This window comes from Poecilia formosa, unplaced genomic scaffold (genome assembly GCF_000485575.1).
Source record: "Poecilia formosa unplaced genomic scaffold, Poecilia_formosa-5.1.2 Scaffold61, whole genome shotgun sequence".
NCBI classification, from domain to species: domain Eukaryota; kingdom Metazoa; phylum Chordata; class Actinopteri; order Cyprinodontiformes; family Poeciliidae; genus Poecilia; species Poecilia formosa.
In genome coordinates, this window is record NW_006800000.1 from 1,453,801 (window position 1) to 1,560,014 (window position 106,214).

The 106,214-nt window shown below is 38.1% G+C and overlaps 5 protein-coding genes across 6 annotated transcripts in view; 4 read left to right on the forward strand and 1 right to left on the reverse strand.

Moving 5' to 3' along the window:
- Positions 1-20,795: 20,795 nt before the first annotated feature.
- Positions 20,796-24,208, forward strand: LOC103139495 (ras-related protein R-Ras2-like; the record flags this gene model as incomplete). The annotated part of the gene is made up of 4 exons (XM_007554147.2): positions 20,796-20,943; positions 21,096-21,198; positions 23,073-23,181; positions 24,068-24,208. Coding segments are annotated over 4 exons (483 nt in total), but the record flags the coding sequence as incomplete, so codon positions are not given.
- A 6,752-nt stretch (positions 24,209-30,960) lies between these two features.
- On the forward strand, positions 30,961-39,001 carry LOC103139496 (ras-related protein R-Ras2-like; the record flags this gene model as incomplete). The annotated part of the gene is made up of 5 exons (XM_016672439.1): positions 30,961-31,108; positions 31,261-31,363; positions 33,238-33,346; positions 34,233-34,351; positions 36,277-39,001. Coding segments are annotated over 5 exons (567 nt in total), but the record flags the coding sequence as incomplete, so codon positions are not given.
- Positions 39,002-41,375: 2,374 nt separating this feature from the next.
- LOC103139447 (tubby protein homolog) lies at positions 41,376-86,348 on the forward strand. Of its 2 annotated transcripts, none has more exons than XM_007554070.2 (12): positions 41,376-41,581; positions 70,027-70,078; positions 72,052-72,214; positions 73,685-73,819; positions 74,359-74,511; positions 76,782-76,903; positions 79,516-79,707; positions 79,924-80,036; positions 82,018-82,132; positions 82,327-82,425; positions 82,541-82,712; positions 84,614-86,348. In XM_007554070.2, the coding sequence occupies exons 1-12, from the start codon at positions 41,526-41,528 to the stop codon at positions 84,745-84,747; spliced, it is 1,506 nt and encodes a 501-aa protein (XP_007554132.1). In that variant the 5' UTR covers positions 41,376-41,525; the 3' UTR covers positions 84,748-86,348. The 2 variants fall into 2 exon arrangements, with proteins under 2 accessions (XP_007554132.1, XP_007554133.1); XM_007554071.2 differs by lacking the exon at positions 41,376-41,581 and adding an exon at positions 60,318-60,890.
- Positions 86,349-88,598: 2,250 nt separating this feature from the next.
- On the reverse strand, positions 88,599-92,844 carry LOC103139448 (protein RIC-3-like). Its single transcript, XM_007554073.2, has 6 exons — positions 92,650-92,844; positions 91,126-91,343; positions 90,812-90,887; positions 90,386-90,482; positions 89,732-89,889; positions 88,599-89,595 (listed from the first exon to the last, which is right to left on the reverse strand). The coding sequence occupies exons 1-6, from the start codon at positions 92,765-92,767 to the stop codon at positions 88,817-88,819; spliced, it is 1,446 nt and encodes a 481-aa protein (XP_007554135.1). The 5' UTR covers positions 92,768-92,844; the 3' UTR covers positions 88,599-88,816.
- A 7,996-nt stretch (positions 92,845-100,840) lies between these two features.
- The window catches only part of LOC103139497 (tubby protein homolog), a 24,456-nt gene continuing 19,082 nt past the window's right edge, over positions 100,841-106,214 (forward strand). The window contains exon 1 of the mRNA XM_016672440.1: positions 100,841-100,855. Coding sequence (XP_016527926.1) covers positions 100,841-100,855 — 15 coding nt within the window. The remainder of the gene's footprint in view (positions 100,856-106,214) is intronic.

Sequence of the window (106,214 nt, forward strand, 5' to 3'; positions counted from 1 at the left end):
ATATATATATATATATATATATATATATATATACACCGGCAAAGATGGCAAATCAAATAAGTGGCTCAGTCCACTCAGAGAAGCTGCTGACATGACACGGCTCTATTATGAGACATCTCTTATGATCCCACTGCTGAGTAACAGCAGGATGTTTGTGTGCTCACAGGCTTGCCGCTATTAGTGCAGTGTCAGCCTTCGGCAGTGGGGATTAGAGCGAAACATCCTGGGTGATCAAGTCTAGACAGATTAGAGTTTTTTCTTTTTTTTGAAAATGTAAGCTGGAGCAAAAGCACAGCCTCCGTCTTCTTAGACAGAGCTACTTCTATCTCTCCTATTTGGTGAACAAAGTTTCAATTCATAAAAAAAAAAAAAAAAAGGTTACGATGACATCTCTTCTGGGGACATGTGGAGGTACCCAGTGACATTAACCTCTGGACAAAATTGTAAAAGATGTCTGTGGTCTGACGGTGTGTTACAGCAGCATACTTTTGTTTACGTCCGCTTTGATTCTGACTGGTGTAGCTCATCCTCTGATGTCTTTCTTTTCTCTTAAACACCGGACCGAAGCTTGTGATGCCTAAACTTTGCAGTGTGCGTGGGTGTGTTTGTGTGAGAGTCGGTGATGAGAGGCCACTGTTTGTCTAGCTCTGTAGGAGGCTCACCTGTTGATTTCTCACAGAGCAGAGGCACAGTTTGAGCAAATAAGCCCTTGAGCTGTTTTCACAACAAGCTTTAGAACCGCAAAGTGAACTGTATGTGTTAATATATTAAGATGTTTGAGTAGACCGAGACTTATAAAATGGGCTTGCAGCTGGCTGTCGACAGTACTATATCAGATATAAGTTCATGTTTCATTTCATCCCAAAATCCAGGATCTGGGTTATATTGTTATTTTGACATATAGCCTGAGTTATTAACCTACAGTGTCTTAGTCGCTATGCAGTAAGAGGGGGCCAAACGGTGATCACAACATGAGGAACACCTGTAGCCTTCCTATGAGGAAGATGGAGCTTACAGAGCTAGGTGTTGTGGCTTATCGCTCCATTGGCTATTAAACACATTGCTGGCAACGCAAAAGGCGTTTCTGCAGGCTGCGACTTAAACAGAATGCAAAATACTAAAACAAGGTCACAAACTCTTGTACCTCAGATAAACACATGCACCTGGGTCAGATGACTGCATGAACTGCTTTCAGTTTTACGACTATTTACACAAAATATAAGCGATATGAGTATGGCATCTTCCCATGGTGTGTCTAAAATCATAATACATGTTTTTTTTTTGTTTTTTTTTGCATTGCATTTAAATATGAGAAACTGATTGTAAAATGTTTGGTAATAGAGAAGATGGATTCCTCTTGGATACCGTGTTTTTTTTTTTTTCTAAAGTTGTAGTAAGAAGTGGCTTTGGGTCAGTTTTCCTCTGCCAACTGTATTTTATACTCATACACTTAATCATGGCATTATATGTTCAATTTTTCTTTGTAGTTGCATTGTGCTTAACAGATTCTTTACTTTTCTTTAGCCGTGACTTTACTCTGAGTGGGTTCAGGTCTTGTTTGCTGGGTCCACCCCTCCCTCCCCCATCTCCACTGTAATTCTAGTCTTCTTGCAGATAAGTGCAGTCCTGTTACTGAAGCAGATCAATTGAATCTGGCAAACTGCCCTGCAGCCCGCCATAGGAATGTCCATGCTAAAGGGAGTTTCAGATCCACAAAGAGAATTCTGCCTGTGTTGGATAATTCATGACACTATAGCAGGTCATTCCTTCTGCTCGAGGCCGATGAGTACCAAATAACTTTCCTGGGAGGAAGACTACTCCTTATCAGCGAGAGCTAATCATCAGGGATGGGTCTCGGAGCAAGGATCATAACATCCATCCCAACATTCTCTTGTAATGAAGTGATTTGTTGTTGGTGTGTTCATTGTGAAGTGGTCCAATTAAAAATATTTGGTGTCCATGAACATGAAGTGAATAATGGAGAGGTCCTGTCTATTAGGTGCTGGGTCTCTTCTAATGGACATTGCTTCTGGAATCAGTACAGTTCAGGTGGAAGGGATATTCTTATGGTATCACAAATATGTAAATATGAGTAGAAACACCTTACAATTTAGTTAAAGTTTCAGAAAAAAAATTGCATTTCCTTTCTCAGACTCTTTTTAGGTTTCCTGTGTTTTCACAGTGATTTTTATCCTTCATCTTCAAATTGAACTCGGTTGTCAGTCTGGATTTCTGCCATCTCTACATCTTCAGTTTATGAAACCACTGAAGTTTTCGAGATGTTTGGTACATCCAGATTATCATCTTTAATTGCGGCAAGATTGTGTCAAGTTTTTTCCTCCCATCAGTTCTGAAGAAATTGAGAAAATGCCTTTATTTAAGATGTATGTATTTCCCGGAATAGATGGGGGAGGGACCTTTGTTAGATTCATTTTGAATTACAGAATCAATAATAGAAAATGAATAGACAGTTCTTGTTCCTCTGTGACATCTGGTTGTTGTGATATTTTGTGGGCCTAACTTGATGACTGACATCTGCTTGCCTAACAATGGGCACTGCGTGGTTCCTCATCCAGCGGCCTTCTTCTGTATTCTTGCAGTTAAAAACTAGTTCTTTATTTGTTTTTTTGTAATGACTCCCATCAGTTTCACCACAGCATAAAGATGAGTATTGGATCAGATCCCTTTTTGCGCACTCGTATTCATAATGATTAAATCTACGGGGTAACGTAAGGCAAATTAAACCTGCAAATCAAGAGGAAAGTCTGAAAACAATTCAGAAAACATTCAAACCCACATTGACTCATTTGCAGCCTTCAACAGAACAGACATGACTCATCAGAAAAGGTAATGCCAGATGTTTGTAAAGTTGATCAAACTTACTTTAGATACAGTTTTTCAATTTCAGAGGATATCATGGTTAGTTTCCCTATTTGTTTTGTTTCAAATCTTTTTATTTGGATCAATTCTACCTGCCGGATTCTCAGCAAACATGCCTTACTGACTTCACATAAGGGACAAAACAAATGATCAGTTATTTTTCATATACTGTTAAAAGCCTGTTGTCTTTTTAAAACACAAATACACGTGCACAATATGTGCATTTTGTTTAAAAAGTTGGACATCGCTTGGATCGGAGTACGCTATTTTTCATAACTGCTGAATTTCCCCCACTGTGGGATGATAAAGGATATTTCTATTCTTCTATCTTAAGAAAAAAGAAGAAAAAAAAAACTGGTATTCTGTACAAGCGCTGCTAAATATTTGAGCTGTACGTGAGAGCGTTGTGTGTCATTAATTAGCATCGACGGCCAGGCTTTATCACACAGTTTTCAAATATTTCAGAGGATATATCTTTCAGCTAGTTCTTGGAAATTTTTTGACTATTCTCAGCAACAAGATTTACACATGGGTCAGTCAATAGCTATATTTGGCACAGTTCAATGAAAAGATGTGCCCTGTTTTATTTTTAAATTAGCTGCATGGGTTTGTTACTATAAATTCAGAATGAAAGCAAAAAAAAAAAGCAAAACAAAACTGTGGCCTAGGTTCTGACATCGCCAGTGAAATGTTTCCCATAATATTTACTCATGCCATGTGAACAATCCGTTCTAGAGCCTTTTGTGATGTCATCAAATCAACCCAAACACACATAGTAGGATTTTTTTTTTTTTTTTTTTAGTCTGCCTTGAAAAATAATTATATTTGTGAAATCCTGCAGTGGAAATCCACACTTAATTTCCTAACTGTATTGTTTGTGCAAACTTATTAGTGGACAGAAAATATACTCTTACAGAGCACCTTTAACATTTTCTAAAATATACAAAGCTTTCCAGACAATTCTCACCTTTGAAGTACATGAACAAAAACCTAATAACTGACCTGGAAGATGAAATAAGCACTGCTTTCTTTATTGTTCCTCCTTTTTTCTTTAACAGCTGAGTGACATATGTTGCTTTGGTTGCAAACTATCCCAGCTACAGTTAACCTAAACTTTCAGCAGGATCTAACTTTTTCCATGGATAGACCAAGTGTTTGGGTTCCAGATTTGACTCCCTGCACTTATAAAAGAAAGTGCTTTGAGGAAGAACTTGTCATAATTTTCAGAGAGAAAGTTACTAATTAATTCTTTTAACAAATACCAGGAAGGACACTGTGAGTTTTCACACAGTGGTTATGAACTAGCAGCTGATGTGTTTAGTGACTCGTATTGATAGAAACATTCTTAAATCTCCTCAGTTGTCAGCAAGATAATAGGAATTCTTAACATTGATTGAATACATGACACAATTGAAGCCAGATGTCTGTCTTAAGCTGTTTAATGATTCTTTTATCAGTGATTTAAAGAAAATCAGTGCTTTATAGTTTGTCACGTTTTTCTTTATAAATAAATCATTCTCATTTCTTATATTGAAATTTTGAATGATTTTGTTTGAAAGATGAATAAATGAGGACGACGGTCACTAGTTCCTAAATGAGCCGTATCTTATTAGTGACCGTCTAAACTTGTTCACATTGGAGTCAAAAGAAAATGGCTCTTGTAATTCTCTAAAGCAGATTTAAACTGTTTTGCATTTTTATGGAGCAGACGTGCACACTGCTTTTCCCCTTAGTTTCTGCTTTAACACAAAATCTCTGATTGCCTCTTTTTGGCCATTTGCTTCTTCTAAATGTAATCTTTTAGCAACATTTGCTGTATTTATTTATTTATTTACTTATTTTCTGGAAATTATATCTCCACCTAAGCCAGAAAAGGAACCGTTAAACAAATTAACAGTAGTTACTTAGCCTGCAGTTTTAAGTGTTTTCATCAACAATGCAGTGGGAAGAAAATCTTTTCTAAGAATCTTCTGTCAAGAAGTTGGAAAGTTACACTCGGAGCTAGTTGGTGGAATTCATTTGTAACAAACCATGGCAAAATGTCCGCTTCAGTGTTTTTATAATCAAAATGTGATGCACGTGCATGCATGCAGTTGATCACTGTGCAGAGCTGAACCATGCAAAAACAGCCATTCACACCTCTTCGCTGTTAGCAATAACAGTGAAAGACTAACGTTGACTAACGTTGGCATCCATGGACTTAATTTCTTTATGACTTGTCACAGCTTTCTGCTTCGCGTCAGGTTTTCACCTCCACGCCACATTTCCTCTTCGTACTATTATGCTGTTTACATAAAAAACACCGGGGGTTCCATACAGTGCCTGCTGGATGCCTGGTAACAGGTTTGTATTGACGACAAAAAGTTGTGTGGGTGCCGAGTTTTTTTTCTTGTGACAAAATTTTTGTTTTATTTCCATAAAACACCTTCTGTGTTTCGTATATATGGCATAAACTCTCTTTATACTAATCTCAGCATTTTATTTTATTTTTTTTAAATAAGCTGTCTTGCCGTTTTGACAAGAATATTCTCTCTGATTGTGATGTCAGATGCATTTGATTGTGAGTTTTATATATAAAAAAATGGAGGCATATGTTTTGACACATAACTGCCAATGATTTTGTAATTCCCATTCGGTTGGATTCCAAATTGCAGTTTGTGGCAAACATCCTAATGAGTAAAATGAAAAATATGTGGCTCTGACTGTAAAGAAAACTGGAAGTCAGAATCTGTCAAAAAAGTTGTGCAAGAATGTTATAAGCTTATGAAGCTGAACTTCACCCTGAATTAAGGCATAATTGCATGCGGCATGTTGGGCACAAAAACAAAAAGAACTGTTTCCCCACATGTTGGTGGCAGCACTGTGCTGAAGGGTTTTGCAACAGATCCAAATCCACTAAAAATCACCTTCTGATGGGAAAAACTAAAGTTTTGGAATCTGATAGATTTTGGAGAAATTTTGCACGAAGGTGCCAGTACAAAGTCGAGATGGTCAAAAAAAATTGAATGGTACAGTCGAGTCAAAGTTATCTTCACAAAGTATTATGTTAAGGCTGAGTGACCAGATAATTCCAACTTTTTGTTTTTTATGTTTTTCATGGAAAAAAATTAAGTTTCCTTGCACATTACAGTATACGTGAAAAGTGTTTGAAATAACTTTTCTAGGTCACATTTTTGTATTACATTAAAACTCTTGCGCTATAAAGGGTGTTGACACTTTTGAGAGCCACTGTATGCTTCCTCATACATGTCCAATGCCCTGCGCCGCTCTAGACTCGCATCACAGTCAGCTCAGACTGTAGATGGCGAGTTCCTCCATGTTGTTTTTGGCTACTGTTCTGAGTTCATAGATCTGTCTGTCAGAGAATTACTAGTGACAGCATCGGGTCTCGCATCTAAGTCGCTTAACGACACCAACAACTCTGCCTATGGGGAAAGTGAAATACCGGCGGCTTGTTTTAGCAACACATGCCCACCTACTGCTCACATGTGATGTTAGTAAAGCAGCAATCATCCAGTTTAGATCACCTCTAAGAGCCCTTTCCATACATCTGCTCCTGTTGCTGATGCTGAGGCCTGCCGGGCAGCTGGTGAGCATTTGGCTCGGCTCGCGCAGACATCGTCCTTAAGCCTGCAGGGCACCTGCTGTCCGTCGGGGGGAGAAGACGGGGTATTGAAACGAGACGGTTCCCCCTTCAACAGGTGACGGCAGATCTTTACTTTGCTGACCAAATGTGAGCATGAAAGTGGGCCCGACAGCCGTGCTTCTGAGGCTCTCTCCCTGTGTTGATCACATCGAGTGAAGCCGTTCGGCGAGCACAGCGCACGCGTTTACATACGCGGCGCGGTGATATTCGGTTGAGTCAGTGACCCAGCTGCTGTGCGACTGTTGCAGCAGCGATTCCCAAAGCAACTGCACACGACCCCCCCCTCCACCCCCCGTCCGCAGCACCAGCTGGTGTCCCTTAGCCTAAACTGTAAGGCGGCACACGAGTCGACGATCAGCAGCTGACTTAAAGAGTGTTTATGTTTCTTCCAAACCAAAACATTGTCCTCTCACAGACACGCCTCTCTGGAGGTTGGGAAATGTACGCGGAGCTCAGCCCTCCATGCAAAGGCGGCACTCACTTTAACGAGTACAAGGCCAAGAATTTGTCCTGAAGTTAAACTTTAATTTAAATACAAGTGCTAGGGATGCAGCAGTTTCTCTCCATAGACTAGAAACCCAGTTTTCCCACGTAGGCCTAGAAGCTCTTTATTTTTTCTCCTTTAATGTGACTGTGTAGATTGAATAGGGCTGCAGTATCGTAAATTTATTGGTGTATAGTGGACTGATAGTGCAGTTTTAAAGAAATCGCCGTTATTTTTCGTAGTCGTTCATTACAAAATTTCTTTATTCAAAATGTTGCCTTTAGAAATTGAATCTAAAACAGCCAAAATCTCCAAATAACCAGCTCCAGCTCTAATTGTACAACAAGAAAGTGACAGGCACAGCATGTTAGTGTTAATTATATGTTGGTCGATGGTTACCAGACAGATCTGAAAGGAGTGAAGATGGTGTCCATTAGGTCTGTTTACAAGGAACTGCCTGCTAAACTAATCAAATTTCTGCTGCCTGTATTGTGCAGATGCTGACTTGTAAAGCGCTCGCCAGTAATGCTGTCCTGTCTGATATGTTGTCACAGAGTGGACACATTTCCTTAAAAACATATCACGCCATAATTAAGGTTTTGGTCTGCAGCAAAAAAAAACAAAAAAAAAACGGGTTCAATAGTTTCACCAGAGGAGACCTGAAAGGGAAAAAACATGGATTAATCATTTTAACTGCTGTATGGTTAATTTTTATTTTAGAAATCGATCTTTACGATGAGCTCTGCGGGAAAAAACATGTTGGGTTTTTGCGTCATTCGTATCGTTTCGTCTTCAAATGTAACACATTTAACCGAGAAACAACTTCTGCATTCACTGGCTGCTTTGTTGTTCAGAGCCGATCAGCATCCCATTATGCGGTCAGTCATACGGTCTTCCTGAAAACCAGAGGCTGCCAGCCGCACTTCTCTGAATTACTTTATATGGGTTTTAAAAGTCGCACAGTACTTTCTCTGTCCACTCGGCCACTGCAGTAGTTTGTGTCCTCCCAGTCGGCCGTCATCACAGTACCGCTTTGTTGTTGAGCGCGTGTGCAGCGGCACTTCTGCACAAAGATGAGCAGAGGAAGAAGAACTGAATAAAGCTCCAAATGGACCAAAAACACAACAAAGTACAATACTGTCTAACACCACAGTTTTGTTTGCGAGTGTTAGAATTATGAGGGGCTTTACTGTATCTAGTTTTGAAGGATCATGACGTGATTATTCTAGCATAACGACTTGTTTGTATTCATTTGTAGATTTTTTTTTTTTTTTAATAATCATGCGACTTTGGTCTTGGTTTGGATTTGATTTTTAACAAAGAGTTATTAAAGAGCAAAACATCAGGAAATTCCCACTGTTGGTTTAGGGAGTAACTCTGTTCATTCTCTTGTGGTCTTACTATAGATTTTACATCTGCTCCACAAAAAGTAAGAAAAATAATACATACAACAAGAGCAAGATATCTGAAATATCCGACGGAGCATAAATAATTTAGCTGGTAAATAGGACTTCAGCTTAATGATCTGTTACAAATCTGGTCATTCTAACTGCGTAGTAACAATAACCTGAGTGTAATTTCTTTCTTTAATTTGAATGTAAATTGCCCTGTTGATGGAACAATTAACATGACAGGAATAACAGAATCCAAGGCTGTCTAAACAATTGCTCAGTGAACACGATGAATTTTGGTCTACGTGCAAACTTTCTAAAAGAATAAAGACTCACTGGCTGCAATTACACCCCTGATTAAGTTGTCTAACAGCCACAATTTTTGTGTCAACAGCAGAGAGACTGGTTGTGCTTATTTTCAAATCTAGTAGGAAAACTGATATGACTACAGAAAAATCCATATTCTGCCAGTCATCTCTAAACAAGTAGAAACGGGGATAGCTAAGCAACTTTAAGATTATCCAAACAACGATCATTCACATTTCCATCCACTTTGGGTGCAGTATTCCTGGAAAAAAAGAAGAACAGAGATCTACATGGATAAGAAGAAACTGTATTCATTAATTTAGAAATAAAAAAAAGGGGTGTTACTCTTGGCCACAGGATGTTAACAGCCATTTTTGAGACATTTTCATTTTTCAGTGCAAGGAAAAAATTGGTTGGATAAATATCTGCCAAATAGAAAATGCTGTGTAGAAGTCAACAGAGCTTTAGAAAATACAGTGGGGTTCCCTTGAGGTTTTGTACTTGGACCCACATTGTTCTCCTTATGTAGAAGTAGATTCAACCTAGCCAGTTGAAAATGTAAATTATGCAGTGATATTTATACTAGCCAAAAATGTCAGAAGCTGCCGAACCATGACGATGAGTCAAATCCTGATCTGGCATAGGAAAACCCTTTCTTCTTTTGAGCACCATACATTTCTATTCAGAACATTGATACCTTGCCTGTGAATAAATAAAACCAATAGCCAGTCAGCGTTTGAGCCTTTAGAGAAGGCATTATCTGTGAAGTGGCATCAGCAACTTTCAGGTTTTATGTTTTTGTCAATGTGGCCTTTTTGATACCCGGTGAGAGAAGCATTTCCTTTATCCTCCACCCCTAATTTGACAAAATGTGCTTATAAAAAAATTAGATGAAGATACTGTTTGTTGTGTGACTCGTACGGTGCAAGTAGGCCGCGTTAAGCCCAGTGATCTGTTGGAAGAAAGGCCTTTAAATGGCACTTCTTTGATTCTGGGCCTTTGAGCGGGTTCAGAAGTGTTCAGAGTCCAGCGTGCATTGATATTTAGCAGCGTGATTGAAGTTTTAATGCCAAAGAGGTTAGAAGAGAGCAAGGGGTTGATGGTGCCAAGAGCTGGCCTGGTTGCTGGGACATTTAGCCCATGCTTTATTCTCCACATGGGTGCCATCACCAGTTTTACTGGTGTCTGTGCTGACTGGGCCGTCCAGCAGCATACCGATTTACTATAATGCAACAGTATTTTTGCTTATGGTTCTACCACGGTGAAATGCTGCTCCCTTGTGCAGGACTGGAAGGAAGTTGTTCATATTTGTACTTTAATAAAGAATGTTGCTTTCTATACTCAATTAACAAATGTATATTATTTTTTAATAACAAATAATTCCAAAAGCCTCTACCGATTTGTGTATCTTTGAACTTCATGCTACAATACATTCTCAGTGCTCTGGAAATGAGAAGTCCAGATAGAAGCGGGCATTGTTGTGGTGACAAATTTCTGATCCTAAGAATTTATATTAATCATAAAAATGTATAAATGCCAATGAATGATGTTGAAAACCCCGAGAATTGATAGCATAGTTAGATTTTTTATTTTTTTCACTGTTTTCTTGTTTGTTTCATAAGATCATCATTAAATTAAAAAATATCACTAAATGCAGTTACGGTGCGCAGAATAGTAAGACAGATCACTCTTCTTTATGCAACTGGTGTCCTGAAGAAGCCTGTTTAAAAATGGGGTTTGGAGAGCATTATTTATGTTTGTGCGTCTATGATTTCTGTGACGTGTATTGAAAAAGGTGCACAGTCGCCTAAAACATTGCCTTGATTATTATCACAATAAACCCAACAAAATACTGTAGAACAATTTAAATCTTTATTGCTATGTCCACATATATCTTACCATTTGTGTTGCTGCTTGCTAATTTAGGTCTGGACATTGATTTTTCAGGTCTTCTAATTTCTTGATTTGGTACAAAAAAATATATATATATTTATCTTCAAAAATATAAATGGTTCATAAAAAAATATCTCTTGCAATGCACTGGTCCTATTGAAAGGGGACAACCCTGAGCCTTCAGTTCTTCTGTTTGAGAAGAAGAAGAAGACGCTGAGGAATAACAAAGCGGCCACATTGCATGTGCTTTGAACACTGAATGAATAACTTGCATTCCAGGGGAAGTCTAGTGGGTTTGTGGAATCAGTTGTGACTGCTGTAGTGCTAATGCATGGAATACCATGTGTACGGATAGCTGCTGTCAGAAATTCAGTATTTAAGGTTGATGCACACTTAATATAAGCACTCGTCACCCTTTTTTTTTTTTTCTTTTTGTCTGTTGCATCTGATTGTGTGTGCTTGCCAAGTCCTAAAAAACATGTAACAGGCTTGTTCCTCATTAATATACAAGACAAAACACATTTGCAATCTGCTTAACACATTTTAAAAATATTTTTAATAGAAAAATTAAGGTGTCCCCTTGCTTGACAGTGGCAGGATTTAAATTTCTAGTAAGGTAATTGGTGCTGGATGGATGTGAGCTTTATGCCAAGGGTCTGTCTGCAGAGGCAGTTTCACTAGACTGCTGGCATCTAAGGACATGGCCGTGATTAAAGGAAAAGCCTATTGATCTGTTGCACATTAGGAGGAAGCAATCTTGTAGGAGTTATGGCCTCATTTAATTCGGCATCAGGCCAAATTATGGTGCTATACACAAACTGCATTGTAGCTGTAACCGTCCTGTGAGGATGTTATTACCGCTGATGCACAGCTCGGCTTTACAGCAATGGTTTGAGGGATTTGAAAATGATTTTTTTTATTTTTTGATGATTTTGTGTTAAGTCTTAAATCTTTCGCAGGTACGACTCAATGCTCCCCTGTGGCTCTTCAAGGCGGCGGACACATTTGCTCTCCCTTTCTTTCCATGTGTATTAGGTATTGAATATGTGACCTTTCTAGTTTCTATGAGCTCATGGGAAAAGTGGGTGTTTCCACAGGAAGTTAATGCTTTTCCCTCCCCCTCTTTTTTTCTTTTGCTCTCCCTCTCCATGGAGCCTACAGTCTCACTCCCCCTCAAACCTTTCATTCTGCCTTATTTTTCCCCCCGTATTTCTCACTTCAAGTACTCCTCGGCACCCAACGAAACAATGCTCCTCGCGCCCATTCCTGCATCACCCGTGTGAAACTTCATGAAGCAATAGTTAGGAGAACTGTAAAGATGCAAAGGGGATTGGTCATTATTTTCATCTGTTTAGCATTAGACCCTGATGGTGGCTGTTTGATTACAGACAGCTGCTCCAAAAAGCCCCCAAAAAGTTAAAGCTTTGCACATTTTAGAAACAGGAAGTGATACACGGCTGATTCTGGCCAGATTTCTCTTTTCATAACCTCTTACTTTACCCGTTGATGTATCGTGCACTGCTAAAACAGCAGATATTTCTGCTGTTTTGCCCTGATAAAGCTTGACCAAGAATGTGGACTTGCTTGGCCCATGATGTGCTATCAGCGCAGTCTTCCACTCCTTTTCAGTCTGGCCTATAGAGCGACTTGGAAGGCTCCAGCCTGTCTGGCATGCACTTTGGGTCCTTAATTGAAATTGCCGCAATTGGCTCTGGCCCCCTGAACCTGTCTTACATATGGCACGTTTCACCTGTCAGTATGGGGGCAGCCCCATCAGCCCCGGCCCTGTGTGGCTGCCCCCACCACTCTGCCTTTTGGTGCTGATGCCTCAGTATGTAGCACTTTGTAATTGCTCCGTCAGCAGAACGAACAGCAAGGGCTCCGTTTGGTGACAGAAGTCAGTGTTACAGAATAGTACTTCTAACCACATTGTAACCATTTTTGGGTACTGTGGCGTGAAGAACTCACTAAAATCAAGGATTGGAGCAAAGCTTACTTGTAGGACTGGCGCATAAATCAGTAGAAATCGTGAGAGTGTGCATGAGACTTGACGCTCATCTTTAAGTCATTAATTTGATTCATTTATTTAATCCACTTCTCCACATTAGATCTGCTCAGGATATTGATCATTTTAAGAAACTTTTAAAGACCTAGCTTTATTCACTGGTTTTTGAGTCTATTTAAAATGCATCAAGTGATTCTGTAGTTGAGTTGGGCTTATGGTTTGATGTTCTTATAGTTTTGTACTTTGTATTTACACTTCCATCTTGTATACTTGCTCTAAAGCAGCTTGGTGAAGGTTTATTTTTATAATGTGCTATATAAATGAAATTGACATCGACATGAAAAAAAAAAAACGTTCACAGTTTTCTCATCGTTGTATTTTCAACATTTTCAGTTTCAACATTTTGTTCAAAACAAATTTGAGTGTTCCTAAAAACTTGCGTACTGTTGTTTTTGCTCTTTCACCCACTATGGACAGATCTGGCCTTCCATACAGGTTTACCCTGAAAGCAGACTGCAAGATGCTAAAACAAATATCCAACAACCAGACAATGTGGCCACAGGACCAACAGCAGGCTCTTACCTCTGTTAATATGAAAGTGCATTCAGAAAGAGAGATCTGTGCAGTAATGAAACATTGATGCTTTAGACATCACGAGGGCCAGACCAAAGTTTTCCAGACATAGTGTTGATGATGACCAGTTGATCTTTGGACACCAGTCTCAGATTGAGCCAAAGCCCAGTTGGATGCTCATTCAGATGCTGTAGGATGATAGAGAATGGGCTGTTCAGTAGGAAAGCTGATAGATGGAAATGATCAATATTAATAACCTGGTTATGTTGGAGAAACTGGATGTGTATGACTGCAACAAGAGAGGAGTGGGATAAAACTTTCCTTTAAGCGTTGTCAGATGTGATTACAAGAAGTACCTCACCGAAATTATTTTAGCCATAAAACGTAAGGCATCCTATTAGGGAACAAGGTATGCCAACTAGGAGAATATTTCTTAAAGGATTAAATATTACTAGTTTGCTTAGAGTTTTAAAAGGTTGCCCCTTCACCTAATTCTAAGACGCAACATTAATTTTGGTATTAAGAGTTTCAACTTCCTTAAATTGATTGGTCAGCCTCTCACATCGGAACCATCAAGAATAAAACTAACAGAAGATGCCTTACTTCAGTCAGACAGACTTGTTAATGACCTCAGAATCAGCTACATGACTGCTGCATCATTCTGCCATTGCCATGTTTCAGTTTGTGGAAAGGACAGTCTGCCTTTCTGCTCCAACAATGTTTCAGTCTCTTACAAGTCAGCCTTAAATGGCATCTTCTTGGACTCTCCTAATTGGATGTGGAACCAGTTACTACTGAATTACTACTGATAGTGAGCATGTCCAAGGCCTGGAGGAAAAAAAGGTTTAATAGAATCGAATACAGACATTTTATAAAATTAGCAACAAAAATATTTACTGCCCCATTTACCGCAACTCAATCTCAACAAATCTCAAAACTTATTGCTAGTTTTTTTTTTGTTTTTTTTTCTTCCCCCTGTGGTGTCTAATGACTGTTTGAAGGAATCACAATGAGGTGCTGATTGGCCAATCAAAATGGACTTTTGGACCATGTGCATACTTCCATGATTTATATTTTAGTGATGCTTGGAAAAAAAAAATCTTCTTTTTTTCTGTTTGTTTTTGTTTGGATTGTTTTTTAATTAACTAATAATGGCTTGTTTTGAAGAATTTCTTAATTAGCAAAATATGATTATTTATATTCTAGAAATTAGTTGGGTTATCCACATACATTCAGACAAGATGTGAGAATAATATTTTGAGGTCATTAAAACAATATTTTGAAGATTCAGGACAGTATGAGTATAGGATAGAAAGTTGTTGGCTACATCTTAGAGGTGCATTTAAGAGCACTGTGGAAAACTGTTAAAGTCCACAAGCCGCTATGTTCACTAGTAAAAAAAATAGTAAAATATGTAAATTGGTAAGCAGAAAGAAGGCTGTAAAGAAGTCGGGAAGTGTTTTAGATTTATTTTAATCTGCAGATACTCGTAGATGCAGTTTGCCCTATAACTGATGCATTTTAATGCATCTTTTTTATTTAACCTTTAAATATGATTATTTATAAGTGACGTTTTCTGAGTTTTCATCCAGCATTTGAACATGTGTAACTCGCAACTGTGTCCGGGGCCGCTTATTTTCGCTGAGCGTTCCTGCTAATTATGAAAGCACCGTAGGCAGACTCCACTGTCTGCCGCAGGGGCGTGTTTCAGTCGTGTCTGTGATAAATCTGAGATTTAGACTTCTTTGAAGGTAAGGACGTTATTGGGTTGCAGTCAAAAGCGGCGGTTTTAACTAAGTGGGATAACTGACAGGGATGGAAAACGACCTATATTTAGCGCTAGTGAAGCTGTTTGTGCGGGGAGGAAGTGGGTGCACACGAGTGCAAGCGTGATGTGGATTACACGCCTACATATGTCAGTCATTCTTGCTTTCCTCATGGCTGGCAAGCAGAAGTTTTATTTAGTTACAATAACTGCTTTTGTGAAACCTGATTTCCCAATCCTGATATTTGATTTGAGTTTAACGAGCCCATACACAGACACATTGGCTCGATGCCCATTTTTGTTCGTTAAGCTGCTAATACATTCACTAAATCTTGCTAATCTTTAAATGCGTTATTGTTTAGAAAATCTTGTATTTGAACCATTGTTAAGTAAATGTGCTGATGACATCTTGCACTTAGTTTTTAAACTTTTTTATAGAGATGAAAGAAAACTACCATAAACTATAATACAACTTTGTAATCCCCATTAATTCAATTGACATTTAATAATTCCAGCACAAAAGAGTAACCATAACCAACAACCTTTTTTTTTTTTTTTAAGAAAGAAAATAGACTTGTAGAAATATATGTATGCTCTTCTACTGGCATTTTATGAACGGTAGAAGAAGAGTAATCAGAAATAAATTTAAAATAGATAAGGATCTGGTGCCCTGATTACAAAAAAGCCTAACAACTAGGTGATCCATCTGCTGTGAATTTAAAACAAAATTGAGAGTATGTGATATCCAAGTGCCATGTTCGGATTTCTGTTGGTGGGTGGGGTCGGAGAACATGTCATCTGTGACATCATGTGCTACCCGAGGGCTCGGCCGGGCCAGCAGTCTGCTCCAGAGGTGGAGTTTCCTTCCTGCAAAGCAGACCGGGACCCAAGTGTAGCCTGACCCACCTTCCCACTGACATCTAAATTGTAACATGGTTTGCTGCAACTATTCCCCCTCTTCCCCCCCAGTCTTATTTTTTGTGTGCCTTTGTTGCTTTTTTTGTTCTTGCTCATACATTTGCGTTTTAGTTTGTACTAAGGTGATTGAACTTTACCTTGACTTTGCTGCTGCTAGCAAGAGGAGAAATCTCAAAGATAATAATTATGGGTTTACGAATGCACATACCAAACCTGTTCTTCCTTGCTCCGGCCTGGTTCTAGCCTAGTTATTCAGTTACAGGTTTGTTTCACTGTTGGCAGAGTTCAAGTAGATGTGTGATTGTGACTGTGATTGCTTCCTCAGTTTGAATGCCAGTTAAGCTTGTCTATGTATTTATTGTTGGTGGATTGTTCCTTTTTCTTCAACAAGAGGGAATTTGGTTCTGTGAATTTTTAATCTCATCACACTGTCCAGTGTATTCCTGAAAATGTGTTCAGAAAATCTGTCTGCCTCACTGGTATGTGCATGTGATGCATTCTTACAGATTACTAAGAGAACTCTAATGTCATCTGGTTCAGTTGCAAGTATGCGAAACAGAAAAAAAAAAAAAAAAAAAACGTTTTCAATTGTGTTTTTATTAGATCTAGATGCTCCACTGGAGGAATGAACTTAAGTAGGCGTTGGTTGGTGTCAGATTTTCATTGATAACATCAAGTAAAAGTGTCATGGTGTCACAATATCATGGTATTACCACAAAATTAAAAGAGAAGAAGAAAAACGCGGTTTAGCTGCTGTTATTTAAAGCCAACAAAGCAATAGCTATTTCAGCTGGTGCAACAGCAAATAATCACAACTTTAAAATTGTTCTAGAGCATCCTCCTTATTTATTTTATTTCATCATATTTTTTTGTCAACTAAGTTGGCTGGGACTGACATGGAAACACAAATTGAATTCTTTGCACATCACTTCATTCAGTATCAGCATTTGTTTTTCTTCCTGTTGAACATGTCGCTGTCTAAAACTTACTTCTTGTTTTTTTTTAAATATACCAGGTTAGATTTGTAGCCAAATGAGACTTTATAGGTCAAATTAACTGGATTTGATTCAAACTGGCATTTCTCACTCGGTTATCGGTAGACTTTTCGAGTCACGTTTGCCTCTCCAAGCCCATCGCTGCCCAGCTGAAACCCCATCCAGGCTGGACTCCGGCCCTTGATATCGCTAGCTCCGATGCAGCCAGCGATGCAGAAACAGTGTCATCTATTAGGAGAAAAGAGACAATCGCTTTGGTTGGAGCAGGAAGCTACAGCTAAACTAGCCAAACACGCAGAGGTGTGGGGAAGGGAGGACTGAGGAGGCCAGAGAAATGTTCAGCTCCGTCCAGGGAGAAAAATATGATCAAGAGGTTAAAAGAAGACCTCGTCATAAGAGGTTAGACACTAATATTACAGGTAGCAGAGTTGTATAGATAATGATTAAAGAGAATTTGTGAGAATGTTATGGATTTTCTCCCCCCCCCTCTTTTTGTCTCTGACCTGTCAGCTCTGAAGGCACACTAGCAGTGCAGTACGGTGCATTTAAAGATGCAAAGTAACACTGCTGAATTATTGAACAGCAATGAATGGATGCGACGCAGGCGAGCGTACTTACAGGCAGCAGAGACGCCAGGAGAATGCGACGGAGAGAATCTCTGCACCTCGTGCAACAACAGAGTCGCAAATAGCGTGGGAGAAGCAATCAATATGCAGTTTTTGCTAGCGACTACAAATGAATAAAAACAACCCAGTAATTAAATTAGAATTTAACTAAGATATTAATACACCTGTAATTACTGTGAAACTTCCTCAATTTAGTTAATTTACATAAGCTAAAGAGTTGTGATTTCAAATGTTGCAAAAATAGCTTTTGTTTCTCCGAGTTGATTTCAAGTTTGCAGTCAACATCGAGGTCAACGCAAACTCTTCTTCATGCAGCAAACAACAGTGTTATAAATACTATAAATATTTAAAGTCTTTCGTGTTTAATGTTGGCTCGGTGAACCATTATGTACCGCTAGGCTTCAAGAAAGAACCTCCCGCCCCTTTCTTAATTTGCTGCTTGCTGAGGACCACAAACTAAGACACTGTTGACTAAAAATATTTAGTCAACAAAGTATTCAAAATCAACCTATTTCTATAAATGAACAGCGCAAGGTTAGAAGAATCTCAAAAATGCATTTGGTATTGGATATCTGTGATATGTGGAGCTCAGTGGTGGTAGTATTATGCCTTGCCCGTCCTTCGCTGCGAGATCTGCATCAGAACATCTGCTCGTCAATTGCATCAGCAAATTCAAGTGGGCAGACATGTAGGGACGTCTGTCTGACAGCGAAATCCCCGCAGAAAGTAGGTCACACAGTGAGACAGCCACAGCGTTTGCTGTAATGGGGGCTTAAAATGGAATCATTGTGAAGGTACAAGACGTCTCGGGCAGGGAGAATTATTTTAGAAGGACTTGTAATTACCAGAGTGTAAACGTGCCAACAGCTTTAGGGCTGATGTTGTTCTGCACCAGCTCTTTCAAGCTCAATTGCATTTGATGTCTAATATTATTGTAACTTATCCCCAAATTCACCTAAATGGAATCTCTGACACCATGAAGTAGACCAGACGATCTCAAAAGGTAGATGCATCAAGCTCTGACGCAAAGACATTCAAGAACGCATCAGAAACAAATTCATTCTCAAGTCTTTGGACTGAAGCACAGCTGGAGGAAATTATCAACAAATGGGGAGAAAGCAGCTGAACCATCTAATGAAGTTGACCTAGTAATGCCCTATTCAAAGTGGATGGAGACTTAAATTTGATTGATTTAAGTGGCACGACCTTAAGCAGGTTGTTCAGGGTTGAAAACTCTCCAGCAGTTCCTCTCCAGCAGAGAGGAGTGGGCCACAATTCTACCACAGTGATGGAGACGAGTCGCTGCTAGTTACTGCAAAATCGCTTATTAGATTTGGTGGAGCAAAGACGTTTTAACATCGGGCCACGTTGAAGCGGATAGTCCTTTAAATACGCATTTAACATCTGTATTTTATATTAGCTCGTCTTATCTTTGTCTCAAGTTAAAATGAGTTTGATCTGAAACATTTGTCTGGAAAAAAATTCTAAAAGCGGAGATATTCAGGGAGGCAAACTTTGACACTATATTTTCTACGAAAATATAAAGTTGATTTACTGCTAAATTTAGGCATGTTGCCTTTTTTTTTTTTTTTTTCCCTTGTTTCAATCTGCCTCACCCGTTTTCAGGATCATCAAAGATTTGTTGCCCTGCAAACACAGGGGCAGGCTGTTTCTTGTCTCCTCGGCTTCTGAATAGCACCAAATAAGCATCCTGCTGCCTCTGTTGTAAAACATCACACAGTTTCTCTACACAGACAACTGGAGTGTGACTGGGGGAAGTTTAATTTGACTCCTCTTTGGACCCGAGTGTGAATTGTGTCTGGATTTCTTTTTACGTTTTACGCCCTGATTGCTCCCCGGGTCTTCGGGTGTTGGTTTGACATTCCCTGAGCACTCCCTTCAGCTGTCACCACTTAACAAGTCCCCGAGGGGAGCGAGAACAACAAAACACGGGAAAAATGTAAAAAATGTGTGACTCCTCCTTCTTCGTGTCCTCGTCCCTGCTGTCCGGCCCCACCCTTTCAGCTGAGGTTACTACAAGACCAGATACTGGCCCCAAATTGGAAGAATCAGGCAGGCTGTGTGGCTTTTGAAGCTCGGCAAACCGTTTTGTAAATGTGTTATTTGCTTAAAACCAGCATGTGGTAGTGGGGGGCGGGAGGGAAGCAGAGCGTGTGGTTGTTGTGTAGCAGAATATTTAGTTCACTGTTTTTTGTTTTGTTTTTTTTTTGCAGGTGGCTACAGACGGTATGTTTACCTTCTGCCTGGAGAGATCCAGGAAAGGTAGAGGTCAGCGAGGCTGTCTGTGCTGTTTTAACCCAAAACACAAGCATAGTGTGGCTGTTTATTCCCACGTCTGCCCGTTCTGAAGCCAGCCATGCAGACATCCATGTGAACAGTCATTCTAAGCTGCATTAGTTGAAATAACAGAATTATGTCTGCTTGGAGCAGAAGAATAGAAGCTCAGAACAAAGATCTGCTCATCTGATAACTATAACTGTATGTTGGTGGGAACAAACCCAGTGCACTCCTCAGAAATCAGACGTTTAGGTTCCAAAAGTACAAAACCAGAGGGTAGGACAGTTGAAACGTGGTGAAATTACATCAGAATAGCGTCAGAAAATGTATTTAGTAAAGAGATCCAGTTCTCAAAAAGCAAACCTCTGATGCTATGTAGGTTCCTTACGCACAGATTAAATCAGGTAATAAAGGCTTGCAGTTAATGACAACCCATGATTCAGTTCCTCCATATCTTTATGACCATCATTCAGATCGCTGACTTGACCGTAAGAAGTGATTGATATCGTGCTTCTTATCAATGCTTCAGAAGCTGGCTGTTCAGTGTGCTGTGTGGGAGCATGTTATCGGAAAGTTGAATGGAAGAAAAAAGTGAGGTAGAGATAATGGTGCGCAATCAACATGGATAACTGGAGGCTTAGGAGGGTTGTAAATATTTAAGGATTTGGGGGAGAGTCACAAGTCTGGGCTGTGGTTGGAGTCACTGATTCAGTCATTTATGCAAAAAGAGCCTCTGGACAATGTAGTGAGTAAATATCTTATACAATACATGGGGATACTTTATAGTTGGCTGACAGTTCTGTATTAAATATTTGTTTTTAATGGACCTATGCACAATTTTTGAGAAAATTAGTTTTTTTGTTGTTGTTTTTTTATTAGCTGTAAACCAAAGCCATAAAAATGAACCGGAATAAAAAAAAAAAATCAATAATATCGACTTGCTGAAAAAACTAAACATTCTGACGTTGTAATTTATTGAGAATCATCTGCGATGTCAACTGGATTTAAATAATCATGTCGTCTGTTTTGTCCTCTCCTCTCTCTCTCTTTCTCTCTCTGTCTCTCTCTCATGCAGTCATACTTTGTCACCGACTATGATCCTACGATCGAAGACTCTTACACCAAGCAGTGCGTGATTGATGAAAGGCCGGCCAGGCTGGACAGTAAGTGCAGAACAAACACGGCCAGAGTAAATGCAAAGACGCACATTTTCGACCGCTTGCTCGTTTCTGTTTTGTTTTTGCCTCGTCTGATGAGGCGCTGGTTCTGAGCGGTGTATTCTGCTAATGTGTGTGCACGTGTTGCCGCTGTGCAGTCCTCGACACGGCTGGACAGGAAGAGTTCGGAGCCATGCGAGAACAATACATGAGGACAGGGGAGGGCTTCCTGCTCGTCTTCTCAGTCACTGACAGAGGAAGGTAGGTGACAGTTTTCACTTTGAGCAAGCACACGCACACTTTTTTTTTTTTTGTAAAGCGCTGTGTGCTTTCCACATCTGCACACTCTTTCCACTACAAGAACCATGAATTTGGCATCGACACCAACTTTTGCTGCTCCGGCTTCCGGACCTCGCTGTTGTTCTTGTTGTCATTCGCTTTTGTTCTCGACACTTCCTGTCCTCGCCCTGCTCTCGTTTAATTCACCTACACACTTACCTTAGACTTCTATTAAAAGCCTGCCTACTGCTTAAACAATAGCATGTGTGCGCAGATGCATGGAAACAAATTCATGTACAGGGAAAGACTCGGGAGTCAGTTTGCTCTTTGTTTTCTTTTTTTGCACCCTCATAAAGTTGTGGAGAAAAAAAACTTAGGATTAATTATTTTACTGCTAAAAATTTTACTTGAATACATTTACTTGAAGGGAGAGTCACATCAGAATTGTTTTATTGTATTTTTACCAAATCAAATCAAGTCAGATTTTATTTTTACTAAATATACCCCAGAAAAACAGGAAGTCACAATCCTTATTAGGTCCTTATTATATTTGTTAATGATGGGGATTTTCTTTTCCTGTAAATAATTATAATCAAATTAAATCTTGTAGTTCTCTTGATGGTTCTGTTGGACCTGACTCCACTTCAATAAAACATAAACATACATTTAGGCTTCTTGCACGTTTATCGTACCAGGGGTCCTAATAAATTTGGCCGGCGCTGTATGCACTCAAAACATGCGTGTATGTATATACTGACAACACTGTCAGGCACAAACGGTCCCCTTAAAAGCCTCACGCGGTTGTTGCTAAACTTTGTTTCAGGCGCCTTCATTTTAAGCTGCTTTGAAATCAGGTCGCCGAAGATACAAAGCGCATCATATTGAAACCGTCATTCTCACCCCCTGCCTGGTTTGGCAAGGAGCAGGTGGGTTTGAAACGAAAGCAATAACTTATTCCACCTGCTGCTTTGTTGCACATGTGACAGCTGTGACTCCGATGCGTGTGTTTACGCTGCCACCGCACGAGCTCGGGCAGCATTAATGAGGCGAAAGGAGGAAACAGGCTGCAAAACGCACACGGCCAAACTGTTTTCAGGTGAATCCTTCATGCACGACATGCTCTGTTTAGAGGGGCTTTAATTACTGTCTAGACTAGATCAGGTAAAAAAAAAAAAAAAAAAAAAAAAAAAAAGAAGAGTTTCTACTTGTTCAGGATTTGGATTTAAATTTTTTCTTTTTCATTTCTTTCTTTTATTTTCTCGCTGCCCATCCCTTGTGTCATGTCTGCTGCACAGCAGCACAGTAAGCTGCATTCCCTTGTTCCCACCCTAAGCCCCCTCCCAATGTTTATGTTGTAAACAGTCTTTCCTTCCTCCATTTATATTAGTCAAGTCTTACCAGATTTACTATGTGCTCAACACGACTGGAATGCCGTCTCGGCTTTGTGGTTACATTCTGCCTCTTTGCTCTTCTTTTTCTTTTTTTTCTTTTTTTTTCCCCTCCCAGACTGACATTTTTATTTGCTGTAAAGTTGAAAGCCTGCCATCACATGCCATCTGTATTATAGTGGGGCAACAGTCGGGTCAGGCAGAGGGAGGCAAAGCCTCGGATAAAAATATTTTGCACTGCTGTAATAGTCAGGCAGACTCCCCCCCCACCCCCCAGTCTCAACTGGCATGTTTAACCCTGCACAGATAACCCCACATTCATGTTCGACGGTTTTGTTCGTGTGTCTACATGTGTGTGGGTGGGGATGCTTCTTTTCTTTTTTTCTTTTTTTTTAATTGTTGCATTGTTAGGAGATGAATGTATGCCTTTTTACACACATGTAACGGTCCTCGCCATCTGATTTGCAGCTTTGAAGAAATCTACAAATTCCAAAGACAGATTCTGCGAGTCAAAGACAGAGATGAATTCCCCATGATCCTCGTAGGCAACAAGGCAGATCTGGAGCTGCAGAGACAAGTAAGTCCAACAGGTTGGAGAGATCTGAACCCGCCTACGGACGAAACACACACGTGCTTTTTATCATCCGAGGAGATGTGGCTTGAGGGATTCGGATTTGCAGGCTTTCGAGCATGAGTGTTGCAGCTGCAAGCTTGGTTTAGAGATGCAACAGGATGTTGAGAGATTCTGTTGACACTCTAGTGTCAGGAAGGGAGGACTGATGAAGAAGGGGGTGTGATGAAATGATGAATCTTCTCCCTTTTGGTATTCTGCCAATCATCATCTCTTCTGGTGAATCCACACCACCCCCTGTTGGTTAAAAAGAGTGTGGCTGCCAGATTTTTATCCATTTCTAAATACTGAAACTGCACCAATCAGCAGGCAGGAGAGAAAATTAAGGCAATTTTCCCTCGATCTGCGCTGATTGCTAATCCCTATTCAGTAAATTTATGAACACTAAGAAATCCCACCCTGCATAAACCTAAAGCCTGTTCTTTATTGCATTTATTTTGTGTTAATTTTTTTGTAAAACTAAATAAAACCTAGGTATATGATTTGACGCATAAATGTGGGTAATACTGTAGTTGCTTCATTTGCAGTTTGAATTCATACCCACCTACTGCCATCTTATAACCTGCGTCCCATTTTTCTATTTATATAATACACATTTGTAATAAAAAACTCACATAAATATCTGTTTTTCGGACATTACAATATAAAGGTGGCTCTAAAGAATGCTCACATACAAGTTAGTCAAGTTAACAATTGGCAACACTAACTAAAATCAGCTTTTTATTCACATTTGTAGATGTTTTGTTGAACTATTTGGTTGTCTGAGGAGTCTGTAATATTTATTTTGAGGATTTTTTGTCGATTCAATCTTCTGCTCTACCTCTCACCCCAGGTAACCCAGGAAGAGGGCCAGCAGCTGGCCAGACAGCTAAAAGTCACATATATGGAGGCTTCAGCTAAAATCCGTATGAACGTAGACCAGGCTTTTCACGAGCTGGTTAGGGTAATCAGGTAAGTTGACACTTCTTCTTCCAGTACTATTGATGCAGAGGTCAATGGAGGTTTAGTTCACGGTCCTCTAGTGGTCAGTCAAAATTTACAGGGCTCTCCAAGCTCATTTATACCCTTTGTAAAGGCCTACATAAAGGACGAAAATTAATCCTTGACTGTAAAATCTACGAAAAATCCAACCTTAACATTTTTCATTCATACTTCATCTCAGGCACCTTATGGTGGAAAGTCTTTGATGCTTTTTGAACAACCAGGAAATATTCAATAAAAACCAGCAGATCAGCTTTTTTATCAGCTCTTTCAGCTGAATAGTTGTGTAAAACAAGTGACCAAAACTTGGTCACAACATCAACCAAATCCTGAAATTTATCCAACCATGCGGCCTCTGAGTGTCCACACCTGATGNATATTTTGAGGTCATTAAAACAATATTTTGAAGATTCAGGACAGTATGAGTATAGGATAGAAAGTTGTTGGCTACATCTTAGAGGTGCATTTAAGAGCACTGTGGAAAACTGTTAAAGTCCACAAGCTGCTATGTTCACTAGTAAAAAAATAGTAAAATATGTAAATTGGTAAGCCGAAAGAAGGCAGTAAAGAAGTCAGGAAGTGTTTAGATTTATTTTAATCTGCAGATACTAGTAGATGCAGTTTGCCCTTTAACTGATGTATTTTAATGCATTTTTTTTATTTAACCTTTAAATATTATTATTTATAAGTGAAGTTTTCTGAGTTTTCATCCAGCATTTGAACATGTGTAACTCGCAACTGTGTCCGGGGCTGCTTATTTTAGCTGAGCATTCCTGCTAATTATGAAAGCACCGTAGGCAGACTCCACTGTCTGCCGTAGGGGCGTGTTTCAGTCGTGTCTGTGATAAATCTGAGATTTAGACTTCTTTGAAGGTAAGGACGTTATTGGGTTGCAGTCAAAAGCGGTGGTTTTAACTAAGTGGGATAACTGACAGGGATGGAAAACGACCTATATTTAGCGCTAGTGAAGCTGTTTGTGCGGGGAGGAAGTGGGTGCACACGAGTGCAAGCGTGATGTGGATTACACGCCTACATATGTCAGTCATTCTTGCTTTCCTCATGGCTGGCAAGCAGAAGTTTTATTTAGTTACAATAACTGCTTTTGTGAAACCTGATTTCCCAATCCTGATATTTGATTTGAGTTTAACGAGCCCATACACAGACACATTGGCTCGATGCCCATTTTTGTTCGTTAAGCTGCTAATACATTCACTAAATCTTGCTAATCTTTAAATGCGTTATTGTTTAGAAAATCTTGTATTTGAACCATTGTTAAGTAAATGTGCTGATGACATCTTGCACTTAGTTTTTCAATTTTTTATAGAGATGAAAGAAAACTACCATAAACTATAATACAACTTTGTAATCCCCATTAATTCAATTGACATTTAATAATTCCAGCACAAAAGAGTAACCATAACCAACAACCTTTTTTTTTTTTTTTAAGAAAGAAAATAGACTTGTAGAAATATATGTATGCTCTTCTACTGGCATTTTATGAACGGTAGAAGAAGAGTAATCAGAAATAAATTTAAAATAGATAAGGATCTGGTGCCCTGATTACAAAAAAGCCTAACAACTAGGTGATCCATCTGCTGTGAATTTAAAACAAAATTGAGAGTATGTGATATCCAAGTGCCATGTTCGGATTTCTGTTGGTGGGTGGGGTCGGAGAACATGTCATCTGTGACATCATGTGCTACCCGAGGGCTCGGCCGGGCCAGCAGTCTGCTCCAGAGGTGGAGTTTCCTTCCTGCAAAGCAGACCGGGACCCAAGTGTAGCCTGACCCACCTTCCCACTGACATCTAAATTGTAACATGGTTTGCTGCAACTATTCCCCCTCTTCCCCCCCAGTCTTATTTTTTGTGTGCCTTTGTTGCTTTTTTTGTTCTTGCTCATACATTTGCGTTTTGCGTTTTAGTTTGTACTAAGGTGATTGAACTTTACCTTGACTTTGCTGCTGCTAGCAAGAGGAGAAATCTCAAAGATAATAATTATGGGTTTATGAATGCACATACAAACCTGTTCTTCCTTGCTCCGGCCTGGTTCTAGCCTAGTTATTCAGTTACAGGTTTGTTTCACTGTTGGCAGAGTTCAAGTAGATGTGTGATTGTGACTGTGATTGCTTCCTCAGTTTGAATGCCAGTTAAGCTTGTCTATGTATTTATTGTTGGTGGATTGTTCCTTTTTCTTCAACAAGAGGGAATTTGGTTCTGTGAATTTTTAATCTCATCACACTGTCCAGTGTATTCCTGAAAATGTGTTCAGAAAATCTGTCTGCCTCACTGGTATGTGCATGTGATGCATTCTTACAGATTACTAAGAGAACTCTAATGTCATCTGGTTCAGTTGCAAGTATGCGAAACAGAAAAAAAAAAAAAAAAAAAACGTTTTCAATTGTGTTTTTATTAGATCTAGATGCTCCACTGGAGGAATGAACTTAAGTAGGCGTTGGTTGGTGTCAGATTTTCATTGATAACATCAAGTAAAAGTGTCATGGTGTCACAATATCATGGTATTACCACAAAATTAAAAGAGAAGAAGAAAAACGCGGTTTAGCTGCTGTTATTTAAAGCCAACAAAGCAATAGCTATTTCAGCTGGTGCAACAGCAAATAATCACAACTTTAAAATTGTTCTAGAGCATCCTCCTTATTTATTTTATTTCATCATATTTTTTTGTCAACTAAGTTGGCTGGGACTGACATGGAAACACAAATTGAATTCTTTGCACATCACTTCATTCAGTATCAGCATTTGTTTTTCTTCCTGTTGAACATGTCGCTGTCTAAAACTTACTTCTTGTTTTTTTTTAAATATACCAGGTTAGATTTGTAGCCAAATGAGACTTTATAGGTCAAATTAACTGGATTTGATTCAAACTGGCATTTCTCACTCGGTTATCGGTAGACTTTTCGAGTCACGTTTGCCTCTCCAAGCCCATCGCTGCCCAGCTGAAACCCCATCCAGGCTGGACTCCGGCCCTTGATATCGCTAGCTCCGATGCAGCCAGCGATGCAGAAACAGTGTCATCTATTAGGAGAAAAGAGACAATCGCTTTGGTTGGAGCAGGAAGCTACAGCTAAACTAGCCAAACACGCAGAGGTGTGGGGAAGGGAGGACTGAGGAGGCCAGAGAAATGTTCAGCTCCGTCCAGGGAGAAAAATATGATCAAGAGGTTAAAAGAAGACCTCGTCATAAGAGGTTAGACACTAATATTACAGGTAGCAGAGTTGTATAGATAATGATTAAAGAGAATTTGTGAGAATGTTATGGATTTTCTCCCCCCCCCTCTTTTTGTCTCTGACCTGTCAGCTCTGAAGGCACACTAGCAGTGCAGTACGGTGCATTTAAAGATGCAAAGTAACACTGCTGAATTATTGAACAGCAATGAATGGATGCGACGCAGGCGAGCGTACTTACAGGCAGCAGAGACGCCAGGAGAATGCGACGGAGAGAATCTCTGCACCTCGTGCAACAACAGAGTCGCAAATAGCGTGGGAGAAGCAATCAATATGCAGTTTTTGCTAGCGACTACAAATGAATAAAAACAACCCAGTAATTAAATTAGAATTTAACTAAGATATTAATACACCTGTAATTACTGTGAAACTTCCTCAATTTAGTTAATTTACATAAGCTAAAGAGTTGTGATTTCAAATGTTGCAAAAATAGCTTTTGTTTCTCCGAGTTGATTTCAAGTTTGCAGTCAACATCGAGGTCAACGCAAACTCTTCTTCATGCAGCAAACAACAGTGTTATAAATACTATAAATATTTAAAGTCTTTCGTGTTTAATGTTGGCTCGGTGAACCATTATGTACCGCTAGGCTTCAAGAAAGAACCTCCCGCCCCTTTCTTAATTTGCTGCTTGCTGAGGACCACAAACTAAGACACTGTTGACTAAAAATATTTAGTCAACAAAGTATTCAAAATCAACCTATTTCTATAAATGAACAGCGCAAGGTTAGAAGAATCTCAAAAATGCATTTGGTATTGGATATCTGTGATATGTGGAGCTCAGTGGTGGTAGTATTATGCCTTGCCCGTCCTTCGCTGCGAGATCTGCATCAGAACATCTGCTCGTCAATTGCATCAGCAAATTCAAGTGGGCAGACATGTAGGGACGTCTGTCTGACAGCGAAATCCCCGCAGAAAGTAGGTCACACAGTGAGACAGCCACAGCGTTTGCTGTAATGGGGGCTTAAAATGGAATCATTGTGAAGGTACAAGACGTCTCGGGCAGGGAGAATTATTTTAGAAGGACTTGTAATTACCAGAGTGTAAACGTGCCAACAGCTTTAGGGCTGATGTTGTTCTGCACCAGCTCTTTCAAGCTCAATTGCATTTGATGTCTAATATTATTGTAACTTATCCCCAAATTCACCTAAATGGAATCTCTGACACCATGAAGTAGACCAGACGATCTCAAAAGGTAGATGCATCAAGCTCTGACGCAAAGACATTCAAGAACGCATCAGAAACAAATTCATTCTCAAGTCTTTGGACTGAAGCACAGCTGGAGGAAATTATCAACAAATGGGGAGAAAGCAGCTGAACCATCTAATGAAGTTGACCTAGTAATGCCCTATTCAAAGTGGATGGAGACTTAAATTTGATTGATTTAAGTGGCACGACCTTAAGCAGGTTGTTCAGGGTTGAAAACTCTCCAGCAGTTCCTCTCCAGCAGAGAGGAGTGGGCCACAATTCTACCACAGTGATGGAGACGAGTCGCTGCTAGTTACTGCAAAATCGCTTATTAGATTTGGTGGAGCAAAGACGTTTTAACATCGGGCCACGTTGAAGCGGATAGTCCTTTAAATACGCATTTAACATCTGTATTTTATATTAGCTCGTCTTATCTTTGTCTCAAGTTAAAATGAGTTTGATCTGAAACATTTGTCTGGAAAAAAATTCTAAAAGCGGAGATATTCAGGGAGGCAAACTTTGACACTATATTTTCTACGAAAATATAAAGTTGATTTACTGCTAAATTTAGGCATGTTGCCTTTTTTTTTTTTTTTTTCCCTTGTTTCAATCTGCCTCACCCGTTTTCAGGATCATCAAAGATTTGTTGCCCTGCAAACACAGGGGCAGGCTGTTTCTTGTCTCCTCGGCTTCTGAATAGCACCAAATAAGCATCCTGCTGCCTCTGTTGTAAAACATCACACAGTTTCTCTACACAGACAACTGGAGTGTGACTGGGGGAAGTTTAATTTGACTCCTCTTTGGACCCGAGTGTGAATTGTGTCTGGATTTCTTTTTACGTTTTACGCCCTGATTGCTCCCCGGGTCTTCGGGTGTTGGTTTGACATTCCCTGAGCACTCCCTTCAGCTGTCACCACTTAACAAGTCCCCGAGGGGAGCGAGAACAACAAAACACGGGAAAAATGTAAAAAATGTGTGACTCCTCCTTCTTCGTGTCCTCGTCCCTGCTGTCCGGCCCCACCCTTTCAGCTGAGGTTACTACAAGACCAGATACTGGCCCCAAATTGGAAGAATCAGGCAGGCTGTGTGGCTTTTGAAGCTCGGCAAACCGTTTTGTAAATGTGTTATTTGCTTAAAACCAGCATGTGGTAGTGGGGGGCGGGAGGGAAGCAGAGCGTGTGGTTGTTGTGTAGCAGAATATTTAGTTCACTGTTTTTTGTTTTGTTTTTTTTTTGCAGGTGGCTACAGACGGTATGTTTACCTTCTGCCTGGAGAGATCCAGGAAAGGTAGAGGTCAGCGAGGCTGTCTGTGCTGTTTTAACCCAAAACACAAGCATAGTGTGGCTGTTTATTCCCACGTCTGCCCGTTCTGAAGCCAGCCATGCAGACATCCATGTGAACAGTCATTCTAAGCTGCATTAGTTGAAATAACAGAATTATGTCTGCTTGGAGCAGAAGAATAGAAGCTCAGAACAAAGATCTGCTCATCTGATAACTATAACTGTATGTTGGTGGGAACAAACCCAGTGCACTCCTCAGAAATCAGACGTTTAGGTTCCAAAAGTACAAAACCAGAGGGTAGGACAGTTGAAACGTGGTGAAATTACATCAGAATAGCGTCAGAAAATGTATTTAGTAAAGAGATCCAGTTCTCAAAAAGCAAACCTCTGATGCTATGTAGGTTCCTTACGCACAGATTAAATCAGGTAATAAAGGCTTGCAGTTAATGACAACCCATGATTCAGTTCCTCCATATCTTTATGACCATCATTCAGATCGCTGACTTGACCGTAAGAAGTGATTGATATCGTGCTTCTTATCAATGCTTCAGAAGCTGGCTGTTCAGTGTGCTGTGTGGGAGCATGTTATCGGAAAGTTGAATGGAAGAAAAAAGTGAGGTAGAGATAATGGTGCGCAATCAACATGGATAACTGGAGGCTTAGGAGGGTTGTAAATATTTAAGGATTTGGGGGAGAGTCACAAGTCTGGGCTGTGGTTGGAGTCACTGATTCAGTCATTTATGCAAAAAGAGCCTCTGGACAATGTAGTGAGTAAATATCTTATACAATACATGGGGATACTTTATAGTTGGCTGACAGTTCTGTATTAAATATTTGTTTTTAATGGACCTATGCACAATTTTTGAGAAAATTAGTTTTTTTGTTGTTGTTTTTTTATTAGCTGTAAACCAAAGCCATAAAAATGAACCGGAATAAAAAAAAAAAATCAATAATATCGACTTGCTGAAAAAACTAAACATTCTGACGTTGTAATTTATTGAGAATCATCTGCGATGTCAACTGGATTTAAATAATCATGTCGTCTGTTTTGTCCTCTCCTCTCTCTCTCTTTCTCTCTCTGTCTCTCTCTCATGCAGTCATACTTTGTCACCGACTATGATCCTACGATCGAAGACTCTTACACCAAGCAGTGCGTGATTGATGAAAGGCCGGCCAGGCTGGACAGTAAGTGCAGAACAAACACGGCCAGAGTAAATGCAAAGACGCACATTTTCGACCGCTTGCTCGTTTCTGTTTTGTTTTTGCCTCGTCTGATGAGGCGCTGGTTCTGAGCGGTGTATTCTGCTAATGTGTGTGCACGTGTTGCCGCTGTGCAGTCCTCGACACGGCTGGACAGGAAGAGTTCGGAGCCATGCGAGAACAATACATGAGGACAGGGGAGGGCTTCCTGCTCGTCTTCTCAGTCACTGACAGAGGAAGGTAGGTGACAGTTTTCACTTTGAGCAAGCACACGCACACTTTTTTTTTTTTTGTAAAGCGCTGTGTGCTTTCCACATCTGCACACTCTTTCCACTACAAGAACCATGAATTTGGCATCGACACCAACTTTTGCTGCTCCGGCTTCCGGACCTCGCTGTTGTTCTTGTTGTCATTCGCTTTTGTTCTCGACACTTCCTGTCCTCGCCCTGCTCTCGTTTAATTCACCTACACACTTACCTTAGACTTCTATTAAAAGCCTGCCTACTGCTTAAACAATAGCATGTGTGCGCAGATGCATGGAAACAAATTCATGTACAGGGAAAGACTCGGGAGTCAGTTTGCTCTTTGTTTTCTTTTTTTGCACCCTCATAAAGTTGTGGAGAAAAAAAACTTAGGATTAATTATTTTACTGCTAAAAATTTTACTTGAATACATTTACTTGAAGGGAGAGTCACATCAGAATTGTTTTATTGTATTTTTACCAAATCAAATCAAGTCAGATTTTATTTTTACTAAATATACCCCAGAAAAACAGGAAGTCACAATCCTTATTAGGTCCTTATTATATTTGTTAATGATGGGGATTTTCTTTTCCTGTAAATAATTATAATCAAATTAAATCTTGTAGTTCTCTTGATGGTTCTGTTGGACCTGACTCCACTTCAATAAAACATAAACATACATTTAGGCTTCTTGCACGTTTATCGTACCAGGGGTCCTAATAAATTTGGCCGGCGCTGTATGCACTCAAAACATGCGTGTATGTATATACTGACAACACTGTCAGGCACAAACGGTCCCCTTAAAAGCCTCACGCGGTTGTTGCTAAACTTTGTTTCAGGCGCCTTCATTTTAAGCTGCTTTGAAATCAGGTCGCCGAAGATACAAAGCGCATCATATTGAAACCGTCATTCTCACCCCCTGCCTGGTTTGGCAAGGAGCAGGTGGGTTTGAAACGAAAGCAATAACTTATTCCACCTGCTGCTTTGTTGCACATGTGACAGCTGTGACTCCGATGCGTGTGTTTACGCTGCCACCGCACGAGCTCGGGCAGCATTAATGAGGCGAAAGGAGGAAACAGGCTGCAAAACGCACACGGCCAAACTGTTTTCAGGTGAATCCTTCATGCACGACATGCTCTGTTTAGAGGGGCTTTAATTACTGTCTAGACTAGATCAGGTAAAAAAAAAAAAAAAAAAAAAAAAAAAAAGAAGAGTTTCTACTTGTTCAGGATTTGGATTTAAATTTTTTCTTTTTCATTTCTTTCTTTTATTTTCTCGCTGCCCATCCCTTGTGTCATGTCTGCTGCACAGCAGCACAGTAAGCTGCATTCCCTTGTTCCCACCCTAAGCCCCCTCCCAATGTTTATGTTGTAAACAGTCTTTCCTTCCTCCATTTATATTAGTCAAGTCTTACCAGATTTACTATGTGCTCAACACGACTGGAATGCCGTCTCGGCTTTGTGGTTACATTCTGCCTCTTTGCTCTTCTTTTTCTTTTTTTTCTTTTTTTTTCCCCTCCCAGACTGACATTTTTATTTGCTGTAAAGTTGAAAGCCTGCCATCACATGCCATCTGTATTATAGTGGGGCAACAGTCGGGTCAGGCAGAGGGAGGCAAAGCCTCGGATAAAAATATTTTGCACTGCTGTAATAGTCAGGCAGACTCCCCCCCCACCCCCCAGTCTCAACTGGCATGTTTAACCCTGCACAGATAACCCCACATTCATGTTCGACGGTTTTGTTCGTGTGTCTACATGTGTGTGGGTGGGGATGCTTCTTTTCTTTTTTTCTTTTTTTTTAATTGTTGCATTGTTAGGAGATGAATGTATGCCTTTTTACACACATGTAACGGTCCTCGCCATCTGATTTGCAGCTTTGAAGAAATCTACAAATTCCAAAGACAGATTCTGCGAGTCAAAGACAGAGATGAATTCCCCATGATCCTCGTAGGCAACAAGGCAGATCTGGAGCTGCAGAGACAAGTAAGTCCAACAGGTTGGAGAGATCTGAACCCGCCTACGGACGAAACACACACGTGCTTTTTATCATCCGAGGAGATGCGGCTTGAGGGATTCGGATTTGCAGGCTTTCGAGCATGAGTGTTGCAGCTGCAAGCTTGGTTTAGAGATGCAACAGGATGTTGAGAGATTCTGTTGACACTCTAGTGTCAGGAAGGGAGGACTGATGAAGAAGGGGGTGTGATGAAATGATGAATCTTCTCCCTTTTGGTATTCTGCCAATCATCATCTCTTCTGGTGAATCCACACCACCCCCTATTGGTTAAAAAGAGCGTGGCTGCCAGACTTTTATCCATTTCTAAATACTGGAACTGCACCAATCAGCAGGCAGGAGAGAAAATTAAGGCAATTTTCCCTCGATCTGCGCTGATTGCTAATCCCTATTCAGTAAATTTATGAACACTAAGAAATACCACCCTGCATAAACCTAAAGCTTATTCTTTATTGCATTTATTTTGTGTTAATTTTTTTGTAAAACTAAATAAAACCTAGGTATATGATTTGACGCATAAATGTGGATAATACTGTAGTTGCTTCATTTGCAGTTTGAATTCATACCCACCTACTGCCATCTTATAACCTGCGTCCCATTTTTCTATTTATATAATACACATTTGTAATAAAAAACTCACATAAATATCTGTTTTTCGGACATTACAATATAAAGGTGGCTCTAAAGAATGCTCACATACAAGTTAGTCAAGTTAACAATTGGCAACACTAACTAAAATCAGCTTTTTATTCACATTTGTAGATGTTTTGTTGAACTATTTGGTTGTCTGAGGAGTCTGTAATATTTATTTTGAGGATTTTTTGTCGATTCAATCTTCTGCTCTACCTCTCACCCCAGGTAACCCAGGAAGAGGGCCAGCAGCTGGCCAGACAGCTAAAAGTCACATATATGGAGGCTTCAGCTAAAATCCGTATGAACGTAGACCAGGCTTTTCACGAGCTGGTTAGGGTAATCAGGTAAGTTGACACTTCTTCTTCCAGTACTATTGATGCAGAGGTCAATGGAGGTTTAGTTCACGGTCCTCTAGTGGTCAGTCAAAATTTACAGGGCTCTCCAAGCTCATTTATACCCTTTGTAAAGGCCTACATAAAGGACGAAAATTAATCCTTGACTGTAAAATCTACGAAAAATCCAACCTTAACATTTTTCATTCATACTTCATCTCAGGCACCTTATGGTGGAAAGTCTTTGATGCTTTTTGAACAACCAGGAAATATTCAATAAAAACCAGCAGATCAGCTTTTTTATCAGCTCTTTCAGCTGAATAGTTGTGTAAAACAAGTGACCAAAACTTGGTCACAACATCAACCAAATCCTGAAATTTATCCAACCATGCGGCCTCTGAGTGTCCACACCTGATGCATATTTTAAATGCTGAATCTCCTAGACATTGGTGGGGACATTGTGAGAGGTAAAAGTGGTGTAAATTATGATGATGATGATGATGATGATGATAAATTACAATGAATATTATCATTCATTGCAGTTTTCAGCAACAGTATTGCAATCAAGTCATTTCCTGATATTGTGCAGCTCGAGTTAATTGCATAACTTTGTGCCTTTTTATGTTATTACCCTGATTGCAGCTGACAGAAAACTGGCTGATTTAAGCTGGCTGTAATTAGTAGCTGTATTTTTAGCTAATTTTCCAACACCACTGATTACACGTCAGCAGCAAAGGTGTTAAAGCAGCCAGACTCCTTGTGACAAACACATTCTTTGTGATTTTTTATTCTTTCTTTTTTTTTTGTCGCTACTTGCCCAGTGGAAAGTATTGAGCTCTTTTACAATAGGGCTGCATCTTTCTCCTATGAGAGCACACAGGGTCCTCTGGGGTCTTCATGACTTCAACAGAGGGTGTGTAGGAGGCTCTCTGTGGATCACTGTTGCACCGAGTCGTGTGACATGTTTTGTCCAGTGATTAGATTCCTTTTATGTGTGCATATGAAGTATGTCTTTCTGGCGACATCTGGAGCACCGTCTTCTAACACAAGACAAGATCTGATAGCAGAAAAAGCTTGCAGTGGCTGTAATGCCCAACATAGCTTTAATATGAGAGACGACTAAACTTAAATTTGGGTCAGATGACTGATTACAGTTTCAGAACTGGATTGGGAGCATTGTTTTTCAGCTGGTCTGCCCTCCTTAAAGGTCACTCCGAAGCTGGGAGTTCAAAGGCAAATCAAACAATGTGAGGAATATCAAAGTAAACAAAAACACAGCCTATTTTTAAAACCAATTAGAGCAAGTTTGATGAAAATGATGATGATGACTCAGTTGGGCTTCCTGGTTCGGGATCTGGGGTTCTCTGTCGTCTTCCATCTTGCTTACAATGTTGTCATTGGGTATGAGCCACAGAGGAGTGTTTGCAGTGTTTCAGGAGCTGTTTGGAAATGTATTCTAGTGATCTTAGTTTGACGAGACAGATGAGATTTCAGGAACGATGAAGCTGTCTGGAAGTAGAGTTTAACTCGAGGTCCAAGAAGGGAAACAAGGTTCAACTCAAACAGCAGTATGTGACCGGTGTCAATGTATACACCGTAAGATTATGATGAAGGCCTCTTGCACAGTCTTGGTCAGAGTGTGATTATGGCCGCATCAAGTTCAGATTTCTTCAACATTTGTGACGCTACAAGTGCGAGAAAGTTTCACGTTCTGTAACCTCTGTGTTAAAGCAGCAATAGTCTTCTTGCATGACACAATCAAAACGCATCAACTTGGAATGACACAGTTATAACTGATTTGCGTGAGTTCAGTTAAATAACAGTGTTAAGTTCAGTCACCATGTGAGTTAAGCTTCAATGCCATTTCATCCTCTAAATGAAACAATCCAAAAAGTTCTAGGTCCAGGTTTAACCTTTTTTTTTTTTTTTTCTAACAGGAAATTCCAAGAACAAGAATGTCCACCGTCGCCGGAGCCTACGAGAAAAGAGAAAGACAAAACCGGCTGCCATTGTGTGATCGTCTGAGTCTGCCTTATCACTGTTAACTCATGCAGCTAATCTACCACCCCCTCCCCTCGATCCCCGCCCCCACCCCCACTCTGCCTGACATTACATCCCAAGTGGATGAGTGACCGCTGCCTTCTCCCTCCATGTGCATGACTTCAGACAGCCTTTTCTGAGTTAACTCGGACCAGGAACTGCTGTTTCCAGGACATCGCTATGGGACAACTGACAATGCCAAATTTTTAACACCACTCTACCTTCAGCTGCGATCTAATCCACACGAGAGAGTACCAACACTAAACATTGCCTTCTTAAAATCAGCCTGACAAATTAAATGTTTTGTACTCTGAAGGACTCCTCTTGCCTTGTAGTGACATTTGTACTTGCTACCGAGTTTGAATGAAATCTATATCCAGAATGTTAATGACATTTCTTTAGTTTCCAGGATCTGACCAGAGCAGAGAGATTATCTTACGAAGCTTTGTGTATGTTGTGCCATATCCACCTTTACTCCCCATGTGCTAATCTGCTACTGTACATATGTGACATTTGTTGTGGTTTTCAAAGTGTATTTCTAATGATCTATTAAATCACCACAGTGCAGTGTGTGAGGTTGAGTTTGGTTTTACATATAAGAAACTGAATATGTATGTATATAAATGTAATTCCTAGACATCCTTTAATGATATATTGAGACATATTTCTGGCATTCTGCAGTGGATAACTTAACCCCCTTTTTATGCTTTTAGTTCAATTGCCAAATATGGATTGTCTGCTGTATTAGAATCCCCCCTCTCACCGCCAAGTCTTATAGATTGAATGATTGTAATCATATTCTTGACATACAGAACGCGTCGTGTTCGCCTCAGTTTTCCTCCCAAAAGGTGCAACCTCATTCGGTAAACTTGAAAATCTTCGAAGCGGATTATGAACATCTGGTTTCAACTGTTAAAACCAGATATTTCCACACCTGCATAAAAAGATACATAACCATTTTGTCTCAGTGTCTGACATTATAGAAATTAAGTCTATTTTAGATTTAGGATTACCAAAGTTGTTTCTGTTTGCTAAACACCATAATTATGGTTCTTCAGTCTTTAAATTGAGAAGTTTGCGTACCTTTTCTTAGTGTTTGATGGAATTGCCTTTTAAACTCGGTGATTTGAATGAGAGTCTTTGACATTTTTGTCCATTCATCCTGACACAACTGGAGTAACTAGGTCAGGTTTATAGGCCACCTTTGTTGCACCAACCTTTCAAACTTTGCACACAACCTTTCTACTAAGAACTTTGCTGTTGGCACTCTGGTTATGGAGTTTGTTTGGCCTTTTCTCAGAAATGTAATGATGGTCTTTATGGAGGAAAAGCCTACATTTTTGTCTAATCAGACTACACAGTCTCAAAAAACTAAATTCTTTGTCACTCTATTATTGCATCTTCTAATGTTTTGGGGTTTTTTTTTCTGTAATGGCTTCTTCGTGGAGGATGGCCTTTCAACTCATTTTTGGTACAATTTTCTTTCAACCAGCATCCTTGTCGGATCATTTTTCTGTTTCTTTTCCATTTGATACACATTTTCTTCATCAAAACTAATTTATCTAATGGAAACAGAAAATATCTCCCTCCTGAACAAGATAATGGTTGAACAATCCCTTGGCGTTTATACTTGATTAGGGTTTTTTTTTAAAACCATATAAGGAGACCTTCGGGCATCTGAATATTGTATCCCAGGATGAACCAGACTTTGTGGAGCTCTACAATTTCATCCTAATGTTGTGGATAATTTCTTTTAAAATTCATAAGGCGTCACAAGGAGAGTGTCTGCCTCTATTTAATAAAAAATGCTGTGTTCGATGCATCGATGTGTTAGAAGCTTACAAAGCTATGACATCAAGCTGGACCTTATTGAACAGGTAATACGTGCTTATCAAAACTTCTGAATTTAAAGAAAGTAATACATTAATTAATCTGTTATTTAGGAGGCAGAATAAGTAATTTAAAAATATGACAAGATTTTGACTATAATACCAGACACTGAGGGGGAAAAAATGGTATCAAGTCTTTTTGAACATTGTATGTCTGGTTTCAACTATCAGTAGCAAACTGTGTAGCCTCAAACTGGGACTGTTTCAGACAAAAACGAAACTGTGCGCTCTGTATTTAACTTTTCACTGGTAAATCAATGTAAAAAAAAACAAAAACAAAAAAAAAAAAACAATCAGCTTGTTGTAAACTAAGAAAATCTTTCAGAGCTCTGCTCAGCTCAGATCATTGCAATCATTCTCATCAGTTCTGATTGCACTCACATTGCTGTTGCACCTCTAACACCATGGCGATGTATTTGCTTGTGCCCTCGAGTCAGTCTGTTACTCTGATTTATTGTTTTGTCCCAGTTTGGTTTGCTGGTTGTAAAACCAGGACGAGCCGAAGCTTCGAGGTGCACTTCGTAGGACCGGCCATCTGCAGCAGGGCGCGACCTCACACACCGTGGGATCTGTAATCACTGAAGACGCGCAACAGCGATCCGCCTTCTCCTTTCTGCTGCTGTTCGGGCGCTCGGACGAAGTCCTGCTGTTTGTCTTGCACACATTCACCTTGTATTATAACAAGAAAATCAGATGATGGAATTAATGAACTTGATTAAATATTTCTACTCTACTTTTATACATTATTTTCTTATAAAACCAGTTGATAGTTTTATATGTTTATAAGGAAATACATGTTCACAGCCCCGGCTGTGTCTATATGTAAAGAAGAATATCTAACTCCCTTGGTTATTTTTAACGTGAAAATGATTGCTGGCCTAAATCTGAACAATTGGATGTTTCACCTAAATATAACCAAGGTTTTCTTTTTTTTTTTTTTTTTTTTTTGCATTTTTGGGTCACAAAATAAGAATATATTTATCTTGAGGTGTTCACCACCAGTTCTGATTGTGAAATGTCAGTTTAAACTTGGAGGTCATGGGAATGATTGTTTAGATCATGCAACCTCCTGGCACTAAGACTTAAATGCCCACATCTCATCTTGTCGCTAATCTTAAGTATGCTTCTGCATCATTCTGTTTGATTTCTCTTTCACATTGGTGTCTTTTGCCCCTGTGTCTAGCTTCTGTTGCTAAAATAAAATCTGTTATTGAGCCAGAAAAGATAGAAAATTGTTTCTTTAAAGAGCCGATTGTGATTCCGTAAACCGTATATGAGCTCTCATTGCTCGGAAAACATTAAGCTGAAGCAATTTCATTTTATGTATATGTATTTACAATTGCTCTATTTGGAACACATCTACTTTATCGTTGCTTAGGCTTTTCTTTCACCTGAAAACAGTCTGTTTTGTTTCATATCTTGTGAGGTACAATAATACACGTTTCTGAGGTTTTGCACAAATACCAGTTCATCTAAAAAGAAATGTATTAGGTACAGTAGTGCAGTACATGAATTTATTGCACACAAAGATTGCAAGCCACAAAACGTAGTTGCTGATGTAGCTTCCTCTTCATAGAATGCATTGTCCAAAATAGAAAGTTGAGTGAAAGGAGAAAGTATAGTAGGGAAAGGCCCAAGAAATACAGCCTTGAGAAAAATTTGAAGCAAAGTCTATTGAACAGTTTGATGGAGATTTATGCGGTGTGGACTGTGGCTGCAGTCAGTCCTTAAAAAGCCTTCTCACACAGACGTGTCCAGAACATGGGCTACTGCGAAGCATTAAGCCACTCTTTAACCAGACACGATGTCAGAAGCAACTTTCCTAGGCTTAAGATAAAAAAGACCTCTTTGCAGATGAATGTATTTCATTTGTGAATCAAGTGTCAGTCTGGAGAAAGATTGCAGAGGCGAAACATACACGGTTCTTAAAGTATATTTTTTCCACAGTGAAGTAGGATTTTGGGAACTGTGTCTTCTGCTGGTGGTGGTTCAATGTATTTGTATAACTGATTTTTCCAAGGAATGCAATAGAAGACTTTAGGTACCTACGATAGGTACTTAAAGTCAAAATTAACAGAAATAAAAACCGCAAATATACTACTCTATGCCTAATAAATCCATGTATCATATTAGTTACAGTGTTTAAGTTGAATTAATGAATACATTTTCTCAGTTATATTTCATTGAGACACATCCTGACTGCAACTTTTTCAAATTTCTGCCTTTACAAGTTGTTCCATCAAAAAAACTAGAATATATGGTGATACTGAAAGCATCCTTAAAGGACCTCCAAAGTAATAATCCACATAACCAAACGCACTTCTAAGCTACGGTAACCTGTTTGAAGTAAAACAAATTACCTACAAAAGGACATTTAATGTCTCCATTTGAAGGGTTTATAGAGAAGCAGATGGATGTCGGACCACACAAAGAGATTAAACAACTGTTAGGCAATATTATGCCACAGGAAGATGGTCTACTGGAAGTTTATATTAAAGGAATGCTCTCCTTTTTTAATTCATTAATTTAGCCTATTTTATGATTTTATGCTTTGATCATTTTAGAGTGTAAATGATTGTTTTAAGGAGAACAAACCTAAACGTTTCCAATGGTCATATAAATAAATTGAATTTGTTGAGGAAAGTATTTATTCTCTTTACAAAGATAGGTTTACTGAAAATAAAATGAATTTGAAGTTATTAAAATCCCCAAACTTTCGCTTGTTAGTCACATAATTTTTTGCTAATTTGCTAATACAGGATTCCTCCAGCATCACTCGAAGAGACTTCTCTGACAGATTTCCTTATGTTGTAAAAAAAAAAAAAAAGAAGAAGAAAGATGGAGTTATATCAATTATATATCAATAATAAAACAATTAACTATTTTTGTTTCACTTAATGTGATTTAATTTTAATCATAAAGTTCATTTTTCGGAGGAGTAAATGTCTGAAACAGCCTTTTAACTTGAATTAATCTCACAGTCTTACCCCCCACTGTGGGGTCCCGACCCCAACATTAGGAACCACCTGTTTATTCAGTTTCATCAGTCTGTCTGTTTCAGGTTTCCGACACGTTCAGCTGCGCTCCCCTCTCTGTGGTGGTATAGTCCACAGAAGAAGGTCTGGCTGCGCTCAGCCTCCCTGCCATTCACTTACAGGCGCTTCCAGATATACTCCGACCCTCCCCGGCTTGAAAGCTTTGATTTTATTCACCGTCTCGTCGTCCGCTCCGACCGCTCCACGTCCCCGCGGGTTGAAATGGAGGGAGTCAGCAGCAACAGGAGCATGTCTTACAGTAGATGGAGTTATGACAGGTAAGCGGCGTCTTTTATTATTGGTTTGGGCTGACTACGCTTTTAAAGCCGCTGTCAGGAGCGGTGCGTTTCGCTTTCATGGTCCAGGAAGGCCGATTCTTCTTCTTCTTCTTTTTTTTTTGTTTTTTTTGAAAGGATGAAGCTACATCTCTTAGTGGGAATTCCTCCCCCCTAGTATTTACTAGTAGGCTGGGAAATGGGAGGTTTCAGCATCACATCGTATCGCTGGTAGATGAAAAGCTCAGTGTCTGCATCTATCTATCTATCTATCTATCTATCTATCTATCTATCTATCTATCTATCTATCTATCTATCTATCTATCTATCTATCTATCTATCTANCTATCTATCTATCTATCTATCTATCTATCTATCTATCTATCTATCTATCTATCTATCTATCTATCTATCTATCTATCTATCTATCTATCTATCTATCTGAAAGTTATCAGAACATCTACAGAGGTTAATGATATTCGTCGGTAATTTAAAATGCAACTGCTTATTATAAATTAAATTAAATGGGAATTTAAAAGTAATGTTCATTTTGTATGCATAGTGTCAGCCAAATCTTGGCAGTCAGCGTGATTGTGTCTGTGACTTCAGCTTCTTCACTAGGGAAGGCTACACATTCAAGTGAAGGTTGATTGCTCTGAGTTCACTCGGCGGATAATGGCACATTTCTTTAAACATTTATATATATTTTTTTAAAGAAGGGAACGCTCCTCGGCTTTTATTGACTTAGGCAGCAGTCCGGATTGATAGATGCTGTAGTTGCAGTTCCATTGATTATTAGAGCAGGAGATTTTACCTTGGCAATGTTAAATATGCTTTGGCTCAGTCAGTCTAATTGATATTCTGAATATATTATTGGACATCACGAAGAGTTTTTGCCTGAGCCACTGTCTTTTAGATATTTATTGACAAATTTCCACATTATTGATGTTTTGTTTTACTCGCATCCAGGAAACTGATTTTACAATATATCACTTTTTTTTTTATTCATTAAACAAAAAATATCAAGATAAAATCCAGATGTTCTCCCCTCTGCCAGGGATAACTTGAGTGGGCTGTTTCTTCTGACAATTTATCTGTGACATTGGTCACAAGTTTGCCCTGCTATTTCTTCAATGTAACCCCAGAGCAACTCAGTGAGGTCAGGATTTGGGGATAGACTCAATATCAGGACTTTTCATATCTTAATTTTTGACTTGTCCTTTGTGGATTTTCTGGTAAGCTTTGGATCATTGCAGTGTTGCACGGCTTTCGCTGTACTTTGTTTTGCTAAAATTATAAGGCTGTGCTTTATTTTATTTAGCTAAAATAAAGTACAGCTTTATTTTAGAAAGCAAGCAGCTACAGATTGTCTCATTTTTTTCAAGCACTCTCTGACATATTAAATAGTAAAATTCACAGTAGGCCCAATCTAGAGGTGAACTGGCCAGGATCCGCTGTAGCAAAGCATCCCCAAACCATGACACTTCCAGATCTAAGCGTCACAGTTGGCTTGATGTTCTTCTTATGGCATTTTCTTTTTTCTTTTTTCTTTTTAATTATGTTTATTATTTCTTAATTAAGTTAAGATTCATCTTTTCACAGAACTATATTCCAAAAGTCTTCATCTTTGTGAGAAAAAAACTTTCCATGTTAAAGTAAACTTGTGCAGTGTTTTTTTTTTGTTGTTGTTTTTTCTTTTTTTGATTGAGCAGTACTTTTATATTAAAAGTACCAGAAGTCAGCTGTAGGTCCGATGATAACATTTTAGGCATTTTACAGACTTCTTTTGATATTTTCCTGCCTGCTTTCTGTGTGAACTTGCTTGGACTGCCTTACCTGAGCATGCTCACAGTTGATCTAAATGTCCTCCACTTTTAAAGACGTTTTTCAGGTTGATTTCAAATTCATCTTTAAGCCCAACTGTGATATATTACTGTGCAATGCTGCTGGAGTTTGTAGTCTTTGTGTTTCATGTTGGAGCCTTTTTGTCTGCCAGCAGCATGTACAAACACACTGTGTCCTGGCACCTACTCAGCAAAACACTGTATCCCAGAGATGAAGGTCAAGGTGGCCTGACAAAACGCAGTTCGGAGCCTTCGGATCTTTACATTTTAATTCTTTTAAACAAAAAAAATAGAGATTAGCTTGAAATCATTGTCTAGGTTTTGTTTTCAACTTTAAACACATGTTAATTACAGTAGGAAACAATAGTAGCACAGGGAGAAGGTGGAGAAGTTTGATCTTTTCACAGGTTATCTGTTCCATCCATCCATCCATCCATCCATCCATCCATCCATCCATCCATCCATCCATCCATCCATCCATCCATCCATCCATCCATCCATCCATCCAGATTTTTTGATTCAATCCAGAATCAAAAAACAGACAAAATTTTTCCAGTGTCCTAATGTTTGTGTGTAAATAACCATTGGACATTGTGTGGGAGGGCCATTAGTCAGTGTTTGTTGGTAGGTTTTTCTTATTTATTTATTTTCTCACCGTTAGACCTGTGTTTATTTTTGTCTCTGAATTTGTAACATTTTCTTTATTTGTGCGTCTTCCAGATGAATACTCTGTTGTTCTGCAGGTGCTTGAATTTGATTTTGGTCTATTGCAGAACTTTGAATTAGCTTAAAGGTCAATGAAATGCTTATTAAACATGAACCCACTGTCCATCTGGGCCACTGTGGAGGCTGTTTCTGAATATGAGTCACAGAAAATGATGGTGTAATAAAACTTTGTAGAGCTGTTTGAAACAAAGTGGTTCACCAAGAAGTTGACTCAAACTGAAAAAAAGAAGAAAAAAAAAATCCCCCAAAAAGCACAGTGTTTAATTCTTCACTTGTTCACTCCATTGTGGACTCTAAGGCAGTGGTTTCCAAACCTGGTCCTTAAGTAGACCCTCTCTGCTCGTTTTTAGGAATCTCCTTGCTTTCAAACACCTGACTTAAACAAATGGGTGATTAACAGGCTTCTGTAGCATTTGGAGGCTGCATTTGGTGAATCAGGTGTGCTGGAACAGAGTCATATCTAAAACATGCAGGGGAGGGATTCTAGGGATGGGAACCATAGGTTATAGTTGCCAAAAGTAGTCCAACATGTTCAGCAACACTAATGAATATGTTGCTGAAGATCCCCGTTATTCCTAGCCTGGCAAAAACCAGCCCCTTATTCTACATTTTGCTTTTGTACAGGGGTCATTCCCATATATGAAGAGAAATATTTGGTCAAAGCTTGGTGTTTTACCTTAGACTCTTTCTAATATATTTTATCCTCAGACTTGTTTGTTTACTACATTTGATGAAAACTGCTTTGCTTTAGTGCAGTGCGTATGCTAGCGGGTTGGCACTGTGGTTGCTACAGCCTGGCCCAGAAAAGTAGTTAAAGTAACAGCTATGTCCAGACAGTGTGAGTGTGAGAGTGTTCACTCTGCCTGCTGTGGAAACTGTTCCATGAGTCTATTAGATATTGGACAATTTGACTCCAAGAGATGATGCACAAACATACTCTGGCATAGTTTTTGTTACTGTATATATGGATTTGACTCACAAGCAACAGAAGGTTCAGTAACGGGTCAACGTAGAACAGAAATAAATGTTTTCATCCTGTTTCTGAGCATGTAGAGATATGTTGTTCACCTTTTTAGAAGAGTTTAGTGAATATGTCTTTTGGTATTAACAGTATAGTTGCTATGCTATGTTAATGTAATATGCTAACAACTTATCTTTATTAAAAAAGAATAAAATTCAATGCCTTTCTTTCCTGATAAAGGAATCTTTGCAGCATTGATCTCCAATCCTGTAATTTTGCAGATCAACAAATCCTCTGCATTTATTGTTCAGTCCATTGCTTAGTCACCCTCTACTTGTTGTAGTAACAGCAGGCAGAGCAACACAGCAGATTATGCAATGTTGCACAAACCAGTTTTTGAAAATAAATGCATGTTGATTAACTAAAATGCTGGGGTATTTGTGAATATCACTCTGTAAATTTCACAAATGTTTAAAATTAGTGTAAGACATCGAAAACAATGAATCAAAAACATATCAAACTGTGAACTGTAGAAAAGTTATAGTACACGCTGTTGCAGCAAAGCCAAAATCAAAGATGTCTTCTGTTTCTTCTTTCTTGTCACATTCAAATATTGTAGATAATCAAACAGATTTTAATATCTGACAAAGATAGCCCAAGTAAAATCATAAAGAGTTTTAAAATAATGAGTTATCCATATGCCCTTTGGTTAATTTTGGTTGTCCAACCAATTTGGTTTGCCATAGTTCTATTTCTCTCCGTTTGTGAACAATGCCTCTCATTATAGTTTGTCTAAGTCCCAAAGCCTGACATGTGGCTTTGTAGCCCTCCAAATTTTTGAATTTATTTTTGATTCTGATGTGTTTTTGATCTGACAGCCTACTTCATGAGAGAGTCTGCTTAAATAATTTCTTCAAGTCTGGCATCAATCACAGCTAGATGGCATTACCTTAACACAAACTAACCTTTTTGAAACGGAACTAGAAATTGTACGATTGTACAAAATCTAGTTATTTTTGTCTGCTGTTAAAATTACTTTAATGATTTGAAACATTTATGTGACATAGCTAACAACAGAAGCAACCTGTAGTAGGGTAGATATGTCCTATACCATAAGACACAGAAAGCAAGGTTGTGGCAAAATAAAAAGCATTCAGATGCAGATTTTTAGACATTTATTAGAATGTCAATTCTGCCACAGAAATAGGAGTTGTGAATTATGATGCCAATTTTCTTCACCGACCATATCTGGTTGTGTCATGGAAATAAACCTTTTAGTTCTGATCCAACGAAGTCAAGAGGTTTTATGTTTTAGTTAGAATATGGTTTCATACATTGCTGAATTTACCAGTTTCCACCACTCAACACATTAACCTGGTTTATATACAAACTTAAAAAGCAAAATTACTAACAAATATCAGCTGATTGATGTTGCAACCAAAGAGCAGTTGCATTAAAATGATCTCAGATGGTGCAAAAAGATTGTGTTTTTCTCCCTTCTACAGTACGTTGAAATATTTTAGATGCGAATATCAACCAGGTCTCTCAAGCATCCCTAAGTAACACTGTCTTTTTCTTCTGTTTCTTAAGAGTCACAGATAATGATTCCTGCACTGTAAGAGTGTGCTGCTGAAGGATGTGGAGGTGTTTGATTTGTGGGCTTTTGGGATTTATTCCTACCTTCTACTGCATAAAAAAAGATGCCAGTGCTTTTTTTTTTCTAATTTCAATGCATTGCTTTAATTTCCAGCTATTTATGCAAGAACGCAGGTTTCTGAACATTTACTGAAAATAGCCCTTCGCTAGTGAGATCCAACAGGTTTTTCTTTTTACCTCAAATGTAAAAAAAAAATGTGCTTTTAAACTAGGCGTAATGGAAAACCTCAAATATGTACATGTATATTCTGCTTTAAGTGAAAGTAAATTTCCTTCTAAAACCAATCGTTCTATACTTAGACTCGAAAAGGCAGTGTCAGGTTTGCCTCCCTACATAAATCACAATCACTGTTAAGTGGTAATACTGCATTTGCAGCCCTGCCACTTCGATGCTGTTAGTTTCCAACAGAAAAGGTTGTTGGTTCCCTTTCACATCAAAGTGGATTAGCTCCGATTTGCCCTTTGAGCAGCAGGTGTGCTTTTAGAGCAGGAATCTGGGGAGACATGCTAATCCAGCTGTGTCCGGGAACAAGGCTGATCTGAGAAAGAAACAACAAAACAAACAAAGAAAACGATAGAAATAGTATAAAATAGTAATATTGGTTTAAGTTTGAAGTTCAAATTCTTGGATCAGCAGGACATCTTTACCTAGACAAGTGATAAATTGTAAATTTGATGGATATACACTGGAATGATGTTTAACCAATAGTTGCATTATATTCGTTTTCCAGACAAGTGTTTTCAGTTATTCTCAGTATTTTATTTTATTTTATTTTATTTACTATATCTTTCTCATTGTCTAAATTATAAGTCTACAATTGTTGGTTTGTCCCTTTTTCCTTAATGTGGAATCAGAAATACACAATAAAGGCATGTTTTCTTGCTAAACTGCTCCCATCATCAGGATTAGGCGAGTGTTCAGGATTAGGCGAGTATTCAGGCATATCCGTATCAAATTTTTTTCCTGTGCAGGATGTAGTCTACATCTGGCTACTGGCCGAACGACCATTGGAGATAGGCAGCATATCAAGTGACCCTCTACATTTACCCGCCGACATTCTGCAAACTGTAATTAAGAATCCCTTAGGATGTAATCTAAAAGCAAATTAATTTAAACACGTCTTTATTCACTTAGTTTGGATGTGCTGATTGTTGCACAGTGCTAGGGACTGTGATTGACAGAGGCAGGCAGTTAAAGTAACTGCAGCATTTGTCCCATTACAGGTGAGCACAAAATCCTGATGCAAGGTTCTTTCACAGTCCTTTGTAAAACAATTAGTGTATACCGATAATATCCATCCATCCATGATTTATATCCATTTATCCTCGCAGGACACAGGGGGGCTGGTGTCTTTATCTAATGGTGATTCTGGACAGGTCAACAAAACAGAGAAGTACATGCAATATGAAATGTTTACGTCCGCCAACATAGTTTTATCCTCTCTCAGGGGAAACCTTTAATTAATTTTCAGGGTCAACCATTATATTCTTGTTTAATAAAATCTTGACTCTGTTCAAGAATATTTGCTGATATAATCTTAAATTAAGTGAATTAAATGTACATCTTCTGTGTTTTTTTTCAGTTATTTATCCACAGGATGGTCAGAGTGAGCAGTTCTCTGCATGTCTTATTTCCATCTTCCAGCATTAAACAACAGACAAATTAAATGTTTTCTAGACAAATACTTACGTTTTTATAGCACAATCAAGAAACTGTTACCTTCAGTTTTTATAAAAATGCTGCACATATCCAAAATGACTTAAAAGAAATTTGACTTTGCAATTTGACATCTGGAAATTAACCTATGTCTCTTTAAGAAGCTCCAACTCTTTCAATTAAATTGCACCGCCTTTTACAAATAGTTCTTAGGAGCGTCGGACTGTGAAGTCATTTGAATGATGAGCTTAGCAGATTCGCATGGCGTTATGGAGCAGGAGGTTCAAGGTGGTTCTTTGGGCAAACGTTGAACTATTTATTTACTTGTTTAATTTATTTCCTTTATTTAACCAGGTAAAATGCCGTTGAGATCCAGATCTCATTTTCAAGAGGTACCTGGGCAGAACTCTGCAACACAACAACAACCTGGTACACAAAGTAAAACAAATTAAAACTAATGCACAAGTTTAAAGCAAATTACAAAATAGCTTAAAAGCAATGGCACTGATTAATAAGATCAAGTTGCATGTTTTTAGTAATAATTTAGGCACCCCCTAATGACTGCCACAAGAGGTTCAAGAATTCCTCAAACATTCCTGAAAGAATCAAAGCAACATTCCAGCTATGTGTTTGATGAGGAAATGACATGATGATTAAAATCTCAAAGTTGGTTTTACATAAGTTTGAGAGCAGGAGCCTTAATTTAATGTCCGAAGTCAGCATGGTAAACAGACTGAGAGGGGAAGCTTTGGCTTATATAGAACCTCACACAGCTGAACTGTGCCTCTGTTGCTTGCACACACACAGAGACTTATCAAAGAGTGTCTCAGTGAACTCTCCAAAGTACACCCCTAGAAATCCATTAAAGAAATCCATTAAAACCATTAAAAATGTCTTCTTTAATCACTGGATCACAATAAAAACAATTGTGCTGTCGATTTCTGAGGAAATTTGAATGTTTTTTTCTTGTTTTTTTTTTCTTTCGAGTACATGAAATGTTTTTTTTTTTTTTGAAAAGGCCTTGATATATAAAATACATTATTTCCACTCCCTTTCGCTGTTCTTTTATGAAGCTCCTTCCCTACCTTTGTACTTCTGGTGGACATGTGTGTGATCTGCCTCTAGAGCTGTTGCTATGGTGAGGCAACGGGGCATAAATTGTGAAGTGATACTACATTTTTGCAAAAAGCATGTAGAAAAACAATAGCCTGCAAACTTTGCTTTTTCCCTCTACCAGTCATGATGGTGTGAATCTGACAGGTAAAACATTAAGACCATGATGGACTGATATCGGTGACGTGTTTGTGATGTGATCCTTCAAGCATTTATTACTTCTTACATGATCTTACTGTGTGATACTTGTTACTTTGAAGGTTTTTTTTATATTTAATAAGTATCAGTTCTTTATAATTTCTCAAAAAACAGTGTGTCACATCTGCCATCCATTGCGCCATTTCTTTTGGCTGAATTTATGTAAAATTTTGAAGTATTTGGGATGAACTTTTTCGCTACTGTATAGAGCTAAAAATGCACACAAATTGTCTTCTATTTGAACTAGAAAATAATATTTTGATCTCCTGTATAAGTCTAAGATCCCCTCAGAGGAAGGTTTTAATGGGATGTCCACATGCATGATTGTTTGTACATCAAGGGACACATCCAGGATACGTTACTCTGATAACACGCACGCACGCACGCACGCACGCACGCACGCACACTCATTTAAAAAGCAAATAACGAATATGATGAAAGCATGTTAATGGGATTTTCGGTGCCACAGTTGAACAAAGCAGTGGAACATTAACTTCTTGTGTTATTAGAACCACTGTACTCTTATACTGTCCTATCAAGCACTCTAAAATTATAGAGATGGTTGGAAAATGGGAGGAATATTAAAAAATAAAATCTGACTCATGACAGCATTTTGCAGATGCTAATCTCCTCCATCTTATTTTTTTTTCTCAGTTCCAGGTAAATGTTTGCTGTGAAATGCTCCCATTTCAAGCTGCTGCTATGAGTTATTTGACAGGGAATACAAATGCTATGCTGTCTTACAGCACAGCCATGTGTCCATGACCAGTTACTACAATTGTTTCTATCAGTGCTCAACAGCACCTTCATCTGGTTAAGAAAATTATTATTTTCTTGCTCCTCGTTGCTGCGTGATAGTGATGCGCCCTGCAGGCAAAGCAAGATGTTAATTAATCATACTTGTGGCAACTGACAGCGCAGTAAGGCATGTGTGTTTGCGCGTTTTTATCTTGCCCACAGGCAGATGTTATGGATAAATGGCCGACTGGTGAGCCTTTATATGATGTTCAATGTCAGCTGTTGCCATGAGAGCGAACCTGCAGACGAGGCAGTGTGACTTACAGCGAGAAACGTCAGCCTCCTCGCAGAGATGCTGAGTTCAGAAGTGACATGAACAACACTCACTCACGCTCCAACCACATCTATCTCACACCCTCTATCTATTTGCTTATCCATTTGGATCTAACACATTCATCAGCTCTGCTTGCTCACAAAAATGTCAAAATGCTATTAATGTTTTTTTTTTGTTTGTTTGTTTTTTTAATATTGCGTGGATTTAATCTTCCCAAGGAGTCTGATTGTTGTTTTGATTGGTGTTTTACTGGCCCCTGGCATGTATGACAGGTTGTGAGGCATGAGATGTCTACCTTGGCGATCCATTTTTTAGTCATTGCTTTCTGCTGATTGCCAAATGTAAATTGGTTTATGTACTTATAGGGAGGTTTCCAGTTTAATGATGATGTTTGTGTGTGGGACTGCCAGTAATAATTTAAGACGAAAAAGACCAAGAAAAATATGAGCAGAAAGAGTGAGTCACATGTATATAATCCTCTAAATATAGATGCAGGACTCACTGTACAGCACCAGACAAGGCGACGCTGTCATTTAACGTCGCTCTCTGCTGTCTTTTTGTGAGCGAGGTGCTAAGGATGTTCATCGTGCGTCAGTGTGTGTGGGATATAGTTGTGTCCTTTGAACCAACAAAATGAGGTAATGCGTTCTTTAAGCTGAAGAAAAATCCGACTGAGGGTTGTTCTCCTTGTTGAACAAAAAGACATGTAATTAGTCCCAGCAATTGAGAGAGTTTAAAAGCTTTATTGCAAGTTTTGAGCAATAATTTGTCTGTCTAGATCAAGACCAATCTGTATAAACAAAAAGATACTTTTAAAGATGATTCATCGTTCTTCAGAGGATTTTGTGCCTCTGGTTAGACTAAGACGTTCGGTATGTCGCCTCAGTCTGTTGCCCCTGGATACGAGTGGTTTCTAAATGTGAACAGCCTTTTAACAACGCCCGAGATATATAGTCGTTGTTCTGGCTGTCGCACAGAGGTATTGATTTCAGCGTCTGAGTCTTCTTAATGCAGTGTTACGTAATGTTTAGCAAATATCATGTTACGTTTGCTGGGGAGATTATATGGTTGGGTTTGTTTGTCTGTTTCTTAGCTGGATTACTGGAAGGACAGATGAAAATAAAAATATAGCCATAGCTAGAGCTTAAGTTTAACGTTATTGTCTTTTATTTTAGATTTGGATTTGGAAGTTTTTATAGTTGTTCTTGAACATCTTTCAAAGTAATTCATAAAACATGGTGCAATTGCTTTTTATTATATCACAATAATGTTCTATTAAAGAATTTCTAAAATATAAAGAACATCAAAACTTTCTGCTGTTCTACGCTTCATAGAGCAACATCAGAGGAATATCAAACTAACAGATGTTAGCAAATTAATCAGTCAGTAGATATGTTGTTCATAACTTGCAACTGTTTAAATCAGTAATACCATACTACAAATGATTGGTGGTGCTCCTTTCCACACCATTTCGGCAGAATAATTGTTTTCCACGGCTCTATAAGCTGGAGCCAAACTGCATCAACAGGTGGTGGAGAGGCATCTTCTATAAACTGGTACTTTTTTTGGCATCTCATTATAGGGACTATAAAATATAGGAATTGTAACGTGCCGAGGGCTAGTCAGGTGTTTGCTTGCAGGTGTCGGTGAGTTTGAACTTGAAACTCACCGAGTTTCAAGTTCAAACTTTAATCATTTTAAATGTATTTTAAAATGATTAAAATACATTTTAATCACGTCTCCCTTTTTCAGAAGATTACAGAGATTAACTACAAAAAGTTAGTTAATCCGGTAACTCTGTCGTGTAGAAACTTTACACTTACAAATTTTTTTTTAGCAAATACCTGCTAAAATAAGGTAGTGAAAAGAGTTACTTGTTTTTGTTGATGTTCACTTTATCTCCTTAAATTCAGGTGGACTTGTTTAATGTAACAGAGCAACGATCCAAATCATAGCAAAAAGTTGACATGAAAGAACACAAAATATTTTTTTAAGAACTAAGACAAACTCTGATCTGACAGAAATGGTGTGGCCTAACGAAAACTGGACCAGTTATTGTAAATGCTTAGCAGCAGTTGTTGCTGTTTCTGGCCATCATTCAGATGTGGCTCAACACTAAGTCACATTTGTACACATTGAACAAATAACTGGATATTTATAAGGAGCTCAAGTGAAATCTGCACATGTTTGCAGAAATTTGAGTAAGACATCATCATAGATATTCATTACGGTATCAGTTTCCCTAGCAATAATCAATATTTTGCTAATGATTACAACTTTTGAAGGTGTGTGACAAGGTTTTGAAGAGTTCATTCATTTTTGGTGCTCCTGGCACTTCAGTGTTTTTTGTTTGTTTCTACACTATTTAGACAAAACCTATCAACAACATGCTGTCTTCAACTATGGGCATCTTGCTTACTTTTCACTTCGTTTTGCATTTGACATAATTGGGACATCCATCGCTCACATTTGTTTTGTACTTCATTTAATCTTACTTTTAGTTGTCTTTTTAGAAAGATTCAAACATGTGCTTTTTTTGTGCGGCTTCGTAAAAACGCTGTATGCTAAATGTAGCTTCATGTAGACATAAAGCTGCATTATTGAATGGGGAAATAGAGAGGAACTTTGGTGTGTGGAAGCAGTCCATCTGGTTGCCTCAGTGGGATTCTGGGAAGCGCTTTTATCCAGCGTGACATTTTCTAACCCAAATCATGTTTTATGCATACCCTCAGATGGCCACTGTGCAGTGTCATGCAGGGATTTATGTTGATACAAGAACCCTGAGTGTGTATTTGTATTTGCATGCGTTTGTAGATGTGAGGCAGCAAGTCAGTCACTTTCTGGAGTTTGTTTTTCAGCAATGAACTCAAACATAATTACATTTAAGGTCCACAATTGTCTGCAAAACATCTAATTTGATGGATCAGCGGAATAGCGAAAGAGAAAATGTGATTTAACATTTAATTAAAATGCAGAATTCTGAGGTCATTCCTTCCCTTTTCTTTTCAAGAATAAATCCACACCCTTTTCTGTCACTGAAGCTGCAAGATTTAATTTTCACTTCCAGCCCTGAACATTGCGTTTCTATTTGCCTGGGGAATTTACAGCTCCGCTTAAAATAAAGATGATGCATTCTTCAAACTGTACCGGGGATTTAGTTTTTACATCTTACAGTTGAAATCAAATATTTACTGCATTAAAACGACACCTGACCTTTTTTATGTCAGGCAGTGACATGTCTTTTTTATACAACGTATATGAACATCAGGTCAACTTAATTTGATGTAGACTAATTGTGACTAAACTCACTTGAGCAGACCGACGAAGCTTGATTGCACAGTCTTATCACAGGTTTCCAGGTTTCTGTTAATTTTCCAAGGATAGGAGGGAACAAAAGCTTCTTTGCCTTTTGCAGTTCTCTTTTTTATGTGTTTCTTCAGCGATCGCTCCAACGACATATGTTTGCGCATTGTATTTTTCATCTGCCAATCATGTACTCAAGTGAAAAATCCTTGAAGGTTTTTGTTCAGGAAATCCTTCAAAGTCAAATATGTTTTCTTCAGTTAGCTTGTGGGGAATAGTTTTAGTCCATATAATTGGTTGTAACTCGATAAACTTGATAAAACCATCTTTACTTGCAACCTACATTGCAAGGTTGCAATGTAAACCGTTGTAAACCGTTATGACAATTTCTGGAACCGGGTATTTGGTGAAATGAAGAGGGCACACAGAAACCTCTTATTTCTGTGCAACATTAAGTTGCACTCATTCACAAGATGTTGCACCATCTGATATCCACTGTGGGCAAATCCCCCTTCTGTTGCTCAGCTGTTCTATGTCTGTGCATAATTTAACAGGTGAGCCTTATTAAATGCCATCCATCTTCTAAGTCCTGATGCATGCAGGCTTCTCTTTACGTCCACTAACCTGATCCCTTGGCTTTCCTCCAGGCTGAAGTGTAGCAGCTCCTGTGAGTGATGTGACGTAATGTGGATCCAGTCTGTGACTCACTCTTTATCTGAGGGGCTCACCCAAAACCTTGTTGTTTAGAGCTAAACATATATTATTTTTTTCTTTTCACATATATTTATTATTTGCCAGCAGGTGTATATACAACAAATATTACAGAATGACAAAAAGAACAAAAAAAAAATCTTCAAAATAATTAACCAGATAATAGAACGAATAACAGCGATAGAAATCAAATAACCAAACAAAAAGAACAAACAAACAAGTAAGAATATGAATATGAGTAATCGTGTTCTATTGTGTGAAACAGAAACATATTAATAAAGAAAATATATCAAAGACGTTTATGCAATATGGTGCAAATACCTTGTTTCTTTATATTAGACTTATGCAAACGAATCTGTGAAAGCAGCAGCAATCAGTAGTTCCAGGCTTTGTGAAGGTTGAGAAACTTTGATTTCTCCTTCTCACAATGCCATTCTAGTGCATGACCATTTTCAGAGAAAGTTTGTTTTTTTCGGTCTTTTTCTTAACCCATTCATTTCTGAGATGTGACTCAGTAGTGAATCTTATCCTGAAAAAGTCTGCTAAACTTTAAGAGCTAAACCAGGATTCTCTACACATAAGAAGCAGTATTGAAAAAAGTATTTTCAGAAAGGCAAAAAGTTGCTCAATCCAACCTGGCCCTATGTGAAAAAGAAATAGCCCTAAAACTAGCAAATGCTTGGGTTACATTGGCAGCAGCAACTGCCATCAAACAACTGTATTAACTAGCAAGGTGTATTTTGATTGTCTTCCAGTTTTATTTAATATAAGTCGGGAATTTTACTGTACCGTTTCCAATCCCTTACTAAGTTTTCTTCAGACATTCTGATCTTGTGGATGTACTTTGGATCTTCATAATAGCAGATGCCATTTTGGGTTCTTTTGTGACCTTCCAGCTTAGTTGTTGAAGAACATTTGGAGTAATTGTGATATGTCTGACATTCTTGGGAAGGATCTCCGAGGTTCCATGTTCTCTTCATTAGTGAATAATTACTCAAACTGTGGTTCACTGGAATCCCAAAGCCTTCAAAATTACTTAGCAACCATTTCCAAAACGATAGATGTGTATTCCTCATTTTTACATTTATTTATGTCAAGGGCATTGCCTTTTTAGATCTTTTAGGCTACTCTATGTACGTCATCTCAACAGGCTTGAGTGGGTTAAGCTTCAGGTGGTTCTGACCTCCGTAGCCGACCAGCTCATCACCCTCTGGCCTGTACGCAGGCTCATCAGACCAATAACAGTGGTGTCATATGTGCAATTTAAAATTTTCACAAATGGGTCCCCCGAGGTTCAGTGATTTGTGGGGGAATAGCAGCGGGGAGATAACACACCCCAAGGGGGCGTTGGCGCTGATGCTCCTTGTGCGGGAGCAGATGCTCAACAGCTTGACCTGCTGTTGCTTATCAGTCAGAAGGCTGGTGATCCACTGACAGATGATGGTGAGCACAGTTTGCTGTGTTAGCTTTTGTTGGAGGATGCCTGGGTTGATGGTGTTTAAAGCCATAGACTTGATCCTTACAAAGTACAACTTGTACACTCAAAAGTACAGAGAACAATGGTCATATTTAAGTAGGAAAACAAAATGTTCTGAATGCTGGAAACAAGCTTTCTGTTTTTTTAGCAACTTGTGAATATGTAGCCATAGCAGGGTTTTTTTTTTATATTGATTTTAGTGGATAAAATATACTTATTAGCACTGAAAAAGTCCCTCATCAGTTGGCACATCTGCTGTTTCACTCGCGAGGCTGTTGTATTATTAACACTGTGTGCTTTGCAGCTGTGTTTCAATCATTCTGACAGAGACAGGCAGACATAAGCCAGATATCCATTTTCACATCAGTGTGTCTTTTATGCCAGGTCCATTATTATAATTAATGGTCCCGCTGGCCTCTTGTTACCAAACAGCAAAATGCCTCTGGGAAAACAGGGGGCACATTGTGGGCCTGGAAAAAAATTTAATTTGTCAAGAGGATCTTATCGTTTTTGTTGTTCCATGCTGGTTGTTAGCCCAGGGACAGAAGGGAGAGAAGAAAGAAAAGATGGGAGTCACTAAGTAAGTTAGTTGGTCTTCCACCCACTTACAATTCTCTCACGACTCCAGCCAAACTTCAAAGACTGAGCTTATACTGGTTCTCCAAACAAAGGGCTCAAGTTTTTATCTTCTTCTGTTTTTACATCAAAAGCTACTGCAGACAAATGTAACAAGAACATGCGTATTGTTGGCAGCATACACACTGGTGTGAAAACAGCGTTTCCTCTTAATTTTATAATTATTTTTATGCTTACCACACTTCAGTGATTCAGAATATCAAACCAACTTAAATATTTGTCAAAGACAACACAAGTAAGCACAAAATGCAGTTTTTTGTTAATGAAGGTATCTATTAAAAAGGGAGAAAAAAATATCCAGACCTACCCGGCACTGTGTGAAAAAGTGATTGCTCCCGGGCCGCGCCTGTTAAAACTTAACTGTGGTTTATCACACCTGAATTCACAATCTCTAGTCACTCAGAGATAGTGATGTGATAACGGTCACACCTGTTCTCTGAAGATCTGATTTATAGTCACCACTCTGAAGTACAGTTCAATCCAAAATCTTCGATACCCCTCTAAGATGTAGCTCTAATGCAGTCTTTCAATTTCACCAACCTACTGACTGGAAGTAATATTACAATTTTGAAGTGACTTGGTCGTTGTCTTGACTTGAATTTTTAAGATCAGTGTGAGGGGGGACATCCTCACATTTAGCAAAGAAATATCAAGAGAAACATAAATGTTTTTTTTTTTAACTTGTTATACATGTTTTGTATTTTTTAATCTCCCAAACAGCGGTCTGTGGAATAAAGGTACGAAATATAATCAAATAGCTGGAGGATAAACTGGTTTCAATTTTTTGAAGATCCACAAGATATTTCTTGAAAGCATGATGAATTGAACATTGACTTTGACCGGAAATACACAGTTTGAGAGTTTAAAAGGGTTGCAAATAAGCAAAAAAAAAAAAGAAGTTAAATTTCTAGTCTCATGTTGCTGTTACTTTCTGTGGTGGTGGACTGAGGATGCTTAACAGGATGTAGTGTATAAAAAATGGATGAATTCTGATTACTCACTGGAGTGAATGAGACCTTTCGCAAGCTCATTTCTTTTTATACTGCCCTGTTTCTTGAACACTTTGTTTTTTGTTTTTTTTTTATCTAATTTGAAATAGCCTCTTTTAAGGCCACACAATTTGAAAGTTCTTAACGTGCTTGTCCTGAGCGAATTTATAGTTTCAATGCTTCTGCTTCACCTCCTCTATTTTAACCAAAAAGCCAGTCAAAAACTGTAACTTGTAGCAGAGACGAAAAGCAAAAAGCATGGAAAAATGGCACCTTTTCTGCAAGGAAGGAAGTCGAGTTGCCAAGATAAACACCATAGATAAATAAATTTGACTGGATTAGTTACCATGTTCCACCTCCTCTGCTCAGTTTCCCTGACATTACCAGATGTGGTTTTGATCTAAAGACATGCACAGACATTAACCTTAAAATCTGCATCTCCCAAAGCTCAAATTTTTTAGAGCTCTCTTGTAGAACATGCATAAAAAGCCAATGTTGTACCAAACTGTAATCCCCTGCAATATCTAATCCCCCTTTTCAGCTCTTGTATTAATGAGAACCTATTGTAATACATCAAAAATCACTCAGCTGTCTGCTTATGTTTTTGAGAAGGCTGTAGCTTTATCCAGTGTTGGTGATTGGCAGCCTCTTAGGTAAGACCCAACCAAACCTGCACAAGCTCTTTCGCCAGAAAAAAATAAAATAAAATAACAAAAAAAGGCCCCAAAACATTTATGTCACCACTTACCAAAACAAGTAAAAAACAAAAACATCTTATAACAGTCTATGAGTGAATTTCAGCAGTAGTTTTTAAGACAACTAAAAACGAGTATTTTCATCTTGATAGTTTACAAATCATAAATCACAGCATGTCTAATCAATGTTGGCGCTAATGTCAAGAAGGGGTTTTAGTTTTTATGTTTTTATAATTTGAATAAAAGTACATTTGTGTTCAGCATATTATTATTATTATTATTATTATTATTATTATTATTATTATTATTATTATTAATTTGATGCTGCCCAGGCTCCTTGAACAACAGAGAAATAGCTATTTAATATTGCATTGAATCATAAGTTTCAAGACACACATGAACATTGGCATCATCAGTCATTTCCTTACTTTGCTCTGACTGTGCAAAGGAACATGTACAGATAAGAAACAGAGAAAATTATAAGGGCACATCTGGCAGAAAGCTATACCTAATATAAAAACTGTTACTGGCTTTTCATCACTATGGTATAATATCAAAGGTTTTGTTATTTTACCAAGATTTCTTAAGTCTTTTTTTTTTTTTTGGCAAATAAATGCACAATTTATGTTTTATACCAGTTTCCAACGCCATCAACGGATTTGTAAGTCTCATAAAGAGACATGAGGCAAATTATATCTTATTTTACAGAAGAGAGTCTTCTGTGATAGTCCCAGCAGCCTGTTTAAGGATTTGGGATTTGTGAAGCTTCAACACATCAGGATTTGGCTCTGGTTTGGGGCTCACCTGGCTTTCACAGATATTTTATCTTCTTGCTGGTTTCATTTGGCACTCAACCTCTAGACTCACCAAGCGATGTTTGTTTTAAAGCATTGATAAAAAGAACTGAAGAACAACTAAGGTTGGATTCCAAATTAAGCATCACAGGGTGAACTTATCCTGATCTGCACTGCTCTGACCTTGGGAAAAATGAATTTTGCAGTATAAAAAAATAGCTCCGCTCTTTCAGGTGATTTGTGTTTGCTTCAGGAATTTTTAATTGAACTCGGTAATCAGTGGAGTCATCTGCTTATTTATGTAAGAAAGATCTTGCTGCTGGTTGTTTTGAGGATTTAAAAAAAAAAAAAATTTGACTAGAGAGAGATCAATACATGCAGCGAACACAGTCACAATGAGCTTGCTTGCTCTACAGATCTGACATGAATTGACTCCTTGTAATCCAGCGTCGTTGCAGGGAAGCTGCTCTGTTTAACTGCCTATGGATGGACTCCTGAATAACCCAGAGAGCACAGTAAGGAGTGTGTGTTTGTGTAGAGACAGTGAGGGGTGGCAGAGGGAGGGCGGAAGCAGATGTGTGCGGAGTGAGGTTGTGAGCTGTGGCACTATCACAGAGTGCCTTTGTCTGGCTGTGGAAAGTGCTGAATTAAAGGCTGTTGGCACTGGTCAGCACACTCGTATGCTAATGCCTCTTTGCTGCGAATAAATAAATTATGGCCCAGAAAACATCCCAGTCCCTGCTTCACATGCCTTAAGCAGCACAGATCGGATGCAAGTCAGATGCAGACTGTAGAAAGGAAGGATGGAGGGTAGCACCAGAATAAGTGGGTGGCACAATACAGAAATAGCATGGTAGGATTATCAAAGAAAAAAAGCAGGGGATGGTCTCTGCTCCCCGCCCCCCCTAAAAGTCTTCACTTTCACTGCTGCTGCTGCAGGTGATGCTGCAAGACAGATAACGGGAGTTTGATCGGGGCAAACAGGCAGAGAGCTGGATTTGGACTGGGAATAAAGGAGGGGAGGAGGGGAGATTTAAAGGGAAAGGAGCAGAGGAAGATTCAGACTACAGAGTGAGAGCGCAGAAAGAGAGCCAGTGCAGAGAAAGAGAAGAGGCAGCGAATGGAAGAGGAGAAGAGGAGAGGCATTGACTGGAGGCATACGCATGGACGAGAAGAATTTATTTCATGTGCTCGGCGTGCAGCCCTGAAGGGAAGCGTGCGGCCGTCAGAGTGGATTTTCTTTTAAGTCATCCACCGCTCCACAGTTGCAGGAGAAGCAGAGATAACAGAGGCAGGCTGGGAGCAGAGAGAGCTGAGCGCAGAGGATGAACAGGAGATGCGGGCTCTGTGGCTGTGATCGCCGTGCTCAGACCTCGTAGCCACTCTCGCTGGTTGTTGCAGGCCGTCAGCCTTGCAGAGACGGCAGCAGCAGTCGACACAGAATGAGCTCCAAGCACTCCTCTGACTGGATTCCCTACAGGTACCGTAGCGCCTTCTCGAGAGCATGCAAAAGGAACGTTGCATTCATCTGCTAAAGGAGAATCTGTGTGTATCTGTGTGATCGTCCTGATGTAAAAAAAAATAAAAAATAGGAATGATGAGTGGAATATCGAAGTGATAAAATGTTAGAGTGGTGGACATTTTAGTCATTTTTTTTTCTTTTTTTACTGTTTAGTGAAAAATCAATCAGTATGAAGTAAGTTAGAGTAGACTGGCAAGAAAAATGTTTGTCTTGGTTTTCTGTTAACATGTCTAATTAAAACGGAGTATTTCAGTTGAGGTGTCATGGATTTCAGTTGCAGCATTACATTCATAGATCTCCATGATTTTTGGTTTATTTTGTCCTTTAAATCACCTGGTAACTCCCTTCCATTTTACAGAAAAGTGAGATGTGTGTGTGAGTGTGTGAGTGCGTGTGTGCGCGTGCGCGCCTGTGTTTGTGTGTGTGTGCTGTATATGCCACCTGGAGTTTTACTACTGCAGATGTTGCGCTCTTGCCATTTGTACCTGATAACAAAATTATTTTTTGGAAATGACAAACAAATTGGAGCCCTAATGAGCTTACAGCCTCCCGCTGTCAAATCCGTAACTGTTCTAATCATTTCAAGTGCAGTCTGCTGACTCTTTGCTCTGATTGAGAACCTATTGCCATGGTTTCCCCTGCTTGCTTTGATGCCATTGGCTTGTGGTTGCTATAAGACGCGAATAGTATCAGTGTGTGACTTTATTATGAATCTAAGATTGTGTAGGAACCTGTCTTTAGGCACTCACCATACGAAACAGGGGAGAAAAAAATACTCTGTAACTCCTCTTTTGGGAACTTCTTTTCTTAAAGAGATAACTGTTTTTTGCAAAGCTGACATTAACAATAATGTGAGTTATTTTTACGCCGATATATTTGTTTGCCTTCACTGAGCTTCATTTGGAGCTGCCTCTAAAAATGCAGGGACGTCTGTACAGAGGTTAAGGAAACAGCAGCACTCTATTGCAAACACAGAACATGCATTCACAGAACTGACCAAAACGATGGATGCATATCTGACAAAGGCACACAAAGAAGAGTCCTCTTTGGACAGTCACTGCAAATTCACAAGATTAACGTTTTTAGCTTTGAAGAGCTAAATCTCTTACTTTGTGTTTTGGAAGATGAACTCCCAGCTTTCAAGGACAGGAGTGGAGAGACTGTTTTTGTGTGTGTGTGTGTGTGTGTGTGTGTGTTTTTGTCGAAAAACATGCCTCAAGTCCTATTTTATTTTAAATAATTATTATCTAATGTGGCTTTCTGAAAGAAATCCCATTTATTTATGCCTTCTCTCCTTCAAGGCCAATTTACATCTACGCAATCCTCATCTGATTCATTTCTCCTTTGCACCATCAAATTTCATGGTTGGCACCGTGCAAATGAAAAATTAAGACCACTTTTGAGTCATGCGGTGACACATAATGTGTGAAAACTGGTGATGTAGGTAGGGGCCGTTAGAAAGGTGCCTGTGTAGTCAGACTTCCACTATTTCAATTACATTTTTAATGGATTCAGAATCATTTCTTAAGTCCAAATCAACCAAATTGTATTTAATTTAGTTCAGATTAAAGATACCTTCCCCTGGCAGCAGAACTCTCAGCGTATACGCGGTCAACCAGTCTAAATGTTTCGAATGCTCGATTGGAAACTTTCAGGTTGTTCCGCGGGCCCAGTCAGAACAAATAAATCTTCATCTGTCAGTGCCATATCACATCAGTACACTCAGCGTGTCCAGCTGGTGTTAGATCCCATGCACAGCTTCCGTTCCCAGATTCTTTAAATCAACCTGAAAACCAGTGACCAGAGACTCTTTTCGCAGTGAGAAGTGGTTTGACCTGTACCAGCGGAGCCACGTTTGTGTCATTATCTTCCCATCTGATGGCCATTTTCACTCTTGATTGCTCTAATTGCAGAAACAGAGTCTTTGTTTGTCAGCATGTGTGACAGAAAGTGGGCAGTAAATACATTTTTATTGCGACTGCGTGGGCTTTTTGTCGTCTGCAGCACACTGAATATTTACTGACCAACGCTTCACCTGAGAGACGCCACCGTCTCTTTCATGCTTTGGCCGTTCTTAAGAACTACGATAAAATAAATCTTTTTTTCTAAAGGGGTTTTTCAGATGGTTCTGACGTTTATTTGAAATAGACAGAATGAGAAGAAGCTCATGATTCTTAAGCAACCAGTTTAGCAGCCTGGCGAACCATAAAGCTAAGAAAACTAAGATTGCTTTTGCACCAAAGACCCGGTAAGATCGGGGGACTCAGTTCAAATGGGGTTGTTATATCCCGCCAGTTTGACCTTTCTTTCATAATACAGTTAATCAAAGAAACTAGACCTTTAGAATGACATATTACCCTCTTTGCCTGTAGTGGCACTGAGAATGCCAAGAAGGGCATCTAGTTCTTCTTACAAAGACAAACTGTCCTTTTCTTCTCCTGAACTGCCACTTCATCTGAACATGTCACGTATTTGTGTGTACTTTTGGCGACAATACATTTATCTAGGCTATTTAACAACACAAGCATTTCTTTTAGTTGCATTTACTCACAGTTCCCTGTGTTACAGTTTGCTTTCTGCATTTGGTTTACTTGGAGTCATCAGATTTTTTGACAGACTGGAGTTTGCCTCTTTGAGTTTGAATACAGCTCTACACCTGTCCAAGTGAACCAAACTTTCTGAGCCGACGCAGTGGGGTTCGATTCAGCAGGGCTGGTGTGAATAGACACTAACTCTTCCTGCTCTGCTTTCAGTTCAGCATTTCATATTTTCCCAGATTTTCTCTGTCTGCTTGTGCTTTTTAAAAACAGAAGCTTGCTTGCTGTTATTAAAGCCCTTTTCAGTTCATTTTAAATTACAAAATCCCAGGCTAACAAAAAGAGGGATTTCATTCTTCAAAACATTTAATTAGAATCAGTTCACAATCACTTTAAAGGAGAAACAGAACATATTGTGCCATATGGACATGGATTGTTTATTTTTATATCTGGATGCATTCTCCCACTGCAGGTTGACATCTGCAAAACATATTTCAGTGATTCTTGAGAATAGGGACAAAATGGGATTTAATTTTCCCATATTTTTTTATTATTATTTTTCTCAACCTTATGTATGCAAATATAACAAATAATGTTTAGGAAATGTAAAGATGCTAAGGTACAGGCTCCCAGTTGCAACATTTCTTTTAAAATTAATTTTTTAATCGACCTGACCCAGAACTTTGTCATCACCATCTGACAAAAATAAATATAAAATAATTTTTAAAATACCCTATTAGTGATATTTTTACTCATTTTACAGACACATGCTTCTCAAGAAACAAAATAAATATTTAAAACAAAAAACAAAAAGTCCATCTGATGGAGTTGACACAAAACTGAAGGTGGTAAACTAGTGAGTAAAATGAAAAACTTGATACATGTGAAGTAATGCAATTTATGTAAAATACATTAAAATGAATTAATTGCACATTTAAGTGAGATTTGACAACAATTCCACTGAAAGAGTCGGAAAAACTCTGATGGAGTTGACATCTGACGGAGTTGAAAAAAAGCCAAACTACCTCAATTTATATGATGTTATTCTGAAGGAGGCCATATTGTAGCTCGTCAGGTCCATGAAATCTTTACAGTTTACCAAAATTAAGCTTTTATTTCACAAAATTTCATCAAAGTTTTGTAAATTGTCAGTTATGGTGTTGACACATCATGGTTGTGACAAACAACTTAGGAATAAAAACAAGAAAAAACTAAAGAATAACATAAGCTAACCAGAGCTAATTAGCCCTCTTAGCAAAGGAAGAGAAAAGACGACGTCTTGGGGTCCTCAGAAGTTCTGGTGCCCCCTAATAATGCCTGATTTTTTTTACATTCTTCTCATTTCTGACGGTGTTTACAAAAACTAGGGACAAATTTCAACGGAGTTGGAAAATATCTAAAAATTATTTTTAATTCAATTTATTGATACTTTTATAATTATTTATATGACTACTTATACTTAATTGTCACAATATATAATTTTTAGTATTTCTTTAAGTATTTTAAACTATTATAATGTAATGAGTTCTGCTCCTGGACAAGGGCTTTTTACAGGCATCATCCACCGACTACAATGTTTAAAATAAAAAAATATTCAGCAAAAAAAAGAAAAATATACATTGTTGTGCTCACATGACCCAGGTTAGTTGAGTCAGATATTTGAAAAAATTATATTTTGTGTATATTTCATTCAAATTTGGTGCTTTATCCACTGGACCTGTTTTGTCCCTATTCTCAAGAATCACTGATTTGTTTAAGACCAAGAGTCATGATTAAATACCAAGATAGTTTAAGAAATAGCAACATGTACAACTCCATTGCCAGACTGCATAGCAAATAAAGCAACACAACCAGTAAAAGTTAACTAAAGAAAATGATGAATCCTATGATAACATGTAAACTCGATGTAAAAAGTCTGTTTTTAACCTGAATGCATGTTAAAAAACAAACCAATTCTGATGGAAAAAAAAAACAACAACCCCAACATAATTTCCCCCATTCATCACACATCAAGGGACACCTCCACCTCGCAGTCTTTCATCTTTTCTCCCCTGCTCTGGTACCTTCCCTCTGAATCTTCTGCATAAATCTTTTTAATTAAAGCCACAGAGGTTTTTTCTCAGAGGCCTCTGCATAAACAACGACTGAGTTTGTCGCTGGTGAGTGAAAAGCTCTGAGGGAAAAACTGGATGCAAGGAGGCAAAAAAAAAAAAGTCTAATCACTTGTGCTCCATAAATATCCTGTTGTTTCATTAATGAGGGCAACTGTTTTATTTACCTAATGCAGACTTTGACAGAATATGAAAATATTCTGTAGGATTTTGTTGTGCATTTCAATGTAAAGTCTAAAATTTCTCATATGCAGGAGCTGAATAGACTTTGTCATGGAAAAAAAAACAAAAAAACTATTGTAAACATTTAATAACTACAAAGATAAAGCACAAAGCTTTATAAATTAAACGCTGTTCTTGTCTGCAGGGAGAATCTTTAACAACATTATAGTGCCGTCAGTCAAAGCCTAACTGCTTCGGTGGAAAACACATAGTCACAAATACGTTCATAATTAGATTTCATTGTCATTGTTTTGAGCTTGAAATGTGTTTTTTTGGGGGTTTTTTTCAGCCTGATGCCTCTCACAGAGTCCTCCATGTGCCGGCAGCACAGAGAGGCATGTGGACAAACTCTCACATTAAAGACACATTAGTGGATAGATTAAATTAAAAGCTGCTCAAACAGGGAACACTTTAACAGGCAGAGGCAAAATGTCAACGTAGCAGAGCTCCTCACATTTTGCCATCTTTATGAAGGAACTTCAGCGTAAATGGGACTTTTCTCAAATATTCTGCTTTCAAGCTGTGCTCACAAATGAAGAGGCATACATTTTTCAAGAAATCCTTATCTTCTTAATTTCCTACGCATGTCACAGTGTTCTGTGTTGAAGCTCTGAATGTGAGGAACCAAGGCTGAGTGCAAACGATGAAGAGGATGACAGAAAGAGTCTTGTGAAAATCAGTATTTATGCGGAATATGTTTAACAACTCTTTCATCTGATGTCATGTGAAGCAACTGCGGATGGTTCAGTGAGGGAAATTAAACCTAAACAGTAAGAAATAAGTGAGAAAAAGATTCTCGTCATCATTTCGATACAAAATTTTCTTCATTTTGGTATTATACAAGGATTTTATGGCTTTGTTTTCAGCTATGAACTGTCATCATTTTGTCTTTAAGGTAGCTGGTTTGTAAATGTCATTATTCAGTTGACAACATTTTGTAGTGTTAGTGTGTGAAGTGTGGGATGTAGAGAAATGTAAAGCAAGGAGGAAAAAGCAAGAAATGTGTTGCTTCATGGGAAATTTTTGAGGAAAATTAACAAATCAAAAACATTTAAATACAACTTGTTGGCTTTTATGATGTCCTGTAAATGTAAGATTTTGCATTTGAGATTATATTTTCTAGTAAATCACTAACTGATCTTTTCTCAAATTTAACAGCCACTTCCAAACTTAGTGTTAGAAAGTCAAAAAGGCAAAGAGCTGCAGCATTTTGCTCAAATCAATCAGCTCTGCATTTAAAGACTTTCTATTTTGCATAATTATGTGTGATTATAAGTCCTTTAGAAGGATGTTATGCTTGGCTGACAATAACAGTATAGCAGAAAGGCTAAAACTTTTCATCACTTTTCATCTATTCATGATCTTTTAAATCATATTTGATTTCCATCACCCTGTGCAGAGACCNCACAACCAGTAAAAGTTAACTAAAGAAAATGATGAATCCTATGATAACATGTAAACTTGATGTAAAAAGTCTGTTTTTAACCTGAATGCATGTTAAAAAACAAACCAATTCTGATGGAAAAAAAAAACAACAACCCCAACATAATTTCCCCCATTCATCACACATCAAGGGACACCTCCACCTCGCAGTCTTTCATCTTTTCTCCCCTGCTCTGGTACCTTCCCTCTGAATCTTCTGCATAAATCTTTTTAATTAAAGCCACAGAGGTTTTTTCTCAGAGGCCTCCGCATAAACAACGACTGAGTTTGTCGCTGGTGAGTGAAAAGCTCTGAGGGGAAAACTGGATGCAAGGAGGCAAAAAAAAAAAAAGTCTAATCACTTGTGCTCCATAAATATCCTGTTGTTTCATTAATGAGGGCAACTGTTTTATTTACTTAATGCAGACTTTGACAGAATATGAAAATATTCTGTAGGATTTTGTTGTGCATTTCAATGTAAAGTCTAAAATTTCTCATATGCAGGAGCTGAATAGACTTTGTCATGGAAAAAAAAACAAAAAAACTATTGTAAACATTTAATAACTACAAAGATAAAGCACAAAGCTTTTATAAATTAAACGCTGTTCTTGTCTGCAGGGAGAATCTTTAACAACATTATTATAGTGCCGTCAGTCAAAGCCTAACTGCTTCGGTGGAAAACACATAGTCACAAATACGTTCATAATTAGATTTCATTGTCATTGTGTTGAGCTTGAAATGTGTTTTTTTGGGGGTTTTTTTCAGCCTGATGCCTCTCACAGAGTCCTCCATGTGCCGGCAGCACAGAGAGGCATGTGGACAAACTCTCACATTAAAGACACATTAGTGGATAGATTAAATTAAAAGCTGCTCAAACAGGGAACACTTTAACAGGCAGAGGCAAAATGTCAACGTAGCAGAGCTCCTCACATTTTGCCATCTTTATGAAGGAACTTCAGCGTAAATGGGACTTTTCTCAAATATTCTGCTTTCAAGCTGTGCTCACAGATGAAGAGGCATACATTTTTCAAGAAATCCTTATCTTCTTAATTTCCTACGCATGTCACAGTGTTCTGTGTTGAAGCTCTGAATGTGAGGAACCAAGGCTGAGTGCAAACGATGAAGAGGATGACAGAAAGAGTCTTGTGAAAATCAGTATTTATGCGGAATATGTTTAGCAACTCTTTCATCTGATGTCATGTGAAGCAACTGCGGATGGTTCAGTGAGGGAAATTAAACCTAAACAGTAAGAAATAAGTGAGAAAAAGATTCTCGTCATCATTTCGATACAAAATTTTCTTCATTTTGGTATTATACAAGGATTTTATGGCTTTGTTTTCAGCTATGAACTGTCATCATTTTGTCTTTAAGGTAGCTGGTTTGTAAATGTCATTATTCAGTTGACAACATTTTGTAGTGTTAGTGTGTGAAGTGTGGGGTGTAGAGAAATCTAAAGCAAGGAGGAAAAAGCAAGAAATGTGTTGCTTCATGGGAAATTTTTGAGGAAAATTAACAAATCAAAAACATTTAAATACAACTTGTTGGCTTTTATGATGTCCTGTAAATGTAAGATTTTGCATTTGAGATTATATTTTCTAGTAAATCACTAACTGATCTTTTCTCAAATTTAACAGCCACTTCCAAACTTAGTGTTAGAAAGTCAAAAAGGCAAAGAGCTGCAGCATTTTGCTCAAATGAATCAACTCTGCATTTAAAGACTTTCTATTTTGCATAATTATGTGTGATTATAAGTCCTTTAGAAGGATGTTATGCTTGGCTGACAATAACAGTATAGCAGAAAGGCTAAAACTTTTCATCACTTTTCATCTATTCATGATCTTTTAAATCATATTTGATTTCCATCACCCTGTGCAGAGACCAGGCAGAATTTTTTTTTAAATTTTTTAATTTTTTGCTAGTTTCTTCATGTATCTCTCTTTTACTAGGTTAATAAAAGTTGTCTCTGTGTAAAATAAATAAAAAGTCAGTCAAATACAAATGAAGACAGAACACAGAGCTCAGATATGTCACATGTTCCACATGCATTTAATTTTCTTGACAAATTTGTGAAACCTTCCAGTGCATCTGATATTAAATAATGCCAATGACACGAATAGTTTATTGGAAAACTATAATTTTTCGAGTGGACTGCTGGGAAGAGTTACACTCTGGGCAGTTCATCACAGTGTGATTGATGTCATACTTCCTGGAAATATTATTATTTTTTTGAGTCAGCAAATTGTATTTGCCATCGATCCGGTGCATCGTAGAATTACATTTATGAGCGATAGCAGATACAAAATACAACTCAGATGAGGGATTATGTTGAGTCATGGTTGGACTGAAGCCTGTGTGCTCTCCTTTAGTCTGAACTTTGTCTTTTCCCTCTGTTCTTGAAAAGACATTTTTGAAGCATTCATGCATAAGTAATGCATTTAGTGAACATAAATAGATTTTTTAAACTGGTATTTGCATTGTTCAATGTGATATATTCACTCAAATGCACCGCTCTGTATTTATACACTTTAATGATTTACTTTTATCCACTTTCTTGCATTGTTTCATTTGCTCCAGGATTTGTAATTTGTATGCTTGAAAACATTTTCCATAATTTGCTTCTGGAAGATTGTTACGTTGCTTGATGATCAGAAACATTTCCGTGTGACAGAAAACTAAAAACATAGAAAGTTATTAAAAGGGATAAGTGGTTTTTTTTACAGCACTGTTCATGAAGTTGTCTTTGTTTTTTAGTAAATGTTTATTCTAGCCTGTTTTTTTTTTCTTCCGTTCATTTCTCTGCAGCACTTTAGACGATGAAGGGACAAACCTCCGACAGCAGAAACTGGACAGACAGGTGAGCCTCTGATGTTCTCACAGCTATGATAAAAATGGAAAAACAAATCAATCACAGCAGGACAGCTTTATCATCAAAAGCTGCTACTGCTCCATCAGTCAACTTCGAGTCAAAACCCCACGGTGGATTCTGTTATCTTCCTAAAGGGCTTTCTGATGAGACGGTTTGTGCTTCTTCAGCACAGAAAGAAAACAACACACTAGGTGGTCTTGAGCCACTGCCCACATTATTTCATTCTCATTAAATGTTTTCTCAACAGGCTTTCTTTTTTTTCTCTAACACAACAGATTATAACAGGACCATGAGTCAGAATTGGAGAGTCCAGGAATCCTCAGTCAAACTGATGTTTGGCAGTCAGAAAACTGACACTGATGTTGTTGTTTCCTGTGAGCAACACTGTAACCTAACACGCTCCCAGGCAGCCTGTCTCAGCTCCATGATAAACACAGTAAAAATACTTAGCAAGGAAGAGAAAATCACTGAATAAATGCATTTTGAGCTCTTTGAATTTTCTTTCGGTTTTGTCGTATTTAATTGGATGGGTTTGCGTGCGGCTGCTTCACTCGGCATCTATGCAAGCTGACTTTGTTGTTTGAATAACAGAGATGAAGTTGTATCATTTCATCATTCCTTTGCATTCTGACATGGTTCCATCTCTTAACGTTCTAACTGAGCCATAGAAAGCTTGCCGCCTATTGTGTCTTTTGCTTGTTTCATGCTAACGTTCTTTAGATCGTACCAATGCAAATTTAATTGTAAAGAGCTCTGCAGGACGAGGTAGAACTGCTAGTGCTCTGTGGCACAGGATGGATTAAAGGAACAGAAATTTTCAGAACATGTAACCATCTATCCATTTTCTACATGCGCTTATCCTCTCAGGGCCCTGGGGTGCTGCTGTGCATGTTCAGCCATCAAGAGGGCAGGGTACACCCTGGACAGGTTACCAGCCCATCACAGGCCAACCCAGAACCACATAAATACATGTGTGTCCCTCCCTTTAACTCAAATATAAAAGAAGAGGAAACTTACAAAGCTATGACATCATAACTTGGGCTTTTATCAGTAGCTTAATGGCAAAATAATCCTTATGTATGCCTACTTCTGATATAAAGAAAGCAATAAAAAAAATCTCTTTCGTTGTTCTGCTTTCATTAGAAATAATTTTGATCAGCCTTATTTGGTAAATTTTAATCTAATTTCATGGCAGACAGGGAGAAATGATAATGTGTCTTTTTATAGTTACATTTATGAAAGCTAAATGTTCATACAAGGCTATTTCTGTTTAGTTTGTGATGTGATTTAGTGGGGTTTTTTTTCATAGTCTTACAGTACAATCTAATTTTTTTCTCTAATGGAAACCTTTAATAATTAAAGAGTTCTAGTTGGGTATAATTAGTCCTGATAAAAGCCATAGAATCCATTTAGCAACAGATCATTTGGTTTGGCAGCACATTTCCAGTCATCTAACATTGTTTCTTATACATATGTATACTCGTCTTATACATTTGTTCCAACTTGCATTTAAGCAACTAAAACAGCTCACCAGAAAACACTGTTAGCAGCACTAAATCCTCTTGCCTAGGAAGATCTTTCATGTGCCTCTCAAAAAGCTCTGACGCACAAAAGTATTTACTTAACAATACTGCTGAAGGTGTTTCTAAGACACATCAAGGTGCTTCCTCCAAGCTTTGTGTTTTTTTTTATGACAAAGATGCTTGAAAAGACTGACTCAGAATTTTAGATGTGCAGATAGCAGCTAAAAATAACTTCCACAAACTCCTCCTGCATTTTTTTTTTGCAGAAGGTTAGGGTGGTGTAACCTTTTGAAACCTTCTTTCTTTGCATGCCATGCCATACACCTTTATTTGTAAAGCTTTTGTTTTTCATTTGCATGTTGACATTCGTAAAATATGGGTTGTTTGCCTGAACTGTTCCTTCGTTGTCTGACTTCTGGTCTGTGTTCAAACCCTCAGCGAGCCCTCCTTGAACAGAAGCAGAAGAAGAAAAGGCAGGAGCCTCTAATGGTCCAGTCCAACGTGGACGGGAGGTCGCGCGCTCGTCGGACCAAACAGAGCGAAGAGCAGGCCCCGCTGGTCGAATCGTACCTCAGCAGCAACAGCAGCACCATCTACCATGGTGAGAAAGCCCAAAATGACAAAGAGTTCAGAAACTCTCCTGCTTAGAATTAAGCCAGATGTCAAAAAGAAAGATGTATGAATTAAGAAAGATGTAACCTTCTGACACGATTATAAATTCCAGTTTCATAGAGAGAATTAGAAAACAGAACAGAGCATAATCTTAGAGAATACGGATTGGTGTAAAACCGTTTGCTTTCATTACCATTCTGTGAAATAAAAATGTGGAAAACTTGAACAGCTAAATTAAAATGGAAGCACAGAGAGCACAAAACCAGTAGATTTGTGCTCTGGTTATTTTTAACACGATCTCACATCTTAAGTAGCTTGTTAGAACATTGGCTGGTTAACTGCAGCGTCAAACAGTTCTCACATCGTCTTCCATAATAATAACTGGCAAACCTCAGTACAGAGTCTATTAAGCAGCATTATATAGCTCTGAACAGAAATACGTTGCCTGGAAAATTTATTTTCTTATTTCCAAAAGATTTGCTTGTAGGATTAGAGAAATGATCTCCAAACGTGATAGCAGGATGCTTACGCGAACCTGGTTGAAATGTCATCAGTAGAAAAATGTTCCAGTCTCTGACCGCGAAATTTAGCATCATTAATGTGAAAGGAAACTTTGAAAGAGGCCGAGGATGTTGTATGCTGTGATCTTACACAACTGCTTTAACATGCCATGCCAGGAAAAGAAAAGTATTTACTAAAACTCTGTGAAGAAAGCAGAGCAAAGTCTGGAACAATCAGATGTTGTACTTGTCTAACAGCAGTGGAAAGTTTTCACTGACCAAAAGAAAAATGAAATCAGCACCACACAGGGAAATTGCCAAAATAAAAATCACAACATGTTAAAATAAAAAATCCATTACAGACTTAATCAAGATGTAAGAGTGCAGATTTTCTAATAATGAATCAATTTTAGAAAAGGAATGCAATCAAGAACGAAATTAAGCTCTCATCAAATTTTAGGTTATTTTTACAGCTGTAAAACATTCTCAGTGTGTTTTTGGCAATATGCAAAGTGCCCACAAAATGCTGTGCCAATGTAAAACAAAAACAATTATTTTTATTTTATGCACATTACAGCTTGTAATTTTATTCCTTTTTCATGGAGGTGTATACATTGACTTCAGAGAATATCCCTGAGCAGCAATTCCCAGTCCAAATGTTTAGTTTCTTTGACTTAGAGATATGAAATTCCTCATTTTTCACTGAGAGAGAGAAAAAGATATTTATCTGAGAAAATCTAATTATAACTTGTAAAAGTGCTGCTACAGAAGTAAATAGTTTTAAGCTTTGCTGTTATAGGAAAAACAAAACAAAAAAAAAGCATTATTTGTATAGAAATTATAGATTTGATTTACATCAAAATTTTAGACATGAACACATTTTTTTGTTTGTTTTTTTTGAAATACCACTTTCCTGAATCCTGCTCTCCATTCCTGTTCACCACCTGAATATTTTCCAGTGCAAGATCCTGAACGGGAGGAGGTGAAGGTGATTTCGGACGCTCAGCTGCCTCGCTCAGCCAAAAAGGGCAAAGCATCGGCCAGCTCCACTCCGCAGACCGGCAGTGAGAAGGAGAGGAAGGGCAAACATAAAGGTTCGTCCACCACAATTCAAATCAACAGACCATGAAATATATAACATTATGACTAATATTTACTTACTACAAGCAGTGTACAAGTAGTGTTGCTTCCACTCTAATTGTTATCCTTGGATCCTTGGATAACAATCACAGTTGAAGAGCTGAATGTTCAAACTACTCCTGGCAGCAAACATAATCTGTGTAGCTTTTCTCTTTTTTTTTTTTTGTCGGTGTCTAAGCTCTGCAGTGACATGTGACAGGAAGTCTCATTAGAGGCTGAAACATTATGCAGATCAGAGATCACGAGTTTGCAAATGTCAGCTGTAGATTTGATGTACATCCTAGATCACTTACCTGCAATTTCTTGTTGTTTCTATCTATCATGTGCAGCAGGCACTATACAACATTGACATGCTTCTGCAGATTTCCTGGTTGAACAGAAAATCTGTATTTCAGTCGCAAAGATGTTTTTGATATGTGAAGCAGAAATGAAATAGACATTACTGAGAAGCGTTTTTAACAAAGTTTGTTCTTGGTGAATGTCGACCTGGCAGCGATCAACAGCCCGGCTGCCCAGCAGGACGACAGTCAGATCCAGATCCTGACGGTGGGCCATTCTGCTGCAGAGGAAGGCGAGGCAGAGCCGGTCATGAGCTGCACGCAGTCACAGAGTAAGCAGGACCTCCGTGTCACCATGCTGAAGAAAGGTAAAACCTCTGTTGTTTGAAAAGTCTTTCATGACATCCACAGCGTTCTGGTTCACTGAAATACTGGACAGGTTATCATCCTCACCACACACTCTGAGTGACACTAAATCTCTCAACAGCAAGGAGCTTATTGAAATCCAGCAAAATGTAGATTATTCTAATTATTTGTCATTTTGTAATTCCTAGCACACTCAAATGACCACTGGAATTAAGCACCAGTCCCCCACATGACCCAGCAAGGATAAATTGGTTATAGACAATGGATTCAAATCTTTAAAAACAGTGACTGCTCAGGTGAAATTAAAGTGTGGCTCTTAGACATCATGTTGACTTATTCATTTTCTCCTTGGCTGAGCTCTAATATTAGTTGTAGCAATCAACAAAGACTCACATTTTTATATAAATAAAAAAAGACAGTTATAAAATCAATACATTTTTTAACATGAGGAACAAATATGCAGAGTTCCTGAAGTCTTATGTCTCTGTAATTGTCACGTGTCCAAATGAGCACCTGATAAAAACCCATCTTCAAATCCTAACAATACCAGCAGTGTTGTTAGGATTTGAAGGGAAGCCTAACATTTCTTTCAGCTAAACATACACCCTACACATAAAGTCGAAACAAATGGGAGCAATTACCAACTCAGGGTTTCCACTCTTGATGTGTGACGAACTGCATTAACTCGGCCTCAAACGTCTGTCTGATGGTAATTGCCGCTCTTCTTCTCTCTCATCTGTCAGTCACACTCCTCATCTCCACTCTCCAGCTCTCATTAGGGAAATGGTGCAGTAGCAAGTCAACCAAAACCAAATGTAATATTTTTATTTTTTATGTGGTAATTAGGTCACAGGAAAAAAAAATAAAAGTATTTTATAGGCACATTGGAGCAACTGGTAACAATGCCTTTTGGTAAATAACCCACTATCTCTTTTGATCTTCTTAGAAAACATAGATCTGAGTTTATCCTGCTTCTCTTTTTTTTTTTTTTTTTTTACAAAATTAAGCACATGCCCACATTAACTTGGATAGAAAAAGTGAAATAACGTTAACACTGGAAATAAAACACATTTTAAATTGGAGGTTATTTGTTGTTTACATTTAGACTTAGCTAACTGAGGTGTTGAGATACACCCACTGTTTTTTTACTAGTTTCTTTAATGTTGCAGACAATCCCCCCAAAAAAGACACAGTTGTTTTAAAACAATAAGTAGCTCTGCTCAGAATGCAGAACATTAAGCAATAACTCTGGCAATAGAATAACTCTAGATTAGTTATGTTACCAACAAATTGTTAATTTGCAAAAATCTTGACCCACGACCCGTCTTATTTAATATCAATATGCTCCCACAAAGACAGTTAGAAAGTCGGCCTTCTTTCACCTGAAGAACATTTCCAGGTGTTCTAGCAACACGTGGAGAAATTCATCCGTGTTTACTTTTAGATGGGTTGATTATTGCTGCAGTGTCTTCACAGGTCTGCCTAAAAAAAAGAAAAAAAAAATCAATTAGACCACTTCAACTGATCCACAACGATGCTGCTGGCGTTCTCACTAAAACTAGGAAGATAGAGCAGGTTACAGCTTTTCTAACGTCTTTACAATGGCTTTGTGTAGCTCAGAGAATAAACTTTAAAATACCGTTGTTAGTTTATAAGTCACTGCTTATCACCTCAATACATTAAAGATCTGCGATTGTTGTACCAACCTTCCAGACCGCTCAGGTCTTCTGGTTCTGGTTCTGCTCTGCATCCCCAGAACCAGAACCAAACATGGAGAAGCAGCATTCAGCTTCTATACGCCACAAAGCTGCAACAAACTCCCAGAGAACTGCAAAAGAGCTGAAACACTGACTTCCTTTAAATCTCAACTAAATCCCATCTGTCTATTGTTGCTATTGAACTATAAGAAATGAAACGTTGACCAACATATTTGATGTGTTTTGTTGATTTTGATGATGTCGCTCATAAAAATATAATGTTTGTTACAGGTTTTCTCAATTGTTGACTCCAGTATATGATGTCTTTTGTGACTTTTTATATTGAGTTTTTAATGATGTAAAAAAGCACTCTGAACTGTCTTGTTTATATAAATAAACTTGATTGATTGATTGATTACCACATTTAAATTAAAACGGATACAATATTTTTTAATGTTGTTTAGATGCTTTCAATTTTAAATCTTCTCCACAGCAATAAATCTAGAGTGTGCAATCCTGCAGGTGGTTTTTTTCTTTCATTTTTCATTTTTTTCTCTTCTGTTTGTGTTCCAAAGGTATTTCCAGCAGTATGAATTTTGATGAAGAAGAGGACGATGACGATGAAATTAGCTCAAGCTCGTCACAGCTCAACAGCAACACAAGACCAGGCTCTGCCACCAGCAAAAAGTCATGCAAGGTAAGATGAATTTCCCTCTTCACATCTTCCCTGTATTCTGCTTGCCTGTCGACTCTGGCCCATTCGCCATAGACCTGTGAATAATGAGCAGAGAGGGAATGCGAGTTCATTATGTTGCTCAGTTTCACTCCTAGCAATTTTATGCTTGAAGTTCAAGAAATTGAAAATGAAAGTTTAATATAATTAAAGTCATTTGCAATTTCCGGAGCCATCATTTGTGTTTATTTGCTGTACTGATGTTTTCTCAAATCAACTGGCAAGATCTTTCAGCTACTAATAATCCCATAATTGTGTGACTCCAGGAAATAAAGTAGTCTATAGGTACAGGAAACACACTTGAAATACTGAGCCCTTCAAAGAATACCCCTTTGAGATTACTGTGATCTGGGAGCATACTCCTGAAAACAGCTCTCCCCAGCACAGTTCCCATCAACACTCCCTGTGTTTCATAACCTTAAATTGGCAAGCTGTTCAGCGACTAGACCATGGGAGTCCAGCTGTAGTAGTCAGCAGCCTGTATCCTGCCCGTTTTAGATTTTCAGTGATTCAAGAAATACAGTAATGATTCCCTGCAGAACCTAAAGACACAATAAGAAGGTAAAATAAGCCATTAATCCAACTGTGTTGGAGCATGGACACATCTAAAAGATGCAGGACTGCACAGAGAAACCTCAAGAGCAAATTGATAGTAGAGACTTAAAATGGTTAACACACACCGTGCATGTTGTAATTATGAAAGTAGTTGTAAAGGGAGATCTGGCATGCCCTTTGTGTATGTATGAAGAAGGAATGTCATCTCAAATTTATGACTTATTTCTCTAAAACAAACAAAAAAAATGGATTGCTGCCTTTTTGTAAAAAAAAAAAAAAATGCCACAAAAAATAGTTTTGGATTTACAAAGAGCAGAGCTGTTTCAGTTCTACAGAAAACGGAGGAACAATATTTACAATATTTACAATATTTACAAAGACATGTCACAAAGGTGGAATCAATCCCTTATTCAACCGAAACCCATCTGCAACAAATTGTGAAAATTTCGCTTAACTACAGTCTCCACTTTCGGAGGTTAATAAATAGGAGTCAAACAAACACACTCTGAAGAAGATCTGTCCCTACTGTGCTAATTAAGTAAGGAGCACTGAGGATCTCTGTCCCACTTACCTGTTGTCCTGAGACTAAGAGAACAGAGAGGTGTCAGGTGAGCACCCAGTAATGGAAACCAAATGTAAGAAAAAGCAGATCATTTCTTTAATTCTTATGTTAAATTAGGACAATGACATCACTTACAACTGTTTATTTATTTATTTATTTATTTATTTATTTATTTATTTATTTATTTATTTATTTATTCTCATGTAGTGGTGACTAGTGTGAACATGTAACTAGTGCAATATTTTTCTAAAGGACAGGTGTAATAATTTTATAAACTGCTAAACTTTTACACCACCATTTTTTATGGTCGCATCACACTGTAGCAGGAAAACGTTTTCTGCATCTCTTTCATCATTACCCTGCATCTCTTCAGCTTCTTGCTGAACGGAGGTCGTCTACATGCTGACATATAAACAAGAGCAAATTGCTCCCATCTGCTGGACCTGTGGAGCATGTGTTTAGTGCAACCTGCAAAATACCAGGAGGAAATCAGTTGCAAAAAAAATAAATAGAGATTAAGTCGCTTCAGAAATGTTTGACTCAAAACATTTGTTATTTGGATAAAAAAAATTGTCAAGATCAGTTAAAATGCAATGCAGATTTGAGATCGTATAATTTAATTGTATTTACCTTGTAATATATAATTTAATTCAGTATCATTAGTCTTCCTTATCATGTAAATATAGAAGACAATTACTGTAGTAAAATTCTTAAAGAGTCTGTCAGTCAATCAAAGTAAAACTGAAATTTAAGAAAAAAAATGAACAGGTATAGGTAAACAATTAAATTATTTTCACTTAAATGGGCAACTAAAATGCAACTTACATTAAAAGAGAAGAAGATGACACGACGTGAGTAAAAGTGATTGATAATCCATCCATCCATCCATCCATCCATCCATCCATCCATCCATCCATCCATCCATCCATCCATCCATCCATCCAACCATCCATCCTTCCATCCATCCATCCATTGTCTGTACACCCTTGTGCCTAATGGGGTCAGGAGGTTTTGCTGGTGCCCATCTCCAGCGAACGTTCAGGTGAGAGGCGGGTTCACCCTGGACAGGTCGCCAGTCTGTCGCAGAGCATCGATAATATTTATCTAAAATCATGTAGTCAGATAATCTGTGAGCGCTACAGGCCCGAAGGATATTTACTACCATTGGAACAATAAATTGCATGTTTCATCATTCGTAAATGAAAATGATTCATGTCTGGACACCGTGTTTACAGCTTTGACTTTCCGTATTTTCTCTCTGCTAGACTAATCTCCATCTTCAGTCAACTCAATCTTCTTTCCTTCACTGGAGCTCTATTTTAGGCACAGTGTGCTCATTTTCTGTCCCTGTGGACAGTTTGATCTTCAGACTCATTTAGCCTGTTTTAACAAAACTCCCTAATGACATATCTCCCACCCGACCACCATTTCACCCTCAGTGGGCTGCTGTCTTCCGTAGGAGGTGGCCTCAGCACCCACTCCGCCAACAAATGAACCTGCCATCGATGTCGAGGATCTGGAGGAGTTTTCTCTGCGACCCGCACCACAGGGTGTCAGAGTAAAATGCAGAATCACCAGGGACAAGAAAGGCATGGACAGGGGAATGTATCCTACCTACTATCTTCACCTGGAGAGGGAGGATGGCAAGAAGGTGAGAAGGCTTTGAGACGAGCATTTCACAGAGGATTGTGTCAGGTTTTTTTTTGTTTTTTTTTTTCTGAAAAGTGTAGTAAATGTCTATTTCACAACATTCATGTAATTCTACTTACTGGATTTAAATGATACATTGATGCAACTGTATTTCTTTTTTTTTTACAAGTTTTTTCTTTTTTTTTTCTTCTTTGGTTTCTGGCTCCATTTTCCTCAGGTATTCCTGTTAGCTGGAAGGAAAAGAAAAAAGAGTAAAACTTCCAATTACCTCATCTCCATAGATCCCACTGATCTGTCTCGTGGTGGGGAGAGCTTCATTGGAAAACTGAGGTGAATCCTTTGAAAAAACATGTTGCACTGCAAAAGGGGATGTTTTTGCAGCATCACACAAAATTACCGACACACTGACTCTAAATTAAGTGACAGCACTCCAGCCTGCATTTAATGGTGGAATTTTTAAAACCGGGGTTTCTGTGCGGTGTTGGAAAAACTGGGAAAGTATGGAATTTGTGTTCTATCTTTCCGCATTTGAAGTATGGATAACAAGAAAATAGAATTTGAAAGGGTATTTTTATTTTCAGACTTTATTTCCTGCTGCACTGTCAACATATTTTAAAAAATAAAATATTGTATTTATATCTGTCCATTCATCTGTTTGACTTTCCAGCAGTCATACAAACAATTCCTCCAACCATTCATCCCTTCATTAATCTTTTTATTCATCCATCTGGTCATCCATTCTTCTGTTTGTCATTCATTTGTGTGCCTTCCTTACAGGATTTTTCTTTTTTGTTGCAGTTTCCATATTTATAGACTGGGAATGCGTGAAGTTTGAGTCTGAAACAGTAGGGAATGTTGAACACTGGAAAACTAATGTCTGGTTGATTTCAGATTTCTTAGTGCTGATATAAATGAGCTTTTGATCGTGGCAATTGAACGTAGCATTTTTTTAAGAACCCTTCATTAGTGGAGATTAATGTGGCTCATTCATTTGGTTTTTATCAAAGAAGCTTCATAACTCTGAAAAATGTGACTGATTGCAAGTCATTGTTCTTTGTTAAAATGTTCAATGATCTGTTGATTAAAAATAATTATTGCAGCATTGGATTGATGAGGCCTTGTACTGTGAACCTCAGAGAGAACATCAATCCAGCAACTCCATGGGAACTCAATCACAGCTTTACGCATTTTCATCTTCAGAGGCGGCCTGACCGCTGCTCAAACCTCTAGACTAGAGCTACAATCCTTCTTAAAAAATGACAGAGATCTATACTTTTATGAACTGTTACATCTAATTTCTCAGGGAGTTCTTGTGAGGACTGGCCTAAGTGAGGTGTGCCTTCTAAAAGAGACATAGACTCAGCTTTTGGAGCTGTGGATATCAATGCAAATTTTTAGCCTTTGACTGTAACGCTTCAGAAATGTTATTTAGTTCAGGTTTTGCGTGGGCATTCAGATCAGAGTCCAGTAAAATACATTGAAGTTTGTTGGAATATTACAACAAACCTGTAATGTTCTAACTACAAGTTACTACATGTGAGAACGCTTAAAGTGAAATTAGAAATGAACACTTTTCCAAGGCTCTCTAAGCTGATGTTAATGTTAACATGAGGGCACCTTTTCACATATTTACAGCTTTTGTAATGATCCTACAGAGGATTTTTAGCTTTGAATAAATACATACACCAATATACTCTAGCCCTTTCATGCATAGTGGTCACTACAGTGGACAGCTATATAAAAGCCATTTTATTGTGTTTCTTGCAGATTTTTATGTTATAAATGCACACAGAACTCTGAAGTGGACACTAGTGCATCATAAAATACACTATCAACTACGTCTGCAGAATTGCAGAATTACAGTTAAATCCAACATGGCTGACAGACGGAAAGCATGCCGACCAACCCAGTCCCTCCTTCTATTTATTTATTTTTTTACCCTTGCAGATAAAAAATGATATTGTGACATCAAGTAATCCCTAGAGATCAATACTACTGATATATTTTCCAAATAACAACTTTGTATTGGGATAAAAATACAACTGATCACCTAGGAAAAAAAAAATCTAGAAAAAGAATTTGTTTGTACAGTTATTTTCCCCACCTTTTTATGCCTTAAGAAAAACCAAAAAAAAATTAGGAAAAAATCCTGGCATAAAGAATCATAAGTCATGCATGAAAGGGCTAGTTCCATACAGCCGCTAGGAAATGCCACCTCAATTTCCACCTGAATTGCGCTTTATACGTTAGTTCACATCAATCACACACCAAATCTTGAATTAGACTTGAATGCATAGTGCTGTTTTTGCAGGTCAAACCTCATGGGAACCAAGTTTACTGTTTATGACAATGGTCTGAACCCCATGAAGAGCACCACCAGCCTCGAAGCCAGCAATCTTCGCCAAGAACTAGCTGCCATTTGCTATGTGAGTATAAATATCCTGAGAATGAAATGCACTGGTTACCCGATTTGCAATTATACAACATTTAATATTCTGCAGAAAAAGAGGGATGTGAGATTGCAGTAATAAAATTATAAACTAAAACTATAAACATGGCACATTTTTCTTTAAGCATGCTTCTGCTGTATCTTGACCAGTTCATCATCTATTCAATACAGGAAACCAATGTTTTAGGATTCAAAGGGCCTCGCAAAATGAGCGTCATCATTCCAGGAATGAACATGGACCATGAGAGGGTGTCTATCCGGCCACGTAACGTAGGTCTCGCTGCCGCATATGTGCTAACCTATCCAACTCCCTGCAATAGTTTTATAATTGATCATAAAACTGACATGGCTGTTGCTGAAGGTGTTTGTTTGCTGTTCATTTCAGGAGCATGAGTCACTGTTGGCCAGGTGGCAGAACAAGAACACAGAGAGTGTGATTGAGCTTCACAACAAAACACCTGTGTGGAACGACGACACTCAGTCCTACGTTCTCAACTTCCACGGCAGAGTCACGCAGGCTTCTGTTAAAAACTTTCAAATCATTCATGACAATGACCGTAAGAGCCAAATGTCTAGACATCACTTTACATTTGGGGGATGATGCATATTCTCAGTAATGCATTGACAGCATAATGTTCAGAGTCTGGTTTTCTTTTCATTGGCTCACTTTACAGAGCGGGTATTACCACAGGGCAAATCATTTTAATTGAGTAAATTTAGCAACGAGGGCAATAAATGTAGCAAATTGAAAAGATGTTGTGACGTCAGCAAAGCTATTCCTGCAAAAAACATCAATGTTGAACAGATAAAGAAATAGACATTAACAGAGCATTTTATTACTGTGAAAGGTCTTATGAGTTAGTTATTCAGGGCTTTTGTGAGACAGCCGAGGAGAACAACGTGTAGGTAACAACAAAATAAAATAAAAAATAAATGAGCAAAATAACTTTCTGGTCAAATACTGTCATGAGAAAAATGAAGCACAGCATCACTTCTTTCATCAGATTCAAGAGGGAAAGAAGCAGCCTAATGCTGCTAATTACACGCACATGATTAATGAATCATCAGCGAAAGTGACCAACCCTGTAAAAGGCTGTTTATACCTTTGAAAGAATTAGGGGTTATTAACTAAGTGACCTTTAGCAAGGACATTGTAACCGCTTTTCAATCTGTAAAAACAGTTGTGGTTATTCTAAAATTAGTGAGCCTGATCAATCTGCTGTGATAAAGATAATTCACAAGTAACCTCAGGAAGCACAATTCTCTAAAACTCCTCGTCCTTACACATCTCAAACTTGACAGCCATTAGTTTGTTTCTTAACTTTTGCATCTTGCCAGCGGAAGCCCTTTTCTCTCTGAAAAGCATATGGCAGCACAGCTTAGGTTTGCATTTAAGACATTTTTTTCACAGTTCAAACCACAATGTTTGGCTAAAATCAAATGCAGTTTAAGCACAAAAGTTTTGTGAAAACTGCTGAGCGTGGTGGAAGAGGGGTCATGATCCCCACTGTATGGGAAAGTTTTTTGTTTTTTTACATTCAGATGGGAATCAGTCTATCTGTTGGCTAAACCTTGGACCAAACTGGGTCACCAACAGGACAGTGGTCCAAAACACGGTCAATATACAGAGCAATAGTAAATTAGACCAGAGGAAAATAATCCAAGGTGCTACAATAGTCCACTCAAGGTCATGACCTCAGATAAAATTAAAATGAAATTATTTGGAGTGACATCAGAGCTGCAATTTACAAGCATCATGTGTTGCAAACAATCTGAGAAACTGATCCAGAAATACAAATGGCAAGTGTTTACAACTAAGAGCTAGTTTATCAAGCTGTTTGGGAATTGGGTATACCTAATCTTTTTACCCAAATTATAAGTTTAGATTTTTTTGAAAGATGCGTTCATGGATAGAATGCACATAAAGGTCATACTGAGTGGCAACGTAACTTCAACAATGTGATGCATGCAGTTGCAGGAGCAACAGTCAATCAAGCAGAAGGGAAAGATCACTAGACACAAAGGGTAATGTTTAGAAAAAAAATAAATAAAGCATAGCACTTTGCAGAGCTTGATAGCAATTGGATATGCACATGGCTGGTTGTCTTGCTTTGCCGTTGTCTGCCACATGGAGCTCAATCTTTCCAACATAGTGTGAGATGACACAAGATGTGTGGGCGTCTTTATTTACCCACTGGTTCCAACATGGGGCCTCTGGGACATCTGCATACCATATGCCACGTAACTGAACAACACAATCACTCAACCTCATGCAAGCCCAACATTCATCCCTTGATAAACCCAAGTATTGGTAACCGTGTCGACTGATTCTTCAAAGCATCCTCTGTCTCCTCACTTTCACTCACTGTTGTTACTGACAATTTGAAACTCCTAGGACATACAATTTCATTTTTTTGTGTCAGTGTCGATTGAGTAAAATGTACGTTTTCTTTTGCAGCTGACTACATTGTGATGCAGTTCGGCCGTGTGGCGGAGGACGTCTTCACAATGGACTATAACTACCCAATGTGTGCGCTGCAAGCCTTTGCCATTGCCCTCTCCAGCTTTGACAGTAAACTTGCCTGTGAATAAACTCAAATCTGAGGTTCAAAGAAGAGCTGATCTGTCTGTCCTTAAGGGCTGCTTGTGTATCCCTCGGGTTGGTTTGACATCTTTAAATCACCCAATGCCCTGGAACTCCTGCATACTGCGAAATACATTGCGGGCTTCAAGTCCTCGGTGTCTATGTGTGCCTGCGGTCGAAAAGGGGTAAATGGTTATGATCTGTGGAAGAAAACAAGCACAAAAAGTAATCCACTGGTAAAATCAAAGGAATTGGTCTTGACTTATATTGTAATTTTGTATACTGCAACTGCATTATAAAAACCTGCACTGTTTCTTTACGTAGTAGCTTTAGAAGTTTAACATTTCCTTACTTGTACATTTTAACTAACAGGCACACAAAGAGTGTGTTTGAGCAACTCCGTATATTTTCTTTCTGTAGTCTACAGCACAGTCTCACACGTCCTTGTTGTGCATGAATTCAAAGATAACATGCTGATCAGAGTATTTTGTTATTTCCATATTTCATCGCATGGTCATTTTATTTTCTGCAGTCATTTGTAACAACTTCATCAGTATTGGCTGTTTTGGTGCCAATACAAAAAAAAAAAAAAAATCACTTACTTCCAAAAGAATCAATTAGAGACCCCAACTTGAAAAGGGTAAAGGTATGTTACACAGTGCTGTCTACCACTTATTGTGTCACACTGTTCAATGTGAATGTACAGGATGATGGTGCACTTTACTTTGAATTACGTGATAGAAAGATATATTGCTGTACATACTTTATTGTGCCTTTGAAGATGAACTCCAGTTTTAAAGTTTGGCCACAAAATGACTTGAACTTGAATTAATCTTTGTGTTTCTTGCCATCCTCGCGTTCACCGAAGGTATTTCTCTAAACTTCAGTTTACCTCAGATATATGTTCAGAATGGATGAACACCATTTGGCTACAGAAGATTCAAGATAGTTCATTCCAAAGTTTCAGTCCGTCTGTAGGTAAATTATAATTAGCTTCAGAACTTCACTCTGCTAATTTCCTTCAAAATTCATTAACACAGCATGACCTACTGCCAACAAACAAAGAGAGTGAATCCACCTTTTGTTTGAACTCATATCTTTCTCTTGACATTTTCATGAACTTTATGCTCCATTAAAGAGTTTAATACATTCCTCATCTAACTGGCAGTAAATCAATACATCACACACTGCTCACATTTTTACTTGAAATATTTGTCCTCCTGCTTCTTCTAGGGCAGAGTCTCTTTTTGTCACATGTAAAGTAGTAGATTTTCTATTTTACAACCATTGAAAAAAATATATGCTGAACGACAGCAAAGAACAATCGCTGATACCGCTATTGTTACTGTGGGTTCTGAGAAGATCTTTAACAAATGTGCTATTCTTGTATTCAGTTGTGTTCTATTTGAAATTTCTATTTCCAAATGGTTGATACTCTTGCTGTATAGTCTGCTTTTCTCACATGTGTCCAGGACCCAGAGGTTCTGTCATTTTCCGGTTTCAGTGCTCTCGTCATTATGTACAGTAAATGGTGTACAATTTTACTCTGATGGTATAAACAAAGTCCTTTGATCATGAGAAAAATAAACTTACAATCTGTCAAATGAAATATCCTGGATGTCTTCATACCAGTAAAATATCACAAAAATCTGTCATATCCCTGTCATATCCCAGCTACTATCTTTTTTTTTTGTTGGTAAAAACCAGAGCATTCGCACTATGTCACAGATTGTAGAAATGTCTGAGACAACAATGTTTGACTTAAATGACTTAAACCAAGCATATAAAATCACATAGTCACTGTTGTACAACCAACCTCTCATTTGTACCACTTTCTTGGTGTTTATATTTCTATTTGTATTTTAGAGTCATCAGAGGGACAAAAACATAAAAGCTGCTAAAGAACCTAATTTTGTTCTTTTGTTCTGGTCCTTGACTGTTCACCCAAATGTGGCTGCAACAAGGAAAGATGTTTGAATTTGTATTAATTTAAACTTGACATATAAAGGGAATTATAAATAAAATTGGTTATTAGTATAATAATAATAATAATAATAATAATAATAATAAATTATTATTATTTTTTTATTATTATTCCATCTCTCTGTACAGTTATCAAAATAGCAAGGCTTAGTGCAAAAGCAGAGATGTTCAACTTGTAAAAGGTTATAAAAAGTATAGGTAACTGTACCTAATTGCAAGATTTTTACATTGCAATCTTATTTCATGTCTATGAAGTCTGAAACATCCCCCTGTGTTGATGCAACATGATCAGTAAAAATAACATTGGAACTAAAACAACAGCTAGCTGAAATCATCTGTGAAGACAGAAACATTTTTGTGACAATGTAATTAAAATGCCCAGCTGTAGTTGAAGACTGTTGCTATTACTGTTAATGACCAACTAGAAACGGAAAACCAACCACAATATGTGTGCGTAGAAATAAAGAGGCGTGTTGCTGCAGGTTAGAGTAGTAGCAGCTTCTTTTTTTTTTGAAACCACATCCACCTTATTCCTCGGAAGCTTACTGCGGAAACGATTATGGGTCTTACTTCCGGCGTCCACCGGAAGTAGTATTTCATTGTAATTTGTAGGGTTTTGCTAATTCATAATAGAAGTTACATCTCTCTTTTCGGTTATTGTACAGTATTTTGTAAAACTTATTTACGGACATGCCTTTCTGCTATCAGAGAGCTGCTCAAGGGAACGACAGGAACACAGCGATAAGTTTTGTAACGGAATGACAGTGAATTAGCAGCGCTGCTAACTGCTTGTTTGTCTGAAGAGCTGACGGTAATAAAGAAGAGAAAAGCAGCGAACAAACAGTGCAAACAGTTTATTATCCAGCTGTTAACACTAGAACACTTTGGTTTGCTGACTTCTTACAAATGTAAAACAAAGGACACAAGTTCTTCAGCTCCAAATTTGGAGTCAATTCCTGAGTGGACTATAAGTGAATTGACTCAGCATGAAGCACACAGGTGAGAATATGATGATTTAAAGATGCACAACGGGAATCGATGGTGGACACTTACAGATTTAATTGTAAACGTCAGTAGACATACCTAAATACTTGCAAACAAGCAATGACACAAAACTAAAACAAACAAAACAGGTCTTTCTTAAGAAACAAAATGTAAACAAACAAACAAAAATAGTCATTTCTAGTATTTATAAAAATATTACCCCTCCACGTTGAGAATTAGGTCATTACTTAGGGAAAAAAAAATATCATGTATGTTTCTCACTAAGTCATGGCCATTGTCTTTGGTGTTATTGCTGCTTACCAGCAAAGACAGTTGGTAGTTTTTCCCTGCAGGGACATAATTTCAGTGAGGAGTTGTGATAATCTGTAGAGCTCATCATGTTGCAGTTTATTCAACCCAGCTCAGTCAAACCAAACCAAACCATGAGGGGGAGCCAAATATTCATCTTATGTTCCCAAAACAGCAGTGACGTCAGTCAAGACGTCTGCAATCTGTGGTGAATTGTTTTTTCTGTTATGATGATGTTGGCTTCAAATCCTATGCAATGTCGTGACTTTTACCCTTTTATTAAGCTTGTTTCTGAAATGTGTCACTTGTACCTGTTGCATTTTTACAAGAGTTTTGTTTCTCAGTCTCCCTGTTAGTGATGATACTTGGCTGATAAGTGTCATTTCCAGCAACGCTTCTGCTCTCTGTTATTACTGTTTATGAGAAATATGTGAAAGAAGGAATTAACAATGTTTCAAATAAGCGATAAGTGACATAAAAACAAGCGGCGGTCAAAGTATTTCAATATAGAAATTAGGTATGTAACATGTTCCTTCTTTTACTGATGGATTATGAGGAATTTAATGGATAGTAATCACATGATTTCTTTAAATTAATGACATTTAACTAGAAAAATAACTAAATAATTTTTTCTATATGACAGGTCTTTAAGCTCAGACATCATAAACCAATAAATTTGATCACACTTTTCTACAGTGAACAAAAGAAAACCATTAACAATATATTTTTTTTATCATTGGATGATGTTTCTCAAATAAGTTTGATTTTTGGTGGTTTAAACATGTGAGGGCTAATGCAGACTTAGGTTGCTGTAAAACTTTCTCTTTCTCTCTTGTTTCTCATCCTCAGGACATTCTGTCCGACCTCTTTTGGGACGTCCGCGTGAATCAGATGTCCATCTTCCATCAGTGCCAAAGTTAACAAATACTCCTCTTCATCTTCCTCTGCTCGTTCCTCTGGATTTGAAGAGCCTTCGCAACTAAACTGCAGGCTTTCTGCCTCCATCAGAGGATCATCGTCAGCTTCCTCCTCCTCTTCTGCTTCTACGTCCTCCTCCGTCTCATCCCCCGTTTCCTCCTCCTCTTCTTCTTCCTCCTCCTCTTCCTCGAAGGTGTCCTCTTTGGGGTAGTGGAACACGTGTTTCTTCTCACTGAAGGTTATTTGCTTCTTCTCTCCCCTGTGTTGTTGCAGCTCTTTGCTCACCTCCAAGCCAATTCTTTCCTGCTTTCTGCCAATAACAGGAGGAGCAGGAATGAGCAACTGTTTCTTCTCCTCTTCTTCCACCTCTTCGTCCACCACATATTCAAGCTCTTTGTCCTCTTCTGCTTCCCCAACTTCTTCTAATTCATCTTCTTCTTCCTCGTCTAAATCTTCTTCTTCCTCCTCTTTTTCCTCTTCCTCTTCATCTTCCTCTTCCACAATGGAGAGTTTCCTGGCCATGATCTCTTCCTCTTCTTGCTCCATCCTCTCTGCAAGGGCCTCAGCAGTGGGTTGGCTGGGATCCTCCTCCAGCTTAATGGTCTCATACTTATGTCTATCACAGGACTCATCATACGCTGGATAAGTCTCCTCTGGATAGCCTGTGTTAATGGAGCATGGAATATTAAGCTTTACATAAATAAAATGCTCGGGGTTTCACTGGAGGTAAGCCCTGCTCCTCAAACATATTTTCTGAAATTATTAGAGGCGCTTGAGGATTTACACTTGAGCACATACCTTCCCAATCTGCACCGTAGGGGACCTCCTCGGCCTCCATCTCGGGAGAGGCTCCCTCCAAACGGCCCTCCTGCATCAGCAGTGTGATCTGTCTGAGTTGCCTCAGGAGTTTTTCCTCCTTCTTTGATGTTGAAGTTTTACTCTTTCGCTTTCTGCCACTGTGAAGCAGCACAAGTTAACTCGAGAATCTCAGGCTTATTTTATTAAAATAAAAATAAAAAAAAAAGCTAGCTGTCAGGTTTTTACAAAACTGCAGAACAAGGTACACAAGCTGCATTTTTGCTCATAAATTCCTCAGCTGTTTGGATTTCCCAAAAGTGTGTTGTTTTAGAAATATCAATTATATCTTCCGAGGCTCATGAGTGAATGATTACCCGCTTATTGTTTCTTCTTTTAACTGAATATTGCCGTAGAAAGTGCACTGCTTACTGGCGCAGCAGCTCTGCTACCTTACAAGGATTTCATTCTATTGAGATTTTTGCTCGTCATTTCCTAGTTGAAAATATTACTTCTTTTGGAGTTATTTTCATTCTCAAGTTTTGCCTTTTCTATTTAGCCTAGTCTCCCATCAAATAATACGTTTCTGTCATTTTCACATTTTCAAGATGTTGTGGTAGTGACTAATGGATGTTCTGGGGGAAAGAAGCCCCTTACCTTGAAGAACAATGACTCCTCCCTGAGACGATCCTCTCTAGCATCATTTCTGTTTGCAGAAGTTTCTCCTGAAGCCTGGCAAGCTCACAATCAGTAGCTAAACGTTTCATACAAATAAAGGGATCAATATTAATAAACACTGTGATAATAAAAAAAAAAAACACAAACTTTACAAATCATTTCAGATGATTAAAAACAAAATAAAGATCACTTTGGTGTGCTTTCAAAATTAATTCTGGCAGTTTTCCTGTGCTCTTGGTTTTTCCTAATATTTCTCTTAAAAGAATTACATACAAAAAAATGAAAAAAGAAAGAAAAAAAAAAACACAAAACTCTCCCATGTGAAATTTACACCATCAAATTACCAATCAAAAAGTCTAAGCCACACTCAAAGCTAACAAACATTTTCTGTCTGAAAGAACTCACCACTTGTGTTCGATGTGGTTTTTGTCTTGTCTGTTGAATAGAGCCCTGATTTATTCACCTTTCCCTTGCATGTTAGCTGTGCACAAACATACAGTTATGATTAGTAGGGCTGTGCAAAGGGCTAATGCAAAGCATCTTTTAATTGTCACACTTTATAGTTTAAATAAAACTCATAATCACCTTGACAGCAAAGAGTACATTCAACTGAGTATAAAGATACTGAACAATAACTAAATATAAGAGTCATTATTATAAGGCGTATTCATCCCACACTCAATAATCTACCAATTAGGGAGGTTTGTTGCAGTGATTACCTTATACATAATATAAAGGATGTAAAGCAGAATCCCAAAGCCATACGTGGGTATGACTTGAGCCATCAGGTTGTATTTCTTGCCCCGCCCAATACTTTGAACTTTAACCCTGGCTTCAACGGTGTGTGTGAGAGGGCGAGAAGAATCCACCTCCCACCGCTCCGGGTCGTCTGACACTGACAGCTGATGCATCCCAGGAGGGTAAAACCCAGGTCCAACTGCAGGAGGTAAAAAAAACAATCACTGCTTGAATTTATTTAACAGATGTTACTCTAACTTTCTTTTTAAACACTGGTTTAAAAAGAAAGTTTAAACCAGTTTAAACACTGGTTTAAAAAGAAAGTTAGTTCCTAATGATTTTTGTTTGCACAACCAACTAATTTGAAAGTTGCAGATTTGTTAATTGTCGGCATATAGTTATATTGTCAGTCTCTTTTTCAGGCATGTTTGAAATGAAGTTTTGCAGTAAACCTTTAATAAAGTATATGTAGGAGTAATGTCAGCTGCTTATTTAAAATACAAAATGTTACAATGAAAGATGTGGTGCTGTAATGTTTTAAACAAGTGCCTCATAATTTCAGAAATATCAATAAAGAAACTACCTTTCACCCTCTAACAACAGAGATAATTGGATGTGCACCTTTAAAAAAAATAAAAAATAAAAAAATCTGCATTTAGAAATTCATTCCAAAAAACTTTTGGGCACCAACAATCGTTTGGGTGGGATTCCCATCAATAATGTTTTTGCCCTGTCTTTCTTCTTGTTTTATCATGAACTCTGAACTAAACTGAATCAAATTATGTCTGATGTGTGTTAAATATTGTCTTGAGTTATATTGTGAGGTCCTACGTGAGTTGCTATTTTGGTCCTGGAGTGATTTTAAAAGTTGGGCATCTCTTTTTTCAGGTTTACCACTGCTTCATGTTTTCTCCAGGAATAGAGCATGGCTCTCCTTCATTTGCTGGAGTCCTTTCCTCATCCTTTAGAAATGGCTTCGTAATCTTCTCCAATGTGACTGACTTTGTTTTTTTTATGTGTTCTTTATAAATCAGAACATGATCTGTTGCTTTTTGGGATCTTTTTTGTTAAGTTCTCATCTTATAAGACTACTCATCAAGCAATAATCAATCCCAGTTGTAACAGGTATAATCGAACTAAAACATTATTCACACTCGTTGGCGGCTGGTTTCCATAGCACCAGTTTTGTTTGGATAATCTTTTAAATAAAATCGTCATTTGGAAACTGCTTATTGCGTCGACTCAAGTTAACGTTGCCAGATAATAAAATTCGTTGGATCTTAAACATGAGAAATCTCTAGGAGGCACATTTTTATTTTCTTTTTTTCTTTTCCAGCGCTGCACATGAGCATGTATTAAAAACCGTTACAGTAAACACATTTACAGTAGAGCGGGTTTTTAACCCTTGAAAATTCTCTGTATAGTACTAGCTGACAACAACAACAACAACAGCAGAGGGACTCAAGATGGAGTTGGACGGATGGTGACCTGATAAACTGCCTTACCCTCAGATTGGCCCCTCTCATTTTTTCCTCTGGGTAAAAGCATCCTGGGCAGGAAGAGAGACACACAAAGAACAGAGCATGATATAAGGGTAACCTTCTGGCAAGTTGTAATGGTCATTCTGTCTCAGAAAATGACCGCCATCCAGTATTTTGTCTTTACTAGAAAAGCGAGATTCTGTCCCCAGATGTCAGCTCTCATGTGACAATGTTGCATCCAGATTAGTGAGGATTAGAGAAGCTGCATTCAAGCGCTGTCTGAAATATGGGCTGTAAATCTGTAAACAGAAACCAGCTGCTTGTTGTATAATTTTATAGACTTTTAACCACCACAGTCTGAAGATGGATAATAAAGCAATCAACCCCTTGATTTAATGCTCCAAGTTGAATTTATTAAATCTGTCATAAACTTAGCAGAGTCAAGGGCCACTGAAAGGTGCTATAAATCCATTAGTCAATAATGTTCTGAACTTATTGATGGAAACTTATAATCAGATTAGGTCATACATTTTTTTTTTTTTTGTTGCAAAAAACAAGTGAGTAGCTGCTCTCAGTGGTAAGTCTTGAATATATTTATATATATATAATAAATCACAACATATTTTTCTTCAGCTATGATTTAAAGCTTGATTCATGCCAAACTTGGATAATGAAAATGTTACTTCAGCTGTTTTCAGATTTAGCTGAATTTTATTCTCAAACTTTCATAAATCAGATGTGAGCACACTTTCAAAAATGCTCCTCAGACGATGTTCATGTTTAAGGGTCCACTCCCGCTTAGGAATTTCTGTTGTGCGAGATTCAGATGATTTTCTGGTAGATCAGCTCATATTTTCACCTTGCAAATAGACACTCATTTGAATCAGGTGTGTTGAAGGAAACATTGATCGCATGCAGTGTTGGGGGTCTCATGTCCAGAACCAAGTGACACTGATTAAGAAGCACTTAAATTAAAATTAGTTTTAATGAATCATATATGAGCACACTTTATTTTATTTTTTTTAATTTAAGGGGTAAATGCTCTCTTTTGACTTAAAAGCAAGTAAAGAAGCAAATAAATCACATTAACAATACAAAATCAATGCAAAACAGTGATGACTCTGAGTGTAAGAAAACAGAATAATGTGGTGGTCAACAATGGTTTAAATATTTATTATGTTATCATAAAAAGTAACTAAATTTATAGCTTTGAATACAAATATGAAATGAGGAGATGTGAACATAACACAACCTATGCACTTCATATCAAAGACCAGCAGATGGCATCAGAGATTCAGTTACAAAAATACCACAAGTTCAAGTCAAGCGCTCACAAACTTGACAGTGAAGTAACAATGTGCAATTTTTACAATATTTTTTAATGTTGTTATGCTAAATATAGACGTGTCTGGAAATGGTCTAAGTAATAATTACATATGTCAGAAACGTTTAACAACATCACATGGAAAGCTGGTATAAGACGCAAGATAAATTTTGTGCAGATTATATTGCCATTAGCGTTTGACAATTGAGTTTTTTTATTTGCATAGATTCATCCATTGTTTCTAGTAACGTGTCTTTGCAGGGTCATAAAGGTGCAGGCGTCGGTGTCCTGTGGTCGTCGGGTGAGAGGCAGGGTTTGTCCTGGAAAGGTTGCCAGTCCCTCACAGAAGGCAGAACTCATAATGTAAAAGAGGAAAACATGAAGGTCATACTGGTTTCACGTTGACTTAAAGTTATAGTGTAGCTTTTGTAACGGTAGTGTATTTCTTTCACCTTTCATGTGTAGTTAGTAAGGCACCTAAAGCAAACATAACTTAAATATAATTATTTAAAAATATAGATATATTTCATTCATGTGGTTGTGTTAACCTAATGCAATGAAGGCCTAACATCTACATTTAAAAGAAGTAATTTGCAGTTTTCTTTACCATTCTATATGAACTGCTCAACAAATATGAATAAAATATTACCCCAAACTTTATTGATCAAAATAGGACTGATGTCAGATAAGAAAGTTAACAAATGTACTTAATAAGTTGGTTGGTGACTGTAAAGTCATAATAAACCTGTTTTATTTCAACATGGAAAACATGCATTTTTATGCGAATAGTTTCAGAATTTTGTGATATTTACATGGTTTGAAAAGAACTGTCTCTTTATTCTTTAGCTGTTCAGCAAAGGCCTTCCAACTGTAAGTATCCATCAGATGGGGCAGAAAGTGAATATACAACACAAACAACGATACTGTTTCCCATTTAAATGAGTTGAAACACTCATTTCTAATAGTGAAGCTGGGAATATTGATATTGTGATTCCGATTATTGTTACTGTGCCTTGTATAGGTAGATACAGGCAGTCCTAGAAGAAAACAAAAGGCAAGAGAGTGCAAAAGGCTCAACACTGAGTTTGTAGGCTTACCTTACAGCAGCGCATGTCAAATAGTGTGTGTGGGGGTGGGGAGGGGGATGTGAGAGGCAGGGTGACTTTTCTGGATTGGTGTCTTTATTCATACTTGAATAATAAACAAGCCTCCAGTCACTAGGTGGCAGCAGTGCTCAAACTAATCAACAGGCTGCCTGTTCAACCCAGTAGACAAAATAGCCTAGATAGTCAGGCGGGTGTACAGTAGAGGCGTGCCATCACCAATGAAGATATCAATACTTTTTACTATCCAAGTTTTATACATCATCACACCTGTGACCTTTAGGTGTTTTGTGATTTATTTTTTATTTTTTATTTATTTATTTATTTTCACTTTGAATTATATGATTGAAACCTAGGGCAGAATTTGTTTCTAATTTATAGGTGTCTTCAACATACTTCAACATGTCAACATGATAAACAGAAACAACAGAAAAACAAAGGAAACTTGTGTGCATTTTACTTAAATAAAGTGCAATAAATATATAAAAAGAAAGCAAATCAAAACAATGTTTAAGATAAATGGATAAGATAGACCTGAGAAGGGAAGACATTTCCAAAATGAAACTGAAGCATTGTTCCTACCATGCTAGGGTTGATGCGATGTTAATATCGACTTGGTATCGATATTACCAATATTTTGGATCAGTCTGACCATCTGTAGTGTGCAGAACTGATGGAGGACGGGAAGTTTGTGATGGTGAAAAGAGAACTGCGGCAGAGGCAATTACAGCAAGTGATGGCAGAAAAAGACAAGGAAATACGACAAAGCCTATGAAGCCCTCGGGTTTACTGTGAGCGCAGAATGTTATGCAGATTTTAGGCTCTTCGTTAATGTGTTTAAATTGTGAAGAAAAAAAGAAAGCTTATGAATCTAACAAGCAGCGTCTACAGTTTAAAAAAGTTTTGAATGTTACTGTTTAGTCTAAAAATGCACATCTCTGTGAGTCATTTTCACTTTTTCTCTTAAGAATTGCAACGACAGCAGTTTTGATTAAATGTTACAAACTGAGTTAATCAACTGAACTTGGAAATTGTTTAAAGACCTAAAACAATAAAATGAGCTTAAAATTTAAATTGCTGCAACTCATTTTATTGTCCATTTTGATAATCAGATGAGTGGATGGAGAACGCTGGTGCCAGTGGATTGAACGTAAATGCAGTTTGGTTAAAAATGACCTACTAATAAAAGGCTATGGTTTTACAGTAATCTTTTAAGCGTACCAACATTTTTTCTTCTGATTGGAAGTAATATTAACATTGGACAACAGCCAGAGACTCAACTTGAATCAGTGAAGGGAGCTAAACATTATGATGATGGCAAGGAAGGCTTCCAACCTTCAAAACTTGGAGCTTATTACCAAAGACAAATTGTCAAAAAATATTAAGGGAAACATCTAACAAACTGACTAGTAATTATAAGAATGACTTAATTGATGTAATGCCAACAAAGATTTTTCCACAAATCTTTGAGGAAGAAATTACAATTTTAAGAGCATGGATATTTTTGGCATCACTGTAGGCTAGAATGGCTCAAAGTCGAGAACCTAACTCCAGTTAGGAATTTGTAGGAAGACTTGAAGTTTACCGTTCAGATTCACTGCATTGGTACCTTGATGTGCAAAACTGGTAGAAAACACGTGACTGTTTTTGTGACAAAAAGTGTCCTCAAAGTACAATACTTTTGAAGTTTGACTGTAGCGGTTTTTATAAATGAATGTACTTCATGGCTTATAAAGAAATGCAAATTAATTTGTACCATTCGGACATCCATCACATTAAATTGTCTTTCACACATTTAAATACATATACTATGTGGACATGCTAGTTGCTCTGAAAACATTTAGCCTGGGATTAGATATTGTATGACACGTTGCATAGTTCCCCCAGGGTCACATTCATTTCTATTTGCCTTTTATGCCATCTTTAAACCATTGCATAATTTCTTTATTATGCAGATAATGAAATGCAACTCCACTTATTATGCAATTCCCAGAACCCACAGGGATTCACTGTCATAACACTCTCAGTCAGAGGTAGACAGCTTAATATTTTTGAGCAGCGACATGCAAATTATTCTTAGCTTTTTATTTCATGTTTTTGTTGTTCAAGATGAGAAGATCCATTAGCTTTCAGTTGATGAAATTCTTGGTTTTAATTTTTAAATGACGTTTTAAGTTTTTTAAAAAAACAAACAAAACAAAACAAAACAAAAAAAATCACCCTTTATCCAAAAATAATCTTTAAACAAAGATTAGAAATCTAGTGACTGTGAAGCTGAAACTGGAGTGTGACTGTTCAAGATTGAACCTCTTGGTCAGATGTCATTGTTTTAACGTGACCCGTTTCAGATTAGCTTTACTAGATATGACAACAACAAACTAACAGCTTGTTGCAGTTCCAGTTTCTGAAACTGGGAGTTTCAGAAACTTTTCAGGTTACATAAAACCTGAAAAGAGTTTTCACTTTACATCAATTCACTGTCTTTTTTTTTTTTTTCTTTTTCAAAATGTCTTTCAAATTTAGGAAATAAAAATATTACCACTATAGGTAGGAACGGTCATTTTTGCGGTGTGAAGTGCCATTCTGCAAAAACAAGGTAAATAACTCTAAACCACAAGTGTTGCCTTTTGTACAGCATCACGGTTCCTAATTTTATCTCGGTGAAGTACATCAGAAATTGTTTTCTTAGTAGAGCTTTTATGCAGATATGTGGTGAAATACAAAATGTTGCCATGGCATAAACAGTTTTGTGGAAATGTTTGTATGCTATGAGCTGGTCAATGGTATTCATCTGCTATGAGGTAGTTTTGATTTTTTAAGGGGATTATGGTGTTTGCAAAAACTGGCAATTAATCTCTTACATCACTATGAAGGAATTTTGGTCTACACTTGTTTGCTTCTTTGTTCTTATAAAAAAAAAGTTAGTTTAATTCAAACTGTTCCAGGATACACACATTTTAAAATTACAGCTTAAATCTTTGTCAGCAGCACTTTTTTTTTCCAAAAGTCATGTATACTGTGGCACATTTGGCAAATGTAAAATGGCCTTTTTGTTCTTTTTCAGTCAGCAGTAGTTTTGACCTTAGAATGCTGCCTTGAAGGCCATTTTTGCTCAGTCTTTGTTGTTGTTGAATCATAAACACTGGCGTTAACGGATGGACTCAGTTTTGGATTCTTTTGTGATTTTTGAGTTGGAGAAGGGCTATTTGAAAGGTTTTAGTTTGGACAGTGCTTTGCGCTGTCCGTAATTTCTTCATTTCAGCTCTTGATCAGTTGTTTTTTAAGAGCTCTTGGCCTCCACCGTGTTGTCAGACAGGTTCTATTGAAATCATTTATTAATCATGCAGATCTGGCAGTGAAAAAAATCCTGGTGTGCAAAGTGAAATGTGGGTAATTGGTTATTAAATGTCATGTCATTTGGCCTATTTAATGGGAATACGGTATGTGTAGGCACAACGGCTGTTTGTGAGCATAAACTTCGTTGGGTATGAAAGCAATTCCCTTTAAAGCTGTTCATAGTTTTAATGTGGTCTTTGTTGATATACAATTTCTGCTTAGTCATTGGCGTTCATTGGCAAAGTGATATTTCTGCATGGTAGGGAAAAATGCAGCTGTGTTGTTGTTGCACATCAGGATTTTAACTTCCATCCCACCAGCTGCATGTGTACTGAAATTTATTTTTGGGACTAAACAACATATTGTGGAAAAAAAATAAAAAACTAACTGCAGATAGATTTACAGAACTTTGTTGGAGTGATTGTGTGCTTAAAATGACATTTGAAAGCATTGATTGGCTATGTAATAAAAAGTGACCCTTTCACAACCACAGCATGACTCCATAACATAAAGTTGTTAAATGGAACATGCCAATGCACCCCTGTGGACTTCGGCATAAAATCGCTGGTCAGAACAGGTGCAAAAATCACAGTGCCTCTATGAGTGCTGCCAGAAACTTCAGAGCTGGTTTCAGACTCTGGTTTTTGTGTTTAGATCTCCTTTGTCACTATGGTGAAATACTGGAAAACCGGGCTCTTGGCAAAGCGCTTTCATATGGTACGTTAGCTAACCACTGCCCTGACACCATTTTCTGACTGTGTCTCCTCCTGAATATATCACTTTGTAAATCTTTAATATATTAACTGGAAACTTTTCCATTGTTACTTGTCTCTTGAGTGCACACCGTGTTAATGCAACAACATAAAAGTACACTTGGAAGAAATTGCTAGTCCATCATAAAGACATACAGTACAAATAACCACACATGCTCACACTCACTAAGGAGACTTAAGAGTGACCAGTTAATCCAGCAGTCATGTTTTTAGACATATGCATGGGTAAAACATGCCGACTCTATGAACTCTAGAAAGGTCCTAGGCTGGGATTTGAACTCAGTACTTTCTTGCTGCTATGCAGCAGTGCTACTAACTGCCACTCTGCACATTGGGGTTGTTGTTAGACACTATATCCAACAGAAGGTTCTCTGTCAGCTTCCAAGTTCAGAGTATAACGGCAGATATGGGAAAATCTTTGTAATGCATTCTCAGAAAAAAGAAAACTAAAAGAGTCTCGTGTAAGTGAAGGTTGTTTTTGTGACTGCTAAATAGATCGCGGCACTGGGACGGAGATGCTTCACCATTTCTGTCGTCTTCTTCTTTGTTTCTTTCACTGATCTCATGTTGGCTATACTGCACCACACTGCCCTCCCCCCGATTACCAGTGGCATTGTTCTGTCATGCGTCCTGCTGACTGACGAGAGTACTCCCAAAATGAATGAAAGCGACTGACAGAAGGCTCCATGTGTATGCATCTACAGACTTAATACTGAGAATAATTGGCTTTATGTTTGAATTGGATTGCAATGAGCCTGGGGTTTGTGACCCTGTTTTCTGACTGTTTTAAATGTGTACAACTTTTGCAGAGGTGGAACTCCTAAATCTTAAAAAGAGATGTGTATTTGTAGCTTCTCCGTATTTAAATAGTTTTTTTTTTTTTTTGTTTTGTTCTGATACTGTTGGATACTGCTCTGTGACTTAAAAGCAAATCCTTTATCCACAATACAGCTGAAAATGCTGTCATAGCTGGCATGGATGAACATTATTGGCCATGCCATACACCCTCCATAAGCTTTTAATCCCAGGAAACAAATATGTATTTGTGTACCCTCTCTGGATGAATGGATTATAGATTATCACTGCCAACCAGCAGATGATGCCAACAGAGATTATGGCTGCTGTATATTGAATAAAACAGATACCACTGTTTGGAAAATTGTGGTACCACAGACTATTTCAAGGTAAGATGAATTGTGCAGCAATATTTGACACATCCAGGGTATTAGGGATTCTGGATGTAAGGATTACTTTTCATTATGGGCTGCTATTTTAAAGACAGTTGAGTTTCAAATTGCCATTTTCACTCTTGCTCCCTGTTTCTGTTTTCTGCTCCTATTATTCCGGCCAACTCAACTGTGAACTGGCTCAAAATGTATTTCCATATTTCCCCCCATAATTGCAGCATTGTTGAAATAAGGCTTTCATCGTTCTCATGGAAACCCCTGAGTACACATCAAGCTGTGCAATTACTCAAAAAATAAAACCCACTAATGTCAGAGTGAAGAAAATATCAGAGTGCACTCCCATTCCCAAAATCCAGCTGGGAAGTCTTAAATTTTGAGTCTGACCACGAGCATTTTCTCTACATTCAGCCACAAGCTTTTTAAAAAAAGAGGGAAACGCAGGCTGTTGGCCCTTTTCGGACGCTGCCGTTGATCCTTTGTCTTCTTGTGGTGATGCCATACCGGAAGGTATGTCCAATTCACTCTGCAGTGTACAAGCACTTGTCTTTTATCTGTTTATTATGCCTCTCTCTTATCAACACTGTAATTGCTTAATTATTCTTCATTGGGCTCAATTAAAACACAATGGACTTTGCAGCTGTAAAAGTCAACTATTTCTGCTCCCCGCACAGCAAGATATGCAAAGAATGGGAGAGATAGGCTGTTGCAGTTGGCCTTCTATTATGTACTTGGAATAAATGAGATTCTGTTATTCTTTGGATGAAAGTCTGGCCTTTCTGATTATTATGCTAACAGCAAAATATAACATTGACTTGTGTAAAATGTTCAGGCTCCTCGAGCCGAGTAAGGAATAGATTCGCACACATGGCAATCAACGCACCTTCCCCAAACAAAATTACTTTTTAGAAATAGAAATCGTTTTCTTTCTCTATTCATGCAAGTGATTTGTTGCGCAATGTCACCTTACTCAATAGTAGTGAACCAGGTTTACATCAGTTTTTTTTTCTTCTTTTTTTTTCCCCTCTCCTCCCTGTGCCTCTATCTAAATCAGTCAATTTATTTCCAAATTGCATGTCGAGTGTAGGAGCAAGGGCTTATGGCAGTATATTAAATCACTGCACTCCTACAGTATATGTTTTGAGATGGTTTAATTTTTTTTCCTCTTTTTGCTGATATTGATGGGGATGCACCTGGCTTTGAGTGTCATGAAGGACACACAGTCACATTTTTTTTTTCTCTAGTTTAGCGTATTCAAAGAAGAAAGCCGGCTGTGAGAAGTGAATGAAGTGGATTAATGGAGTTGAAATGTGTTTCACAATATGGGCCAGACCTTGACTGTCTTTTTAGCTGTGCGTTTGCCAGTCTGCACGCCTTTTAATTTATGTCTTATGAGGAGGACGGACTATCACCAAGGGATGCAATTTAGATTTGTGTTGCCTTTGTGGGCTGACATGAACAAAACATTCTCACCTCTCTGTAAGGAGAATCTGTACGTGTGCTCTACCTTGTGATTGCAATTTTTTTTTTTTTTTTTTTTTTCCCCCACGTAGGCACGGAAATTGTTAAGACACTGGGCTTGGAGCAGGGAATTGCAACAAATATATTACAATTTATGAGTCATTTGTTCTGCAAACATAATTAAACAGTGTAGAAAGTGCATTTACTAGCAGACTGACCAGCTGTCAGTCACCAGAATGTTAATTTTCCGATGTTAATTTGCAGGACGAGATTATTCCAGACAGAGAATTAACTACAGCAATTCTTCATTACACTATACATATTTTCCTCTGGAAGTCTAAAGCTCATATCCTGAAACTGTAAGCGTTTTATTTTCCGCTGAATTTTACAAACTTCATTGTGGCACATGCGTGCACTTCATTTTAAGTATTAAATAGCAGCATGTCTCCCTTGAGCCTTTGAGGCACCTTGAATGCCCTTAACCAGCTCTAATAGGAGATAATGATTGGTGCTCAACAAAAAGAGAGATTCATTTTGAATTATTAACAAGTTAACTTTGTAGTGGAGGCGCTTTATCCCCGAGGACAAACAGCCCGAATGTTTGCAAAATATAATTAAGCCAAGGCATCTTTAAATGTCATTGCTGCCTGTGCCATGTTTCAAATTGTTCTGCATCAACAGAATTTAACGAGATGGCTAAGGAATCCATTTCCTGCAAGCATGTGATAAGCCACACATACAGTGGAGCACTTTCATTGATTGCCAAAATAAAGCATTTTGTATGCAAATGGGGGAATGGAGTGGCTAAGCTGATTCAGCCTCATGGACACCAAATAATGGTCTTTACAATTAATACTTTTACATGCTATCCATTGAAAATTTCATCTTCCATTTAATGGCTCTAAAACATTAACACATGCCCAGAAAAGTGGGGGAAATTCACTCTGTTCCAGTGGATTAATAAGAAAGCCAACAAACAAATAAAGCCACACATCCTTCCCTCCCTCCGCCTCCACATCCCCCCCTTCCCCCAGAGTTTTGGTCCCTTTCCTGTCGTCTCATGCTCCTGCACATTTTGGATTAACAGATAATCTTTGAACATGAAGGAAGGTCTGCTAACCCCGAGGGTATGTAATGTTGTAAGTGAAAGAGAGCAGCGGATTGGAGGCAGTGCCGCATTGTTAGGACGTAACATGCTTGTCTTGTCTTTGTAAACATGTGGCTGTTTTTGTAGAGCTGATATGCTTAAACACCCCTCTTTGCAGGTCGTGTTCCTGGAGACTTGCATGTTTCAATAGATAAAGAGGTGCTTGGGCAACATGGTATCAACAATAAGGAAAAACTCTTTCAGTTGCAGGTTGCGGCGTGTTTGCGAGGGTCGTCAAACCACTTGTGGTCAGAGAATCCAGGCAGCCTGCTGTTGACCTTCCCTCATGTATCCGTTTGATGCTAATATTAAATGCAACCTTCAAAAGCCCGGAGGAAGGCGCAAGTAGATACATTTTCTCTGTTATAATAGTTAAAAATGTGGAATGTTTCATCTGGTTCAAGAATCAGACTCTACTTTCATGTATTGTCTTGGACAGTTTTTTCTTTTTTTAACTTTTTCTAATACTATTAGGTGTCAGAGTTATAATGTACGTGGAAAAAATTATATTTCAGAGCTTTTTCTTGCAGGTCACATTATCCTGACATATTTATCACCTTTGAGTTGTGAGTCGTTTTGTGTCTGTTTACTTTCTTGAATCGTGAGTTCCCTGTTTGAGTTGATGTTCAGTTATTCCCTTCCATTCATTTCCTGAACATTCATTATCTTAGCCTCCTTCCACTCAGTTTCACCTTGTATCCATCACTCTACCCAGAACACGTATCTCCCAGTTTAATTTGACATTTGTCAGATCCTCCTTCTATCCTTCTACTGTTTCCGTGTCTGGTACTTGTGTTGCATATCAGAGCAGTTGCTGACAGTTTTTCTGCAGCATGAAGGAGCTGGGTTCAAATCCCTGTGAGGGCGTTTTGGCACACAAATTTGCATGTTTTCCTTGTGCATCCACAAGTTCACTGTGGGTACTGCATTTCCTCCCACAGTTCAAAGCCATGCATTCTTTTGGACTGTGGTGTGATTCTGTGTAGGATTGGTTGTCTGTCCTGGGATGGATTGGAGACCTGCCTAGGATGCACTTTTCACCTATTGATGACATAAGGACCAGTGCAGTTCCCCCACAACAACTCCTCTGCACAGACCGATTGGGTATAGAAAATGGGTGAATGGGGTTTAGTTGGTAGCCTGGTTAAAAACCAGCCCCTTGTCCCACGCTATGTGCTTTTGGCAGGATCTGGACATTTGGCAATCAAGAACCTATTGCTTCCTGGAGGCATGGACTGTGTTGAGGTTTTAATTTTACCCAATTGCCATCGTTTGCCCCTGATACATGTAATGCGCCAGTTCAGCTATAAAGTTTACCAGAAATTGCCTCTGCTGTAAAGAACCATCCTCCACTGCGAAGAGAGAAGTTCCAATCCAAACGAGGCGAATCTTAATGTTAATTCAAAATTTGGAAACGTGGCCAACGTGGACCAAACGGTTTTGTTCATTTTCTCTTCTGCCATTGCTAAATCTACAGGCAGACTACAATTCTAAAACGGCTCAGAAAATCAATGCCATTGTTCACAACTTCTTCTGCTCACTGACTGGCCTTGAGACAATCCAAGTGAAAGGGAGAAAGCCCAGACTGTGCTGGAAGCTATCATTTTGCTAGGCTACTTAGTCTGTAACATGTGCAAACTATGTGCAGAGGTTGATGTGGCTCTTCTGGGTTTGAATCCCCGTCTTGGGTCATTTGCTGCATGATTTCCTCTTCTCTATTGATGTTCAATAAAGGCCACTAGTGCCAAAACAATCATTTAAAGAAAAGAGAATAGATGGCACTCAGCCTGTCAGCTTTGTTGCACAAAAAAAGTATAAAACACATGCGTTGGCAAACAAGCAACAAAGTATTTTCTTTGGTCTCCTGATAGTTGAAAAAATGAAAGCATGATGGCTGTAGGACAGCTTTTTAAGGATCTATTTGAGCAGTTATTTTCCAGGACAATGATCCAAAACACACATCTAAACTGGTTTTGGAATTGTGAAAGCAGGCTGACATCAAGCTTTTGGAAAGGCCTTCTAAAATCCCTGACCCTAATCCATTTGAAAGTTTATGGACCATTCAACACACAAAACTGGTCCAGGCCAGGAAATCATCCAATTAAAATGAACTCTACTGACCAACAGGAATTTATATAGTAATGTCTTTTGCAATATTTTATCTTTTTAAGATAACAGGAAGGAACTAACAGAACTATCATATCTCTGTCACTACTTTTTTTGAGTTTGGACTGGTGCTCTTATAATTAGATCATCTCATTTTGTGGACCGTCTCTCCCACAGTTTAATGGAACCAGAGAGCAGAGTTAGCGCAAACCTGTCGTTTTTCTGAGTGAGTCCATTCCCACAAGCATCTATTAACACTGATGTCATCAATTTAACGGCAAAGCATTCATCATAGCCCTGCTGCGGGTGCGCTTTTAGTTTTACACCAAATGAAAAAAAAGGGCCTAATAACTTGTAAGAGGGGATTAGTTAAATTTGCATCAAAAATGAACAAAGGTGCTAATACCTTTAATCTAAAAATGTGGATGAAGCCATTCCACTAATAACTTCCTCTCAAAATGTGTTTTGTTGAACAGTTATTTAGTTTTACTGAAAACTGTGCTCATTTTTCCTTATCTTCTGTAAAAGAACAGAAAGCAGTAGCATTTCTGAATCTGAATGCATTTCACTTTCTCTTTTTTTATCCTTACATTTGGTTAATCTCTTCATTTATTGTATTTGAAGTGTGTTTTGGAAATAGTTTTTTCTGAAGCACTTTGAAGTATTTCTACATTTGTAATTAATGCACTTTGCTTTGGTTTGGATATCTATTAAGCGGAAGTCTTGCCAATGAAAATGGTCAATAATGGAGCTGAAGTAAATGCACAGGTGCATGGGGATGGTTTTGTTTATTCATTTTCAGTTGGTCTAATGGATCAGAGTACAAAGGAGTTCTGGTAGTACTGTGTAGCTCAGTCTAGTTTTTCTTGAATTCTTTGGAAAATGCAATTTCCACAACAAACGGAGGGTTTCTTCACCACAGCAAAATGTGTTTTATTACTTGTGAACTTCTGGTGTTTGAACATTTGACCCACAAAGCTGTTGTGGCCACCATTATAAATTTAGCATTGCATCTAAATGGGATAAAAGAAAAAGGAGCTTTAGTGTGTTCCATCAATTATTTGTTTATTTACTAAGTCAGTTTTTATTCTTCATACTGCACGTTTGTATGCCTGATAGATTTATTTATTTAAAGATTTAAATATGTATTTATTT

Bases quoted from the DNA above. Each gene is read 5' to 3' on its own strand.
- LOC103139447 (XM_007554070.2), top strand. From the start codon at position 41,526: ATGGAGGGAGTCAGCAGCAACAGGAGCATGTCTTACAGTAGATGGAGT. The intron at 74,512-76,781 runs GTAAAACCTCTG...TGTGTTCCAAAG, and splicing joins TGTCACCATGCTGAAGAAAG to GTATTTCCAGCAGTATGAAT. The intron at 82,133-82,326 runs GTGAGTATAAAT...TATTCAATACAG, and splicing joins AACTAGCTGCCATTTGCTAT to GAAACCAATGTTTTAGGATT.
- LOC103139448 (XM_007554073.2), bottom strand. From the start codon at position 92,767: ATGACCATTACAACTTGCCAGAAGGTTACCCTTATATCATGCTCTGTT. The intron at 90,888-91,125 runs GTAATCACTGCA...GTTTGTGCACAG, and splicing joins TCCTTTATATTATGTATAAG to CTAACATGCAAGGGAAAGGT. The intron at 89,890-90,385 runs GTAAGGGGCTTC...GCTGCTTCACAG, and splicing joins AGGAGTCATTGTTCTTCAAG to TGGCAGAAAGCGAAAGAGTA.